Source organism: Orcinus orca, chromosome X, assembly GCF_937001465.1.
Source record: "Orcinus orca chromosome X, mOrcOrc1.1, whole genome shotgun sequence".
Lineage (NCBI taxonomy): Eukaryota > Metazoa > Chordata > Mammalia > Artiodactyla > Delphinidae > Orcinus > Orcinus orca.
This window is the reverse complement of record NC_064580.1, coordinates 82,676,313-82,820,491: the sequence shown is the minus strand read 5'-3', so window position 1 is coordinate 82,820,491 and position 144,179 is coordinate 82,676,313.

Genomic DNA, 144,179 nt, shown 5'->3' with positions numbered 1-144,179 from the left:
TTTAGATTCTGCATATAAGCAATATCATATATTTGTCTTTCTCTGACTTACTTCACTTAGTATGATAATCTCCAGGACCATCCATGTTGCTGCAAATGGCATCATTTCATTCTTTTTAATGGCTGAGTAGTATTCCATTGTATATTTGTACTGTATCCTCTTTATACATTCATCTGTCAATTGATTAGGTTGCTTCTATGTCATGGCTATTTTAAACAGCACTGCAATGAAAATTGGGGTACAAGTATCCTTTCAAACCATGTTTTTCTCTGGATATATGCCCAGAAGTGGGACTGCTGGATCATATGGTAACTCTATTTTTAGTATTTTAAGGAACCTCTATAATCTCCACAGTGGCTGTACCAATTTACATTCCCACCAACAGTGTGGAGGGTTCCCTTTTCTCTACACCCTCTCCAGCATTTATTGTTTGTAGACTTTTTGATGATGGCCATTCTGACTGGTGTGACGTGATATCTCATTGTAGTTTTGATTTGCATTTCTCCAATAATTAGTGATGTTGAGCATCTTTTCATGTGCCTCTTTGTCATCTGTATGTCTTCTTTGGAGAAATGTCTATTTAGGTGTTCTGCCTATTTTTTTATTGGGTTGTTTGTTTTTTTGATATTGAGCCACATGAGCTGCTTGTAAATTTTGGAGACTAATCCCTTGTTGTTTGCATTGTTTGCAAATATTTTCTCCCATTCTGAGGGTTGTCTTTTTGTTTTGTTTATGGTTTCCTTTGCTGTACAAAAGCTTTTGAGTTTAATTAGGTCCCATTTGCTTATTTTTGTTTTGATTTCTATTAATCTAGGAGACGGCTCAGAAAAGATATTGCTGCAATTTATGTCAAAGAGTGTTCTGCCTACGTTTCCTCTAAGAGTTTTACAGTATCTGATCTTACATTTCAGTTTTTAATCCATTTTGAGTTTATTTTTGTGTATGGTGTTAAAGAGTGTTCTAATTTCATTTTTTTACATGTACCTTTCCAGTTTTCCCAGAACCATTTATTGAAGGGATTGTGTTTCCTCCATTGTATAGTCTTGCCTCCTCTGTCATAAATTAATTGACCATAGGTGTGTGGGTTTATTTCTGGGCTTTCTATACTGTTCCGTTGATCTATATTTCTGTTTCTTGTGCCAGTTCCATACTGTTGTGATGACTGTAGCTTTGTAGTATAGTCTGAAGTCAGGGAGCCTGCTACGTTTTTCTTTCTCTAGAAATCTTTGGCTATTTGGATCTTTTGTGTCTCCATACAAATTTTAAGATTTTTTGTTCTAGTTCTGTGGAAAAAGCAATTGGTAATTTGATAGGGATTGCATTGAATCTGTAGATTGCCTTAGGTAGTATAGTCAGAATGTCTCAAGATGGCAGAGTAGAAGGATGCAAGCTCACTTCTTACAGAAACACCAAAATCACAACTAACTCCTGAACAATCATCGACAAAAAAAAGCTGGAATCTATGAAAAAAGATACCTTACATCCAAAGACAAAGAAGAAGCCATAATGAGATGGTAAGAGGGGTGCAATCATGATAAAATCAAACCTCATTATCTTACAGGTGGGCAACCCACAAACTGGAAAATAATTATATGACACAAGTTCCCCTATGGGATGAATGTCCTGAGCCCTAAGTTAGGCTTCTCAGCCTGGGGATCCGGGCACATGAGGAGGAGCCCCCAGAGAATCTGGCTTTGAAGGCCATTGAGGTTTGATCCCAGGAATTCCACAGGACCGGGGGAAACAGAAACTCCATTCATAGAGGTTGTACACAAGATCTTGCACATAGCAGGACCCAGGGAAAAAAGCAGTGACCTCATAATAGACTGAGCCAGATCTACCTGCTAGTATTGGAAAGACTCCTGCTGAGGCAGGGGGCAGGTGTGGCCCACTTCAGGGACAAAGACCCTGGCAGTGGCAGTTCTGGGTAGTACTCATTGGCATGAGCCCTCCTAGAGGCCACCATTTTCTCCCCAAGACCTAGCTCCACCCAACAGCCTGTAGACTCCAGTGTTAGGATGCCTCAGGCCAAACAACAAACAGGGTGGAAACATAGCCCCACCCATAAGCAGAGAGGCTCTTAAAGTCTTCCTGAGCCCATCCTGCCTGCCAGAGGGATAAGAACTAGCTCCACACACCAGTGGGCAGGAACCAGTCACTCCAACCCAGAAGCCTGCACAAGCCTCTTAGACAGCCTCATCCATCAGAGGGCAGACAGCAGAAGCAAGAACTACAATCCTGCAGCCTTCAGAACAGAAACTGCAATTGCAGAAATTTAGACAAAATTAAGCAGCAGAGGAATATGTCCCAGATGAAGAATAAAGATAAAACCCCAGAAGAACAATTAAGTGAAGTGGAAATAAGCCATCTACTGGAAAAAGAATTCAGAGTAACGATAGTGACGATCTAGGAAAAAGAATGGAAGCACAAATGGAGAAGGTACAAGAAATGTTTAACAAAGATCTAGAAGAACTAATGAACAAACAGAGATGAACAATACAATAACTGAAATGAAAAATATACTAGAAGGAATCAACAGCAGAATAATTGAGGCAGAAGAATGGATAAGTGAACTGGAAGACAGCATGGTGGAAATCACTGCCATGGAACAGAATAAAGAAAAAAGAATGAAAAGAAATGAAGTCGGTCTTAGAGACCTCTGGGACAATTTTTTTATTAAAGAACATTTTTTACATTGCCCCTCTCCCAAAACATTGATCTAGCCTAGATTTTTACTTATTCTAATGTAGTCATTTGAAAAAAAATACTAAAAGGAGATGATGTTGGCTAAGATTACAAAGTCTAGGAAGTCATTTGAAAAATTCTCTCTCTTAAACTACAACCATTAAACAGTGCACAAATTGATTATCCTGTTAGGGGAGTGGTGACCCATGCCAACATTTCACATACCCAAGTCTCCCTCATAACTTCCTGCCAAGTTGAGTTACTTTCAGAAAGTTCTTACAGAGCAAACCCTGCTAATGGAATACTGACAGATAGCCATAATATTGCTTAATCAAGTTTAAATGGACTCAGGTTTTTTCTTTAAATATCAAACTTATCTCAACTCAAGTTAGGCATAGAAGAATCTGGCACAAATAGTATGCTTTTGTTATTGTTTTCCATACAATCTACTTTGTAGAAATATCTTGGATAACACCTGTGGACCAATTCAGAGGCTCAAGTTTAATCTGTTTTTCTTAAAGAATATATACTAAAGGTGTCTTCTCTTTCCAGTTTTATGATGTATGACCTTACTCAGTATTTATTTGAAAAAATATCTCATGGTTTGTGCATTCATTCAAAGAAGAGACTGTGCCATTGGCTGTGGCTATGTGCCAGTAACTTCAAATTGCTGTATCTCAGTGATAAAAAATATCTAGCTATTTTAAACTAGAACATTTATTTTAAACTAAACATTTCAGTTTCATCTAGATATTCAGCACTGTTTAGACAGTCTTATACCCACCTATTAATTCCCCTCTCTTTCCTTTTAACTATTGCCAAGTGACAAGAAATTATATGAGTATGCTTTTGTGTGTTTGGATTGGTGGTAGGAAAGGAGAGTGAATAGATGTAAGGGTAGGAGGGAGATGGGTAAGAGGGTGGAGAGGACTGCTCAAATTGGATAAGAACAATTTAAACTAGGGCTTTGAAAATTCTTTTCTTGCTAGTTGATGGCTTTTCTTTCTGTACTTTACAACTCTCTGAAGCTCATTATCTCAGCTTTCCCCAAGAAAGTTGTGATTAAAACCCAATGTAAACTGCACAGATCCCCTGACTCCTTCAATGACCTGGTTCTACCTTTTCAGACTTAAGATTATGTATTTCAAAAACACCAGTTGCAACTATTTATTTAGTTTATTGACTCCCTTGAGGACACAGTTCTGTATTTTCAGAAAATTAAAATACAATTTATTTTAGTGGCTTGTTAAATGATATGAACATATAAAAGACTATTTTGGGACCTAGTCTAAATTTGCCAGTTTATCCTATTAGCTTTCTTTTAATTTTTTTAAAATTTTGTGTTCTTGCTTCCATCTCTTTCAGATTCTTATCAGTATCCCAAAGATTGCTGCTATTTAGGAGGAAATGGCTATGTTCTTGAGGCATTGAGTAAGAGAAAAAAGTCCTAAGGCCTGTTGAGAATTAAGTGTTTGTATGAAAAAAAGTTACCTATGAGAACAAACATCCTGTGTGATATTTGGGAAATCAAATAAAATTAGAAAATCCCCTTTAGGTCAACATACATGAAACGTTTGAGGAGGATATGTAGTCTTCTTTTCCCTATCTAAGAAATTGTATTAGTATTAGATTTCATGTCTTTACCTTAATCTGCATCTAAACTGTCAGAATTAAACCGAGTTTCAAAAACCATCTTATTGTGGTTGTGTCTGGAATTTTTCAAACTATGTTGATCTCAAAGAGAAGAAACCTTTTAAAAAGAACTGAAACTGTGTAACTGGATTATAGCTGGGGTCTTAATGACTAAAATATGCATCTGATACAATGTTTGAACCTATTGCTTTGGGAAACTGTTTTGTTTTACTACATTAAAGTCTTTCTTTGGTCAGTTGGCTGATCAAAAATATGGTGTCCAAAATGCTATTTGCTTAAGTTTTCAAGCTGCTCTGCTGGCTGCAGATTTCACCAATTTATAAGTAATCCTAAGTGTCTAATTTCCCTGTGCTTGTTTCATCATTTCTCCCGGATTTCTTTCTTACTTTTCAATGGATTTTCTTGTTTCAGTATCTCTGAGTGCTAAACTTTGTGGTTTTATTTTAGAAGCTTTTCTAGCTTCCATATAGTTCAATTCATTATTTTGGCTTGGCACAGCAAACACAACTATTAATTTTGTGTCCAATAGCTTATTATATCTTGCATCTTTGTATACAACTTCCATGTCAAAAATACTTTGTGGAGTAAAATTCATTTGCCAGGTTGATTTTGACACTTAATATTTGTTGTAACTACATCTTTGCTTGGTGCAACATTAAATTATGGACATGGATAGTATGTGAGGTATAATCCCATTCCTTGAATGTTCCCATAAAACTCCTCTAAGCCATAAAAGGGTGCTCCTAAAATTAGAGGAGTTACCACCATCTCTTTGGCCAGTAATAGAGCAACGAATCTTTAAGGGAATTGTGTAAATAAAATTATACTGTGAGGAAGATATGAAAATTAAAGTTATGAGTGGGGATAAAACACCAGGCATATCATATTGAAGAGAATAAAAATTAGTTATGTGGGAGAGCAAATGAAAGTATATTTAGAGACAGGGGAATATCAGCAGTAGCTGGCTCAGGTAATAATGATATTACTACCATTGTTGCTGACTTTGCTGACATTTTTTGCTGAAATGTAGTCTCAGGCCTATGTATAGCTTTAAATCTGCAATTCACCTAGGGGACAGAGAGAGAAAGCAATACAACCCTAAGTATAGCACCATATCAGAGTAGCTGATGTCATATTTTCAACATTTATAGAGACAAATAATAGCCAATTTCTAAAGAAAAGTAATTAAATTCAGAATTCATAGAAATCATATAAATTCTGCTTTAAATTGAACTGTATATATTTTAAAATATATTGCATACATATGCATATATTATATGTACATACATACACATAGATATATTTTAAAATATTGCTTTTTTTCTGTACGCGGGCCTGTCACTGTTGTGGCCTCTCCCGTTGCGGAGCACAGGCTCCAGATGCGCAGGCTCAGTGGCCAAGGCTCACGGGCCCAGCCGCTCCGCGGCATGTGGGATCTTCCCGGACCGGGGCACGAACTCATGTCCCCTGCATTGGCAGGCGGACTCTCAACCACTGTGCCACCAGGGAAGCCCTAAAATATTGAATCTTTGAATTGATGTTTTCTTGGAAATTAAGAAGCAAAGAATTAGGTAAGGAAGGTCTGAATCTTCCCTCAACTCTCCAGTTATTTTGGAAATAAGCCTGTCATCTTCAAATGATGGCCATTAATGGATAGAAGAAAGATTCATTCATTCAACAAATATTTTATAGAGTACCTAAGAATGATACTTCTAAAAGCATTAAGTCTTAGGGGCTTTTAAAATTCCGCTGTAAAAAAACATGTTGGCCCTTGGTAACCCTATAACACAATCAGGTGAGCTCCATCCCTAGTTTTTGTATTAGTTGAATACAGGAGAATCATTGAAAAGTGAAGAGGGGGAAGAGAAAGGGCATTTGGTATCTGGAGTTTATTGAAAGTTCCTATCATGTGTTCAGAAATTCCTTGACAGGCTGTTATTATACAGCTCCATTGGCAGATTAGGTTCTCCATTCTGCACACTAATTGCCAAGCATTATTGCCTAATACTTGTGCAATTAACCTAAGCTGTGTAACTGTTTTGTCCCCTGGACCATGCCAGGAATAGTTGATACATCTAACCTTTTGAAAATGGAGAATAAGTATAGAGTGGGATGTATTTGTCTTTGAATATTTATAGACATATAGTTGCACAGTATTGTTATTTTTCTGACACATTTTTCTTTCTACATATTTACTTAGCAAAATGAGATATTGATCCTTCCTTCCCTTCTACATACTGTAATATGTGCTTACTATCAAGTCACCATCAATAACATACTGAATTAAAAATGCTTCCCTGGTGGCGCAGTGGTTGAGAGTCCATCTGCCGATGCAGGGAACATGGGTTCATGCCCCAGTCTGGAAGGATCACACATGCTGTGGAGTGGCTGGGCCTGTGAGCCATGGCCCCTGAGCCTGTGTGTCCGGAGCCTGTGCTCTGCAACGGGAGAGGCCACAACAGTGAGAGGCCCGCGTACCACAAAAAAAAAAAGATTCCTGACTTCAAGATTCTTAAAGTCTGGTAAAGGAGACATAAAAATAGAAAATGAGAATACAATATAAGAACAAATGTAGCAGTATGAATAGGACATCAAGGACACCGTAAGCAGTGATTGTATGTGTTGTTGAAGGATGCCAGAGCAAACTTATTGGTGGAAGTACTACCTAGACTGAGTCTTGAAGAATGAACAGGAGTTGCTAGTCAGGGAAAGGTTGGGGGAAATTAAATTTTCAATTAAATTTTCAATTTTCAAATTAAATTTTCAATAGAAGAGTTCATTGAGTACCCAGTGATCCTCTCTACAACTGGTCTCAAAATCATTCTGGACATCATCAGTGCCTATGTGAAAAACGTCTAAAATGAAAACCCAATAGTTCACTGATTTCTGAAAATCTAATGAATCCTGCACAACACTGCAGTGCCATTTTGAATTTGTGACCTCCAAACTTAACTAGGGTATCAACATTGCAGCTATGTCAAACTTGTACTTCTTTCCATAGACACATAATTCATCCTTTTCTTTCAAATTCTTGCAAATGATTCTTCCTTCTATTTTGTGAGGAAATTGAAGTCCTCAAGCAGGGAAAATTCACTTTCCACCTCAATTATTTACAAGTGATTTCCATTGGTGTTCATCTTCTCCTCATTCTTTGCTGTATCTCCTGCTAGAACTTGCTACACTGACCATCCCCTAACCCTCTTGGGGGTCCAGGAGGAAGGGAAAAATGAAAGATGTAGAAATTATGTAAAATGCTGTGAATTTAATTCTACATGTTTTATCTAATTCTATGTACTACTATATGAAAAGCATTTAATATTATTCATGTTTTGAGAACTTCAGAAACTAAGGAAGGAGAGAAAGTAGATAGAAACTCTAGGGCAAAAAAATTTGTGGGGAAATTTTTGATCAATAAATTATTGTCTGAGCTTTTATTTTCTATTGTTAAATAGCAACATATAGCCTTAACTACAGTTTAGAAAATTAGTGGCCTAATTTTATAAATTAAAAAAATTTTATATGGGAACAATGCCAATACTACTTCTAAAATATATCCCAGAACTGTCCACTTCTCTCCATTTCCTTTTCTACCACCCCATTACAAGTCACCATCATCTCTCCACCCAAGAAAATGCAATAATCTCCTCTCTGATACTCTGTCTACACACCGCTTCACTAAATTCCAATATTAACAACAGTCGAGAAACATATTTGAAATACAAATCACATCACAATTTACTTCAGCTATTTTCATTGCCCCCAGAAGAAACTCCAAACCCTCCAAAGCAGTTTCCATACATAGGACATATTATTTACTCTTCCTGAAATATTTTATCCAGTTATGTTTAAAATACATAAGGAATTTTAGATACATAAATGCTTAAGAATGACCTGTGTAAAGATGAAAAAGCCTTTCAAACTACCATGATCCAATTACTTCCATATATTCTCACTATAGCCATTTATTCTTTATTTCTTTTTAAAAAATTTTTATTGGGGTATAGTTGATTTACAATGTTGTGTTAGTTTCAGGTGTATAGCAAAGTGAATCTGTTATACATATACATATATCCACTCTTTTTAAGATTATTTTCCCATATAGGCCATTACAGAGTATTGAGTAGTGTTCCCTGTGCTATACTGTATGTCCTAATTAGTTAACTATTTTATATATAGTAGTGTGTATGTGTCAATCCCATTCTTCCAATTTATCCATCCCCCCCTTAACTTCCGGTAATCATAAGTTTATTTTCTACATCTGTAACTCTATTTCTGTTTTGTAGATAAGTTTATTTGCAGCCTTTTTTTAGATTCCACATAAAGTGATATCATATGATACTTGTCTTTCTCTGGCTGACTTCACTCAGTATGACAATATCTAGGTCCATCCATGTTTCTGCAAATGGCATTATTTTGTCCTTTTTATGGCTGAGAAGTATTCCACTGTAAATATGTACCACATATTCTTTATCCATTCCTCCATTGATGGACATTTATGTTGCTTCCATGTCCTGACTATTGTAAATAGTGCTGCAATGAACATTGGGGTGCATGTATCCTTTCGAATTATGGTTTTCTCTGGATATATGCCCAGGAGTGGGATTGCTGGATCATATGGCAGTTCTATTTTTAGTTTTTTAAGGAACCTCCATATTGTTCTCCACAATGGCTGTACCAATTTACATTCCCACCAACAGTGCAAGAGGGTTTCCTTTTCTCCACACCCTCTCCAACATTTATTGTTTCTAGATTGTTTGATGATGGCCTTTCTGACTGGTGTGATGTGATGCCTCTCTGCAGTTTTGATTGGCATTTCTCTAATAATTAGTGATGTTGAGCATCTTTTAATGTGCTTTTGATCCATCTGTATGTCTTCTTTAGAGAAATGTCTGTTTAGTTGTTCTACCAATTTTTTGATTGGGTTGGTTTTTTTTTGATATTGAGCTGCATGAGCTGTTTGTAAATTTTGGAGATTAATCCCTCGTTGGATGGTTCATTTGCAAATACTTTCTCCCATTCTGAGGGTTGTCTTTTCATCTTGTTTATGGTTTCCTTTGCTGTGCAAAAGCTTTTGAGTTTAATTAGGTCCCATCTATTTATTTTTGTTTTTATTTTCATTACTCTAGGAGGGGAATCAAAAAAGATCTTGTTGTGATTTACATCAGAGAGTGTTCTGCCTAAGTTTTCCTCTAAGAGTTTTTTGTTTTTTTGTTTTTTTCTTTTTTGCAGTACATGGGCCTCTCACTGTTGTGGCCTCTCCCATTGCAGAGTGCAGGCTCTGGACGCACAGGCTCAGTGGCCATGGCTCACGGGCCCAGCCACTCTGCGGCATGTGGGATCGTACCGAACCGGGGCACGAACCCATGTCTGCTGCATTGGCAGGCAGACTCTCAACCACTCTGCCACCAGGGAAGCTCCCTCTAAGAGTTTTATAGTATCTAGCCTTACACTTAGGTCTTTAATCCATTTTGAATTTATTTTTGTGTAATATCCGTAAATCAATCAGTGTGATATACCACATCAACAAATTGAAGAATAAAAACCATATGATCATCTCAATAGATACAGAAAAAATATTTTGACAAAATTCAACACCCATTTATGATAAAAACTCTCCAGATAGTGGACATACCTCAAAATGATAAAGGACATATATGACAAACCCACAACTAACATCATACTCAACAGTGAAAAGCTAAAAGCATTTTCCCTAAAATCAGGAACAAGACAAGGATGTCCACTCTCACCACTATTATTCAACACAGTTTTGGAAGTCCTAGCCATGGCAATCAGAGAAGAAAAAGAAATAAAAGGAATCCAAATTGGAAAAGAAGAAGTAAAACTGTCACTGTTTGCAGATCATATGATACTATACATAGAAAACCCTAAAGATGTTACCAGAAAACTTCTAGAGCTCATCAATGAACTTGGTAAAGTTACAAGATACAAAATTAATACACAGAAATCTCTTGCATTCCTATACACTAACAAGGAAAGATCAGAAGAGAAATCAAGGAAACAATCCCATTTACCATTGTATCAAAACAATAAAATACCTAGGGATAAATCTACCTAAGGAGACAAAAGACCTATAATCAGAAAACTATAAGATACTGATGAAAGAAATCAAAGATGACACAAACAGATGGAGAAATATACCATGTTCTTGGATTGGAAGAATCAATATTGTGAAACTGAGTATACTACCCAAAGCAATCTACAGAGTCAATGCAATCCCTATCAAATTACCAAGGGCATTTTTCACAGAATTAGAGCAAAAAATTTAACAATTTGTATGGAAACACAAAAGACCCTGAATGGCCAAAGCAATCTCGAGAGAGAAAAACAGAGCTGGAGGAAACAGGCTCCCTGACTTCAGACTATACTACAAAGCCACAGTCATCAAAAGAGTGTGGTACTGACACAAAAACAGAATATAGATCAATGGAACAGGATAGAAAGTCCAGGGATAAACCTATGCACCTATGGTCACCTAATCTATGACAAAGGAGGCAAGAATATACAATGGAGAAAAGAGAGTTTCTTCAATAAGTGGTGCTGGGAAAACTGGACAGCTACATGTAAAAGAATGCAATTATAACACACCTTAACAGCATACACAAAAATATTCTTTATTTCTTGATTTGCATTCCTCACCTCTCCTCTCCTTCAGAACCATTCATTGAACCATTCTTTGCTTTTTTCATGCTCTGTATTGATGAAAGAGCTTAAAAGCACTTTTGAGAATATGGCTGTACCCTATGAGCACATATCTTCTTTTTGTGGCTCATATTCTCTGGTTACTCACCCTAATACTGACTTAGCTTATTAAATTACAAATTTATTATTGGCTCTGAGCATTTATAGATGTCTCTAAACCAAGGGTCAACAAACTTTAGCCTTTGTCTTATTACAGCTATTCATTTCTTCCTTTGTGGTATGAAAGCAGCCATACATTATATGTAAGTGAATAAATATGGCTTTGTTGCAATAAAACCTCATTTAAATAAAGATGCAGATGGTCAGATTTGGCCAATGGGCTGTAGTTTACTGACTCCTACTCTGAGGAGAAGGTTAACTGCCTTATCTTACCTCAAATGGCAATAGATTATTGTCTATTACCCCATAAACTCTTGTGATTATTGTTCTTTTAGCCCAACCTGCTACTCAAGGATCTGGTACCTTCATATACCATGTCTGCCTGGCATTTTTCACTACCACCTCCAATCTACTAGTTCCAGAGAGCACTTGATGGTCCTTATCTCTTCTTAATAAATATTGTCCTGCAAGTTTTTTTTTTCTGTTACTTTAGGTAATAATCAGGGTAACCATATAATTGATCATTCAAATGACAATTCTTTTGAGAGTGATAAAGGGGCACACACCATAACTTTCCTAGGCAAAATGGGATGTATGATCACTCTAGTTATAATGGACCTACCCAGATAAATGAATCCTTTCTATTGGGTTAGCTAGCTGTTGAGTCATTCAATTAATGTTACCATCTCTCATTAATCAAGGTAAAATATATCACTGTCTGTAACTGGAGAGAGATTCATTGGAAGTTCCTTCATTGGGTGGATGAGTGAGGATATGTTCTTTCCTAGGATATTCATATCAGGCCATTGGTAAAAATAACAAAAAAAAAAAAATTAAAACTATCATTAAGTGAAAGAGTATTAGATGCTAGTCACATGCTAATAACTTTCAATACATTATCTCATGATTCCTTCCAAAATATTAAGAAATAAATATTACTATCCTTTTATAAATGAGGATACCAAGTTTCTGATAGAATAAGTACTTTGCTCAATGTTTCACAATTAGCAGGTTTAGTGCTCCTCTCATGAGAATCCTGGGAATAATTAGGGTTAATCTTGTATTTGAAAATGTCTACTCAATTCTAGCATTTCCATTCAATCCACCCAAAGGCTCATAAACAGATTGTTCATGTAAGTGTATCTTCACTTAAAAATGCTCACTCCACTATTGAGGGGTACAAAGGTGCAGGTGACAATTTAAATGTTCCTTTCAAATATGGGTTCCTTTGGGTTTATTTTTGTATCAATAGAAAAAAAGTTTTCTCTTGGAAAAATAAAACAGAATACCTAGCTGGAGAGAATTAGAAGAAATTGATTATGAATTGCTATTGTTTTCCATTTTAATGAGTTACATAGCTGTCCCTCATGGTTTATAAAAATATTTCAACAACAAATAATGCTCTGAACTCTGCAAAATGCTATTTAAAATACTTGACAACCCATAAGCTGCTGTTGATACAGATGTGAATCTTTCAGCTAACAGTAATTCAACACTATAATTTAGGAAAGTGCAAAGTGATAATCCTCTTGTTTTCTCTTAACAAGAAGATACTGTTAAACATGAAAAAAATGCTGATTAAGTACCCATGTCCAATATACAAATCAGATGCACTATTAGATTATTATTTGGAAAAATGATTTGCAAGTACAAATCACTCAATATTTGTTAGATTTTTTTTAAAAAGGCAAAGTGACTTTCTTCTCTCTTCTTATTTAATTCTGACACTGATATACTTTATATTAGTGTCCTAGGTCTGTCATAACAAAATACTAAAGACTGGGTGGCTTAAGCAATAGAGATTTATTTTATCACAGTTCTGAATGCTGGAAATCCAAGATCAAGGTGTTGGCAGGTTTGGTTTCTTCTGAGACTTCTCTCCTTGGCTTGTAGATGGCCAGGTTCTCATCGTGTATTCATATGGTTGTATCTCTGTGTGCACACATGTCTGGTGCCTAATCTTCTCTTCTTATAAGGACACAAGTCATATTGAATTAAAGCCCACCTCAATGACTTTGTTTACCCTTAATTACCTCTTTAAGGACTTATTTCCAAATATAATCATATTTTGAGGTACTAAGGGTAAGGGCTTCAACATATGAACTTTGGGGAGACACAATTCAGCCCATAATACCTTTGTTTCCACTTGGATTATTAGTTTTCTTTTAAAGAGATATGAGCTATGCAGTCATACATGTATCTGCTTATGCAATCCAAATGTACCCTCTGTAGCACTGCTGTCACTCTTGGCTACCACAGCTTAATGCTTCTTTTGAGATTTAGGAATGGAGGTTCTTATATCAAGTGAAGTGGAGGTGACCTAAAATAAAAACTATCAAACTTTTAGTTAGTAATACTTCAAAGGCCCTACTAATCCACCACCCTTTTGGCTTCAAAATTCCATGAAGCTGACATCAGCAAAATATTGGATTAGGAAGTGCCAAGCCCTTGTCCCTCTATAGAAATATAAAAACAAAAAAATCCCAAAAAACCCCAGAAACTGACTAAACAACCTTATAGGAACTCTGGAAAACAACCATAGATCTACAACTAAATAAGTGAATGCCCAATCACAGCAAAGCCACATTTAAAATGGTAGAAAATGTCATGGCACTTTTACTTACCTATGTCCCGAAACATTCCTGATGTGTGATCTGGAGGAGACAGCAGCCCAGTTCCCAATTCCTTCCCTTAAACCAGAGAACAGAGAGTAGATCTTATGTGCAATGTTTCATGTGTCTGATCTGAGGCAAAGAAAGGCAGTGGTCATTGGTCATGAAAGCTACAGGAGGACTACAGAACCACAGATGCACAGGGCAAGAGATTATAGGTAAAGGCATAGAATATTTAGAATGTCTAAGACTCTGAGGAGAAGCTGGTTGAGACTCTTTGGAAATTAAAATATTTGATAAAATTCTGTATATGGGGAGGTTGAGAAAGCTATGCATAGACCCATGCAAAACACATACTCAGAATGGACCAGAAAAGGCCTTAAGCTTTCATTTTGAGCTGATACTTTTTCTCAGAGCATACTCAGCTAACCAGTGAAGAACTGCCTTGGCATAGAGCCAATTTACAAAAACTGGGAGAGGTTTGTTTTTTTTTTTCAAATGCCCAATTTTCAACAACAACAAAAAATGCAGACATACAGAGAAACAGAAAAACATGGTAAATTCAAAGAAAAAAAAATTGCAGACAGGGCTTCCCTGGTGGTTCAGTGGTTAAGAATCCACCTGACAATGTAGGGGACATGAGTTTGAGTCCTGGTCCGGGAAGATCCCACATGCCGAGGAGCAACTAAGCCTGTGCTCCACAACTACTGAGCCTGCACTCTAGAGTCCGTGAGCCAAAACTACTGAGCCCACGTGCCACAACTACTGAAGCTTGCACGCCTAGAGCCCGTGCTCTGCAACAAAAGAAGCCACTGTAATGAGAAGCCCAAGCACTGCAACAAAGGGTAGCCCCTGCTCACCACAGCTAGAGAAAAGCCCACACGCAACAATGAAGACTCAACACAGCCAAAAAAAAAAAAAAAAAAAAGAAAAAAAAGAAAAAAAAATTGCAGACATACAGAGAAAGAGAAAAACATGGTAAATTCAAAGGAAAAAAATTCCAGAAAACTATTTTGCACATGGATATCCCATTTTCCCAACATTGTTGAAGAGACTATTCTTTCCTTATTTTGTGGTCTTGGCACCCTTATTAAAGATTATTTGCCTTTTACACAAAGGTTTATTTCTGGGCACTGTATTCTTTTCCACTGGTCTATGTCTGTCTTTATGCCAGTACAACACTGCTTTGTTTACTATAGCTTTGTTTAAGTTGGTACTAGGAAGTGTATGAGGATTCCAACTTTGTTGTTCTTATTTAAGATTGTTTTGGATATCAGGGTTCCTTGAGATGCCATATGAATTTTAGGATGTTTTTTCTATTTTAACAATATTAAATCTTCTAATCCATGAGCAGAAGATGTTCCATTTATTCATGACTTCTTTAACCTCTTTTAGCAATATTTTGTAGTTTCAGTGTGCAAGTCTTTTGCATCCTTGGTTAAGTTTATTCAAAATATTTTGTTTTTTGTCATGCTATTGTAAATGGGGTCCTTTACTCAATTTCTTTATTTGTTTTGTTCTTTATTAGTGTATATAAACACAACTGATCTTGGTGTGTTAATTTTGTATTCTGCAGCTTTGCTAAATTTCTTTGTTTGTTCTAACAGTATTTTTTATGGAATCTTTAGGGTTTTCTGCCTATAAGATCATGCCATCTGTGAACAGAAAAAAATTTACTTCTTCCTTTACAATTTGGATGCCTTTGTTTCTATTTCTTATCACTCTGGCTAGAACTTCTAGTGTTATATTGAATAGAAGTGGTGAGAGTGGGTATCGTTGTCTTATCTTAGAGGAAAAGCTTTCAGTCTTGTGACATTGAGTACAATGTTAGCTGTGGCCTTTTCACATATGGTCTTTATTATCTTGAGGCAGTTTTTTTGTGTTCTTATTTTGTTGAGTGTTTTCAACATGAAAGAGTGTTGAATCTTGTCAAATATTATTTTTCTGCATCAGTTTAGATGATCATGTGGTGTTTGTCCTTCATTTTGTCAATGTAGTATATTACATTGATTGATTTTTTTATGTTGAAACATCCTTGTATTCCAGGAATAAATGTCACCTGATTATGGCATATAATTCTATCACTGTGTGGTTGAATTCAGTTTACAAATATTTTATTGAGGATTTTTGCATCAACATTCATTAGGGCTGTTGGTCTGCAGTTTTCTTTTCTTGTAAAATCTTTTTATGGCTTAGGTACCCAGTTGACGCTAACCTGTTAGAATGAGTTTGGAAGTGTTTGATCCTCTTGAAATTTTTGGAAGTGTATGAGGAGGATTGGTATTAATTTTTCTTTATATGTTTGGAAGAATTCTCCAGTGAAGCCATCTTGTCTTGGGCTTCTCTTTGTTGGCAAGTTTTTATAATTTAATCACTGTTTGTATTTTGATAACTATATCACTAATATTAATTATAGATCACTTTTTCCCCCTTCATGATTCATTCTTGAGAGGTTGTAAGTTTCTAGGAAAGTATTCATTTCTTCTAGGTAATCCAATTTGTTGGCATGTAATTTTTCATAGTATCTTGTTATGGTCCTTTTTATTTCTGTGGTAGCAGTTGTAATGTCCACCCTTTCATTTATAATTTTAGTTGTTTGAATCTTTTATAACTTATTGTAGTTAATTTCACTGAGGGTTTGTCCAATTTTTAATCTATTAAAAACAATCTCTTAAATTGTGATTTTTTTCTATTGTTTTTCTATTCTCTATTTTGTTTCTCTGCTCTAATCTTTATTATTTCCTTCCTTCCTGCTAACTTTGAGTTTACTTCATTCTTCTTTTTCTAGTTTCCTAGAGATGTAAAGTTAATGTGTTATTTTGAGATTTTTCTTCTTTTTTAATGTAAGCATTTACCTTTATAAACTTCTCTTGTAGTACTGCTTTCACAAGCAAAACCCATATGTTTGCTCTGTTATGTTTTTGTTTTCACTTGTCTCAAGATATTCTCTAATTTTCCTTGTGATTAATTCTTTATCCCATTGTTTAAGTGTGCTGTGTAATTTTCATATATTTGTGAATTTTCCAGTTTTCTTTCTGCTATTGATTTGTAGTTTCATTCCATTTTGGTTGGAAAAGGTATTTTATGTGATTTTAACCTTACTAAATTTGTTAAGACTTGTTTTCTGGACTAATATATGATCTATCCTTGAGAATGTTCTTTGTGAGCTTGAGAAGAATGTGTATTCTTCTGTTGCATTAAACGTTCTGTATATGTCTGTTAGCACCAATTGGTCTACAGTATTGTTCAAATTCTCTGTTTCCTTAGTGATCTTATGTTTTCTTGCTTAATTCATTACTGAAAGTGGGGTATTGAAGCCACCTACTATTATTGTGTGCTATTTCTCCCTTCAGTAGTGTCATGTTTACTTCATATATTTGGAAGGCTTGATGTTTGATGCATACATATTTATAATTGTTACATTTTCTTGGTGAATTGATCCTTTTATCATTATACAATATTATGCCCTTTGTATCTTGTGACAGTTATTGACCTAAAGTCTCCTTTGTCTGATATAATTACAGCCACTCTTGTCTTTTGGTTACTATTTACATGGAATATATTTTTCCATCTTTTCACTGTCATCATATGCTTGTCCTTAAATCTAAAGTTAGTTAATTATAGATAACATATAGTTGAATTTTATTTTTATCATCTATTCAGCCAATCTTTGTCTTTTCATTGGGAAGTTTAATTTACATTCATTTAAAGTAATCACTGATAGGGAAGGGAGCACTATTGCTATCTTGTTAATTTTTTCTGTATGTCTTGGATCTATTTTGTCCTCCTTTTCCTCTTTTACTGTTTTCCTTTGTGTTAGTTAATTTTTGTGGTAACATGTTTTGATCCCCTTCTTTTTTTACTTTTCTGTATCATCTATAGGTATTTTCTTTGCTCTTACTATAGACTATCTTAAAGCTATCTTAAGATATCTTAAAAGTGATGACTTTAACCCCTTTTAAGTTTGTTGCATATACTACTCTTGGTTGGCAATTTATTTTCTTTCAGCATTTTAAATATATCATTCCACTTCTTTTTGATCTGCAAAGTTTTGCTGAGAAATTTTATAGTATTCTTATAAGATTTCTTTTATATGTGACCAGGCACTTTTCCCTTGCTGCTTTCAGAGTCTCTCTTTGTCTGTGACTTTTGACAGTTTAACTGTCATTTATCTAAGTGTAAGTCTCTTTAGATTTATCCTACTTGTATTTTATTGAGCTTCTTTAAATTGTATGTCAACTTCTTTCCTCAAATTTGAGAAGTTTTTGGCCATGATTTCTTCAAATAGGCACTCTACCCCTTTCTTTCATTCTCCTGAGACTCCCTTAATGCATATATTGTTCCACTTTCAGTTATCCTATAATAACCATAGGCTCTTTTCACTCCTTTTTTTCTCCTCTGACTTGAAAATTTTAAATAACTCCTCTTCAAGTTTGCTGATTGTTTCTTCTACTTGATCTAATCTGTTAATTGTACATCTCTTTTGAATTGTTCAATTCAGTTATTGTATTCTTGAGCTTCAAAATTTTTGTTTCACTCCTTTTTAGTAGTTTCTATCTCTTTATTAATATTCTCTTTTTGTTTATGCATTGTTCTCTTGATTTTGTGTAGTTGACTATGTGTTTCTTTTTTAGCTCTTTGAGCATATTTAAGATGGTTATATTGGATTCTTTAAAATGTAATTACTAGACTTCCATTCCTTTGGTGCTAGTTTCTGGAGATTTATTTTGTTTCATTAGTTGGACCATGTTTCCTCATTTGTTTGTATGCCTTGTGATCTTTTGTTGAGATTTATGCATTTAAAAAAATAGCCACCTCTCCCAGTCTTTATGGACTTACTTCATACAAATTTCTAGAATCTAAACAGCATATTCTCAAACAACCAATGGGTCAAAGTGAAATAACAAAAGAATTATAAAATACCTTGAAACAAATGAAAACAAAAACAAAGCATAGCAAAATTTATGGAATGCATAAAAAGCAGTGTTAAGAGAGAAATTTATATCTAGATATAAATTCTTACATTAAAATTGAAGGGAGATTTCAAATCAACAAGTTAACTTTTCACATTTGGAGCCAGCAAAAGAGGAGCAAACTAAACCCAAAGGTAACAGAAGGAATAACAAAAGGGAGGAAATAATAAAGATTATAGTGGAGATAAATAATATATCTAATTTAAAAATAGGGAAAATCAAAACTTTATATAGTTTGACTAAGAAAAAAGAGCAAACTCAAATTACTAAAATCAGAAATTAAAGTGGGGACATTACCACCAATTATATAGAAATAAAAAGAATTATAAAGAATACTATTAACAATTGTATACCAACACATTCAATAACCTAGGTGAAATGAATACATTCCTAAAAACACACAATCTAACAAGAATGAATCATGAAGAAGTGGAAAATTGGAATAGAAATATAACTAGTTAGGAGATTGAATCAGTAATCAAAAACCTCCCAATGAAAGGAAGTCATGGGGACTTCCCTGGTGGTCCGGTGGTTGGGACTCCATGCTCCTAATGCAGGGGCCGGGGTTTGATCTCTGGTTGGGGAACTGGATTCTGTATGCTGCAGCTAAAGATCTGTGTGCCACAACTAAGACCTGGTGCAGCCAAATAAATAAATATTAAAAAAAAAGTCATGGACAAAGTGTCTGCACAGGTGAATTTCTACCTTAACATTTAAAGAATAATTAGCACCAGTCCTTTTCAAACTCTTCTGAAACATTGAAGAGGATAGAATAATTTCCAACTTATTCTATAAGGTCAGCATTTCCCTGATGCAAAACCAGACAAAGACACTAGGGAACACCTCCCCACCCCTGCAAAAAACAACAGATCAAGAGTCCTTGTGAATCTTGATGCAAAAGTGCAACAAAATACTAAACTGATTTCAGCATCATATTAAAGGGATTATACACCATGACCAAGTAGGGTTTATTTATGGAATGAAAGAAAGGTTCAACATACAAAAATAAATTAATATAATACACCACATTAACAGAATGAGGGGGAAAACCCCATGATCATTTTGATTCAGAAAGAGCATTTGACAAAATTCACCACCCTTTCATGATAAAAACAACAACAAAAAAAACACTCATTAACACAGAAATAGAAGGAAACTACCTCAATATAATAATGGTCATACGTGAAACCCCACAGCTAACATCACACTCAGTATTGAAAGCCTGAGAACTTTTACACCAAGATAAAGAATAGGACAAAGATGCCTGCTTTTGTCGCTTCTATTAAACACAGTATTGGAAGTTCTCTCCAAAACTATTAGTCAAAAGAAAATAATAAAAGGCACTCACTTTGGAAAGGAAAAAATATAACTATCTCTTTGTAGATTGCATGACCTTGTGTATAAATTTCTAATGATGCCAGGAAAAACAAACTATTAGAAATAATAAATTCAGCAAATTTGACAAATACAAAATTAAAACACAAATATTTGTTGCATTCTTACACTAACAATGAATAATCTGAAAATTAAATGAAGAATACTATTCTACTTATAATAGAATAAAAAATAATAAAATACTTAGAAATAAATTAAGGAGCCAAAAGACATATACACTAAACACTGCAAAACATTGCTGAAATAAATTAGAGATATAAAGAAATGAAAACACATACAGTGTTCATAGATTGGAAAAATTAATATTTTTATGATGACAGTACCACACAAATCAATCTACAGATTCAATGAAATTCCCATCAAAATCCCAACAATGTTTTACAGAAATAGAAAAACTTATCCTAAAATTCAAATGGAATCTCAAAGAACCTCGAATATTAGAATGGTGGTTGCTAGGATTTTTAAGAAGGGAGGAATGGGGAGTTATTTTTTAATGGGTATGATGTTTCACTGTGGCAAGATGAAAAGTTTATAGATGGATGGTGGTGATGGTTATACAAAAAGCGAATGTATATAAAACATGTGGGGGAAAAGCTTCATGGTATTGGATTTGGTAAAGATTTCTAAGATATGACACCAAAACACAAGCAACAAAAGAAAAATTAGATAAATTTAATTTCATCAAAATTAGTGCATCTAAGAGCACTATCAACAAAGTGAAAAGGCAACCCACGGAATGGAAGAAAATATTTGCAAATCACATATCCAATAAGAGATTAATATCCAGAATATATGAAGAACTCCTACAACTCAACAACAGATGAACAGCCTAATTTAAAAATGGACAATTGACTTGAATAGACATTTTTCCAAAAAGATATACAAATGGCCAATAAACCCATGAAAAAATACTCACCATCGTTAATCATTAGGGAAACATAAATCAAACCCACAATGAGATGTCACTTTATATTCATTAAGATGGCTATTATTGAAAGCAAAACAGAACAAAACCCAGAAATAAAAAGTGTCAGTAAGGATGCAAAATTGGAACCTTGTACATTGCTAGTGAGAATGTAAAATAGTACAGCCTTTGTGGAAAACAGTTTGGTGGTCCCTCAAAAATTTAAACATAGAACCATCACCCAGCAATTCTGCTCCTAGACATAGATCCAAAATAAGTGAAAGCAGGGACTTCAACAGATATTTGAACACCAATATTAAAAACAGCATTATTCACAATACTCAAAAGATGAACCAACCCAAATGTCCATCAATGAATGAATAGCTAAACAAAGTATGGTATACACATATAGTAGAATATTATTCAGTCTTAGAAATGAAATTCTGATACATGGCACAATATGGATGGACCTTGAAAACATTATGCTAAATCAAATAAACCAGACAAACAGGACAAATATTATATGATTCCACTTATGTGAGGTACCTAGAATAGTCAAATTCATAGAGACATAAATTCCCTTTACTGGAACTATTGGGAAAGAAAAGTCTTTTGGTGCTTACGTTGCCAAGCTGGTATAACATACTACTGAAGATGATTTTTTTCTTTTTTTCATAATTTAGATTATGCTTGGTTAAAAATTAAGCCAACACTGAACAGAACAGAACTGACAGTTTCCTGATCATGTCGTTTTAATACCTGAATCCACTTGTATCTGGATTATCATTTATGTGAGCTAGTAATCCCAATCCCCTTTTAAAGCCACTTTATCTGTCACTTTCGATAGAAATAGTCCAAATACAGTAAGTTGTGGAGAATCACTGTAACTCACACTAAAGATGATTTTGCTGAAACATATCCTTATTAAGGGCTCTGCACATGGAAATAGTTTTAAGTAGCAAAATCTTGGAGCCATGTAGAGGGTGGGCCAGGTGAAAAAGAATGAAAATTGCCAGTTCTAAGCACTTAACTAATCTCTAATGGCCCCAAGATTGGCATTCTGAATATCAGTTTTCCCTGTACTGAACTGGGGATACAGATTGTGTAGGAAGTTGTAAGTATGGTAAATGAGACCAAAATTTGTCAATTAATTGATCATAGAAGAGAATATCAGATCAAATTCATCAAATATGTACTGAATGTTTACTATGGCTCAGGTACTGTGTGGATACTGAAGATATAAAGTTGAATAAAACAAACCCTAATAGGAAAGAAGAGGTAAAAGGATACTTAGATTACAGTGTCCTAAGTGGAAAATAAACATATGTACAAAGTACAAATATAACTTATTGCTATTTATTTATTTTGTAGGGAGATTGCAAGAAAGGCTTTGTTCACAAAGAACGTGACATGTGAGCTGGATTTTGGAGATAACAGCATTATGCCTTGAAATATTTCCAAATTCTTCCAAGAAAACATGTATCTGTAGTATAGACCAGTCATTTTATGCTATTATGTAGTTGGATGTTATATTGCTCCTGATTTTAATTCTATGCACTTGTCTAAGTTCATTGGCCATGTCATGACTTTGGCAAGAGATGAAGCAGTTGACACACTTAATTCAGAATATACGTAGGTGAAAAAATGCTCTTACTCCTTTCCACTCCCAAAAAATTAATCCGATTTTCCTCAGTTTATTTTAATAAATATAAATGTAACATGAAATAACAAAATGCAGTAGCTGTAAGACAAATTATCATTGCCTAATTAACAACCAATTAGCAATTAGAACTCTTTACTTTCCTTGGAAGAACTACTTTAATATGGTAAAAGTAATCAAGGCAGATCCACAGATATTTGTGATAGTTCCAGCATGCATTAAACCATCTATCATGTATTTATTCCATTGATGATGAGGGGGAAAAGTGCCACAATACTTTCATAGTCGTTAGATCAGTGAATCTGTGAATCAATTGTTTTTTCCTACCGATGCTGATCATTCCAACAGTTTTCTTTCGTTGGAATTTTCTGCTTTTTTATTTGGTGTTTGTTTCTTCACTTCCCTTCTCATTCTTATTGCTAGAGTCAGAGCTTCACTGTTGAATCAAATACCCCATTAAGAACTATTTAAAACAAATGTCTTTGGCTTCCTTGGAGTGAACAGTCTTTATTCTGTAGTAAATTAGTTCTGGTAATGAACACACATCCCAGATCTTTGCAGGTAATTAGCGACTCCTGTTAAGTACAAGCCTCAGTCAATTTCTTTAGAAGCTGCAGGCTGACTTGATAAGCAAGTTCTGTGATTTTAGCACATTTTCCATTTGAAAAATCAGCATGTGACAGGTGTAGGAAGTGATGCAGGAAAATTTTTCAAGGTATACTTTTTGGAGAATACTGACCATAAGTGTACAGTGAAGTCACTGAAAAATCTCAGAGCACTGTTTGCAAATGAAGTGTTGATTGTTGCCTTTCCTGTTCTGGGAGACCCTTCAGGATGTTCTTGGTAAATAGAAGCTTTTCATTCTTTCTTTTTTTTTGGCATAAACATTGCACAGATGTCTGGGCTCTTTGGAATATTTCTTGAAATAAAAATTATACCAACTTCCTTTTAGAAATAGTTTAATATTCATTTGAAATACTGAAGATGAAAACATATCACTATTAAATTCAGTGATTTCTTCTCTTGTTATAACATCTTTATTGGAATATAATTGCTTTACAAAGGTGTGTTAGTTTCTGCTCTATAACAAAGTGGATCAACTACACATATACATATATCCCCATAACTCTTCCCTCTTGCATCTCAATACCTCCCACCCTCCCTATTCAACCCTGTAGGTGGTCACAAAGCACCGAGCATATCTCCTTGTGCTATGCGACTTCTTCTCACTAGATATCAGTTTTACATTTGGTAGTGTATATATGTACATGCCACTCTCTCACTTTATCCCAGCTTACCATTCCCCCTGCCCGTGTCCTCAAGTCCATTCTCTAGTAGGTCTGCGTCTTTATGCCTGTCCTGACCTAGGTTCTTCATAACCATTTTTTTTTTAGATTCCATATACTTGTGTTAGCATACGGTATTTGTTTTTCTCTTTCTGACTTACTTCACTCTGTATGACAGACTCTAGGTCCATCCGCCTCACTACAAATATCTCAATTTCGTTTCTTTTATGGCTAAGTAATATTCCACTGTATATATGTATCACATGTTCTTTATCCATTCATCTGTCAATGGGCACTTAGGTTGCTTCCATGTCCTGGCTATTGTAAATAGAGCTGCAATGAACATTGTGGTGCATGAGTCATTTTGAATTATGTTTTTCTCAGGGTATATGCCAAGTAGTGGGATTGCTCGGTCGTGTGGTAGTTCTATTTTTAGTTTTTTAAAGAACCTCCATACTGTTCTCCATAGTGGCTGTATCAACTTAAATTCCCACAAAGAGTGCAAGAGGGTTCCCTTTTCTCCACACCCTCTCCAGCATTAAGTGTAGATTTTTTGCTAATGGCCATTCTGACTGGTGTGAGGTGATGTCTTATAGTAGTTCTGATTTGCATTTCTCTAATGATTAATGATGTCAAGCATTCTTTCATGTGTTTGTTGGCAATCTGTATATCTTCTTTGGAGAAATGTCTATATAGGTCTTCTGCCCATCTGGGGATTGGGTTGTTTGTTTTTTGATATTGAGCTGCATGAGCTGCTTGTAAAATTTGGAGATTAAGCTTCTGTAGTTGCTTTATTTGCAAATATTTTCTCCCATTCTGAGGGTTGTCTTTTCATCTTCTTTATGATTTCCTTTCCTGTGCAAAAGTTTTTACCTTGCATTAGGTCACATTTGTTTATTTTTGTTTTTATTTCCATTTCTCTAGGAGGTGGGTCAGAAAGGGTCTTGCTATGATTTATGTCATAGAGTTTTCTGCCTATGTTTTCCTCTAAGAGTTTTATAGTGTCTGTCCTTACATTTAGGTCTTTAATCCATTTTGACTTTATTCTTGTGTATGGTGTTAGGGAGTGTTCTAATTTCATTCTTTAACAAGTAGCTGTCCATTTTTTCAGGCACCACATATTGAAGAGGCTGTCTTTTCTCCACTGTATATTCTTGCCTCCTTTATCAAAGATAAAGTGACCATATGTACGTGGATTTCTCTCTGGGCTTTCTATCCTGGTCCATTGATCTATATTTCTGTTTTTGTGCCAGTACCATACTGTCTTGATTACTGTAGCTTTGTAGTATAGTCTGAAGTCAGGGAACCTGATTCCTCTAACTCCATTTTTCTTTCCCAAGTTTTCTTTGGCAATTCGGGGCCTTTTGTGTCTCCATAAATGTGAAATATTTTGTTCTCGTTCTGTGAAAAATGCCAGTGGTAGTTTGATAGGGATTGCATTGAATCTGTAGATTGCTTTGGGTAGTATAGTCATTTTCAAAATGTTCCTTCTTCCTATCCAAGAATATGGTATATCTTTCCATCTGTTTGTATCATCTTTAATTTCTTTCATCAGTGTCTTATAGCTTTTTGCATACAGGTCTTTTGTCTCCTTAGGTGGGTTTATTCCTAGGTATTTTATTCTTTCTGTTGCAATGATAAATGGGAGTGTTTCCTTAATTTATCTTTCAACTTTTCCATCATTAGTGTGTAGGAATGCAAGAGATTTGTGCACCTTAATTTTGTATCCTGGTACTTTACCAAATTCATTGATTAGCTCTAGTAGTTTCCTGGTAGCACCTTTAGGATTCTGTATGTATGATATCATGTCATCTGCAAACAGTGATAGCTTTACTTCTTCTTTTCTGATTTGGATTCCTTTTATTTCTTTTTCTTCTCTGATTGCTATGACTAAAACTTCCAAAACGATGTTTAATAATAGTGGTGAGAATGGGCAACCTTGTCTTTTTCCTGATCTTAGTGAAAATGGTTTCAGTTTTTCACCACTGAGGATGATGTTGGCTGTAGGTTTGTCATATATGGCCTTTATTATGTTGAGGAAAGTTTCCTCTATGCCTACTTTCTGCAGGGTTTTATCATAAATGGGTGTTGAATTTTGTCAAAAGCTTTTTGTGCATCTCTTGAGATGATGATATGGTTTTTACTCTTCAACTTGTTAATATTGTTTATCACATTGATTTGCATATATTGAAGAATCCTTGCATTACTGTGATAAATGCCACTTGATCATGGTGTATGATCCTTTTAATGTGCTGTTGGATTCTGTTTGCTAGTATTTGGTTGAGGATTTTTGCTTCTATGTTCACCAGTGATATTGGCCTGTAGTTTCCTTTCTTAGTGACATCTTTGCCTGGCTTTGGTATCAGGGTGGTGGTGGTCTCGTAGAATGAGTTTGGGAGTGTTCCTCCCACTGCTATATTTTGGAAGAGTTTGAGAAGGATAGGTGTTGGCTCTTCTCTAAATGTTTGATAGAATTCGCCTGTGAAGCCATCTGGTCCTGGTCTTTTGTTTATTCGAAATTTTTAAATCACAGTTTCAATTTCAGTGTTTGTGATTGGTCTGTTTATATTTTCTATTTCTTCCAGGTTCAGTCTCAAGGTTGCACTTTTCTAAGAATTTGTCCATTTCTTCCAGGTTGTACATTTTATTGGCATAAAGTTGCTTGTAATAATCTCTCATGATCCTTTGTATTTACACAGTGTCAGTTGTTACTTCTCTTTCTTCATTTCTAATTGTAATGATTTGAGTCTTCTTCCATTTTTTCTTGATGAGCCTGGATAATAGTTTATCAATTTTGTTTATTGTCTCAAAAAACCAGATTTTAGTTTTATTCATCTTTGCTATTGTTTTCTTCATTTCCTTTTAATTTATTTCTGGTCTGATCTTTATGATTTCTATCCTTTGGCTAACACTGGGGTTTCTTTGTTCTTCTTTCTCTAATTGCTTTAGGTGTAAAGTTATTTATTTGAGATGTTTCTTGTTTCTTAAGGTAGGATTGTATTGCTATAAACTTCCGTCTTAGGACTGTTTTTGTTGCATCCCATAGGATTTCAATCATCGTGTGCTCATTTTTGTTTGTTTCTATGTATTTTTTGAATTCCTCTTTGATTTGTTCCGTGATTTCTTGGTTCTTAAATAGTGTGTTGTTTAGCCTCCATGTGTTAGTGTCTTTTACAGATTTTTTTTCCTGTAATTGATATCTACTCTCTTAGCGTTGTGGTCAGAAAGATATTTGATACAATTTCAATTTCATTATATTTACCAAGTCTTGATTTGTGGCCCAAAATATGATCTATCCTGGAGAATGTTCCATGAGCACTTGAGAAGAAAGTGTATTCTGTTGTTTTTGAATGAAATGTCATAAAAATATCAATTAAGTCCATCTTGTTTAATGTATAATTTAAAATGTGTGTTTGCTTGTTTATGTTCATTTTGGATGATCTGTCCATTGGTGAAAGTGGTGTGTTAAAGTTCCCTACTATGATTATGTTACTATCGATTTCCCCTTTTATGGCTGTTAGCATTTGCCTTATGTATTGAGGTGCTCCTATATTGGGTGCATAAATACTTACAATTGTTATATCTTCTTCTTGGATTTCTCTCTTGATCATCATTATGTAGTGTCCTTTTTGTCTCTTGTAATAGTCTTTGTTTTAAAGTCTATTTTCTCTGATATGAGTATTGCTACTCCAGCTTTCTTTTGATTTCCATTTGCATGGAATATCTTTTTCCATCCCCTCACTTTCAGTAGCTATGTGTTCCAAGGTCTGAAGTGGGTCTCTTGTAGGCAGCATATATACAGGTCTTGTCTTTGTATCCATTCAGCCCATCTACGTCTTTTGGCTGGAGCATTTAATCCATTTACATTTAAGGTAATTATCAGTATGTATGTTCCTATTACCATTTTTGTAATTGTTTTGAGTTTGTAATTGTAGGTCTTTTCCTTCTCTTGTGTTTCCTGCCTAGAGAAGTTCTTTTAGCATTTGTTGTAAAGCTGATTTGGTGCTGCTGAATTCTCTTAGCTTTTGCTTGTCTGTAAAGGTTTTAATTTCTCCATCGAATCTGAATGAGATCCTTGCTGGGTAGAGTAATCTTGGTTGTAGATTTTTCCCTTTCATCACTTTAAATATGTCCTGCCATTCCCTTCGTCTTGCAGAGTTTCTGCTGAAAGATCAGCAGTTAAACATATGGGGATTCCCTTGTGTGTTATTTTTGTTTTCCCCTTGCTGGTTTTTTTTTTTTTTTTTTTTTTTTTTGCGGTACGCAGGCCTCTCACTGCTGTGGCCTCTCCCGTTGCGGAGCACGGGCTCTGGACGCGCAGGCTCAGCGGCCATGGCTCACAGGCCCAGCTGCTCCGCAGCATGTGGGATCTTCCCGGACCGGGGCACGAACCCGTGTCCCCTGCATTGGCAGGCAGACTCTCAACCACTGCACCACCAGGGAAGCCCCCCTTGCTGGTTTTAATATTTTTTCTTTGTATTTAATTTTTGATAGTTTGATTAATATGTGTCTTGGCGTGTTTCTCCTTGGATTTATCCTGTATGGGACTCTATGTGATTCCTGGAATCCATTAATTATTTCTTTTCCCATATTAGGCAAGTTTTCAACTATAATCTCTTCAAATATTTTCTCAGTCCCTTTCTTTTTCTCTTCTTCTTCTGGGACGCCTATAATTTGAATGTTGCTGCATTTAATGTTGTCCCAGAGGACTCTGAGACTGTCCTCAATTCTTTTCATTCCTTCTTCTTTATTCTGTTCTGTGGTAGTTATTTCCACTATTTTATCTTCCCAGTCACTTATCCATTCTTCTGCCTCAGTTATTCTGCTTATTTTTCCTTCTAGAGAATTTTTAATTTCATTTATTGTGTTGTTCATCATTGTTTGTTTGCTCTTTAGTTCTTCTATGTCCTTGTTAAACATTTCTTGTATTTTCTCCATTGTATTTCCAAGATTTTGTATCGTCTCTGCTGTCATTATCCTGAATTATTTTTTAGGTAGACTGCCTATTTCCTCTTCATTTCTTTGGTCTGGTGGGTTTTTACTTTGCTCCTTTGCTGTGTGTTTCTCTGTCTTCTCATTTTGCTTAACTTACTGTGTTTGGGGTCTCCATTTCACAGGCTGCACATTCGTAGTTCCTGTTGTTTTGACGTCTGCCCCCAGTTGCTAAGGTTGGTTCATTGGGTTGTGTAGGCTTCCTGGTGGAGGGGACTCATGCCTGTGTTCTGGTGGATGAGGCTGGATATTTTCTTTCTGGTGGACTGGTCCACCTCTGGTGGTTTTTTTTGGGGTGTCTGTGACCTTATTATGATTTTTGGCAACTTCTGCTAATGGGTGGGGCTGTGTTCCTGTCTTGCTAGTCATTTTGCATGGGTTGTCCAGCACTTTAGCTTGCTGGTCATTGAGTGGAGCTGGGTCTTGGCATTTAGATGGAGTTCTCTGGGAGATTTTTGCCATTTGATATTACATGGAGCTGGGAGGTCTCTGGTGGACTGATGTCCTGAACTTGGCTCTCCCACCTCAGAGGCACAGGCCTGATGCCTGTCTGGAGCACCAAGACCCTGTCATCCACATGGCTCAGAATAAAAGGGAGAAAAAAAGAAAGAAAACTGAAAAAATAATATAAAGTTATTAAAATAAAAATAATTATTAAAAATAAAAAGATTTAAAAAATAATTAAAAAAAGAAAGAAAGAAAAGAGCACCGAAACCAAAAAACAAATCCACCAATGATAACAAGTGCCAAAAACTATACTAAAAAAAATAATAATAAGGACAGACAGAACCATAGGACAAATGGTAAAAGCAAAGCTATGCAGACAATATCACACACAGAAGCACACACATACACACTCACAAAAAGAGAAAAAGGAAAAAAAAAATATATCGTTGCTCCCAAGTCCACCACCTCAATTTGGGATGCTTCATTGTCTATTCAGGTATTCCAGAGATGCAAGGTACATCAAGTTGATTTTGAAGATTTAATCCACTGCTCCTGTGGCTGCTGGGAAAAATTTCCCTTTCTCTTCTTTGCTTGCACAGCTCCTGTGTTTCAGCTTTGTATTCGGCCCTGCCTCTGCATGTAGGTAGCCTGAGGGCGTGTGTTCTTTGCTCAGACTGGACGGGGTTAAAGCAGCAGCTGATTAGCGGGCTCTGGCTTAATCATGCGGGGGGTGGGTGGAGGGAGGGTGGTGTATGGAATGCGGGGTGAGCCGGTCCCATCCCTATTCTGTTGTCTCTGTTTATTCTTATTTTCTTTTGCCCTACCCAGGTACGTGGGGAGTTTCTTGCCTTTTGGGAGGTCTGAGGTCTTCTGCCAGTGTTCAGTGGATGTTCTGTAGGAGTTGTTCCACGTGTAGATGTATTTCTGGTGTATCTATGGGGAGGAAGGTAATCTCTGTGTCTTACTCTTCCACCATCTTCCCCCTCTCCAAACTGCCATATTCTTTTTTTTTTTTTTTTTAATTAATTAATTTATTTTTGCTGTGTTGGGTCTTCCTTTCTGTGTGAGGGCTTTCTCTAGTTGCGGCAAGCGGGGGCCACTCTTTCATCGCGGTGCAGGGGCCTCTCACTATCGCGGCCTCTCTTGTTGCAGAGCACAGGCTCCAGATGCACAGGCTCAGTAGTTGTGGCTCACGGGCCTACTTGCTCCGCGGCATGTGGGATCTTCCCAGACCAGGGCTCGAACCCGTGTCCCCTGCATTAGCAGGCAGATTCTCAACCCCTGCGCCACCAGGGAAGCCCCTGCCATATTCTTTTGATGAGTCTTCCTTAGGTCCCCAGACCAGTGCTGCTGTGTGTGGTTGTTTAGATTGTGTACTTCACAAGGGAACTCCACATAATGGGGGTACCAGTCACATTGTATGCATTCTGGATTTGTATATTTTCTACAAATTTCTGAAAGATAGCACTAAAGAGCCTTGGTCTAAACAGATCAGTATACTATTAAATCTTTTTGAGAGATGGAAGTAAATTTCCCTAAGGAAATGGAAATTTTTAAACTTTCATTTGCACAAAATTACTGTTTCAGCTAATAGCAACCCTGGCCTATATCTTTAGCTTCCCCCAGCTGTTCTTCCCTCAACACATTACAATTCCCAAATTCTTTTACATACCTGGTAACTCTTATACAGTATAGACGAATATCACCCTTTACCGACTAAAGCTAAATGAGTCGAATTTAAGAACTTTGACAGGTAAATGAGATATAGTGGAGATGTATCTTACCTAGGAATAGATTATAAAGTCAACCTGTAAAGTGAAGGGGTATATGGTCAAAATTACTCTTGAAATACCATAGGAAGGCATATGTTGACCAATAATAAATAGAATCTTAATTAGTCCTATATTAGTTCTCTGCTAGTATTGGAATATATCACTATTTTCTTGTTAGTGTGTAGATGCATTGGCTTGTTGTCAAGGTCCATGGGCTATAAAATAATGTACCTTTGAAAACTTAGATTTGCATTTAGGATGTCAAAAAGCTTAGCTCCTAAATGGCATACAAGGTCACTGACTAAAGGATGAACATAGTTCACTCTTGGTCTAATTTTCAATGAGTGCAGTTGCAGGCAAATTACTAGTATACATACTTGTACTGTATTTCTCTCTCTCTCTCTCTCTCTCTCTCTCTCTCTCTCTCTTTCTCTCTCTCTCTCTCTCTCTCTTTCTCTCTCTCTCTCTCTCTCTTTCTCTCTCTCTCTCTCTCTCTCTCTCTCTCTCTCTCTCCTTTCTCTGTCTCTCCCTCTCTCTCTCCATGTACAGTGGGATTGGTATTGGTATAAGACAAAAAAAAAAAGAAAATGCAACTTCAGCACATTTTTGGTCTGAATGGGTATTTTAATGTTCCTCAAATCATGCCATGCAGGATTTTAAAAATAAGTTTGTCTATGTGGGATGCAGGGGTCAAATCAATGGATATCTATTTGATTATTTCTAAAGTGCTCATGGTATAAAAGCAAAGATGGGGTTTGAAAAGTCTTTCAAGCCCTTCACATTCCTTTTCATAGCATATCATCAGTTTTAATAATGAAACGCCACTATTGCCTAATGTTCAACTATTTTCTACTATTTAGATAAACTTAATGAATAATTAGGAATGCTAAGAAGAGACACAAGAGAGATGCAATGTTACAGTAGAGAAACGGAGAAATTTGACCTGGAAAGAAACAGAGAGGGCATTTAGTCTTATCCATTGTATAGGTTATGATACTCTTGTCCAGAGTTATTAGATTAATGACGTATTTGGCTAAGGCCACAATTTAAGTAACTGCCATAAATTCATCTATCTACCTGCCTACCTATCCATCCATCCATCCATCCATTCATCCATCCATCTATGCAGTCACAGTATATTGAATATCTTGTATGTACCAGGAACAGAATGAGGCACTGGGATAAAGCACAAATTAGGAGCCTCAAGGGTCTTATGGCCTAGAAAGGGAGACAAATATATAAATAGGTCATTTTTTTCTGTGCTATACTGTTATGATAGAGATATGCAGGGGAATAAAAGGGAGTACAAAAGAAGGTAACAGACATTACAGAAGATGGCGGAAGAGTAAGACGCGGAGATCACCTTCCTCCCCACATACACACCAGAAATACATCTACAGGTGGAAAAACTCTTACAGAACACCTACTGAATGCTGGCAGAAAACCTCAGACCTCCCAAAAGGCAATAAACTCCCCACGTACCTGGGTAGGGCAAAAGAGAAAAAGAATAAACAGAGACAAAAGGATAGGGATGGGACCTGTAACCTTGGGAAGGAGCTGTGAGGGAGGAAAGGTTTCCACACACTAGGAAGCCTCTTCGCAGGCGGAGACTGCAGGTGGCAGAGGGGGAAAGCTTCAGAGCTGTGGAGGAGAGCACAGTAACAGGGGTGTGGAGAGCAAAGCGGAGAGATTCCCGCACAGAGGATCGGTGCCGACTGGCACTCACCAGCCCGAGAAGCTTGTCTGCTCACCCACTGGAGCGGGCAGGGCTGCGAGCTGAGGCTCAGGCTTCAGTCAGAGCGCAGGGAGAGGACTGGGGTTGGCGGCGTGAACACAGCCTAAAGGGGTTGGTGCACCACGGCTAGCCGAGAGGGAGTCCGGGGAAATGTCTGGACCTGCCGAAGAGACAAGAGACTTTTTCTTGCCTCTTTGTTTCCTGGTGTGCGAGGAGAGGGGATTAAGAGTGTTGCTTAAAGGAGCTCCAGAGACAGGCGCGAGATGCGGCTAAAAGCTGGGACCCCAGAGACGGGCATGAGATGCTAAGGCTGCTGCTGCCACCACCAAGAAGCCTGTATGCAAGCACAGGTCACTATCCACACCCCTTTCCGGGGAGCCTGTGCAGCCCGCCACTGCCAGGGTCCTGGGATCAGCGACAACTTCCCCTGGAGAACGCACGGCGCACCTCAGGCTTGTGCAATGTCACGCCGACCTCTGCCGCCGCAAGTTCGCCCTGCACTTGATACCCCTCCCTCCCCCCAGCCTGAGTGAGCCAGAGTCCCCGAAGTAGCTGCTCTTTAAACCTGTCCTGTCTGAGCGAAGAACAGACGCCCTTCATTGACCGACATGCACAGGGGGGCCAAATCCAAAGCTGAGCCCCGGGAGATGTGAGAACAAAGAAGAGGAAGGGAAATCCCTCCAAGCAGCCTCAGAAGCAGTGGATTAAAGCTCCACAATCAACTTGATGTACCCTGCATCTGTGGATTACATGAATTGACAACAAATCATACCATATTGAGGCGGTAGACTTTGAGAGCAAGGTTTATTATTTTTTCGCCTTTTCCTCTTTTTGTGAGTGTGTATGTGTATGCTTCTGTGTGAGATTTTGTCTGTATAGCTTTGCTTTCACCATTTGTCCTAGGGTTCTATCCGTCCGTTTTTCATTTTTTTTTTTTCTTTTAAAAAAATTCATTTTCTTAAAAATTATTTTTTATTTTAATAACTTTATTTTATGTTACTTTATTTTATTTTATCTTCTTTCTTTCTTTCTTTCTTTGTTTCCTTCCTTCCTTCCTCCCTCCCTCCCTCCCTCCCTCCCTCCTTTCTTTCTTTCTTTCTTTCTTTCTTTCTTTCTTTCTTTCTTTCTTTCTTTCTTTCTTTCTACATTTTCTCCCTTTTACTCTGAGCCATGTGGACGAAAGGCTTTTGGTGCTGCAGCCAGGAGTCAGTGCTGTGCCTCTGAGGTGGGAGAGCCAACGTGAGGACTCTGGTCCACAAAAGACTTCCCAGCTCCACATAATATCAAATGGAGAAAATCTCCCAGAGATCTCCATCACAACACCAGCACCCAGCTTCACTCAATGACCAGCAAGCTACAGTGCTGGACACCCTATGAAAACAACAAGCAAGACAGGAGCACAACACCACCCATTAGCAGAGAGGCTGCCGAAAATCATAAGAAGTCCACAGATACCCCAAAACACACCACCAGACATGGACCTTCCCACCAGAAAGACAAGATACAGCCTCATCCACAAGAACAAGGCACTAGTCCCCTCCACCAGGAAGCCTACACAACCCACTGAAATAACCTTAGCCACTGGGACAGACACCAAAAACAACGGGAACTACGAACCTGCAGCCTGCAAAACGGAGACCCCAAACACAGTAAGATAAGCAAAATGAGAAGACAGAAAAACACACAGCACATGAAGGGCCAAGAAAAAAATCCACCAGACCTAACAAATGAAGAGGAAATTGGCAGTCTACCTGAAAAAGAATTCAGAATTATGATAGTAATGATGATACAAAATCTTGGAAGTAGAATAGAGAAAATGCAAGAAACATTTAACAAGGACCTAGAAGAACAAAAGATGAAACGAGAAATAATGAACAACACAGTAAATGAAATTAAAAATACTCTAGATGGGATCAATAGCAGAATAACTGATGCAGAAGAACGGATAAGTGACCTGGAAGATAAAATATTGGAAATAACTATTGCAGAGCAGAATAAAGAAAAAAGAATGAAAAGAACTTAGGACAGTCTCAGAGACCTCTAGGACAACATTAAACGCACCAACATCCAAATTATAGGGAATCCAGAAGAAGAAGAGGAAAAGAAAGTGACTGAGAAAATATTTGAGGGAATCATAGTTGAAAAATTCCCTAACATAGGAAAGGAAATAGTTAATCAAGTCCCGGAAGCACAGAGAGTCTCATACAGGATAACTCCAAGGAGAAACATGCCGTGACACATATTAATCAAACTGTCAAAAATTAAATACAAAGGAAACACATTAAAAGCAGCAAGGGAAAAACAACAAATAACACACAAGGGAATACCCATAAGGTTAATGGCTTATCTTTCAGCAGAAACTCTGCAAGCCAGAAGGGAGTGGCAGGACATATTTAAAGTGATGAAGGAGAAAAAGCTGCAACCATGATTACTCTACCCAGCAAGGATCACATTCAGATTTGATAGAGAAATTAAACCTTTACAGACAAGCAAAAGCTGAGAGTTCAGCACCACCAAATCAGCTTTACAACAAACGCTAAAGGAACTTCTCTAGGCAAGAAACACAAGAGAAGGAAAAGACCTACAGTAACGAACCCAAAAAAACTAAGAAAATGGGAATAGGAACATACATATCAATAATTACCTTAAATGTAAATGGACTAAATGCTCCCACCAAAAGGCACAGATTGGCTGAATGGATACAAAAACAAGACCCATATATATGCTGTCTACAAGAGACTCACTTCAGACCTAGAGACACATATAGACTGAAAGTAAGGGGATGGTTAAAGATAGTCTATGCAAATGGAAACCAAAAGAAAGCTGGAGTAGCAATTCTCATATCAGAGAAAATAGACTTTAAAATAAAGACTATTACAAGAGACAAAGAAGGACACTACATAATGATCAAGGGATCGATCCAAGAAGAAGATATAAAACTTGTAAATACTTATGCACCCAACATAGGAGCACCTCAATACATAAGGCAGATACTAACAGCCATAAAAGGGGAAATCGACAGTAACACATTCATAGTAGGAGAACTTAACACCCCACTTTCACCAATGGACAGATCAGCCAAAATGAAAATAAATAAGGAAACACAAGCTTTAAATGATACATTAAACAAGATGGACTTAATTGATATTTATAGGACCTTACATCCAAAAACAACAGAATACACATTTTTCTCAAGTGCTCATGGAACATTCTCCAGGATAGATCATATCTCGGGTCACAAATCAAGCATTGGTAAATTTAAGAAAATTGAAATTGTATCAAGTATCTTTTCCGACCACAACACTAGGAAACTAGATTTCAATTACAGGAAAAGACCTGTAAAAAATAAAAACACATGGAGGCTAAACAATACACTACTTAATAACGAAGTTATCACTGAAGAAATCAAAGAAGAAATTAAAAAAATACCTAGAAACAAATGACAATGGAGACACGACGACCCAAAACCTATGGGATGCAGCAAAAGCAGTTCCAGGAAGGAAGTTTATAACAATACAATCCTACCTTAAGAAACAGGAAACATCTTGAATAAACAACGTAACCTTGCACCTAAAGCAATTAGAAAAAGAAGAACAAAAAACCCCCAAAGTTAGCAGAAGGAAAGAAATCAAAAAAATCAAATCAGAAATAAATGAAAAAGAAATGAAGGAAACGATAGCAAAGATCAATAAAACTAAAAGCTGGTATTTGAGAAGATAAACAAAATTGATAAACCATTAGCCAGACTCATCAAAAAAGAAAGGGAGAAGTCTCAAATCAATTGAATTAGAAATGAAAAAGAAGTAACAACTGACACTGCAGAAATAAAAAAAAGGTCATGAGAGATTACTACAAGCAACTCTATGCCAATAAAATGGACAACCTGGAAGAAATGGACAAATTCCTATAAATGCACAACCCGCCAAGACTGAATCCGGAAGAAATAGAAAATATGAACAGACCAATCAGAAGCACAAAAATTGAAACTGTGAATAAAAATCTTCCAACAAACAAAAGCCCAGGAACAGATGGCTTCACAGGTGAATTCTGTCAAACATTAGGGAAGAGCTCACACCTATCTATCTCAAACTCTTCCAAAATATAGCAGAGGGAGGAACACTCACATACTCATTCTATGAGGCCACAATCACCTTGATACCAAAACCAGACAAGGATGTCACAAAGAAAGAAAATTACAGGCCAATATCACTGATGAACATAGATGCAAAAATTCTCAAGAAAATCCTAGCAAACAGAATCCAATAGCACATTAAAAGGATCATACAGCATGAACACATGTCTTTATTCCAGGAATGCAAGGATTCTTCAATATACGCAAATCAATCAATGTGATACAGCAGATTAACAAATTGAAGGAGAAAAACCATATGATCATCTCAATAGATGCAGAGAAAGCTTTTGACAAAATTCAACACCCATTTATGATAAAACCCTGCAGAAAGTAGGCATAGAGGGAACTTTCCTCAACATAATAAAGGCCATATATGACAAATACACAGCCAAAATTGTCCTCAATGATGAAAAACTGAAAGCATTTGCACTAAGATCAGGAACAAGACAAGGTTGCCCACTCTCACTACTCTTATTCAACATAGTTTTGGAAGTTTTAGCCACAGCAATTAGAGAAGAAAAGGAAATAAATGAATCCAAATCAGAAAGAAGAAGTAAAGCTGTCACTGTTGGCAGATGACATGATGCTATACGTAGAGAATCCTAAAGATTCAACCAGAAAACTACTAGAACTAATCAATGAATTTGGTAAAGTAGCAGGATACAAAATTAATGCACAGAAATCTCTGGCATTCCTATACACTAATGATGAAAAATCTGAAAGTGAAATCAAGAAAGCACTCCCATTTACCATTGCAACAAAAAGAATAAAATATCTAGATAAACCTACCTAAGGAGACAAAAGATCTTGTATGCAGAAAATTATAAGACACTGATGAAAGAAATTAAAGATGATACAAATAGATGGAGAGATATACCATGTTCTTTTGTTGGAAGAATCAACATTGTGAAAAATGACTCTACTACCCAAAGCAATCTACAGATTCAATGCAATCCCTATCAAACTACCACTGGCATTTTTCACAGAAATAGAACAAAAAATTTCACAATTTGTATGGAAACAAAAAAGAACCCGAATAGCCAAAGCAATCTTGAGAACGAAAAACGGAGCTGGAGGAATCAGGCTCCCTGACTTCAGACTATACTACAAAGCTACAGTAATCAAGACAGTATGGTACTGGCACAAAAACAGAAAGATAGATCAATAGAACAGGATAGAACACCAGAGATAAACCCATGGACATCTGTTCACCTTATGTTTGGTAAAGGAGGCAGGAATATACAGTGGAGAAAGGACAGCCTCTTCAATAAGTGGTGCTGGGAAAACTGGACAGGTACATGTAAAAGTTTGAGATTAGATCACTCCCTAAAACCATAAATAAAAATATGCTCAAAATGGATTAAAGACCTAAATGTAAGGTGAGAAACTATCAAACTCTTAGAGGAAAACCTAGGCAGAACACTCTATGACATAAATCACAGCAAGATCCTTTTTGACCCACCTCCTAGAGAAATGGAAATAAAAACAAAAATAAACAAATGGGACCTAATTAAACTTCAAAGCTTTTGCACAGCAAAATAAGCCATAAACAAGACCAAATGACAACCCTCAGAATGGGAGAAAATATTTGCAAATGAAGCAAATGACGAAGGATTAATCTCCAAAATTTATAAGCAGCTCATGCAGCTCATTACCAAAAAAACAAACACACCAATCCAAAAATGGGCAGAAGACCTATATAGACATTTCTCCAAAGAAGATATACCGACTGTCAACAAACACAAGAAAGAATGCTCAACATCATTAATCACTAGAGAAATGCAAATCAAAACTACAATGAGACATCATCTCAGACCAGTCAGAATGGCCATCATCAAAAAATCTAAAAACAATAAATGCTGGAGATGGTGTGGAGAAAAGGGAACACTCCTGCACTGCTGGTGGGAATGTGAATGGGTACAGCCACTATGGAGAACAGTATGGAGGTTCCTTAAAAAACTACAAATAGAACTACCATATGACCCAGCAATGCCACTACTGGGCATATACCCTGAGAAAACCATAATTCGAAAAGAGTCATGTACTAAAATATTCATTGCAGCTCTATTTACAATAGCCCGGAGATGGAAACAACCTAAGTGTCCTTCATCGGATGAATGTATAAAGAAGATGTGGCACATATATACAATGGAATATTACTGAGCCATAAAAATAAACGAAATATGAGCTATTTGTAATGAGGTGGATAGACCTAGAGTCTGTCATACAGAGTGAAGTTAAGTCAGAAAGAGAAAGACCAATACTGTATGCTAATATATATATATATATATGGAATTTAAGGAAAAAAGTGTCATGAAGAACCTAGGGGTAAGACAGGAATAAAGATACAGACCTACTAGAGAATGGACTTCAGGATATGGGGAGCAGGAAGGGTAAGCTGTGACAAAGTGAGAGTGAGGCATGGACATATATACACTACCAAATGTAAGGTAAATAGGTAGTGGGATGCAGCCGCATAGCACCGGGAGTTCAGCTCAGTGCTTTGTGACCGCCTGGAGGGGTGGGATAGGGAGGGTGGGCGGGAAGGAGACGCAAGAGGGAAGTGAGTTGGGAACATATGTATATGTATAACTGATTCACTTTGTTATAAAGCAGAAACTAGCACACCATTGTAAAGCAATTATACTCCAATAAAGATGTAAAAAAAAAGAAGGTTACATTGCTTAGCTTGGTGTGGAATGGGCTGTCAGGTAAATAATCCTGGAGGAAATAATACATAAAGTAGAAGCCAATGAATAGATCAGAGACCAAGAAGAAATTGGTCAGAGGACAAAAGGAGCAAAGGCCTGGAGGTGAGAATAAACATGGTGTGTGTATGTGTGTGTGTGTGCTTGAACTGCATGCAGTTTTGCATTAATGGATTAGGAGTATATATTGTCAGTCAGATTTGAGGGTGGGAGGGTGTGTCTGGAGAGTATGGCAGAGGCAATGATGGAGATGTTCGTATTTTATGTTTAAAAGCTTGGGCTTTATCCTAGACTTTTTCTAGAAATCAGTCTTATGTTTAGTGTGAAATATCTGGAAAATAATTTGCAAAATTAATAGAAATATTTGAAATGTGCATATCTCATCATAGTCTTAGTAATAAAGCTCCAATAACAAAACCAGCCTACTAAGAAATAATGATAAGAATGTTTTAGAATCAAAAGAATTCCAGGATATATTAACCAAATCAGAGTCTTCTCCAATTTACAATTTTCTTGGCTAAAACTATATATGTTAAGATTAGAGTAAAATGCAGGCTTGAAGGCACACACAAATAAATGTGACACAATACATCTCACTACCCTCCTCACAAATAAAACTAGTTTGCATAGTTTATCTGAACAATCTATTATAAAGATGCATATTATGGAAAAACAATTACAGATAGATATTTCTTATATGATAAATAGATTAGGTATATCTCAGTTTTATTTATCATGTACTGTTTATTTGACTATATCAATCTAAGAAGCTTTTGAGCAGGAAAGGGAACAATAAACCAAGAGAAAGGGCAACCTAGACTTCTGGTTTCCAGTTCCACATGTAAGGAGCTTGGAAGTCACCACTACATCCTAACTATAAGAAACAAGCAGAACTGACTGAAAAGTCAACAATTCTTCTAGGATCCATAAGGAAGGGGAAGACACAGGACAAACCACAGTCTCTAGGATTGGAGAGACAGGTGAATACAGGGAGTCATGGTTTACCAGAGCAGAGACTCATGAGTGGAAACTACCACAGGAAGCAAAAGTGTTGAAGTCTCCTAGCTGATGGACATATTCTAAATCTTGATAGGGGTGTTGATTATATGAGTATATTCACTATCAGAACTCATTGAATTGTACCCGTAAGATCTGTGTATTTCATTTTATGTAAATTATACCTCAGTACAAAAAATCCCATAAGAATACTGTTTTCACAGAATTCATAATATATGGGAAAATATTAAGCTTATAATGTTAGGCATAAAGAAATTCAAAATTGTGTGTAAAGAATAATTCTGTTTGTGTGTGTGCGTGTGTGTGAGAGTGATGAGAATACACACTAGGAAGAATTCACTTACATTTTGTGAACAGTTGTTATCATTGGGATTGAATGCTTTTGTCCTTATACATTTTTATATTCAAAAATTTCTAAAACTGGCATGCAATGCATTATAATAAAAATGGCTAAATATATAACAACTGGATATGAACTTTGGGTTGTCTCACGGTAATCTTGTAAGTCAGGGGCTATCAACCACACACTTCACTGAACCCTTAGCTCTCTGGGTTCCTGAGATAAAGGAAAAATGAAAAAGCACCTCGTGCACATTATTACTTGAACCTTAATTAAATATATGCATGCATAAAATTTTGTTTTTCTTCATTGGCTCCTGCCCCAGAAAACTCGATTTAGGAATTTGGGTCTCTCAGACTGTCCTTGTATCCTTTGTTTCAAATAACATTTTCAAAACTCACCCATCTGGTCTGTGTGTTGCTGACTAATATATTAGTTCTCCCTGCCCTTTCTACTGGAACACTCTTGGGTTAAGTATATTCATTCATGAATAACTGTTTAATTATTATAATTTTGTTATTTGCAAAATCCTGGCAGTATACCCAGAGCTATATAAGCAAAGGCATGTTTGCTGACTAAAGGGCTTACTATTGAACAAAAGGCAATTTACTGAGTACAAAGGAACATGCTTTGAGTAATGAAGGATTTCACCATGGTGCTTCAACTATTATATGCTGTGCCAAGTGACACAGCAATGGGGGTGAGGTCACTATGATCAATATTGCTTTGAGGATTTGATTTTTTCTTGGAGCTGTACGGTGACTTTATGATCTCTCCTAGAAATAAAAGTGGAATTAGAGATTGAAAATAACTTTTAAATATGGAAGAATTGATGCAGTAGTAATGTAATGGTAATGCTATTTCTCAGCTTCATGGGAATTTTAAAATCTATGTATACCTTCTAATACCTAGATAATCTACTTTGTGACCTTACCTTCTTCATTTTTGGATCACCAGTGGCTGCTAACCCAGTGGTAGGAATTCAATAAATACATGTTAATTGGCCTAAAGATTGATAGTTGGAGCATTCTGATTCTGCGATTAGATGTAGATTAACAGCCTTATTAGCAGACATTTCCTATTTTTTGTCACATCCTTAAGATATACTGTGACCTATTTTATATGTGTAGATCACAATGTTTATTATGTAGACATAACCGATCATAATTTTGAGATCATGTCTTATTTTATTTACTTGCTAATCCCTGTGTGTCCTACTAACTTCCCAAAGTCTTATCTCCTGCCCTCTAGAGAACATTCCTGTGATCTGATTCCTGCCAGTCCCCCATCTCACCCTGCCAGCCTCCTTTCCTTCATACTTTTCCTAACTACCTCCTTAACTTCAACTTTATCTATCCAGTAGCTCTTCCACTCAGAATCCTGCTGGAGAGGTGTTAGGACAATAAATAAATCTGTGTTTCCACATTAGTAACTGATAATGGGTTATTCTGTTGTCTCTCCTCAGTAATTCATATGATATTTCACTCATCTGGGCATTTCAGGCTCCATGTCTGGGCTAGTAGGGAAGATATGTTTGTCTAGTACTCCTGAAATGGCACCATGTGGGTAACCTGCTGCTCTGACACCTTATCGTTTGGTTTGTTGTACAGTTATAATTACCTTTTCCCAGTCCTGTCACTGCTGTGGCTCAACCTCTGTTTGCTTCACGGATTGTGTGAAGCCTTTGTTCAAAATGAGTCACCTCTGATTGCAGCACACCAGGAGGCCTCTTAGCTGTTGTTTTTCAGTGTGTTTTTCATACCATCATTCTCATGGTCTTAGAATGCTTATTTTAAAAAATACATTATTATATCCCCCTCTACTCTAAATTATTTACATATACGTTCCTCATTAAGTTAACAGATTGAATGAATAAACAAATTAGCAACTTAATATAAAATGTTCTTGATTACCCTATGAAACACCATTTTATGAACGAGGGATGCTTCTCTTTGACATTTCTTCTATAGATGAAAAAGACATATAAAACCTAGTTTTTCGATAAAGATGCAAAAATAATTCATCCCAGTATGAAATATGTTTTTGGTTTTAAAAGCTTACAGACACTATTGGCAACTTTATAGAAACCTGTAGAAGAAGGTCAGTTAATTTTTTTCTATCCCTGTTACTACTTAATTATTTGGAAAGCATTTTGTTTGCTGAATTTTGGCAGACATTAATATACCCGACCTGTAAGGTTCATTATAGTGAAAGATATGTCTAATCAGTAATTCCCTAATTTGAATGTTTTCTGGTCCTTCAAAGGAATAATTGTGTAAAATCCAAGAGAGAAAGTATACTTTTGCATGCTGTTTCATATTGCTTTTATTTTTATTATATTATGCCTATTAACATTAGAGGTTTTATATTCTAATATAGTCTATTTTTTGGGTATCTAGTCTATTACTGTTTATTTAAATAATTATGGTAGTACCATATTGCAAAATTTAAACCTTCTCCTCTGGAACTGAATTTTTATTTTAACTTAAGGTGAAAATATCCTTAATCAAAAGTAGTAAGGTATGTGGGGATCTCAGACTCTGTGATGGTGCATTCTGTGGCCAAGACTGCTCCTGGCCTCCAATATATATCTTCCTTTTTATCCAGAATAAACAGATCCTAATTTTTATCAGGACACATTGACTCTTAGAATAAAATACATTGTTTCCCAGAATCTCTTGCAGTTATGTGTGGTGAAGTGACTGACATCTGATCAATTAGATTTAAGCACAAGTTTTGTGTATTTTGGAAAACCTTCTTAAACAAGAGGGAAATAACTCATACATCCCTTTCTTGTTCTTGAATGCAGATATAATTTAAGGCTGATGAAAACCCTCACATCATTCCATAGAAGCATACATCTACTCCACCCTGGATAAGCTATGTTTACTGTGGCAGAGTAACAAAGTGAATTCTTATTTTCACTTCGTCGTGGAGCAGGGCACCAGTATTTTTCTCTTCCAATTAGGCATTTTACTCTACCACAAAATGATAGCAGGTCACTTGCTACCTTTGTGACAGTAGATCCAAAATAAAATATTTGGATTTTATAGGTGCCAAAAGTAGCCTCTCTTTCATATTCAGTGGGGCCCCAGTTAGGGTATGTGCATAATATTATTGCATAATACCCATGGGCATGTCATTAAGAACTTTCCTAGGCAAACATTGAAGTTGTCTAGGCTAGTGCCAGTATCTATATGCAAGCTCTTGGTTCCTTGGAACATCCTTCCATTATTTTCCTGCCCTTTTCCCTTCATGTCAAACTTTCCTTTTCTTAGTTATATTCCCTTAGGCCCCTGTTAGCTAATCTAATAAACTGAATCAAGTTAAGGTTTTAATGGTGAATGGCTTATTGTACAGCCCTTCTCAGATAATATTTGCCTTTTAATAAAGGACTCAGTGTTTGAACCCAAAGGAGCAAATTATACAGGAACTTTAGCAAGACTATTGGGGAAGATTTAGTCATAGAATATTACAGCTGGAATGGACCTTAGAAATCTTATGAAAATGTCCTATTTCAAAACTGAGGAAACTAAGGCCAGGAAGAAAATGTCACTTGCTTGTGGTCTTAGGGCTTGTTAGTGGCAAATCAAAAACTTTATGTCAGACTATTAATTCTCAGTAGAGAGCTCTTTCCACTTCCCCACAATTGGAGAAGGTAAGCCTTTTGGTAATGACCAAATCACCATCTAGAAGGCTATTTACTCCAAAAACAGAGTATTTTGCAGTCATTTTTACTATCCAACCAAAGAAGAATTTATGTAAAAATGATATTAAAATTTTTAAAAGTAATTTCCACTTACTAAACTTCAAATCTTGTATGTTTTTAATACCATTTGAAATTGAAAATCAATTAAATGTCACCTCAAAGAAAATAAAAGTATTTTAAATTTTAGAATATACTTTTTCTAAGAAAACATGTCCCCTTGTTCAAGTTAATAGTATGTACTGTCAAGGGATTTAGGCTTCTTAATGAAGTCATTTGTTCTACAATACATACTTATAATAAGGCATAGTATTATGTATGAAGAAACTAGGAATACTATCTGATGTTTTGTGTTCTCAAAACTTATGCCTGCCTATTTAATGACACATGTGATTTTTCATTTTTACAGTTTTATTCCTCCAAAAGTGAACTCTCTGTTATTTTCAGAAACAGTGTGATATGGTTGACATTGTGGTCTTCGTTTTGCTTTTGCAGATATTACCTTTTATCTCTGATCTTTCCTGAGAACTTCCTGACTAGTTTATAACTGAAAGTAATGAATTTCCCAGTAGATACAAGTACACATCCTTATTTAGTAGAAGTCCTTTGCCATTTGGCATGAATATAAATGACTACACATGACAGGCAAAGGTAATTTCAGTCATAAAGCATGATGTTACTTCACCTAAATAACCATGAGTAATAACAGATAAGTCCTTTTAAATTTAGCATCTAGTACTTGGGAAAGCCCCACAGGGTCCTGCTCAGTTTCATGCCTGCTTGAACTAGTACAACTAAGCAAAAGCAATCGAATACAAGGTTAAAGTAAAAGAAACTGATCCAGTATGGAGTCAGATTTGCTCTTCCTGATTACACACTAAGTTTCTGTGATGGACCAAGCATTGTAATAGGCCTAGAAAAACAAGGATATCAAGGATCTTCCTTGTGGTTTGCAAGGAAATGAACTCTCTGAAATTCTCAGGATCGAGTTTATGTACATTTGGCAAATAGCCACATGCATTTTCATCCTCTTCCATTTTCGTAGTGGCTCATTCTTGAGCAGGGAAGAGGCTCAAGGAATTGGAGGACCTTCAAGATGGTGGAAGAGTAAAACATGGAGATCAGCTTCCTCCCCGCAAATACATCAAAAATACATCTACATGAGCATCAACTTCTACAGAACACCTACTGAATGCTGGCAGAAGACTTCAGACTTCCCAAAAGGCAAGAAACTCACCACATTCCTGGGTAGGGCAAAAGAAAAAACAGAGACAAAAGAATAAGGACGGGACCTGCACTAGTGGGAAGGGAGCTGTGAGGGAGGAAAGGCTTCCACACACTAGGAAGCCCCTTCGCGGGTGGAAACTGTGGGTGGCGGAGGGGGAAGCTTCGGAGCCATGGAGGAGAATGCAGCAACAGGGGTGTGGAGGGCAAAGCGGAGAGATTCCTGCACAGAGGATTGGTGCCGACCAGCACTCACCAGCCCGAGAGGCTTGTCTGCTCACCTGCCGGGACGGGTGGAGGCTGGGAGCTGAGGCTTGGGCTTCGGTCGGAGCGCAGAGAGAGGACTGGGGTTGGCTGCGTGAACACAGTCTGAAGGAGGCTAGTGTGCCACAGCTAGCCGGGAGGGAGTCTGGGAAAAAGTCTGGACCTGCCTAAGAGGCAAGAGACCATTGTTTGGGGGTGCGTGAGGAGAGGAGATTCAGAGCACTGCCAAAATGAGTTTCAGAGATAGGCACAAGCCGCAGCTATCAGCGCGGGCACCAGAGACGGGAATGAAATGCTAAGGCTGCTGCTGCAGCCACCAAGAATCCTGTGTGCAAGCACGAGTCACTATCCACACCTCCCCTCCCGGGAGCCTGTGCAGCCTGCCACTGCCAGGGTCCCGTGATCCAGGGACAACTTCCCAGGGAGAACAAACAGCATGCCCCAGGCTATTGCAATGTCACACAGGCCTCTGCCTCTGCAGGCTTGCCCCACATTCTGTACCCCTCCCTCCCCCAGGCCTGAGTGAGCCAGAACCCCTTAATCAGCCCCTCCTTTAACCCTCTCCTGTCTTGGCAAAGAACAGACACCAGAGGGTGACTTACATGCAGAGGCTAGGCTAAATCCAAAGCTGAACCCCAGGAGCTGTGCAAACAAAGAAGAGAAAGGGAAATTTCTCTGTGTAACCTCAGGAGAAGCAGATTAAATCCCCACAATCAACTTAATGTATCCTGAATCTGTGGAATACCTCAATAGGCAATGAATCATCCCAAAACTGAGGCAGTGGACTTTGGGAGCAACGATAGACTTGGGGTTTGCTGTATGCAACTGACTAGCTTCTGATTTTTATGTTTATCTTGGTTTAATTTTAGTGCTTGTTATCATTGGTGGTTTTGTTGATAGGTTTTGTTGCTCTCCTCTCTTTTTTAATTACATTTTTTATATTAACAATTTTTAAACAAATTTTTATTTTAATATTTTATTTTATTTTTTCTTTCTTTCTTCTTTCTCTGAAGGTGAGAGGCCCTAAACTATGGCGTGGTTAGTTTTTATGGGCTGGGTAATTTCATAGGCTAATGAGTTGCTTTTGCTATATTTGGTAAATTGGTGAAGCCACTATGAAAAACAGCATGGAGGTTGCTGAAAAAATTAAAAATAAAATTACCATATGACCCAGCAATTCCACTTCTGGGTATGTATCTGAAGATAATGAAATCACTATCTCAAACAGATATCTGTACCCTCATGTTTATTATTACAGCATTATTTACAGTAGCCAAGATATGGAAACATCCTAAGGGTTGATTGATGGATGAATGACAAAGAAAATATTACACACACACACACACACACGCACACACACAAAATGGAATATTATTCAGCCATAAAATAAATGAAATGCTGCTATTTGCCACAACATGGATGAACTTTAGAGCATTTTGCTAAGTGAAATAAATACAGAGAACAGATTGGTGGTTTCCAGAGGTGAGGGTTGAGAGGTGCACGAAGTGCATGAAGGTGGTCAAAAGGTACAAACTTCCAGTTATAAGACAAATAAGTTCAGGAGATGTAATGTACAGCATGGTGAATATAGTTAACAATACTGTACTGTATATTTGACAGTTGCTAAGAGAGTAGATCTTAAAATTTCTCATCACAAGGAAAAAATATAACTGTGCGGTGATGGATGTTAACTAAAATTATTGTGATAATCATTTTGCAATATATACATGTATCAAATCATTATGATGTACACCCTAAACTAATACAGTGTTATATGTCAATTACATCTCAATAAAACTGGAAAAATAATTGAATGTAATAAAATAAAATATAGGAGTTTAAATTTTAAAAAATAAATGATGAGTCCGTTTATAAAGAAAATCATGCCTTCTTCACATCACATTTTTCAAAGTAGGACAGGGAACAAACTCTGAAGCAAGCTTTGAGATATCAATTTGAGGTAGTTAGACACTACTACTTTTGTCTTCATTTAGTATACATTGGTAAATGTAATGTTGGAGGGATTTTATTCTTATTTTGATTGTGTCTTTTATTTGTTACTTAATTGGTGACTGTGGATGGTATCTGCTCTAACAAGTAACTTTTAACAAAACTATCATTTTATACTTGCCCAGACATTCCAAATTCTGTCCTTTTAGTATAACAGATTTTCCCATCATTACTCCCTTGCTTCGACTTTACTTGTGGAAACCATAGTTTGCCGAGGTAGCAAGGAGCTCTGTTATTTTATAATTTCTTCAGTCTTACAGTGTCCAGGCAGCATGGATGATTCCTTAAGCTATATGACAAAAAATAATTATTTTGCTCTAATTAAGAGGTAGGTGGGAAAGTTAACTATGTTTTTCCCCCATTATTTTATCTTTCTTCTGATCTTTACTGTTTTTTAAAATCCAATAGTGCTTCATAAAGAAGTACTTTTATAAAAATTCATCTCAAAATGCTTTTTGAAATAGTTACTGTAGACTAGGTATCTCATTAGTGAACTCTGCTTAACTCTCTTATAAGTGATGTATGCCATTTTGGATTTCAGAGTTACTCACCAAAATGTTCTGGTAGATTTTTTTTTCAGGCAAAATATGTTTTAGAAAAAAATTAATAGGTTTTGTTGGTGAAAAATATTGGAGGTAATGGTTCTAGTTCTTTGATCTTTGAGCACACAGATTCTGGCAGCAGAACTTGGGGGTGCTACAAAGTGCTTTTACATCCACTATCGTATTTGACCTTACAGATTCATTGTTGAGGTAGGTATTAGTTTTCTACCAATTCTGCAAATAATGAAACTAAGACATAGATTAGTGATGTTGAGCACCTTTTCATGTGCCTGTTATTCAGATACTTTGCCTATATATATATAAAAATTTCATTCTTTGGTCAATCTTCCAGGCATAATAATCTTGAAAATATGGGCTAGAAGCTTTAGCATCATTGCAGTTGCTTCCCAACCTTAACAGGTAGGACGGGAGGAAAGATAAATAATATTTATTCAACTATTACAATATTCCACGAATTACTCTAAGTACTTTGCATGTTATCTCATTTAATCCTTAGAAAACTCTGAACATAGATTTTATTCAAAACTTCTTATGAGGAAATTAAGAGTTTGACTGTAGTCTTTCCCAAGACCACATTCTAAAGATCATGTACACATCTTCTATCAACTTCCCACAAAGAATTTAAATTTGTGGTAATTTATTACTTAGTAATAGAAAACTGGTACAACTTTCTTCCTTGTGTGATCATGGTAGAGATAATAAATGTGTCTGGTGAACTCATGGAAAAAAGGATAGGAAATAAAGCTTCAGACGGCAAAATGTGGAGTTCAAGTTTTAGTCTATTCTTATGTAGACATGGAGAGCATATGGTAGTTAATTCACTCAGGAAACAGAACACACACACACAAATATAGTCCCTGCTTATCATCTAAAATAATCATCCACGTAAATATAATAGATATATTTTATTAGATTTATGGAAAATTGTCTCTGTACTGTAAAACAGTAAACAATCTGAGCTGTACTGATTATTATGAACACAGCATTCATGAGGTGACTATCTTCCAGTCATTTATTCTCATCTTTTATTCCCTGATTTATTTTTAGAAGTAGTCAAAATCATTCTCTTATTAACAAACAAGTGACAGCCTTTCCCTTTCTATTACCATGGAAAGGAATCCTAGATAGTAAAAGTAAAAGAAGAAAGCAAGTGTCTGGAAGAGCCCCCAGTGACTCATGATAAATATTCCATAAACTTGTAATTAAGTCTGTATTTATTTTCAATGTTTGTCTTTTTCAAAGCTGTTACTTTAATTTGAGCAATTTATAGTATTGACTGTACATCTTATTCCATTGTTCATTGCCTATTGACTAAATGGTCAATGCAGATAGAACAGTTGCAAAGGCAATCAGTATGAAAACTAGTTCTACATTGTTCATAACTCTGAACATTTTTCATACAGTGGTTGTGGTTTCTCATTTTTGAGACCAGTTTTCTCACAGATGTAGACACTATGGGTAATATATGAGGTATGTTTGCCACTGGCTTTTCAACGTCCATGAACATGTCACTCTAATTTTCAGGAAATGTTAAAGACCACTTAACTTTTCAAAGAGGGTATTTTGGCTTAAAATATCCCATACAGAGCAAGAAAGTTTCCAAGGAGGGTGGTGAGGTATCATGTGATATCCTCATATGATAAACAGTACTTTTATTGGAAAGAAAAATAAATACAGAATCATGGCTCCTGGCCAGGTGGCAGCTGCTGTATAAAAAATCAACTAAAATGGTCCCTGGCCATCCTCAGATAAAAATTCCAACAGCCATTAGGTTAAACTATGATCTTCTCAATTTTGCATGTGCAAACTTCAGCAATTTAAAATGAGTACTTTTGGTAAAAGTGCAATTTATTAGTTTGTAGGAGAGGCTAAGAGGAAGTTACATTGTGTGTCTTCAATAAATTGTGTTGGGAAAACTGGACAGACACATGCAAAACTTGAAACAGAACCACTATCTTACACCATGCACAAAAATCATAAGACTGGAAACCATAAAACTCCTAGAAGAAAACACAGGAAAAAATTTGCTTGATGTTGGTTTTGATAATAATTTTCTGTAGTTGACTCTAAAAGCAAAGGCAACAAAAGCAAAAATAAACAACTGCGACGACATCAAACTAAGGGGTTTGATAAGGGGTTGATATCCAAAATATGTAAAGAACTCATAGAACTAAATAGACAAAAAGCAATCAGATTAAATATGGGCAAGGAAACTGAACAGAAAGCATTCCAAAGACATATAAGCAGACAACAAGTAAATGAAAAGATGCTCAACATCACTAATCATCAGGGAAATGGAAGACAAGAGTTAAGTGCTGGAGAGGGTGTGGAAAAAAGGGAACCCTTGTAAACTGTTGGTGGGAATGAAAATTGCTGCAGTCACTATGGAGGCTCCTCAAAAGATTAGAAATAAGACTACCATATGATCCAGCAATACCACTACTCAGTATATATCTGAAGAGAACATAATCACTATTCCAAGGAGATATCTGCACCTCCATGTTCACCGTAGCATTATTTAAGATAACCAAGATATTGAAATAATCTAAATGTCCATCGACCGATGAATGGATTTTTACAAAGATATATATGTATATATCCGCAACAGAATATGATTTAGCCATGAAAAAGAAGTTCTGGGGGAGTTGAGGAAGATGGCGGAAGAGTAAGATATGATCACCTTCCTCCACACAGATACACCAGAAATAAATCTACACGTGGAACAACTCCTACAGAACACCTACTGAATGCTGGCAGAAGACCACAGACCTCCCAAAAGGCAAGAAACTCCCCACGTACCTGGGTAGGGCAAAAGAAAAAAGAATAAACGGAGACAAAAGGAAACGGACGGGACCTACACCAGTGGGAGGGAGCTGTGAAGGAGGAAAGGTTTCCACACACTAGGAAGCCCCTTCGCGGGCGGAGACTGTGGGTGGTGGAGGGGGGAAGCATCGGAGCAACAGGTGTGCAGAGGGCAAGCAGAGAGATTCCCACACAGAAGATCGGTGCTGACCTGTACTCACCAGCCCGAGAGGCTTGTCTGCTCACCCGCCGGGGTGGGCAGGAGCTGGGAGCTGAGGCTCGGGCTTCGTTCAGATCGCAGGGAGAGGACTGGGGTTGGCGGTGAGAACACAGCCTGAAGGGGTTAGTGCACCACGGCTAGCCGGGAGGGAGTCCGGGAAAAAGTCTGGACCTGCCAAAGAGTCAAGAGACTTTTTCTTCCCTCTTTGTTTCCTGGTGCGAGAGGAGAGGGGATTAAGAGCACTGCTTAAAAGAGCTCCAGAGACGGGCGTGAGCCGCGGCTATTAGCGCAGACCCCAGAGACCGGCATGAGACGCTAAGGCTGCTGCCACCGCCACGAAGAAGCCTGTGTGCGAGCACAGGTCACTATTCCCACCTGCCCTCCCAGGACCCTGTGCAGCCCGCCACTGGAGGGGTCCCGGGATCCAGGGACAACTTCCCCGGGAGAACGCACAGTGCGCCTCAAGCTGCTGCAACGTCACGCTGGCATCTGCTGCTGCAGGCTCACCCCACATCCGTACCCCTCCCTCCTCCCGCCCTGAGTGAGCCAGAGCCCCCTAATCAGCTGCTCCTTTAACCCGATCCTGTCTGAGTGAAGAAAAGACACCCTCAGGCGACCTACATGCAGAAGCGGGGCCAAATACAAAGCTGAACCCGGGGAGCTGTGCGAACAAAGAAGAGAAAGGGAAATCCCTCACATCAGCCTCAGGAGCAGTGGATTAAATCTCCACAATCAACTTGATGTACCCTACATCTGTGGAATATCTGAATAGACAAAATATCATCCCAAATTGAGGAGGTGGACTTTGGGAGCAAGATATATTATTTTTTCCCCTTTTCCTATTTTTGTGAGTGTGTACGTGTGTGCTTCAGTGTAAGATTTTGTCTGTGTAGCTTTACATTCATCATTTGTCCTAGGGTTCTGTCTGCCTGTTTTTTTTTGTTTGTATTTTTACTTAAATTTTGTTTTATTTTCTTACTAATTATTTTTATTTTAATAACTTTATTTTATTTTACCTTATTTTATTTTATTTTATCTGCATTCGTTCTTTCTATTTTTTCTCTCTTTTATTCTGAGCCATGTGGATGAAAGGCTCTTGGTGCTCCAGCCAGGAATCAGTGCTGTATCTCTGAGGGGGGAGAGCCAAATTCAGGACACAGGTCCACAAGACACCTCCCAGCTCCACATAATATCAAATAGTGAAAATCTCACAGAGATCTCCATCACAACGCCAAGACCCAGCTTCACTCAATGACCAGCAAGCTACAGTACTGGACACCCTATGCCAAACAACTAGCAAGACAGGGACACAGCCCCACTCATTAGCAGAGAGGCTGCCTAAAATCATAATAAGTCCACAGACACCCCAAAACACACCACCAGACGTGGAGCTGCCCACCAGAAAGATGAGATCCAGCCTCATCCACCAGAACACAGGCACTAGTCCCCTCCACCAGGAAGCCTACACAACCCATGAAACAACCTTAGCCACTGGGGACAGACACCAAAAACAACAGGAACCATGAACTTGCAGCCTGCAAAAAGGAGGCCCCAAACACATATTGCTTATAACAATAAGCAAAATGAGAAGACAGAAAACCACACAGCAGAGGAAGCAGCAAGGTAAAAACCCACCAGAACAAACAAATGAAGAGGAAATAGGCAGTCTACATGAAAAAGAATTCAGAATAATGATAGTAAAGATGATCCAAAATCTTGGAAATAGAGTACAGAAAGTGCAAGAAACATTTAACAAGGACTTAGAAGAACTAAAGAGGAAACAAGCAGCGATGAACAACAGAATAATTGAAATTAAAAACACTCAAGAAGGGATCAAGAGCAGAATAACTGAGGCAGAAGAACGGATAAGTGACCTCGAAGATAAAATACTGGAAAAAACTACTGCACAGCAGAATAAAGAGAAAAGAATGAAAAGAGCTGAGGACAGTCTCAGAGATTTCTGGGACACATTAAATGAACCAACATTCGAATTATAGGGGTTCCAGAAGAAGAAGAGAAAAAGAAAGGGACTGAGAAAATATTTGAAGAGATTATAGCTGAAAACTCCCTAATATGGGAAAGGAAATAGTTAATCAAGTCCAGGAAGCACAGAGTCCCATACAGGATAAATCCAAAGAGAAACACGCCAAGACACATATTAATCAAACTGTCAAAAATTAAATACAAAGAAGACATATTAAAAGAAGCTAGGAAAAAACAACAAATAACACACAAGAGAATCACCATAAGGTTAACAGCTGATCCTTCAGCAGAAACTCAGCAAGTCAGAAGGCATTGGCAGGACATATTTAAAGTGATGAAGGAGAAAAACCTACAACCAACATTACTCTACCCAGCAAGGATCACATTCAGATTTGATGGAGAAATTAAAACCTTTGCAGCAAGCAAAAGCTGAGAGAGTTCAGCACCACCAAATCAGCTTTACAACAAATGCTAAAGGATCTTCTCTAGGGAAGAAACACAAGAGAAGGAAAAGACCTACAATAAAAAACACAAAACAATTAAGAAAATGGGAATAGGAACATACATATTGATAATTACCTTAAATGTAAATAGATTAAATGCTCCCACCAAAAGACACAGATTGGCTGAATGGATACAAAATTAAGACCCATGTATATGCTGTCTACAAGAAACCCACTTCAGACCTAGAGACACATACAGACTGAAAGTGAGGGAATGGAAAAAGGTATTCCATGCAAATGGAAATCAAAAGAAAGCTGGAGCAGCAATTCTCATATCAGAGAAAATAGACTTTAAAATAAAGACTATTACAAGAGGCAAAGAAGGACACTACATAATGATCAGGGGATCGATCCAAGAAGAAGATATAACAATTTTAAATATTTATACACTCAACATGGGAGCACCTCAATACATAAGGCGAATACTAACAGCCATAACAGGGGAAATCAACAGTAACACTATCATAGTAGTGGACTTTAACACCCCACTTTCACCAATGGACAGATCATCCAAAATGAAAATAAATAAGGAAACACAAGTGTTAAATGGTACATTAAACAAGATGGACTTAATTGATATTTATGGGACATTCCATCCATAAACAACAGAATACACATTTTTCTCAAGTGCTCATGGAAAATTCTCCAGGATAGATCATATACTGGGTCAAAAATCAAGCCTTGGTAAATTTAAGAAAATTGAAATTGTATCAGGTATCTTTTCTGACCACAACGCTATGAGACTAGATATCAATTAAAGGAAAATATCTGTAAAATAAACAAACACATGTACGCTAAACAATACATGACGTAATAACCAAGTGATCACTGAAGAAATCAAAGAGGGAATCAAAAAATACCTAGAAACAAATGACAATGGAGACACGATGACCCAAAACCTATGGGATGCAGCAAAAGCAGTTCTAAGAGGGAAGTTTATAGCAATACAATTCTATCTTAAGAAACAGGAAACATCTCAAATAAACAACCTAAACTTGCACCTAAAGCAATTAGAGAAATAAGAACAAAAAAAACCCAAAGTTAGCAGAAGGAAAGAAATCATAAGGATCAGATCAGAAATAAATGAAAAAGAAATGAAGGAAATGATAGCAAATATGAATAAAACTAAAAGCTGGTTCTTTGAGAAGATAAACAAAATTGATAACCATTAGCCAGACTCATCAAAATAGAAAGGGAGAAGACTCAAATCAATAGAATTAGAAATAAAAAAGGAGAAGTAACAACTGACACGACAGACATACAAAGGATCATGAGAGATTACTAGCAGCAACTCTATGCGAATAAATTAGACAACCTGGAAGAAATGGGCTAATTCTTAGAAATGCACAACCTGCCGTGACTGAACCAGGAAGAAATAGAAAATATGAACAGACCAATCACAAGCACTGAAATTGAAACTGTGACTAAAAATCTTCCAACAAACAAAAGCCCAGGAACAGATGGCTTCACAGGCAAATTCTATCAAACATTTAGAGAAGATCTAACACCTATCCTTCTCAAACTCTTGCAAAATATAGCAGAGGGAGTAACACTCCCAAACTCATTCTAGGAGGCCACCACCACCTTGATACCAAAACCACAAAAAGATGTCACAAAGAAAGAAAACTACAGGCTAGTATCACTGATGAACATAGGTACAAAAAACCTCAAAAAAATACTAGCAAATAGAATCCAATGGCACATTAAATGGATCACACACCATAATCAAGTGGGGTTTATTCCAGGAACGCAAGGATTCTTCAATATACGCCAGTCAAACAACGTGATACACCATAGTAACAAATTGAAGGAGAAAAAACATATGATCATCCCAATAGATGCAGAGAAAGCTTTTGACAATTTCAACACTCATTTATGATAAAAACCCTGCAGAAAGTAGGCATAGGGAACTTTCCTCAACATAATAAAGGCCATATATGACAAACTCACAGCCAACATTATCCTCAATGGTGAAAAACTGAAACCATTTACACTAACATCAGGAACAAGACAAGGTTGCCCACTCTCACCACTCTTATTCAACATAGTTTTGGAAGCTTCAGCCACAGCAATCAGAGAAGAAACAGAAATAAAAGGAATCCAAATCGGAAAAGAAGATGTAAAGCTGTCACTGTTTGCAGATGACATGATACTGTACATAGAGAATCTTAAAGATGCTACCAGAAAACTACTAGAGCTAATCAATGAATTTGGTAAAGTAGCAGGATACAAAATTAATGCACAATAACCTCTGGCATTCCTATACACTAATGATGAAAAATCTGAAAGTGAAATTAAGAAAACACTTCCATTTACCATTGCAAGAAAAAGAATAAAATATCTAGGAATAACATACCTAAGGAGACAAAAGACCTGTATGCAGAAAATTATAAGACACTGATGAAAGAAATTAAAGATGATACAAATAGATGGAGAGATATACCATGTTCTTGGACTGGAAGAATCAACATTGTGAAAATGACTCTACTACCCAAAGCAATCTACAGATTGAATGCAATCCCTATCAAACTACCACTGGCATTTTTCACAGAACTAGAGCAAAACATTTCACAATTTGTATGGAAACACAAAAGACCCCGAATAGCCAAAGCAATCTTGAGAACGAAAAACGGAGCTGGAGGAATCAGGCTCCCTGACTATACTACAAGCTACAGTAATCAAGACAGTATGGTTGTGGCACAGAAACAGAAATATAGGTCAATGGAACAGGATAGAAAGCCTAGAGATAAACCCACTCACATATGGTCACCTTATCTTTAATAAAGGAGGCAAGAATATACAGTGGAGAAAAGACAGCCTCTTCAATAAGTGGTGCTGGGAAAACTGGAGAGGTACATGTAAAAGTATGAAATTAGGACACTCCATAACACCATACACAAAATAAACTCAAAATGGTTTAAAGACCTAAATGTAAGGCCAGTCACTCTCAAACTCTTAGAGGAAAACATAGGCAGAACACTCTATGACATAAATCACAGCAAGATCCTTTTGACCCACTTCCTAGAGAAAAGGAAATAAAAACAAAAATAAACAAATGGGACCTAATGAAACTTAAAAGCTTTTGCACAGTAAAGGAAACCATAAACAAGGCCCAAGGACAACCCTCAGAATGGGAGAAAATATTTGCAAATGAAGCAACTGACTAAGGATTAATCTCCAAAATTTACAAGCAGATCATGTAGCTCAATAACAAAAAAACAAACAACCCAATGCAAAAATGGGCAGAAGACCTAAACAGACATTTGTGCAAAGAAAATAAACAGATTGCCAACAAACACATGCAAGATTGCTCAACATTATTAATCATTAGAGAAATGCAAATCAAAACTACAATGAGATATCATCTCACACCAGTCAGAATGGCCATCATCAAAAAATCTGGAAACAATAAATGCTGGAGAGGGTGTGGAGAAAAGGGAACACTCTTGCACTGTTGGTGGGAATGTAAATTGATACAGCCAGTATGGAGAACAGTATGGAGGCTCCTTAAAAAACTAAAAATATAACTACCATACGACCAAGCAATCCCACTACTGTGCATGCACCCTGAGAAAACCATAATTCAAAAAGGGTCATGTACCAAAATGTTCATTGCTGCTCTATTTACAATAGCCAGGACATGGGAGCAACCTAAGTGTCCATCATCAGATGAATGGATAAAGAAGATGTGGTACATATATACAATGGAATATTACTCAGCCATAAAAAGAAACAAAATTGAGATATTTGTAGTGATGTGGATGGGCCTGGAGTCTGTCATACAGAGTGAAGTAAGTCTGAAACAGAAAAACAAATACCATATGCCAACACATATGTATGGAATCTAAGAAAAAAAAAAAGGTCATGAAGAACCTAGGGGTAAGATGCGAATAAAGACACAGACCTACTAGAGAATGGACTTGAGGGTATGGGTTGGGGGAAGGGTAAGCTGTGACAAAGTAAGAGAATGGCATGGACATATATACACTACCAAACGTAAAATAGATAGCTAGGGAGAAGCAGCCGCGTAGCACAGGGAGATCAGCTCTGTGGTTTTTGACCACCTAGAGGGGTGGGATAGGGAGGGTGGGCGGGAGCGAGACAAAGAGGGAAGAGATATGGGAACATATGTATATGTATAACTGATTCACTTTGTTATAAAGCAGAAACTAACACACCATTGTAAAGCTATTATACTCCAATAAAGATGTTAAAAAAAAAAAGAAATACAGCTTAGAAGTCATAAAAAAAGAAAAGAAGGATAAAGAAGTTCTTCCTGCCCTTTGCAACAACATGGATAAAATTTGAGGGCATTAATGCTAAGTGAAATAAGTCAAACAGAAAGACAAATGCCATACGATCTCACTAATATATGGAATCTAAAACAAAGCAAAACAAAACAAAACAAAAGCAACAACTAAACTCATAGATACAGAGAATAGATTGGTAGTTGCCCGAGGTGGAGGGTGGGGATGGGAGGTGGTCAAAATGTTTCATTTTTAATGATTTTCTTTGACAGAATAACTTTACACCCTCCTAAATTCACATTCTTATTTTAATGATTTAAAAATGAAATAAAGGGCTTTCCTGGTGGTGCAGTGGTTGAGAGTCCGCCTGCCAATGCAGGGCACACGGGTCCGTGCCCTGGTCCGCGAAGATCCCACATGCCGCGGGGCGGCTGGGCCCGTGAGCCATGGCCGCTGAGCCTGAGCGTCCGGAGCCTGTGCTCCGCAACGGGAGAGGCCACAGCAGTGAGAGGCCCGAGTACCGCAAAATAAAAAAAAAAAAAAGAAGAAGAAATAAAATACACCTATATAATACATTATTCATTTGAATCCAGAACACCTCCCTTGTCCTAAATTTTGGAAAGTGAGACTTAACATACAGAAGTGACCTCTTCATGTTTCCTGGAATAAACAGCACAGTAGAAAGAGAGCTTAGGATCCTTGGCTGAAGTCTTGGTCTTAAATCACTTGTGGAAGGGAATTTGCATGCTTCAAGCATACTAGCAAAGCTCTCTATCCAAAATACATCTCCACCTGAAGTGGGATGCCATCCTTGACAATTCTTTGTATTAAGCATTTTCTTCACCTGACATTCTTATTTTGACATTTAATATTCCTGGTATGATTCACACTCTAAACCATCAATATATTCAAATGAGTTTGTCAGCTCACTTTCTTTAATATATTCAAATGAGTTTGTCAGCTCACTTTCTTTTCAAATGAGTTTGTCAGCTCACTTTAATCAACCTTGTGAGATTATTAGACACCTGTTAAAAGGGACCTTGTACTTTGGAGAAGAATTATTCAGACAGAGAAGTAGGGAATGCTGAAAACAAGTTTTCCCTGGAATCAGCCATGAATGGCTCTATATTTATTATTTCCTACATTAGCATGATTGATATAACTGACATAAGGCTTATCTCTAGACTTTAAAAAATTTGTTTCTATGCCTGGTTCTCTCTAAAACTATCTTGACTCAGATCTGTTGTCCTTGATTTTCTAATATTATTCTTTCTCCAATGTTTTCTTTTGGACGACTGGCTTTCTTAGAGCTCCTTTACTTGAAATGAAACAGTATTTCTGGGAAAATTACAATCCAGAACATTTATAAAATTGTTTTTATCAACCACCAAATCCTGGCTAGAGTGATTCACATTATCTACCAACAAAATCACAATAATATTACTAATAATAACAACATTAATTATATATAACAGTTATTGGGATTTATTATATGTTAGGCATTCTTCTGAGCAGTTTGCATGGATTATCTTATATAATTTTCAAAATTACCCTATGAGGTAGGTATTATCTTCATTTTTTTGGATGATGGAACCAAGGCACAAAGAGTTTCCAAAACTTTCCTAGGGTCACACAAACAACCTGCAAGCAGACAGTGCCAGATTTTGAACTCACATCTTCTAAGAACAGGGCCTATGTACCTTTACACTGTGTAATATTTCTTATATAGAAAATATTTTCAATACTTTTAGCATAGCAGTAGTTCTATGAACACAGTGGTCTTATGTTAGTTAGCACATTTACAAAGCATAAATACTACTCAGTATAACAGAAACCATTATTATTACAAATTTCCAGCATGCAAAGCTGGTAATTCATCTATACACATTTCTTTTATTAGGAATATTTTTTTATTCTGTATTAGAAAAATTTGAAACCAGCATGCCATTCCAGATTTTCATTATTAAGTATAAGTTATATAATAATTTGGCTTAAGTGGCTGAACTCTAACCAGCTTGTAATTTATTGCACCATAGCACAAGTAGTATCACATGAAACCAGAAAGAGAGGCAAAATTTTGGTACGTGTGTTTTAGAATAATGAATATTTTGTCTTGATTCTTTTTCAGTACATTTTAATTAGGAGCAAAATGTTGATCACTAGCTTGACTGAATGGCTCTCTGAGAGCCATAGTGGAGCATAAGACAGACTATATGCTTCTTATCTGGATTAAGTGAATTATTCTTTTTTTTTAACATCTTTATTGGAGTATAATTGCTTTACAATGGTGTGTTAGTTTCTGCTTTATAACAAAGTGAATCAGTTATACATGCACATATGTTCCCATATCTCTTCCCTCTTGCGTCTCCCTCCCTCCCATCCTCCCTATCCCAGCCCTCTAGGTGGTCACAAAGCACTGAGCTGATCTCCCTGTGCTATGCGGCTGCTTCCCACTAGCTATCTATTTTATGTTTGTTAGTGTATATATGTCCGTGCCACTCTCTCACTTTGTCACAGCTTACCCTTCCCCCTCCCCATATCCTCAAGTCCATTTTCTAATAGGTCTGTGTCTTTATTCCCGTCTTGCTCCTAGGTTCTTCATGACCTTTTTTTTTCTTAGATTCCATATATATGTGTTAGCATATGGTAGAGTGAAGTAAGTCAGAAAGAGAAAAACAAATAAGTGAATTATTCTTAATGGCAAATAATGAAAAACTTTTATCCATTGTTATTGTTATACACAAGACCTTTTTTTCTTGAGTTAGAAAACAATTTCCAGCTAGTAATAAGTTATTTCTGCCTATTTATATCCTAGTGAGGATTATTTCCCATTAGTTTTGTAGACATGACACATTTCCCCCAAGTAATCAATAGAATACCTAGGCAACATTGAATATCTCCACATATGGAAAATGACACTGAGAAATGTTTTGGTATCCCTAAGTTCACTCAACAATTTGGCAGATGATGAATATATGGCCAAGAAATTTAGAGTTTAATCTAAAGTGTTTGAATTATTATAAAGAATTATACATGTTACCATTTAAAGAGCAGGAGAAATATATTTTAAATGCAATGGAAAATAAAATACGTTATGTTCATGTCTATCATTTGAATACAGCTTGGGAACTATAAATAAAATAAGAAACTGGTCATGTCAATCAATACAACTCTTGGTGAATTTGTGTTCACATCACAAATTATACTTATTGGTATACCAGATTATCCAAAGACAGAACGAGCCATGGAAATGGAACTCTCCTTTTGTCACTCTGAGTAGCAATCTCAACTGCCTCTCCCTACTCACGTTCTTTATTTTTATTCTTTTCTCTCTCTGTCCCACTCTTCCTTCCATCAATTTTTCCAAGAATATTTACAATTTCTAAAATATCTCAAATAACAGAGAAAATTATTACTGAATAATATATATAGACTTAATAAATTATTGTTGAATTAATATGTTATTGTGCTGAACTAGAGTATGTTGTATTACAAATACTCTATACCTCTTCCCCCAAATTTAAGAGGGGATACTTTTTTAAACTCAGGATTCAAGACTTTCATAACCATATGCCATTGCTATATAAGAGATGGTAGGGTGAAATATGTGTTGCAGAAATAAACAAAGATGATATCAAGGAACCAGGGAGGGGGAGGAAACTAACAGTGTTGTGGGTATGAAGTCAGTAAAATCACATCATGAAAACTTTTTCTAATTACCATTATATTTAACCTCTTTAGAATCAAGTTGTATGGGGCAATATAACATCATTTGTCCAGTACAGGTAAATGCAAATGAAGTATAGTGCTTTTAGTAGAACTTAGACACAATCTTGAAGATCAGATGATTCATGAGAGATGGATGAATCACAAATTTGCTAGGTGGATTAAGGCCCTGACCTTGTATTTTTGAGAGGGAGACTGAAGGGTAAATCTTCTATTATGACATGAATTTTTAAAACTCTGTGTTCTACTTTTAATAAACTTCAGAAAAAATAATGAAAATTCATCAAATATTTTCAAGATCCATGTGTTTTGATACTCTCACAAAAAGAAAATGTACAGTTATGACCATACAGTTAGAGAGAAAAATAATTTTTTAATCTAGATATCATCATTACTTCTTTCAATTCAGATTTTCAGAACATATCTATAGAACATAGCTATATTATCATTACACTGCTTACCATATTCTTTGGATTTTGTCAAATGAATCTGACTGTAGTAAGATATTTTGGTCAAGTAGTGAAGGGAGTCGGTATAGTTTTAATTGCATAGTTTTCCTTTAGATGCCTGAACTAATTCTTATAGATAATGGGAGTCAGACATACAGGGGTATTTTACAAATTTCTTGTGTTTTGGGGAATGCCTAATTAAAATTGCAAGATCAGTTCTCTAAAGTGATACAAGGGAAGTTCTTGGAGGAAGGAGACAGATTAGAGGATAGATCGACACAGGCAATGAACCTGAGAACAGCTTGGATAATGTTAGAAACTGAATGGAAAGAAGGTGGGTAGCAGAGGAAGAAATATCACCTGTGGCATAACTAGGATGAGTTCCTACATGAAACATGCTGATAATTCTTAGGCTTTTGAGGTGTGGGGACAGGCTTTCTCAGGGAAGGGCTGAAGGGGACCGGCCTAGTGTCCCACAATGCTTTTCAAACTTGAATTTGGCAAATACAGGCCTCAGTGTCCAAGAGAATCTAATGTGGTGAAAAGGATGTGGCATTGGAATTGCAAGAGACAGACATTACTTGAATGAGCAATCAGTATATTTACACTGTGATCCCTTCAACTGACAAGGGAGACAAACAGTGCAATTGATCTTCATATCCCTTCTCTAGTGTATTTTAAAAAGCATTACAAATGGTCCAGTAGACTAGGACTTTGTTCCTATAGAATATTAAATCACAAGTCAGGTTGAACTTAGGCGGAATCCCAGTTGTATGGCCTGAACATAGAGGAATGTCTTAGTCTGTTTGGGCTGCTATAACAAAACACTGTAGACTGGGTGACTTATAAACAATAGAAATTTATTTCTCAAGTTCTTGGGGAGTCCAAGATCAAGATTCAGGCAAATCTAATGCATGGTGAGGTCCTTCTCCCTGGTTCACCTTCTTGCTGTGTTCTGCATGGTGGAAGTGGGGAGGGAGTTCTCTTGGTCCTGTTTCTTAATGGCACTAAATTCATTCATGAGGGCTGAGCCCTCAGGACCTAATCACCTCCCAAAAGTCACACCTCCCAATACCATCACTTTTTTTTTTTTTGCGGTACGCGGGCCTCTCACTGTTGTGGCTTCTCCCATTGCGGAGCACAGGCTCCGGACGCGCAGGCCCAGCAGCCATGGCTCACGGACCCAGCCGCTCCGCGGCATGTGGGATCCTTCCAGGCCGGGGCACGAACCCGTGTCCCCTGCATCGGCAGGCGGACTCTCAACCACTGCACCACCAGGGAAGCTCCCTAATACCATCACTTTTAAGGGTCAGGATTTCAAAATACAAATTTGAGGGTGTCAGCTTAAAGAAAAACACACAACACAATAAATGTGAGTTTAGGTTTTATTCAGGGTCTTACTGAGGACTACAGCCTGGGACAGCTACTCAGCTCTGAGGAAACTGCTGTGAAGAGGTAGGGGAGAAGTCAGTTTCTATATGATTTTTGGCTAGGAAATATGTACAGTCAAGCATACATCATGGTAAAAGATTGCTGGTAATCACAAAGGACAGATACCTCAAGTTAATGATTTTAGTGCTTTTTCTATGTATGGGAAGATGCAAGAATCTGGGTTCATTAAAATTCTTCCTGTGATATACATTTAACTATCTAAGGGGCCTGCTTTTCCAAAGCACAGAGTACCTCATCCTGTTACTGTCTTAGTTTCTGCTCAGAGTGCACTGTTGGTCAGTGACTGAAGTGGGTTATGACTTAACCCTTGTAGAACTGGGTGGTGAGCAATGCTCTTTGTTCTTCTTTGTTCATGGGGGGCAGGGGTGGGGACGGGGGCTGGGTGGTGGAACACAAACATTCAGGTTATAGTTAGGAAGGTGTGAGTGTTTATTCCGGAGACACAAGAGCCCAGGTCTGTGATAGGAAGGAAAATTCCACTATAAATTACTTTGGTTTTTCAGTTAAGTGAGAAGAATTTCTGGGCTAGGTGGTAACCAAAGAACCAACAGTACAATGAGGCCTCTCTTAGCCATTGTGCAGCTGTGATGATGTGTTATGAAATGACATTCCCCAAAGCCAAAAGAATATCATCTAAAACAAAACCCAAGTTTAATCGATTAATGAGCCTAATACAAAAGAGATCCATCTGTAAAGCGAGTACTGTAGTCTGAAAACAAAGCAAAATACAAATGAGTACCAGCCAAATAGTCAATATAGTTAAAGGTGACAGGAGTGGATAGTGGTTGTACATATTTTCTCAGCTAACGAACAAACAATTTTTATTTGGCCATTATTATGGTTAGAGCTTAGGTGTATAGGACAATTAAAATGGTCAGATTTTGATCATTTTGGATTTTTCATCAAGCTTGCTTGTTATAGGCATCATTGATTCAAGATGAGAAGGGCTGATCTATGTTCCTTGGAAATTGTGAAGAAACTAATAAGGCTTTCTTCCATTCCACTTAGCATAGACTTCTCAGCTCTCTGCATAAACACCCTCCACCCCCCAAAAAAGTACAAGAAAAGACTTTGGTTTGAATTTCATTTCAGTTCAGTTCTTTTACTATCTCATACGTTAGAAGAATTAATCACTTTAATGAGGGAAGAATTACACAGAGCATTAAATAAGTATTACATAGATGAATATCAGTTTCAGACATACATCACTATTGGAAGTCTTCAATGGTTCAGTTAAGTAACCAGTCATGTTTGATTTCTCGAGGTCATAGCTGAGTGTGTTGTATTAACCAAGGAGAGGTTCAGATAAAAGTAGGGTTGGATGTGGTGAATTGTTTCACTTATTTAAAGTAACTAAAGACAATATAAGAATTATGTCAGCTGGACAGTGGGTAGGTTTTAGAAGTAGAAAGTCGAGAACACTTGACTGTAGAGTTTTCTTACAAAGGCGCTATCAAAAGGGAGATATATTGTCCTATTGTCCCATATTCTATGGGGCTATATGCATTTCTGAATAAGATACTCCTGAGGGTACTTAACATAATTTTATTTGGGACTAAACACAGGTTTGAAAGGAAAGTTTAAATCAAACATGTAGCTTGGTACTATAATATGGTTCACAGTAAAATATTCTATCCAAGTTAGGGCTTGGTTAAAGCCATAATTTTTAATTTTACAACTGGTAAAACTGAGTGGAGTTAATTATTTTTAAAACCTCAGGCATTCAAACTTTTATCATCATCGTGCAGATTGAAGTGCTTGAGGGAACCTGAAACCAGAGTCTTCTGAGGAATACAAGATGAAGAGAAACATTTTGTTAAGTTGAAGCTTAAATTTCCAAGGTAACAACTAGTACTATGCATTTAATTGTACTCTCTCCTAATTCAGATACTCTTAGGAAGTAAGTTTCTTGCTGCATATAATTATGTATGTTAAATACACCTTGGGAACATAATGTTAATTCTCTGAACCAGGGCATAACTGTTTATCTTCATTAGTTGTGTTTGGTCCAAGCAAATGGTTGGACATTCTCAGCTTGCTTGCATAAGACTTATCACTCAATCAATATGCTCTTCAAAGAATTTATCAAATTATATAGTGTGAATTGTGGAATTATACAGGCACTTTACTTCAGCTATTTTGCCATTGTCAAAATCCAACCTCAGAATAGTTTGGCTAAAGGAAGCCAATGATTATAAATTATTTTCCTTGAAATCTGAATGTTTCATTTCCACATTTGGTATTGGGGAGCCACAGTTCTTAATATAGGTCCATGGGCCTGTTACTGACCTGGGTTTTTGTACTCTTTAATCAATAGAAATTGATTACGAGGACAGAGGAGAAATTCAGGCAAGGCTTTATTGGGATTCGTGCTGCAGCAAGGTGGAGCAAAAACAAGTAACAGTTTCCCTTGCTTGCTCTCCGATTAGGGGGGCCTAGCTGGTTCCTTAAATGGGGTGAGGGTGGGAGCAGATCAGTGATTTGGGCCGTAGGGGTGGCTTAGGTTGTCTGCCCACCCTCTTGGTGGTGCTGTGTGCAGGGATCATGCATGGTGCCTGCTTTTGCTCCCTGCACCTCAGCAGTGTCAGTTGGGTTTTGGCCTTTTTGTATCTTGCTCATAATTTGCCCCAACTGTTCACATGTGCAGTTATTTTTAGTGCCTTATAGTTTCTTTGTATTCCGCTGCTGGAGGGGACGTTTGTCCATGTGCAAGCACTGTAGTAAAGGATCCCAGGTCCCAGGTCCCAGCCTGCCTCAGACCTAAGAAAATACAGGAAATATTTATATTTGCATTCAATATTTTATGAATAAATGAAACTGTATTATCTAGAGAAAAGATTCAAAATTTTCATGAGATATTCAAAGAGGTCTGTGAACCAAAAATTGATAAGAACACCTTACTTACAGCAAATGACCAATTTTCATCTCAAGGATTGCCTCTAACTGAAATTTAAGTAACAGTATTCAAAGTATGAGTGAGTTAAAGAAATAAAGACTACTTGGAGAGAGTTTCATTCATTTAAAAGTTCTCAGTAATCCTGCCTTAAGCATAATCTCCAAACAGGTGTCATTCTGAGAGATAAGAATAACATTCGGGTGCCCATGACAGCCTTGATTTGTGCTCCCTCAACTGAGGTGCCTAGTTTACTCCTTCACATGGAAGTTCACCATCGCAGAGTATTCTTAGTTTTACAACTGCTACATGGCTTCCATGTGGTAGCTCTGGAGAGTCGTCATCCAATTGTACTGAAATGAAGGTTACAAAAATTTCTCTTGTGACTTTCACAGCAACCTACACCATTCTGTCAGTCAGACAGTATAGCAGCATAATGACCCCATCCTCGAAGGCCACTTGATAGGTCCACATGAGACAGCCTAAGAGGGTATGATTATGCCATTTCTTTCCAGCATACGCGTGTTTATTCATTGCTTTAAACCATTGTGTGTGTATTTGAAGCTCTTTCCAAGTACTCCTTTACATCTGCCTAGTAATTAGGATAGGATCAGCTGAGATGTCCCTGCTTCTGCTCCTCCGATTTTAAATGGAGATAAACAAAGGTGGATGTATTCCTGTGAGAGCTGTGCTTTCAGGAGTCTTTGCTGTTTCAAACTGACAGGAAAATGAGGCTGCATCTTTCAGTCTGTTTTATTCCAGCTAGTAGAGTCTTTCTTCATTTCTTTTGTGAGTTCACTGTTATAATGTGCCTGATTTGTATGTTTCGAACTATATCTTATAAATGACCTTTTAATTTCTGCTTTAAAGGAAAATAGAGAAATCTTCGTGGGGTTAAATGAATTTTTGGAAGCTATTTTGGTTCAGCATTAAAAATCAGGAGGGATGCTTATTTCTCATTTCTCAAAATGAGTTTTACCAGTAGGACTGGTAGTGAGTGAATTGGGAGTAAGATATTATCATTTTGCTCCATGAAGAAGAAACAGGGAAAAAGGGGATAATATAATGGCCATACTAGGGAAAAGAGATGGGTCCTTGGGGACATGAGCTCTCTCTGGTATCTTCTACGTTTATGATTCTGTCTACATAAAATCATGACAACTCAATGGGAATAAATTATTAGTCAATATTCTGATCAGATTGCATACATCATATCAAAATATAAAGTTGACTTTCCCCCCATACTCCCAATTATCTTTTCTTTTCACATACTGCTTTATCAATAAAAATTACCAGCACCAATACATATGATATTGAGTTTATATTTTATAAATCAGAGACACCTCACTGATTTTCTTTGGATTATATTTACAAATAGAAAAATATGTGCATGTATTAGAGAGGTGGTTCAAATTGATTTGAACCTGGTACTTTAGGATTAACACAGTTTTTCTTAGCAGCCAAGAAGGAATTCTGCCTGCTATTTTGGCTGTGTAGCAATCTATTTAGTTTACTCATTTTGAGATTTTTGATCATCAGGTTTTTTTTTTTGGGGGGGTGGAATGTGGAGGAGAGTCATATAAACAGACATAAACATATTCTGAACTGCTGTGATCTATGGACATTTATAATATACATTGAGTCTTTTGTAATCTAAAAAATGACAAAATATCAGTTTTTCTGAAAGTGGGACAAATGGTTAAAAATATTTTTTATGTATAGGAATGGGAAAAATGGCTAAGGAAGAAAAGATAATGTGGAAAATTAAATCTACAAATATTTGCTTCTATGGTTTTCTGATTTGCTTAGTGAGTCAGTAATAGTTACATTCTTTTCCATTTGTTAAAATTCCAATGAAGAGTAAAAAGGAGAGACTAGATTTGAAACAAAACAATGACAAAACAAAACAAAACAAACAAACAAAAATATTTAAATAGACTGAAATTGACAGAAACCTGAGTCCAACTAGAAATAAGCTACAAAGTAACTTAGAAAAGAGAGTACACAGAAAAGAAGGGAAGCCACCATCAGGTACCCATGGAAAGACTTCCCACTTTGTACATATCCTCTGTCTCTGAAAAGATCAATCCATTGCCTTCAAATGTGCACCAATCTTTTTTTCTTTTCTTCCTTGAGCAGTACATGTGTAATGAAAGAAATTACCTCCAACAACTGCACAAATAATATGCTGAAGTAATTAATCCCAATAAAGCTATTTTTTTTGGCCAGGTTAGGTTAAAGACAATTTTCTGTTAATGGCCGAAGTCCAGAAGAAATAAGTAATGAGAGAAAATATTTATTTTTTAATCATAAATCAACATTTGAATCTGAAAAATAACTCAATAATTCAATGTTCCTACAAACGGCAGTGTGGAGGGAGGGTGTATGTAGTTGAAGCACATGCAAGGAAGTGAAGACTTGGTGACTATAAAGACACTGGCACCATTAATTTTTAGTGCTAAATTTGATTTTCATATTAATTGAATTAAAGTTGTGAAATTTAGGTTTTGTGTGTTTACAATTGTGGCATTGGAAATTCATGTTTGGGGTCAACATTGGTGGATGAATGTAGTTATACTTTCTGTTGACATAACAGATTTTTAGTGTTGTGGCATAATTAAGTGTACTACATATCAAATAAAATCTTTTTATCTATTCCCCTGATAATAATAAAGTAAATCTTATATAAAAGTTCTCTTTATTTAATAGCTAAGTGCTTTGTCTCCCAGTATGTAACACATTTATAAAGCATTGTAGAATTTAACATTTTTAACCAAACTCACTATATAAAAGTACCAAAAAATGTAGTAATACAGACTACTATAATTCTACCTTTTCCATGTGTTTGTGTGTGTGTGTGTCTGTGTGTGTGATTATAGGAGTGTGCTTCCCTTTTGGAATTGTTCTTCTGGACAATACAATCCATGAAGTCCTAATGGGAACCCAGGAACAGCAATGATTTATGGCTTTATATCACTCTTGGGCATACACATCAATATGAAACACCTACAAATTATATTGTATGTTGTAAAAAGCCATAAATTGTCAATCTTCTTGTGTATTATAACCATTAAATGCTTTTGTACCTAACTGCAAGTGTGATTTTCTATAGTTCCATTACATATTCTCTCATTAATAATTTCAGCATCTGCTGAATGGAGAACTGTAGATGTAGTGGCTGATTAGGTAGCACAGTTGCCTTAAAGCTGCAAAGTCAGAGATTAAACTACTTTCCAGTGAAAATATAACGAACTACCAGCCAACAACTTTGTCAGTGGACATTTCTGAGTAACAATTAAACCGGGTTGCCTTTTTCATTTACCTTGTTTATATTTACATAATAGAAATCAGTGAAAATTCATCTAAACAGAGAATGTTAACTTCCAATCAGTGAGACTAAGTCTTGGAGGAAAAGCTTGTAACTTTTCTGTAGGTAATCATGTTCAAAATTAGTACATGATTTTCAAACACATAAATGTTCTCTTTCTTTAGCCTTTGAACTATGATAGAAAATCTCTACTTGAAAACCTTTCAAACACTTTCAAAATCTTTGTATTAGTATGACAGAATATAAATAAAAAATCGACCAGATATTCAGATGCCTGGCCATAAATGGTCAATGGTTTTTCAAAGATTTATCTGGTTATATTTGCATTGAACAGCATCTCACAAAATGAAAACAAACAAACAAACAAAAACTCTCATGTACATCTTACCTTAAAATACTCCAGAAAACTAGGTTCTATTATTTAGGACTCACACTTAACATGAAGCTTAACTTTAACATATTTTTTCCTTTTTAAATCTACTACCCACTTCCTGTGTTTCTGGCAATAAATATCACCAATATAAAAATTATAACAAACATCATGGAAATTAAATGAGTCAAAGAATTTTCTTTTTCTAGTTTTCTTTCTATTCCCTGTGTAAGATCAATCTTTCCCCTGAAGAGGAGTTCAGCATTGCTAGATTTAGCAAGGATTTGAAAGCTTTCTTAGTCTTGCCACACTTTTTTTTTTTTGAAGGGAAATTTATTTTATTTTATTTTATTTTTGAAATGAAACCTACATTTATATTTATTTGTATATTTTAAACTTATTTTTTTAACACCTTTCTTGGAGTATAATTGTTTTACAATGGTGTGTTAGTTTCTGCTTTATAACAAAGTGAATCAGCTATACATATACATATATCCCCATATCTCTTCCCTCTTGCGTCTCCCTCCCTCCCACCCTCCCTATCCCACCCCTCCAGGTGGTCACAAAGCACCAAGCTGATCTCCCTGTGCTATGAGGCTGTTTCCCACTAGCTATCGATTTTATATTTGGTAGAGTATATATGTCCATGCCACTCTCTCACTTTGTCCCAGCTTACCCTTCCCCCTTCCCGTGTCCTCAAGTCCATTCTCTAGTAGGTCTGCGTCTTTATTCATGTCCTGTCCCTAGGTCCTTCATAACCATTTTTTTTTACATTCCATATATATGTGTTAGAATACGGTATTTGTTTTTCTTTCTGACTTACTTCCCTCTGTATGACAGACTCTAAGTCCATCCTCCTCATTACAAATAACTCAATTTCATTTCTTTTTATGGCTGAGTAATATTCCATTGTATATATGTGCCCCATCTTTTTTATCCATTCATCTGATGATGGACAGTTAGGTTGTTTCCATCTCTGGGCTATTGTAAATAGAGCTGCAATGAACATTTAGGTACATGACTCTTTTTGAATTATGGTTTTCTCAGGGTATATGCCCAGTAGTGGGATTGATATTACATGGGGCTGGGAGGTCTCTTGTGGAACAGTGTCCTGAAGTTGGCTCTCCCACCTCAGAGGTACATCACTGACTCCTGGCTGGAGCACCAAGAGCCTTTCATCCACACGGCTAAGCATGAAAGAGAGAAAACTTAGAAAGAATGAAAGAAAGAAAGAAAGAGAGAGGATAAAAGAAAATAAAATAAAGTAAGGTAAATAAAATAAAGTTATTAAAATAAAAAAATTATTAAGAAATAGTTTTTTTAAAAAGTAAAAAAAAGAAACGGACGGATAGAACCCTAGGACAAATGGTGAAAGCAAAGCTATACAGACAAAATCTCACACAGAAGCATACACATACACACTCATAAAAAGAGGAAAAGGGGAAAAAATAATAAATCTTGCTCTGAAAGTCCACCCCCTCAATTTGGGATGATTCATTGTCTACTCAGGTACTCCACAGATGTAGGGTACATCAAGTTGATTGTGGAGATTTAATCCTCTGCTCCTGAGGCTGCTGGGAGAGATTTCTCTTTCTCTTCTTTCTTCGCACAGCTCCCGGGTTTCAGCTTTGGATTTGGCCCCGCCTCTCCGTGTAGGTCGCCAGAGGGTGTCTGTTCTTAGCTCAGACAGGACAGGGTTAAAGGACCCTCTGATTGGGGGCTCCGGCTCACTCAGAACGGGGGGAGGGAGGGGTACGGAGTGCGGAGCGAGCCTGCGGTGGCAGAGACCGGCATGATGTTGCACCAGCCTGAGGCGCGCCGTGTTTTCTCCCAGGGAAGTTGTCCCTGCGTCCTGGGACCCTGGCAGTGGCGGGCTGCACAGGCTCCCCGGAAGGGAAGTGTGAAGAGTGACCTGTGCTCGCACACAGGCTTCTTGGTGGCGGCAGCAGCAGCCTTAGCGTCTCATGCCCGTCTCTGGGGTCTGCGCTGTTAGCCATGGCTCGCACCCGTCTCTGGAGCTCCTTTAAGCAGCGCTCTTAATCCCCTCTCCTCGCGCACCAGGAAACAAAGAGGGAAGAAAAAGTCTCTTGCCTCTTTGGCAGGTCCAGACTTTTTCCCGGACTCCCTCCCGGCTAGCTGTGGTGCAGTAACCTCTTCAGGCTGTGTTCACGCCGCCAGTCCTCTCCCTGCGCTTTGAATGAAGCCCGAGCCTCAGCTCCCAGCCCCACCCGACCCGGCGGGTGAGCAGACAAGCCTCCCGGGCTCGTGACTGCCGGTGGGCACCAATCCTCTGTGCGGGAATCTCTCCGCTTTGCCCTCCGCACCCCTGTGCTGCACTCTCCTCCACAGAGCCGAAGCTCTCCCCTTCCGCCACCGGCAGTCTCTGCCCGCGAAGGGGCTTCCTAGTGTGTGGAAACCTTTCCTCCTTCACGGCTCCTTCCCACTGGTGCAGGTCCCGTACCTATTCTTTTGTCTCAGTTTATTCTTTTTTCTTTTGCCCTACCCAGGTACGTGGGGCGTTTCTTGTCTTTTGGGAGGTCTGAGGTCTTCTGCCAGCATTCAGTACGTGTTCTGTAGGAGTTGTTCCACGTGTAGATGTATTTCTAATGTATATTTGGGGAGGAAGGTGATCTCCGCGTCTTACTCTTCTGCCATCTCCCCCCTCTCCTAAAACCGCGTTTTAAAGATATATCTAGTTTCGCTGGTTTAACTGGATTTATCAGTCAATTTCAATAGCATTTCAATAGTTGAATCAGCTATCAGACTTAGTCACACTGGCTACTTTGTGCTTTTGTAGAAAAAGCCTGAATGAATGAATAATGTAATTTTAAAAAATACGTTTGAAAACAATGAATTTAATTTGAAAACTATTTCAAATGTGAAAGTGATCTTATCTTGTCTATTATATGAATTTGGTCAGCTTTCAAGGTAATTGCTCACAGGATGATCCTTTCTCAGTGCCTTTTTAAACAGATAGTTTTAATGAGAGTATATGCAAGACACAATTTCTATGTATGTACATTTACACAGTAAAAATCAACCAATTGAGATGAAATAATACGATTGTGGTTCTTCATGGTATAGCCTAACTGTCAATCCATTTCTCTTTAAATAATTGTGGTTTTTAAAAATAATTTTGTTATATAAACCAATCTATTCTTTCATATCATATGATGGCTTTTCTTTAGGTCAATTGATTAAATGTAATGTGTTCATTAAGAAGGCAAAGTTGTCTTCTTTCTAGGGCTTGAACTCCTGTTCTGCCTTAGTACTTTGAAAAAACAAGTCTGCAATTCTATTTCTTGGGGACTATTTAAGAGGTGCCATTAGTGATGGTGAGTTTTACAGTGCCTGTTGCGGTCTATGGACTGATTGAGGAAGCAAAATCAGGTAGATGACAGGAAGTGGGAAAGTGGCTATAATAATGTTCTGAACACAGCGGCATTAAGGGGAAGAGATAAATTGACAGACAATTCTATGGAGGTCTCAAGGAAAGGTGGCAAAGGGCAATACATGTAGAGTGGAAAACTAGCCGTTCATTCAATAGCAAAAGCAAAGGCAACATAGTATGTCCACAATTTACTCATTCACACAGTAGGGGGTGGAGGTAGGTTGAATAAGACATTTTGTCTTTATCTACAATGAAAATATTAGTGGCACTCTTTGGGATAGAAAGATCAGAGTACTTTTATTTAAATTAAGACTAATTTTTTACAGCAGTTTAACTTTCACAGCAAAGTTGGAGAGAAGGTACAGAGAATTCCCATACACCTCCTGCCCCCACATACATAGCCTCCTCCATTAGCAACATCTCCCACCACGGTGGTACTTTTGTTACAATGGATGAGTCTACATAACACATCATAACACACAAAATCCATAGTTTATAATACAGTTTACCAGGTGTTGTACATTCTATGGGTTTGGACAAATGTATAGTGGCATATTTTCATCATTATGATAACATACAGAGCAGTTTTACTGCTCTAAAAATCTTCCGTGCTCAGCCTGTGCATCTTCCCACCCCAACCCTGGAAAACACTGATGTTTTTACTTTCTCCATGGTTTTGCCTTTTCAAGAATGTCCTGTGGTTGGAATCATTTAGTATGTAGCCTTTTCAGGTTGGTTTCTTTCACTTAGTAGTATATAATTAAGGTGACTTCATGTCTTTTCATGGTTTGAAAGCTAATTTTTTAGCATTAAATAATATTTCATTGTCTGGATATGCCACAGTTTATTTATCCATTCACCTTCTGGAGGATATCTTGGATGATTCCAAGTTTCGGCAATTAAACATTCGTGTGCAGATTTTTGTGTGGACATAAGTTTTCAATCCCTTCAGGTAAATACCAAGGCATGTGATGACTGGAATGTATGGTAAGATTATATTTAGTTTTGTAAGAACTGCCAAACTGTCTTCCAAAGTGATTGTACCATTATACATTGCCACCAGCAGTGAATTGTACAGTGAATGTACAACATGCATTCCTACCACCTATTCCTGTTGCTCTACATCTTTACCAGAATTTGGTGCTTCAGTGTTCAGATTTTTGACATTCTGAAAAGTGTGTAGTCGTGTCTCATTATTACTTTATTTTGCATTTCCTTGATAACATATGATGTTGAGAATTTTTTATATGATTGTTTTTGATCTCTATATCTTCTTTGGTAAGGTGTCTGTTAAAGTCTTTGGCCCATTTTTAAATTAGGATGTTTGTTTTCTTATAACTGTGTATTAACTGTCCTTTTTATATTTTGGTTAACAGCCCTTTATCAGATGTATCTTTTCTCCCAGTCTGAGTCTTGTCTTCTAATTATCTTGATATTATTTATTGCAGAGCAGAAGTTTAAAATTTTAATAAAGTCCAACTTATCCATTATTTCTTTCATGGATTGTGTCTTTGGTATTATATCTAAGAGTTGTGGCCATCATTTAGGTTTTCTCCTATGTTATTTTCTAAAGTTTTACACTTTTGAATTTTCCCTATGTATAGGTCTATGATTCATTTTGAGTTGATATTAGTGAAAGGTAAAGACCTATATTTAGATTCATTCTTTTGCATGTGGATGTTCAGTTCTTCCAGCACCAATTGTTGAAAAGACTGTCTTGGCACCATTGTATTGCCTTTGGTCAAATATCAGTTGACTATATTTATGTGGGTTTATTTCTAGGCTATCTGTTTTGTTCCATTGATCTATTTGTCTATTCTTTCACCAATATCACATTATGTTGATTACTGCATCTTTACAGAGAAATCAAGTGTGGTCAGTCCTTCAACTTTTTATTCTCCTTCAGTATTGTGTTGGACATTCTGTGCCTTTTGCCTCTCCATATACATTTTAGAATCAGTTTGTCCATACCTACAAAATAACTCCCTGGGATTTCAAATAAGATTGCATTGACTCTACAGATCAAATTGGGAAGGACGGACATTTTGATAATATTGAGTATTCCTATCCATGTACATGGAATGTCTCTCCATTTATTTAGTTCTTATTTGACTTCATTCATCTGAGTTTGGTAGTGTTCCTCATATATACTATGTGCATTAAAAAATGATTTATACCTAAGTATTTCATTTGTGGGGCACTAATATAAATTGTATTTATATTTGTTTTTAATTACAGATTCTATTAGTTCATTGGTGGTAGGAGGTATATAAGAAAGCAATTGACTTTTGTATATTAACCTTCTATTCTGCAACCTTGCTTCAATCACCTGTTAGTTCCAGGACGTGTTTTTTTTGTTGTTGTTGATTCTTCAGACTTTCTAACATATGATCATGTCGTCAGTGAATATAGATAGTTTTATATCTTCCTTCCAAATATGTACTGATATATATTTTATGTATTTTTCTCCCCTTATTGCATTAGCTAGGACTTCCAGTACAATGTTGAAAAGGAGTGATGAGAGGGCACAGTTTTACCTTGTCCTTGATCTTAGTGGGAATGCTTCTAGTCTCTCATTCTTAATTATGATGTAAGCTATAGGTTTTTTGTAGGTATTCTTTATCAAGTTGAGGAAATTCATCCTCTATTTCTAGATTACTGATAATTTTTATCATGAATAGGTATTAGATCTCATCAAGAGCTTTTTCTGAGTCTATCAATGTGATTATGTAATTTTCTTCTTTAGCCTATTAATGTGATGGATTATATTAATTGATTTTCAAATGTTGAACCAGACTTTCATACTGCAATAAATCCCAATTAGTTGTGGTGTCTAATTCTTTTTGTATACTGTTGAATTTGATTTGATGATATTTTATTGAGGATTTTTGCATCTATGTTAATGAGAAATATCTATGGTACTCTTCTCTTGTAACATCTTTTTCTGGCTTTGGTATTAGGGAAATGCTGGCCTCATAGAATGAGTTAGGAAGTGTTACCTCTGCTTCTATCCTCTGAAAGATATTGTAGAGGATTGGCATAATGTCTTCCTTAAATGTTTGGTAGAATTCACTGATTAATCCATGTGGGCCTGGTCCTTTTTATTTGAAAGGTTTTTAATTATTGATTCCATTTCATTAACAGATATAGGCCAATTCAAATTGTCTATTTTGTCTTCTGTGGGTTTTGGCGAATCGTGTCTTTCAAGGAATTCGTTGATTTCATCTAGGTTATCGAATTTGTGGGAATAGAGTTGTCACATAATTCCTTTATTATCCTTTCAATGGCCATAATAATGTCCCCTCTTTCATTTCTGATATAGTAATTTGTGTCCTTTCTCTTTTTTTCTTATTAGCCTGGATATATATGTATCAATTTTATTAATCTTCTCAAATAACCAACATTTGGTTTCATTGATTTCTCTATTGAATTCCTATTTTGATTTCATTGATTTCTAATCTAATTCTTACTATTTATTTTCTTCTGCTTACTTTGGATTTAATTTGCTCTTTTCCTAATTTTCTAAAATGGAAAATTAGATTATTGATTTTAGATATTTCTTCTTTTCTAATATATGCATTAAATGTTATAAATTTTCCACTAAGTACTGCTTTCACCACATTTCACACATTTGATACATTGTGTTTTAATTTTCATTCAGTTAAAAATAATTTAAAATTTTTCTTGAGATTTGTTCTTTGCCCCATGTGCTATTTAGAAGGGTGTTATTTAATTGCTATATGCATTTAGGGATTTTCCAGTTATCTTTCTGTTATTGATTTCTAGCTTAATTCCATTATGGTCTGAGAACAGATGTTGTATGATTTCTATTACTTTAAATTTTTGAATTTGTTTTATGGCCCAGAATGTGGTCTATCTTGGTGAGTGTTACATGCAAAATTGAAAAGAATGTGTATTCTGCTCTTGTTGGATAAAGTAGTATATAGATATCAATTATATCCAGTTGATTGATGGTGTTGCTGAGTTCAGCTATGCCCCTACTCATTTTCCTCCTGCTTGATCTGTCCATTTCTACAGAGAAGCATTGATGACTCCAACTATGATGGTGGAGTCATATATTTCTCTTTGAAATTCTATTAGTCTTTGCCTCATGTAGTTTGACATGCTATAGTTAGGTGCATATATATTAAGGGTTGTTATATCTTCCTGTAGAACTGACCACCTTATTATTATGCAATGCCTTTTTTTCTCATTGATAATTTTCCTTGCTTTGTGTCTGCCCTGTCTGAAATTAATATACCTACTCCTGCTTTATTTTGATAAATGTTACCATGGTATATTTTCTCCATCTATTTACTTTGATCTATGTGTCTTTATATTTAAAGTGGGTTTCCTGTATACAACCTATAGTTGGGTATTGCTTCTTCATCCACTCTGACAATTGCTGTCTTTTAATTGTTGCATTTAGACCATTAATGTTTAAAGTAATCATTGATATTGTTGAGTTAATATCTGCTATATTTGTTATTATTTTCTATTTGTTGTTCCTGTTCTTTGTTCCTGTTTTTGTCTCTACTCTTTTACAGCCTTTTGTAGGTTGTTTTTTTTTTTTTTTTTTTTGTGGTACGTGGGCCTCTCACTGTTGTGGCCTCTCCCATTGTGGAGCACAGGTTCTGGACAGGTTCATGACCTGCTCAGCGGCCATGGCTCACAGGCCCAGCCGCTCCGCGGCATGTGGGATCTTCCTGGACCAGGGCACGAAACCGTGTCCCCTGCATCGGCTGGCAGACTCTCAACCACTGTGCCACCAGGGAAACCCAGCCTTTTGTAGTTTTTTTTTTTTTTTAAATTAATTAATTAATTAATTTTTTTGGCTGTGTTGGGTCTTCGTTTCTGTGCAAGGGCTTTCTCTAGTTGCGGCGAGTGGGGGCCACCCTTCATCGCGGTACGCAGGCCTCTCACTGTCGCGGCCTCTCGTTGCGGAGCAGAGGCTCCAGATGCGCAGGCTCAGTAGTTGTGGCGCACGGGCTTAGTTGCTCCGCGGCATGTGGGATCTTCCCAGACCAGGGTTCGAACCCGTGTCCTCTGCATTGGCAGGCAGATTCTCAACCACTGCACCACCAGGGAAGCCCCTTTTGTAGTTTTAATTGAGTATTTTATGATTCCTATTTCTCTCCTTTCTTAGCATATCAGTTATACTTATTTTTTTAGTGGTTGTCCTAGATCTTGCAATATACATTTACAGCTAATGCCAGTCTACTTTCAAATAACCTTATACCATTTCATGGTAGCATGAGTAACTTCTAACAATATTTCCTAATTCCTCCTTCCTGTCCCTTGTATCATCACTATCATTCATTTCACTTATATTTAAGTACACATAAGCACATACAAGCATGCATAATTGAATACATTGTTGTCATTATTATTTTGAATGAAATGTTAACTGTTAGGTTAGTTAAAAATAAGAAAAATAAATGTTTTTATTTTACCTTAACTTATTCCTTCTTTGATGCTCTTTCTTACTTTATATAGATCAGTTTCTGATCTATAATCTCCTTCTCTCTAAAGAACTTCTTTTAACATTTCTTTAAAAGCAGGTCTACTGGCAACAAATTGCCTAATGTTTTGTTTGTCTAAGAAACTATTTATTTCTCTTTCATTATTGGAGGATAATTTCACAGACTACAGACTTCTAGGTTGGTGGGGTTTTTTTCCTCTCAACACTTTAAATATTTAACTCAACTCTCTTCTTGCTTCCATGGTATAATTCTTACCTTTTTTCCTCTATAGGTATGCTGCGTTTTTCCTCAATTCCTTTGAGGGTTTTATCTTTACCTTTGATTTTCTGTTGTTTGAAAATAATATGCCAAGGTGTAGTTTTTTTGCATTTGTCCTGTCTGGTGTTCTGTGAGGTTCCTGCATCAGTGATTGATATCTGACATTAATTTGGGGGAATTCTCAGTCATTAGTGTTTCAAATATTTCTTCTCTTCTTTCTCTCTTTCTTCTCCTTCTGGTATGAGTATTATGAGTATGTTATATCTTTTGTAGTTATCCCACAGTCCTTGGACATTCTGTTCTATCAGCGTTTGTTCTCTTTGCTTTTCAGTTTTGGAGGTTTCTCTTGAGACATTCTCAAGCTCAGATATTCTTTCCTCAATTATGTCAAGTCTACTAATAAGCATATCAAAGGTACTTTTCATTTATGTTGCAGTGTTTTTGATCTCTAGCATTTCTTTTTGGTTCTTTCTAAGGATTTCCATAGTTCTGCTAATATTGCCTACCTGTTCTTGCATGATACTGTATCCATTAGAGCTCCTAGCATATTAATAATGGTTGTTTTAAATTCCTCATATGATAATTCTGATAAGCATCTAGTTATGATGCTTGCTATATTCCTTCAAAACATGTTTTTTTTTTGTCTTTTGGTATGCATTGTAAGTTTTTTCTTGATAGCTGGACATAATACACTGGGTAAAAGGAACTTCTAGAAGTACACCTCAGTAATGTATTTGTGTGTGGGGGTAGATGAAGCATTCTGTAGTCCTATGATTAGGTCTCAGTCATTCAGTGAGCCTATGCCTCTGTACTGCAAGCTTTAGAGGAGATTCTCAATTTTTTTCTCCTCAGTTAGGTGGCACATTAACATGGCTAGAGTGAGCTGGAGGCGGATATTTCCCTTCTGCGACATGTCAGGATATAGGTAGCCAGAATTGAGAGTTTCCCTTTCCTCAGTCTCTGACAATAGCCCAGCAGATTAGGCCCTTATTATCTCTTTTTCTCTGAGAGCAGGCATTGTTAATAAGAATAGAGTTTTCTGGTGAATTTCAAAATTGTTCTCTTTCTCCTCCTCCTGCCAGAAGTAAAGGGAGATTTTTCTCCAATGTTTAGTGTAGAGACCTGGTCAAGCTCATATAGGTAAATCTCATGCTATTGTAGGTGACCCCTTATGACTGAGCTGCCTTGGAAATTTTAGCCCTCTGACTTCTGAATACTGAGCCTCCAGTGATTCATCAGTTACAGTTCAGGTTTTCCTACCCAAGCATGGGTTCCTGTGATTGTTTCCACTTCTTAGTCTGCTCTGGTAAATGGTGACTCCCTGTATTCACTTGTAGGTCTCTCCTATATTGAGGGTAGTGGTTTGGCCTGTGTCTTCCCTTGCCTTAGGGTCCAAGAATAATTGTTGATTTTTTAGTCTGTTAAGCTTCTTTCTTGTAGTTAGGATGAAGTGTCAACTTCCAAGCTTCTTACATGTGGAACCAGAAACCTGGCCAATGTACTCTTCACAGCCATTGTCTCTTCCATGAAAAGACAATAGCATCTCATTTTATTTTCCCCAGTTCCATATATTTGCTTCTAAACTGTAGGCATTTTTGTGCAAATACATATATCTGTGTGCACATACATTTTTTATTGCCTTTGAACAATAATGTCTCATTCTGATCACTTTCCCATGTTCTTATGAGAATGTTTCTCTTGAGTTTCATTCAGTCTTTCCAAGGAAACACCATACTCAAGGGGAAAAACACAGAAGCAAAAGAAATACAAATTTTAAAAAGCCATCTAGGTCTTTTTATATTAGTCAAATAGAATAATATTTCTATTCCCAACCATAGTCAAAGTTATTTAAACAAAAATAGAAGCTCTGATTCTGGCACTACTATTGATGTTGAATTAAACGATGTAATTGTTCCTGGGAAGTGATTCTTTTAAGGCCAAAAGTGAAAGATACATGAAATGTTTGGATATTTCTGATTGACTGATTCCTAAGTACATACCATTTTGAAATGTGCTTTTCCCAGCACATAGACTGTAATATAGATATTGGATATTATTACTCAGAGTGGGAATATATGATTAGAAAACTGTATATTTGTTTAAGGATACTTATATTGATCATTCTTATCAGGGATGGATAGATCATAGATAATGTGCATCATAAAATGACATGTTAATACTGTACACAAAATTCTGTTTCTCTCTTTCTCTCTCTCTCACACACACACACACACACACGACTGTACATGTTCATGCACACTAAATGCCCTTTAATTATAAGACAGGTAGCTGATCCTGTAAGAAGAGAAGAGATTGTTCAATCATTCATTTAAAAATTTTATTTTATTTATTTATTTTTTATACAGGAGGTTCTTATTAGTTATCTATTTTATACATATTAGTGTATATATGTCAATCCCAATCTTCCAGTTCATGCCACCACCACTACCCATCCCCCAGGTTCAGTCATTTTTAATTATTTTTTTCCCTTTGCATATTATTTGGTTGCTAATAGTTGCTTTTCTAAATTTTTTCATTAAAGTTTGGTTACAAATCCAAGGCCCTTTATGAAAAGCCTAGTCATTCAATGAATTCAAAAGCAAGCACTGTTAAAGTATACCTGGTGGTGTTAGTAGGCATCTGGCTAATCTAAGTGGGTCCTCATCATAACACTTTTTCTGAATGAGCTTATGGTTTCTCTCCTATGTGAAGTGTCTAGGCTTGTTGTACTCTTCAGGGTGTGGAATCTAATAAGAAACTATTAGGATCAAAAAGATCTGGTCTTAAATATGGTGTTCTGATTCAGTAGCTGTGTGATATCAGATAAGCCACAAAACCTCTCTGAGGGCTTCCCTGGTGGCGCAGTGGTTGAGAGTCCGCCTGCCGATGCAGGGGACACGGGTTCGTGCCGCGGTCCGGGAAGATCCCACATGCCGCGGAGCGGCCGGAGCCTGTGTTCCGCAACGGGAGAGGCCACAACAGTGAGAGGCCCGCGTACCGCAAAAAAAAAAAAAAAAAAAAAACCTCTCTGAGATGTCTTCTCGGCTGTGAAATATATTAACTTACAAGATTGTTATGAGGATGGAGTAAGATATGAATGTGGAAGTAGTTTGTAAACAAAGTGATATACAATTATGAAATATTAGTTTTTCTCAGTTACATTGAGACATGGGATTAGTCTCTTGAGTTATATGTTTTTGAAATCTTATTAAAAATGTGAGCAAGTTTTTAATTTCTGTTTATTTTTAACTTATTTGCTTTACTGAGGACCAGCATGCTTTATTTCTCAGCAGCCTTGTTTATCTAGTATATGAATTTAGGTATCTCTACTCTGGAAGAAAGCTCTTATACATAATGAAAAGATGATCTTATTTACATGCAAAAATTCTACTATCATCTCTGTCACTCCCTCCTGCTTTGCAGATTCAGAAAAACCTACTGAAACTTAGTTAGGATTATATAGCTATGATTTAACATATTTTTTTCTTTATGCTTTGTTAAATGATGATGAGGTCAGGTTCAAAGAAACAGGTAGGTTTTAAAAGAGTAAGCTATCAATTCATTTCCAATTTGGTGGTAAGACTAAGGTGATTATAGAAAATGACACAAAACTAAGAGTTTGTATTATGCAGAACAGCAGCATTAATATATTGATAGAGACAAGTCGTACATGCAAACCATTTACAATTATTTATTAAATCATTCAGTCTTTGTGGAAGTAGAAAAATGCTGTCAAACCTATTTTCTAGGTAATAACTTGTATCACAGGTAAGGTTCAAAGCAGTGATGATAGAAATCTAAAATTTTTGCTTCTGATGATTTTTTCCTTGGCTGTATTTTCTACCCTTTTTCCATTTAGTGATAAAAGAATTCTCAGTGTTTCCGATGGCAAAATCCAAAACCAGTATCAGAACTAAAGGACATAATGCAGAAGTTCTGACTGAAGTGCAGTAAATATTTTATTAATAGAATATTGAGCTCACTACTCCCGATTTTGGAGAGTATGTAAAGTGAGTCATGTGTTGGCTAGGCTTTGAGGCATAATGTTTCCTTAATTATTACAAAGCAAGATATTAACAAAAGACAATTGAAGAAAGCATCAATTATTGATGTTTTATTTTAGAGATGGTCTCTCAATAAGCATTTTCTTCCTGTGCTAGGCAATGTTGGGTAATATTAGAAGGCAAATCTTGCCTACCCATTGTGGAACTAGTGCTCTCCTTTCTCCTCACCTCTTTCTTGTGAACTATATCACACTCGTGTGAATCAGATACACATGTGCATATTAAAAATAATAAAAAACAAACATTTGTCTATCTACAACATAGGTTTAGGAACAATATCTTAATTATTCCTTAGAAACAAAGTTCTTATGTGCCCTATTTACATTGCATTCCCTTTCTCCAGAGTTAACCACTCCCTCATTTTTCTTATTAATCTTTATCTTGCTTTTCTTTATAGTTTAACCAATGATGTATTTATCTCTAAATAAAATATTTTTATTATTGCCAATTCTTAAACTTTAAGTTTAAGCATAATGTATGAATGTATGTATTCTTCTGTGCCTTGTTTCTTTCTCTGAATGTTTTTTCTTTTTTTTAGTATCTGGTACATTGCTATCTGATGGTTTTAATTTTTTTATTGTGGTAAAATGTACATAACATAAAATTTACCATTTTAACCATTTTTAAATGTAAAATTCAGTGACATTAAGTACATTCTCATTGTTATGCAACCATCACCACTATCCATCTTCAGAACATTTTCATCATCCCAAAGTAAAACTCTCTACCCAGTAAACAACCCCTCATTACTCCCTTCCTCCAACCCCTGGTACCAGCTAGACTACTTTCTGTCTCTATGAACTTAACTATCCTTGGTACATCATATAAGTGGTGGAATCATACAATATTTATCCTTTGGTGTCTGGCTTGTTTTACTTAGCAAAATGTCTTCAAAGTTCATCCATGTTATAGTATCTATCATAATTTTGTTCCTTTTTAAGGTTGAATAACATTCCATTCTATGTAGGGGTCACATTGTGTATATCCATTCATCCTCATCCCTGTCTCCTTGAGATGGTACGTGATTCCTTTCCTCAGGTCTGAGCTTCAGGGAGGAGGGTGGAAGGGAAGGACCTTCTCTGAGAGGAAGCCCCCAGCTCAGCACGTCGGGTCCTGCAAGGGCTGGCAGGAGTGAGGTACCTGCACCACACAGCTCATGCCCTCCCATCCCCACCTGGGAGACCTTGGGGCCTGTGGTCTGTGACTAGCATGAGTCAATAGACGTTTGGATTGTTTCCACCTTTCAGCTATTGTGAATAATGCTACTGTGAACATTAGCATAAAAATATCTGTTCAAGTCCCTACTTTCAATACATTTGGGTATATACCTAGAATTCGAATTGCTGGATCATACTATTATTCTGCTTACTTCTTCGAAGTACAATTATACTGTTTTCCACAGCAATTTCACCATTTTAGATTCGCACCAGCAATACACAAGGGTTCCACTTTCTCCACACACTTGCCAACACTTATTTTCTTTTAAAATAGCCATCCTAATGGGTATACATAGGTGATTTTGAAAGTCTTAATTTCACAGAATCTCACTCCAGCTTTTCTTTCTTGATTTATATGTTCTGTTGGTATGTCTCCACCCATAATGTCATACCTCAACCATATATGGGCATGTAATCCTCCTTCAGCTTTCCCAAAAAGTGAGGCCCATTTTCCCACCTGCTACCCGAGAAGGATGAGACAGAAACCAGTCCTGCAGGCAGCCCTCAAACAGATTGGGGTGTTGCAAATAAGCTCTGCTCTGCTCCTTTTGGGCTGAGGGATCAGGAACTGGGAGACTGTCTCCTCCAGACCAAGACCATTCCACACCGCTGGGAAGGTTATGAGGCAGGGGTGAAAAAATATGCCATGAAAATTACTACTGATTTTAATACAACTTTTTCTGGATTGGGCCTGTATTTGTTTGCTGTAGAATTTTAAATGTTTTCCAGAGTTCCTATAAGATATTTTTCAGTCAGTTTATGGTTGCTTTATGATGGGAGAATGAGGGCCTGGAGCTTCCTGGTCTGCCATATTGCTGATGTTACTCTGAATATTACTGGAGTCATTCATATATGTGTGTGTGTGTATATATATATATATAACTGTAGTTCATTAATTTTCTCTCCAGTGTAGTAGTTGAAACTATACACCAATACAGAGAATAGACAACATAACAATATTGAGACTTTTGACCTAAGAACAAGGTATAACTCTATATTTATTTACGTCTTTTCAAAATCTCTCCAATATTTTACAATTTTCAGCATGCATTTTACAGATTTTGTTGTATTTTTTCATATTTTTGAAGCTAAATATTTTGCATGTTTGATGCTATTTTAAATGGTAATGTTTTTATTTCAATTTCTGATTGCTTTTGCTTATTGCTACTTTATAGAAATATAATTGAATTATTGAATTTGTATATTGCTTAGCATCCTGCAACCTGTGATAAACTTACTTATTAGTTCTACTCTCTTTTTTTGTGTGAATTTTATCAAATTTTCTACATAAATAATCTTATTGTCTGCAAATAAAGGCAGCTTTACATCATCCTTTCCAATCTGAGTGTCTTTTACTTATTCTTTTCTCTCTTGATTGAACAGGGTAAGATTACAATGTTGAATAACAGTACTGATAGTGGTCTTGGGGGAAAAGAACTCTCTTTTACCATTAAGATTGATGTTAGTGTAGATTTTTTGTATATGTCCTTTTACAGATTGAAGAAGTTCCTTCTACTTTCCTGAGAGATTTTATCAGGAATAGATACTAGATTTTGTCAAGTGATTTCTCCGCATCTATTGAGATGATTCTATGTTTTTTTAAAAACTTATTAATATGGCAAATTATATTGATTTTTGAATGTTAAACCATCTATGCATACCTCAGATGAACCCCATTGGTCATGATGTATTATATTTATATATTGTTGGATTTGATTTGATAAAAATTCAATGAGAATTTTGCATCTGTATTCAAGAGGAATATTAGTCCATAGTTTTATTTTCTTGTAAAGTCTTTGACTGTTTTTGATATCAGGATAATGCTGGCCTTATAGAATGAATTGGAAGTATACTTTCTTCCTCAATTTTCTGGGAGATTTTGTGTAGAACTGCTATTATTTCTTCAATAAATGTTTTACAGTATCAAGCAAAGAAGCTATCTGGCCTGGAGTTTTCTATGTGGGAAGATTTTTAACTATGAATTTCATTTATATAATATATAGAGAGCTCTTCAAGTTATTGATTTTTAAATATTATATAATTTTCAGGTGTACAATATAGTGATTCACAATTTTTAAAGATTATACTCATTTATAGTTATATAAAATATTGGCTATATTTCTTGTGCTATACAATATATCATTGTAGCTTGTTTATTTTACACATAATAGTTTGTACCTCTTAATCCTCTACCCCATCTTGCCCCTCCCCCCTCTCTCCCCACTGGTAACCACTAGTTTGTTTTCTATATCTGTGAGTCTGTTACTTTTTTGTTATAGTCACTATTTTGTTTTATATTTTAGATTCCACATGTAAGTGATAACATACAGTATTTTTATTTCTCTATCTTATTTATTTCACTAAGCGTAGTACCCTCCAAGTCCACCCATGTTGCTGCAAATGGCAAAATTTCATTCTTGTTTTGGCTGAGTGATAGTCCATGGTGTGTGTGCGTGTGTGTGTGTGTGTGTGTATCACATTTTCTTTATCCATTCATCTGTTGATGGACACTTAAGTTGCTTCCATATGTTGGCAATTATAAATAATGCTGCTATGAACATTGGGGAGCATGTAACTTTTTGAATTAGCGTTTGCATTTTCTTTGGCTATATACCAAGGTGTGGAATTGCTGCATCATATGAGAGATCTATTTTTAGTTTCTTGAGGAACCTCCATACTGTTTTCCGCAGTGACTGCACCAATTTGCATTCCCACTAACAGTGTATAAAGTGTTCTCTTTTCTCTGCATTCTCGCCAACATTTGTTATCTGTAGTCTTTTTGATGATAATCATTCTGACAAATGTGAGGTGACATCTCATTGTTGTTTTGATTTGCATTTCTATCATGATTAGAGATGTTGAGCATCTTTTCATGTGCCTGTTGTCCATCTGTATATTTTCTTTGGAAAAATGTCTATTCAGGTCTTTTACCCATTTTTTAATTAGGATTTTTTTAAATTGATATTGAGTTGTATGAGCTGGTTATATATTTTGGATATTAATCCCTTATAGGTCATATGATTTGCAAATATTTTCTCCCATTTGGTGGGTTGTCTTTTTGTTTTGTTGATGATTTCCTTTGCTGTGCAATAGCTCTTAAGTTTAATTAGGCCTCATTTGTTTATTTTTGCTTTTATTTCCTTTGCCTTAGAAGACAGATTCGAAAAAATATTGCTACAATTTATATCAAGAAGGTGTTCTGCCTATGTTTTCTTCTAGGAGTTTTATGGTTTCTGGTCTTACATTTATGTCTTTAATCTATTTTGAGTTTATTTTTATAAGTGTTGTGAGAAAATGTTCTACTTTCATTCTTTTATATGTAGCTGTCCAGTTTTCACAGCATCACTTACTGAAAAGACTGGCTTTTCTCCACTGTGTATTCTTGTCTCCTTTGTCATAGTTTAATTGACTGTAAGTGCATGGATTTATTTCTGGGCTCTCTATTCTGTTCCATTGATTTATGTGTCTGTTTTTGTACCAGTACCATACTCCCAATGAACAGAAGTCCAGGACCAGATGGATTCACAGGTGAATTCTACCAAACATTTAGAGAAGAGTTAACACCTATCCTTCTGAAACTATTCCAAAAAATTGCAGAGGAAGGAACACTTCTGAACTCATTCTATGAGGCTGCTATCACCCTGATACCAAAAGCAGACAAAGATATCACAAAAAAGAAAATTATATGCCAATATCATGGATGACATAGATGCACAAATTCTCAACAAAATACTAGCAAGCAGAATCCAACAATACATTAAAAGGATCATACACTGTGTTCAAGTGGGGTTTATCCCAGGGATGCAAGGAATTTTCAATATCTGCAAATCAATCAATGTGATACACCACATTAACAAATTGAAAAATAAAAACCATATGAAACTGAAGATGACACAAACAGATGGAAAGATAAATCATGTTCTTGGATTGGAAGAATCAATATTGTTAAAATGCCATACTACCCAAGGCATTCTACAGATTCAATGCAATCCCTATCAAATTACCAATGGAATTTTTCATGGAACTAGAACAAAAACTTTAAAAATTTGTATGGAAACACAAAAGACCCCCAATAGCCAAAACAATCTTTTTTTTTTTTTTTTTTTTTTTTGCCGTATGCGGGCCTCTCACTGTGGTACGCGGGCCTCTCACTGTTATGGCCTCTCCCCTTGCGGAGCACAGGCTCTGGACATGCAGGCTCAGCGGCCATGGCTCACGAGCCCAGCCGCTCTGCGGCATGTGGGATCTTCCCGGACCGGGGCACGAACCCATGTCCCCTGCATCAGCAGGTGGACTCTCAACCACTGCGCCACCAGGGAAGCCCCCAAAACAATCTTGTAAATCAACTATACTTCAATAAAAAACAAACAAATAAAAAACCAAACTAAAAATGACAACAAAAAAGGAAAGTATTTGCCTTCATTTCTGAAGAACACGTTTACTGGGTAAAGTATTCTTGGTTGGCAATTTATTTCTTTTAGCACTTTGAATAACAATCCCATTCTCTCCTAACCTGTAAGGTTTCTTTTGAGAAATTAACTCATTGCTTTATGAGTGTTCTCTTTTATGAGAGAATTTTTTCTCTTGCTACTTAAAAATTTTTCCCTTTTCTTTGATTTTAGAGAGTTTATTATTATGTATCTTGGAGAGTATTATTTAAGATTGAAGTTTTGTGGTAGCCTATTAGCTTGATGAACTTGGATGTCCAAATCTCTCCCTAGATTTGAGAAATCTTCAGCCATTACTTATTTAAGTAAGCTTTCTACTCCTTTCTCCTCCTTTGTTCCTTCTGGGCCTCCAATGAGGAGTACATTACTTATCTTAATGATTTCCAGTAAGTTCAGTAGGCTTTCTTCATTTCTTTTCATTATTTTTTACTTTTTGCTCCTCTGATTGGATAGTTTCTATTAATCTATCTTATACCTGAGTGATTGTTTCTTCTGTTTGGTCCAGTCTGCTGTTGAAGTTCTCTATTGATTTCTTCAGTTGAGTCATTGTTTTTTTCAGCTATAAAATTTCTGTTTGGTTCTGTTTTTTGTTTTCTCTCTCTTTGTAGAACTTCTATTCTTTTCTTGTACTGTTTTACTGAAATTGTGAAATTGTTTTTCTGTGTTCTCTTGTAGCTCCATGAGCATCATTCAAACATCATTGAAAAGTTGGTTTCATCATTTCAGTTTTTTTATTGAGAAATTCCTAGATCTGGATCTTCATTTCTTTGGGACCTTCACTGGAGGTTAACTGTGTTATTTTGGTGATCATGTTTCCCTGATTCTTCATGATCCCTTTAGCTTTGTGTAGGTATCTATGGATTAAAGAAGCAGTTACCTCTTCCAGGATTTATGGATTGATTGTGGGTAGGTGATGCTTGAATGTGCTATGATCCCAGGTCTTATGATGGAGGTTGCCAAGTGTGGAGTCATGACTCATTACTGTGTTTGGGTTGGTGTGATGTGTCTTCTGCTCAGGCTGCTGGTATCCATAGTGTTGACAATTGTGTGGTCTATGGTAAATACTTCATGGGGTCCTCAGTGTCTGCAAGAGATGTTGGGGTCCTCAGCAGTGCCTCTAGGTCCAGTATCTAGGGACCAGTCAGGCAGAGGTGATGACCAGAGTCAATGGCATACACTCATCTATGGAAACCTGTTGCAAGTGCCTATCAATGGCAGGGGCTAGTTGCCAACACACACACAGTGGTGTGGGCAAGTGTATGTGACATGGACCAGAGCCAACTACAGGCTCATTGGCAGCTACAGGGACCCTGGCTGTCTGCATGCTTTCTGGTGGGTGCCCACACTCCCTTTGTGTGTGTGCTATTTACTGCAGGTTGAAGATGGGTGTCAGGATGATAATGTGCAGGTGCACAGCTGTGGTGGGTATCTCAAGCATGAACATGGTCGTGAAGACATCCAGGTAGTTGAGATTGGTTTCTGCATTTGTGCAGCTTCAGAGGCCTGAGATGGTTGCTGTTGTGGTTCAGGGCACTGGTTGGGGAGGCAGGGAGGGAGTTAGAGGGATTCAGGTGGCTGACATTCACAAAGGTGAATAAATGGGTGAAAACTGGTGGAATCTGTAGGGGTTCTGCAGAAGCTGTGCCAGAAGTTGGTTTCATCAGTGGTGAAATCTCCTGAGTTTGTCTGCAGAGCTGGTCTCTATGAACTGCAATTACTTCTATTGCATGATTGCATTCATAGCTTCTGCTTTTCTTCCTTGTTTCTAGCCATTTCTGTATGTCTCAGCTTTTCCTGTATGGATGGGGTAAATCCAAAGTGGGACCTTTGTGCCATACCCTAAAAGGCTAGAAAAGCTGATTGCTCACTCCACTTAAGACAGTTGGTTTAAAGTCAACTAGTAAGTCCAAAGTCTGTGCCATTTTGGGACGATTTCTATTAATTTCTTGTGCTTTTTCTTTTTTCCTTTTAATGGGCTGTAGTTTCTTGTTTCTTTGTGTGTCTAATAATATTTGTTGAAGACTGGTCATTTTGAATATTATAACTTGGCTATTCTGTAAATCATATTCTCTCTACTTCCTAGGATTTTTAAAAATTTGCTTTACACCATAGCTATTTGTTTGTTTAGTGACTTTTCTAAACTATTTATGTATAAACACTTTTATCGATACATTGTGTGGTCTCTGAAATCTATGTTCTTTTAGTTTAGTGATATGGCAGTACTTTGACAGAGATTTCCTTAAATGCCTGGAGCCTCAAAAAATTAAGAAGAAAAAATGTTACATAATCTCCAGATGTTGAAGATTGACTGTGTTTTGCACTCTGATTCTTACCCAGGCTGTTTACCACTATGCCTTAGCTTTCTCTTCCCACGTTGAACCAAAAGATTAGCCAGATATGAAAGCTTATGAGCATCTCAGGTCTTTCCTGAGCATGTGTCCTATCCTGGGCATGCATGTAGTTTGCCAGAGTCCATGGTATATGTGAGGGATTTTCAAAGTTCTGATTCTGCAGTGTACTTCAATCCCCATCATTTGTCCTTTTTGTTTTGTCTTATTTTGTTTTGTCCCAGATAGCAGTAGCATTTTCATTTTTCATTTAATGTTTTATAGAAATGTCCTTCATGCAGCTGCTTCTCCACCATATTCTAACTCTGAGTTTAACAAAACAAAAGCATGCCCCTCGTGTCAGTATTTAAAGAAACCCGTAGACAGCTCACAACAGATAAACACATTTCCGTGGAAACAAGGTCTGCTCTGCTTCCTCTGGAATCAGGTGCCACAGTAGGCATGTGGGCTGCTATTTCCAAGACCATTACCATACTGGAGAGGGCTTTTGAACAAGGATAAGGTAAACCACACAGAGATATACTACTGTGTTTCAGTGGATTTTCTCCTGATTAAGAATTCATTTAGTTGCTTCAAACCTTTGACTATCTTTCCAGAGTTCTGATAATATTGATTCTGACATTTTTTGTCAGGTATTCCAGTGTTTTCCCTGGTGTGACTTGATAAATTTTTGATGATATTTTTATTATTATCTTACAAATTACATTATTCAATGAATAGAACACAATTTTCCCTGATGATTTCATTGTAATTAAATACATTCTATATGAATAATGAATATCCAACTTTGACTTTACATAACCCATTAAATTTATTCTTGAAAAGTTACATGTAGATGATCAACTTACATTCAATTTTATTTTCTTGGCTTTTGTTACAATTTCAGATATTTCTAACTTTGGGGGAAACTGCTTAATGCAAGATATATAAAAAATATACTTCAATATTTCCATTCACCTCAGGGAACATTTTGACTTCATGCATGCAGTCTACGTACATTTAATTTGACAATATAACCCCTGCAAAAAGTCAAAGGAACAGTCAATCTATGTGTTCTTTCCATCTGATCAGGAAGCATATATACATTTAAATGTGCTGCAAATCTAATTCTCACTTTGTGGAAAGTCCTTACTGTGCCATTGGCTAGGTAGATGAATTTTCTGCTATAATCTAGGGTAAGCTAGTTCAGCATTATCTTGCTACAGTTACTTTTTAAATACTTCTTTTGACTTTTCTTGATAAGTCAACTTGGTCAGGGTATATTTGCCAGTTATTCAATCAACTTAAAGTAGATGTTGCCATGAAAGTATTTTGCAGACCTAGTTAAACCCCTTAATCAGTTGACTTTAACTAAGGAAGATTACCCTGCTTATTATGGGTAACCTGAATCAATAATTTGAAGGACCTTAAAATCAAGGCTGAAAGTTCCCCCCCAAAAAAGAGGTAAAATTTTGGCTGTGGAAAAGCAGCTTTGGATTTTGCCTATGATTTCTAGCTTGCCAATGATCTTCCTTTCCTCTTGGCTTGTTCTATGGAATGTGGACTCTTAGCCAGCCCATATAATGCTTAAGCCAATTGCTTGTACTAAATCTCTTGATAGGTAGTTAGATACAGATATAGATACAGAGTAAAATACATATATAGATATAGACATCTTGTACTGCTCTTGTTAAATCCTGACAAATATAGATTTCAGTACTGGAAGTTTGGTGCTGCTTTAACAAATACCTAAAATTGTGGAAATGGCTTTAGGATTGGGTAGTGAGCAGAGGCTGAAATAAAGGAGCATGATATAAAAGATTTAGATTAGATAGCCTTGAACATACCATTGATAGAAAAATGGACTTGGAGGACAGCACTAGTGATGGCTCAGAAGAAAGTGAGGAGAATATAATTGGAAACTTGAGGAAGAGGATCCTCATTATGCACTGGCAAATAACTTAGTGAAATTGTTTCCTGCAATTTTGTGGAAAAAAAAATGTAATTGATGGGTTTGTCATTTAGCTAGCATTTCCAAGAAAAGTATTTAAAGTATGGTCTGGTTTGTTCTTGCTGCTTGTAGTAAAATGGAAGAGGAGAAAGACAAATTGAAACAAGAATTGTTAAACAAAAAGGAGCTAGGACTTGATAATTTGGGAAATTCTGAGACTAACCATATGGTAAAAGATGTGAATATTAATAAATTCATTGTCAGGAAAGTGTTCCCTAGAGAAAAGTCTGAGGGTGGGTCTACAAGCTTTTAATAAAATCTCAGAAATATCAAAACATCAGAGTACGCAATCATACAAAAGGCTCTCTGAAGAGATTAATGGTATGCCTCATAGATCTTCTTAAACCAAAGGGCCTATAGGAAGCTGAAGCGTGTTATCGCTCAACCATCTCAGCGGAAACCAAATATAGAAAAGGGTCAATCTCAGAAATATCTATGGAGGAGGCTTTGGACTAATGGAGTGAATTTCTGTGACAAACGTGGGACACCCACAAAATTCTTGATAATTTTACATCACAGAAATACTCCAGCTTGGACTGAAAGGTACATAGCGACTGGAAAATGAGAAAAGGCCATTGAATTTCAAAGATTCAACTGAAAGGAAAGAAGCAAAGCTGTAAACACATGCTACCTTTTATGATAAGGATGACTCTCAGAGGGCCTAGAAATACAAAAGATCTTTCCAAGGCCTTGAAACCTAAAAGAATTTTCACAACTGAATTTCAAAGTTGTTTTGGACCAGTGACTTCACTTTACCCTCTGTTTCTCCCCTGTTCAAACCTTTAATCAGAATATCTATAACTCTTTTCCTATGTGTGTCCCAACTTTGCATTTTAAGACAGATGACTTGTTTTAGTTTCACAGGTTCAAGGATAGAGAGTAATTGTGCACAAGATGAATTAATAGTTAATATAGATTATTTAAGTGATGATATTTGGGTCTTTTGAACTGATGAGATTTATATGAGATTCTGGACTTTTCCCTTTTACTATTATGTAAGCTTCAGGTGCGCAACGTTATAATTTGACATCTGTATACACTACAAAGTGATTACCGCCAAAAGTCTAGTTATCATCAATCTCCATATAATTGACTGCCTTCACACCTTTTGCCCACATCCCAGCGTGCTTCTCTTCTGGTAACCATCAATCTGTTCTCTGTATCTATGACTTTGTTTTGGTTTGTTAACTTGTTCTGTTTTAGATTCCACATATGAATTAAATTGTGCAGTATTTGTGTTTTTCCTCATGACATTTCACTCAGCATAATACCCTGTAGATCCATCCATGTTGTCACAAATGACAAGGTTTCATCATGTTTTATGGCTAAGTGATATTCCGTTGTGTACATATACCACATCTTCTTTACCCATTCATTGACTGATGGACACTTAGGTTGTTTCCATATCTTGGCTATCATAAATAATGCTGCAATGAACATAGGGATGCATATATGTTTCATAATTAGTGGATTTTTTCCCCCTACAGATAAATACCTGGAAGTGGAATAGCTGGATTGTATGGTAGTTCTAGTCTTAATTTTTTGAGAAACCTACATACTGTTTTCCAAAGTGGCTCCACCAGCTTACAAACCCACCAATGGTGTATGAGTGTTCCCTTTCCTCCCCATTCTTTCCAACACTTGTTATTTCTTATCTTTTTGATAATAGTCATTCTGACATGTGTGAGGTGATATCTCATTGTGGTTTTGATTTGCATTTCCCTAATAATTAATGATGTTGAACACCTTTTCATGTGTCTGTTGGCCATCTGTACGTCTCCTTTGGAAAAATGTCTATTCAGATGCTCTCCCGATTTTTAATTGGGTTATTTTGTTGTTCCTGCTGAGTTGTATGAGTTCTTTATATACTTTGGATATTAACCCCTTAACAGATACATGATTTGCAAATATCTTCACCCATTCAGTAGGTTGCCTTTTCATTTTGATGATGGTTTTCTTCACTGTGCAAAAACTTTTTAGTTTGATGTGGTCCCATTTGATTATTTTTGCTTTTGTTTCCCTTGCTTTTGAAGTCAGATCCACAAGAACATTTGCTAAGACTGATGCAAATGAGTTTACTGCCTATGTTTTCTTTTATGAATTTTATGGCTTCAAGTCTTACATTCAAGTCTTTAATTCATTTTGAGATAATTTTTGTGCATGGTGTAAGACAGTGGTTTAGTTTCATTATTTTGCATGTGGCTGTTCAGTTTTCCCAGCATCATTTATTGAAAAAACTGTTCTCTCTCTACTGTATGTTTTTTTCTTTCTCCTTAGTCATAAATTAATTGATGTTGTAAGTGTGGGTTTATTGCTGGGCTTCAATTCTGTTCCAATGATTTATGTGTCTGTTTTTTATGCCAGTACTATACTTTTTTGATTACTATAGCTTTGTAGCATAGCTTGAAATCAGAGAGTATGATATATCCAGTTTATTTTTCTTTCTCAAGATTGTTTTGGCTATTCAGGATCTTTTGTGATTTCATATAAATTTTAGAATTATTTGTTCTAGTTCTATTAAATATGCCATTGGAATTTTTATAGGAATTTCATTTAATTTGTAGATTGCTTTGGGAAGTATGGACATTTTAACAATATCGATTCTTCTGATTGATGAGCACAGAATATCATTCCATTTATTTGTGTCTTCTACAAGTTCTCTTATCAGTGTCTTATAGCTTTTAGCATATAGGTCTTTCACCTCTTTGGTTACATTTATTCCTTGGTATTTTATTCTTTTTGCTGCAGCTGTAAATGGGATTGTTTTCTTAATTTCTCTTTCTGATAGTTCAATATTAATGTATAGAACTCCACAAATTTATATCTTGATTTTGTATCCTGTGACCTTACTGAATTCATTTATTAGCTTTAACAGTTTTCTTGGTGGAGTCTTTAGGGTTTTCTAACTCTAGTGTCATGTCATCTGCAAATAGTGACAGTTTACTTCTTCCTTCCTGCCTTGGATACCTTTTATTTCCTTTTCTTGACTAATTGCTGTGCCTAGGACTTCCAATACTGTGTTAAATAGAAGTGATGGCAGTGGGCATCCTTGTCTTGTTCCTGTTCTTAGAGGAAAAGCTTTAAGCTTTTCACCATTGAGAATGATGTTTCTTATGGGCTTGACATATATGACCTTTATTATGTTTAGGTATGTTCTCTCTATACCCACTTTGTTGAGAGTACTTATCATAAATCAATGTTGAATTTTATCAAATGCTTTTTCTGCATCTATTGAGATGATCATATAATTTTTATCCTTCATTTTGTTAACGTTTTGTATCATGTTGATTGATCTGCAGATGTTGAATCATCCCAGCATCTTCAGAATAAATCCTACTTGATTATGATAATTTTAATATATTTTAAAAATTATTTGCTAATATTTTATTGATGATTTTTGCATGTATGTACATCAGAGATATTGGCCTGTAGTTTTCTTCATTTCTGCTGTCCTTGTCTGGTTTTGATATAAGTGTTATGCTGTCCTCATACAATGAGTTTGGAAAGGTTCCCTCCTCTTTAATTTTCTGGAAGAGTTTAGGAAGAATAGGTATAAATCTTGAATATTTGGAAGAATTCACCTGTAAGGCCATCTGGTCCTGGACTTCTCTTTGTTGGGATACTTTTGGTTAATAATTTAATATCCCTACTAGTAAGTGATTTATTCAAGTTTTCTATTTCTTGGTAGATTGTTTGTTTTTAAGAATTTGTTTGTTTCTTTCATGTTGTCCAATATGTTGATGTACAATTGTTCATAGTATTTTCTTATGATCCTTTGTATTTCTGTGGTATCAGTTGGAACTTCTTCTCCCTCTTTTTTATTTGTTTGAGACTTCTCACTTTTTTTTTCTTAGTCTAGCTAAAGACTTGTATATTTTGTTTATCTTCTCAAAGAACTGGCTTTAATTTTACTGATATTTCTATTTACTTTTTAATCTCTATTTCATTTATTTAAGCTCTGCTCTTAATTATTTCCTTCCTTCTACTAACATTGGTATTCATTTGTTCTTCTTTTTCTAGTTTCCTTAGGTGTACAGTTAGATTGTTTGAGATTTTTCTCATTTCTTGAAGTAGGCCTGTATTACCATGAACTTCCCTTTTAGAATTGCTTTTGCAACACCCCATAGATTTTGGTATGTCATATTTCTGTTTTCATTTCTCTGTATGTATTTTTTGATTTCTCCTTTGATTTCTTCAATGACCCTTTAGTTTTTCAGTAACATATTGTTTAATCTCCATATTTTGTGTTTTCTCCCATTTTTCTCTTATAATTGACTTCTAGTTTCATACCACTGTGGTTGGAAAAGGTACTTGAGAAATTTCAATATTCTTGAATTTATTGAGACTTGTTTCATGGCTTACCAGGTGATCTATCATGGATAATGTTCCACGTGCACTTGAGAAGAATATGAATTCTGCTATTTTTGGATGGAGTATTCTATATAAGTCTATTAAGTCTATCTAGTCTAATATGTTGGTTAAAGCTGATGTTTCTGTATTGACTTTATATGTAGATAATCTATCCATTGCTGTGAGTGGGGTGTTAAAGTCCCCTACTCTTATTGTATTGCTTTGAATTTATCTCTTTAGGTTCATTTATATTGATATTTGCTTTATATATTTCGATGTTCCTATATTGAGTGCATGTATATTTATAAAAATCATATCTTCTTGCTGAATTGACCTCTTTATCATTATGTAGTGCCCTTCTTTGTCTTTTTTATTTAAATATCTGTATTGGAATATAATTGCTTTATAATCGTGTGTTATTTTCTCAGAGGCACAGGCCTGACACCTGGCCAGAGCACCAAGGCCCTGTCAGCCACATGGCTCAGAAGAAAAAAGAGAAGAAAGGAAGAAAGAAAGAGAGAGAGAGAGAGGAAGAAAGAAAGAAAGAAAAGAAAGTTATTAAAATAAAAATAATTTTAAAAATTTATTAAAAATAAAAAAATTAAAAAGTAATAAAAAAAAAGAAAGAAGAGAGCAACCAAACCAAAAAACAAATCCACTAGTGATAACCAGTGCTAAAAACTATACTAAAACAGCGACAACAAAAAACCAGACAGACAGAACCCTAGAACAAATGGTAATATCAAAGCTATACAGACAAAATCACACAAAGAAGCATACACATACACACTCACAAAAAGAGAAAAAGGAAAAAAATATATATATATTTTGGGAAGTCTGTGGTCTTCTGCCAGTGTTCAGTAGGTGTTCTTTAGGAGTTGTTCCACATATAGATGTATTTCTGATGTATTCATGGGGACGAAGGTGATCACCATGTCTTACTCATCCGCCTTCTTTGTCTTTTATTACAGTCTTTGTTTGAAAATCTTTTTTGTCTGATATGAGTATAGCTACACCAGCTTTCTTTTTATTTCCATTTGCATGGAATATCTTTTTCCATCCCTTTGCAGTTAGTCTGTGTGTAACCTTACTTCTATAATGTCTCACTTTTTTTTTAATACATTCAGACACTCCATATCTTTTGATTGGCAAATTAAGTCCATTTGTATTTAAAGTAATTATTGCTATGTATGTACTTATTCTCATTATGTTAATTGTTTCTGGCTGTTTTTTCAGTTCATCTCTGTTCCTTTCTTCTTCTCTTTCTTCTCTTGTGGTTTTCAGGCTTTTTAAAATTATTATGTTTAAATTCCTTTCTCATTTTCATTTGCATTTACTACATGCTTTTTTCTTTGTGTTTACCATGAGGTTCACATATAATATCTTATGTATATGGCAGTCTCTTTTAAGTTGAGGGCAACTTAACTTTGAACACATTCCCAAATTTCACATTTTTACTTCCCTTCTCCATATTTTACATTTTTTGTGACAAGTTTTACATCTTTTTATATATTTTATGCTTCTCTTAAATAAATATTTTAATTTCAGTTAGTTTTACTACTTTTGTCTTTTAACTTCCATACTTGCTTTATAAGTGATTGATCTACTACCTTTGTTATATATTTACCTTTTCCAGTGAATTTTTTTTGCTTTTGTATGTCTTCTTATTATTAATTAGTGCTTTTTCTTTTCAGCTTAGAGAAGTATCTTTAAAATTTTTTTTTTAACATCTTTATTGGGGTATAATTGCTTTACAATGGTGTGTTAGTTTCTGCTTTATAACAAAGTGAATCAGTCATACATAAACATATGTTCCCATATGTCTTCCCTCTTGCGTCTCCCTCCTTCCCACCCTCCCTATCCCACCCCTCCAGGCTGTCACAAAGCACCGAGCCAATATCCCTGTGCCATGCGGTTGCTTCCCACTAGCTATCTACCTTACTACGTTTGTTAGTGTGTATATGCCCATGACTCTCTCTCGCCCTGTCACAGCTCACCCTTCCCCCTCCCCATAACCTCAAGTCCGTTCTCTAGGAGGTCTGCGTCTTTATTCGTGCTTTACCCCTAGGTTCTTCATGACAAATGTTCATTGCAGCTCTATTTACAATAGCCCGGAGATGGAAACAACCTAAGTGCCCATCATCGGATGAATGGATAAAGAAGATGTGGCACATATATACAATGGAATATTACTCAGCCATAAAAAGAAACGAAATTGAGCTATTTGTAATGAGGTGGATAGACCTAGAGTCTGTCATACAGAGTGAAGTAAGTCAGAAAGACAAAGACAAATACCGTATGCTAACACATACATATGGAATTAAAATTTCTTTTAAGACTGGTTTAATCATGAAGAACTCCTTTATCTTTAACTTACTATAAAACTCTTATTTAATCTCTCCTTAAATTTTGAATGATAATCTTGCTGGGTAGAGAATTCTTGGATGAAATTTTTTTTTTCCTTTCATTGCTTTGAATATGTCATGCCACTCCTTTTTGTCCTATAAAGTTTCTCCTGAAAAACCTGCTAATAGCTTTATGTGGTTTCCCTTATACTTATACCCTTATAAGTGATAAGTTGTTTTTCTTTTACTGCTTTTCAGATTCTCTATTTATCCTTAACTTCTATCATTTTAATTAAATATAATGTGTCTTGGCATGATTCTCTTTGGGTTCATCTGGACTTCCTGGACCTGTATGTCTGTTTCCTTCCCCAAATTAGGAAAGTTTTTAGCCATTATTTCTTCAAATAATTTTTCTGGCCCTTTCTCTCTCTTTTCTTCTTGGATCCCTATAATGTGAATGTATTCTTCTTCTTGATGTTGTACCAGAGGTCCCTTAAGATATCTTCTTACATTTTAGTTCTTTTTCATTTTATCACTCTGTCTGGATAATTTCCCTTGCTCTGTCTTCCAGTTCATTGATGTGTTTTTCTGCTTCATCAAGTCTGTTGTTGAACACCTCGTGTATTTTTCAGTTCAATTATAACTTCTGTTTATTATTTTCTTATTTTTCTTTTTGTTAAAGTTATCATTGTGCTCATCCCTTCTTCTCCCAAGTTCAGTGGGCCTCTTTATGACTGTTACTTTTAATTACTCATTAACTGGGCTGCTTATATCCATTTCATTAAGGTCTTTTTCTGGGGATTTGTCTTGTTCTTTGGTTTGGAACATATTTCTCTGTCTCTTCATTTTGCCTGACTCTGTCTATGTATATTTAGTTAAACATCTATCTCTCTTAGGCTTCAAGGAGTGTTCTTGTGTAGGAGATGATTTGTGGGGCCTAGAAGCATAACCTTCTTTGGCCACCAGACACAGGCACTCAAGGGGTGTCCCTTGTTTGGGCTGCATGCACCCACTGGCTGTGGTGAGGCTGTGGATGTTGCACAGGGAAGTCAGGGTATGATACACATGCTCAGCTCTGTTGTGACACAACTGATGTAGCATGGGGTAGATGGGGATCAGGATGTTTCCCAGCCTGGTTGCAGCATGGCTGTTCTGTGGGGAGTCAGGGCATTGCACAATTGCCTGGCTTGGTTGTGGCACAGCTGCTGCTTTAGGATGGGTAGGGCTCAGAGCAGTCTCATGACTTTGTTGCAGTGCAGCTGCTGTGCAGGGAGGGTGGGATACAGTGTGCTCACACAACCTGGTTTTGGCATGGCTTCTGCATGTTGTGGGCAGGGGCTCAGGTTGCTCATCTGTTCTGGTTACTGTGCAGCTTCTGTGCAAGGAAGGCATGGAATAGTGTGCTTGTCCAGCCCGGTTGTGGTGCTGCTGCTATGCAGAATGTGTGAGGACTCTCGGGATCTTCCTGTGCCAATTTTGGTATGGCTTCTGTGTGGGGAGAGTGGGGCACAGTGTGCTTGCCTGGCCTGGTTGTGGCATGGTTACTGCACAAGGTAAGTGGGGGCTCTGGGTGCTTGCCTAAACATGTTGTGGTGTGGAGTGGGCAGGAGCACATTAACTGGTGTTAGTAGGTTAGTGGGAGGGCACCAAAAATGGTGCTGTCCAGCTCCGCCAGAAAATTAGAATAAGATGTAAATATGGTGCCTGCCAGTGCTTCCATCCCTGGAGAAAGTCGAGAAAGTTCCAGGAGGTTCCTGCTTCTCCAACTTTAAGTTCAGTAAGTGAGTCTCCCTCACTTATGGTCTAGGTGCTTTCAAACTGTTGCTTTAGCTCTGGATCTCAGGGTGAATGGGTCTGTGCATGAGCCCTTTAAAAGCAGGTTCTATGTTCCCTATGGTTCTGTGGTTCTCCTGGACTCAATCCCCATTGATTTTCTAAACCAGAAAATTTGGGGTCTCTCTTTCTAGTGCCAGATCCAAGGGTCAGTGTGTCTCCTGTGGGGTTCAATCCCTTCACTCCTGGAGGGAAAGTTTTGTATTTTGGGGGATCCCTCCTTATTTTGGGTCATTGCTTTTGGGAGAGGGGTTGCTGGGTGAGAAAATGTCTATATCTCTCCTACCCATTGAAATGTATCTCTTTTATCTTTTGTTATGGAGGTGCTATTCATCTAGTCATCAGATCCTTTTCAGAAGAAAATTATTCCATATGTAGCTGTAAATTTGCTGTGTCCATGGGAGGAGGTGAGTTCATGGTCTTCCTACATTGCCATCTTGAACCTCTCCTCTGGGATTCTGGGCTTTGAGTTGATGTTGTAATGAGATCAGACATTTGGGGACCTTAGGATGTGATGACTGTATTTCGCATTTGGTAAAGATGTGCACATTTGGAGGCCAGAAGGAAGACTATGGTAGGCAGAATGATCTCCCAAAGATGTCTGTGCTCTAAACCCTGAAATCTCTAAATATGTTATGTTCTATTGCAAAAGGGACTTTGCAGATATTCTCTGAGGTTTCAGACCTTAAAATAGGGAGATTATCCTGGATTATCCAGGTGGGTCCACTCTAATGATATAAGTAGGATATGAGAAGCACAGAAATTTCTCTGGCTGGAGTGAGAGATATGACAGACTCCTGAGTAAGAGGGATTTGACTCCCTGTTGCTAGAGAGAACACATGGAATACTTGGGAATGAATGTGAACAACCTCTAGGAGCAAAACTGGCCCACAACTATCAACTTGCAAGTAAACAGGTTCAGTTCTACAGCCAAAAGGAACTGAATTCTGCCAACAGCCTGAATGATCCTGGAATCTCATTCTTCCCCACATCCTTCCAAAAGGAACATAGACTTATCAATACCTTGATTTCAGCACTGTGAGACTCTGAGCTAAGGACCTATGTTCACTCACCCAGGCTTCTGACATACAGAAACTTTAAGATAATAAGTTTGTTTTGTTTTAAGCTCTTATTATTTTAGTAATTTGTTATGGCAGTGAAAGAAAGCTAATACACTTTGTGTAGGTCACCACTTCCAAAAGTGTGGTCTGTGGAGCCCTGGGTGTTACTGAGATTATTTCAGGGCTCTGCAAGGTCAAAATTATTTTCATAATAATATTAAGAAATTATTTTACTTTTTACTTTCTACTGGGTTGACATTTGTACTGATAGTGCAAGAGTAATGTTGAGTATAACTCTTGGTGCCTTAGGCAGTGACATCAAAGGGTATATGAACTCACAGGGAAAAAAACCAAAAACAACAAATAGTTTCACGTAAGAATTTTCCTTGATTAACAAGTAAAAATAAAGCAGAAACTAACACACCATTGTAAAGCAATTATACTCAAATAAAGATGTTAAAAAAAAGAAGTAAGAATTATTCATTAAAAAAACTCGACCCTAGAATACATTTCTTTTTAACATTCTGTATGACAAAATTAGAAGTTTTCAATAATGAAATTAGATAGTTGTTTTGAGGAAAAGTAATTATACAATTGTTATTGTTACGTGCATAACTAGTGACCTTCTCAAGGATCACTATTTTTACTTAAGCAACTGACAGAAAAACTATGTTATTCAAACATGCAGATTTGACAGACATTTTGTTAAAAATGGACAAAATAAACCCATGGTTTTAAAGAAAGCAACTTAAATTATTTTTTCCAATGACAAAATTTGAGCTTTCAGGTGGAAATTAGAAGTTTGAAAGATATATCCACCACTGTGAGATTGAAAGCTTCTCAATATCTAAAGAGTTTTCTTATGATATTGGTGAAGGTGCTCCTGAATGTGACTTTTTTGATGTTGTATAATGATGTGCCAACATTTGGATGTTCTGCATAATTCATTGAACTACTATTTTCCAAATGAACAATGCATGATATTGAAAAATAGTGAATGAGTGAAATATCCATTTATATTGCAAAAACAGGCTAATCGATTTTAATGTTTACCATGTGGTCTGATTCCACATTGTCAGGATCCTTTAAGAAACTACCACTTGGGAAGTTTTGATGTAATATTAAAGGTGGATATTCATAATTATCTGAAAATTGTTATCAAAATGCTCCTTCCTTTTTCAAATAAAAATCTCTATGAGGTCATATTTTCTACATGTGCTTCAACCAAAGCAACTAATCCAACAGAATGAATGAAGAAACAAGTATAAGATTCTAGCTAAAATTATTAAAACAGACATAAAGACTTTGGCAAAATATTTTTATAATGATAAAGATATTTTATTTATAAAACGTGTACTTTATAAATTTAGTAATGGGTTTATTATTATTTTAAATGAACTAATATATGCATTTTAAATTTTGAATTTTAATTTCTAATATTGCATATATCAATAAGTGTATGCTATGTAAATGAAAGCACATTGAGGTATCAGTAATTTTAAGATTGTAAATCGGTCCCAGACTAAAAAATATGAGAATTACTGGTAAAGACTATAAACTGGGTGCTCCAGTTTCAATCCTAATTAGCATTAAACTAAATACCCTACTCAGGAAGACATTGGTGAATACTTAGATAAATATTTGTATGTGTTAAATGACTGCACAAGGGTTTTAAAAATCTCTTAGGTACTGTGAAGCCAGCTTCTTTACTTTCTTTAAGATTTCCTTCTGGGCTGAACTTGTAAAAAGTGAACATTAAAGACACCCAGATTTTTTCCTTTTTTGACTTTTATTTATTTATTTATTCTTAACATCTTTATTGGAGTATAATTGCTTTACAATGTTGTGTTAGTTTCTGCTGTATAACAAAGTGAATCAGCTATATGTATACATATATATCCATATCTCTCCATCTTGCATCTCCCTCCCACCCTCCCTATCCCACCCCTCTAGAGCTGATCTCCCAGTGTGAGGCAGCTGCTTCCACTAGCTATCTATTTTACATTTGGTAGTGTAAATATGTCAATGCTACTCTCTCACTTCGTGTCCCTAAGTCCATTCTCTACGTCTGCATCTTTATTCCTGTCTTGGCCCTAGGTTCTTCAGAACCTTTTTTTTTTAAGATTCCATATATATGTGTTAGCATACAGTATTTGTTTTCCTTTTTCTGAGTTACTTCACTCTGTATGACATACTCTACGTCCATCCACCTCACTACAAATAACTCAATTTCATTTCTTTTCATGGCTGAGTAATATTCCATTGTATATATGTACCATATGTCCTTTATCCATTTACCTGTCAATAGACCCTTAGGTTGCTTCTATGTCCTGGATATTGTAAATAGTGCTGCAATGAACATTTCGGTACATCTATTTTGAATTATGGTTTTCTCAGTGTATATACCCAGTAGTGGGATTGCTGGATCATATGGTAGTTCTATTTTTAATTTTTTAAGAAATCTCCATAATTTTCTCCATAGTGTTGTATCAATTTACATTCCACCAACAGTGCAAGAGAGTTCCCTTTTATCCATACCCTCCCCAGCACTTACCGTTTGTAGTTTTTGAGGATGGCCATTCTGACCAGTGTGAAGTGATACCTCATTGCAGTTTTGACTTATATTTCTCTAATGTTTAGTGATGTTGAGCATCCTTTCTTGTGTTTGTTGGCAATCTGTCTATATTCTTTGGAGAAATGTCTATTTAGGTCTTCTGTCAATTTTTGGAATTGGGCTGTTTGTTTTTTTGATATTGAGCAGCATGGGCTGCTTGTATATTTTGGAGATTAATCTTCTGTCGGTTGCTTCATTTGCAAATATTTTCTCCCAGTCTGAGGATTGTCTTTTCATCTTGTGTATGGTTCCCTTTGCATTGCAAAAGCTTTTAAGTTTCATTAGGTCCCATTTTTTTATTTCTGTTTTTATTTCCATTTTTCTGTGACATGGGTCAAAAAGGATCTTGCTATGATGTATGTCTTAGAGTGTTCTGCCTATGTTTTCCTCTAAGAGTTTTATAGTGTCTGGCCTTACATTAAGGTCTTTACTCCATTTTGAGTTTATTTATGTGTATGGTGTTAGGGAGTGTTCTAATTTCATTCTTTTACCAGTAGCTGCCCAGTTTTCCCAGCACCACTTATTGAAAAGGCTGTCTTTTCTCCATTGTATATTCTTGCCTCCTTTATCAAAGATAAGGTGACCATATGTGCATGGGTTTATCTCTGGGCTTTCTATCCTGTTACATTGACCTATATTTCTGTTTTGTGCCAGTACCATACTATCTTGATTACTGTAGCATAGTCTGAAGTCAGGGAGCCTGATTCCTCCAGCTCCATTTTCCTTTCTCAAGATTGCTTTGGCTATTCAGGGTCTTTTGTGTTTCCATACAAATTGTGAAATACTTTGCTCTAGTTCTGTGAAAAATGCCATTGGTAGTTTGACAGGGATTGCATTGACTCTGTAGATTGCTTTGGGTCATATAGTCATTTTCACATTGTTGATTGTTTCAATCCAAAAACATGGTAAACCTCTCCATCTGCTTGTATCATCTTTAATTTCTTTCAGCAGTGTCCTATAGTTTTCTTCATACAGGTCTTTTGTCTCCTTAGGTAGGTTTATTCCTAGATATTTTACTTTTTTTGTAGTAATGGGAGTAAATGGGAGTGTTTCCTTCATTTCTCTTTCAGATTTTTCATTATTAGTGTATAGGAATACAAGAGATTTCTGTGCATTAATTTTGTATCCTGCTACTGTACCTAATTCATTGATTAGCTCTGGTAGTTTTCTGGTAGCATCTTTAGGCTTCTCTATGTATAGTATCTTGTCATCTGCAAACAGTAACAGTTTTACTTCTTCTTTTCCAATTTGGATTCCTTTAATTTCTTTTTCTTCTCTGATTGCTGTGGCTAAAACTTCCAAAACTCTGTTGAATAAGAGTGGTGAGAGTGGGAAACCTTGTCTTGTTCCTGATCTTAGAGGAAATGGTTTCAGTTTTTCACCCTTGAGCATGATGTTGGCCGTGGGTTTGTCATATATGGCCTTTATTATGTTGATGTAAGTTTGCTCTATGCCTACTTTCTGGAGGGTTTTTATCATCAGTGGATGTTGAATTTTGTCTAAAGCTTTTTCTGCATCTACTGAGATGATCATATTGTTTTTTTCCTTCAATTTGTTAATTTGATGTATCACATTGATTGATTTGCATATATTAAAGAATTTTGCATTCTTGGGATATACCCCACTTGATCATGGTGTATGATCCTCTTAATGTGCTGTTGGATTCTGTTTGCTTGTATTTTGTTGAGGATTTTTGCATCTATGTTCATTAGTGATATTGGCCTGTAATTTTCTTTTCTTGTGACATCTCTGTCTGCTTTTTGTGTCAGGGTGATGTTGGCCTCATAGAATGAGTTTGGGAGTGTTCCTTCCTCTGAAATATTTTGAAAGAGTTTGAGAAGGATGGGTGTTAGCTCTTCTCTAAATGTTTGATAGAATTCACCTGTGAAGCCATCTGGTCCTGGACTTTTTTTGTTGGAAGATTTTTAATCACAGTTTCAATTTCAGTGCTTGTGATTGGTCTGTTCATATATTCTCTTTGTTTCTGGTTCAGTCTTGGAAGATTATACCTTTCTAAGATTTTGTCCATTTCTTCCAGGTTGTCCATTTTATTGGCATAGAGTTGCTTGTAGTAGTCTCTTAGGATGCTTTGTATTTCTCCTGTGTCTGTTGTAACTTCTCCTTTTTCATTTCTAATTTTATTAATTTGAGTCCTCTCCCTCTTTTTCTTAAAGAATTTTGCCCATTTTTATATTGGGTTATTTTATTTTGTTATTTGGTTGGAGATGATTCTTATATATTTTGGGCATTAACCTTTTATTAGATATAGAATTTGCAAATATTTTCTCCTATTTCATAGGTTGCCTTTTCATTCTTTTGTTTCCTTTGCTGTGTAGAAGGTTTTTAGTTTGATATAGTCCCACTTGTCTCTTTTTTCTTTTTGTTGCCTGTGCTTTTGGTGTCAAATCCAAGGAATCATTGTCAAGGCAAATATCAGGAAGCTTTTCCTTTAATGTTTTCTTAAAGGAGTTTTACAGTTTCATTTTTTACATTTGTCTTTAATCCATTTTGAGTTGATTTTTGTTAAAATATCCATACTATCCAAAGCACTCTATAGATTCAATGCACTCTATCAAAATCCCAATTGCATTCTTTTACAAAATGTTTCTTAAGGTTGTGAAATGACTCTGTGTGATACCATAATGGTGGATGTCATTATAGATTTGTCCAAACCCATAGAATGCACACCACCAGAGTGTACCCTAATGTGAACTATGGACTTTGGATGAATATGGTTGGTCAATGTAGGTTCATCAATTGAAACAAATGTACCATTTTGGTGGGGGATGTTGATAATTGGAGAGGCTATGCAAGTGTGGAGGCAGGAAGTATGTGGAAAATCTCATTACCTTCCTCTCAATTTTGCTGTGAACTTAAAATTTCTCTAAATAATAAACCCTTTAAAAAACACATGCTCCTCCCACTAAAAAATGTTTGAAAGAATTATGTTAAGGATTGTTCTAACATTTCTCATACTAATATAGACTTTAAGAAACCCCAACACTTTCCACTTCTCAGAACCTCCTCCTCCTGGTGTCAAAGTGGCTGTGGTAAAATATACCCCCATTACAAGCTACTGGAAATAAAGCTCTTCCTTAGGTAAAATCTTCTGTTTTAAGACACAAAACTTGACAGATATATGGTGCAAATGATAGTTTTGAACCTGAATATGGGCCGTTTTTGTTTACCCATCTTTTTTTTACTGTCCTAGTGGCACCTACTGAGATATTTTGAAAGGTTCAGATTCAGTTCTTAGTCACCTATTTGTGGCTATAAAAATGAGGGGAAAATCACATTTATCCTATTTTCACATAATCCCAATATTCCTTCTCAACATTCTAATTGAGAGTTTGTGATAAAATGTATTAATAAACCAAGGAAAATAGTGTTAGCTGATGAGACTTTGTCAAATACAAGGTTCTATCACTATTTTAGAATGTATTTTAGAAATATAGATATATATTATTGGATTTTAGAAGGTTTGGTTTATAGGAGGATAAATGGATTTAACCTTGATTATAATCTAATCTGAGCACTCCATTTCTGCTGAGGAAACTGACCGACAGAGAAGTTAAGCGACTTGTCTAGGGTGAATAGAATACACAGAACTGTACTAGACCCTAAATACTGTATTCCCTATGTGTTTTTCTGCTACTTCATAATTTAGATTAATTAATTAATGTGTATAGATTCAAAGATTAGTATAACTGTGAACTCCAGAGAGTTAGAATTACAGTATGAATTGACTTACACAGCCAATGGGAAGTTAAACTTAGTAAATATCACTTGATATTCACAAATTATTTTACAAATAATCACTTTACTCTTATTTTTCCTGTTTTACTTTTTGGTGCTAGGTAGAATAAGTAGAACTTTTTAAAAATCTATTTTACTTTTTCAAATATTTCCTTAGTAATGATAATAAATCAGATTAAGACTAGAGCTCAAACATTTTTGAAACATTTTTTCCCAATTTTTCCACTGGGATAAACTTTTAAAATAAACAACACCATCTGCTCATAATGCCCATTATGTTCACACCATTACAATACAGACATTTTTAAAGCTTTTGTTAAGGTATATTTACAAAATGTCTGTGACATGTGAATACTGTTTTCTGGATTATTGAGAAATATGAATATATGCCTAATTACAGTTTAAAATGAGATTATTTTTGTGTTTAACATTTGAGTATATGTCCAATTTAATAGGTTTACATGTCATATGCATATGTTAAATGACAGGATGCAACATACTGAAATACATGCATAATAGACTATTGTCAGAAAACTATAAAATCCCACTTCTTTGAAATCTTCTAATTTCTTTCAAAAACAGATGTCTGCATTTTCATGCACTCTATTACTGTTATTGTGTACCTTATTTTTAATGTCTTGTAACAGACTAATCAGTGCTTTGAGGGCCCATCATTCTGAGCATGAAGTATTGTACACTATGAAAATAGTGTACATTAGACTAAATTATCTGACTGCAGGGAATAACCAGAAGTTGTACTTTTTAAATAGAACTTTGATACTTCTGTGTCATGTTATTTACTTTCAGCAAAACCTTAAGTAAATAGAAATGAATTGTGTTAGATTCTAGTTAAGAGAGGCTTTCCTGTAATTGGATGTCCTCAGATAAGTTATTCAACTGGTTCCTTATGACTTATCTATCTTATAATAAATTTCCAAGCCTCTTGCCCTTAAGCTTATAGACTGCCTCAAAAAAAAAGTACTCTACACATTTAACATTTTAGTTATTATTTTGAATCCTACTGAAAATGAATGCATAGGGTAACACTGTTTACTGGCTTGTGCAAACTACCTATAATTCACTGGCTCCAGAGTTATTTCAACTATTTTATCTTTGATAACCTTTCTTATAGAATGACCTTAAATTCAACTCAGGTAATTAAGCAGATGGATATATTAGAGTCCTTTCATTCCTGTTTCCTGTTTCTACAGGACACTGTATGCTTTTTATCTTCCTGAGATTTTTGAGTGGCAGGAAAGTAGAAAATAACTAAGGACCAAATCATGAATAAACTCTCAGCATGAAGCTAATATTTAAAAGACATTTTTCAGCTAAAATTCAGCAGTCCTGTTAAAGGATTAATGTTAATGATGGTGAAGAAAAGAAAAGCAAAATCAATGTATTATTTTTTTATAGGGACTGAGCTTTCTCTTTTCCTCATCGACCACAACTTTATGGTAATCAAATGACTGTTTTTTCCCTCTAGTTTTAAACTAATAGACTGTTATGTTTTTAGAGTAGTTTTGGGTTTAAAGAAAAATTGAGAAGAAAGTTCAGAGAGTTTCTGAATGACATCAGCAAGACGGTAGAATAGGAAGCCTGGGCCTGGATCCTCTTTCCTTCCACAAACACACCAGTTGAACAGCAATTCATGGACAAACTCCTTTTGTGATACGTCTAGGACCTACTTGAGAGGTTCCTGAACCCTGGATGAGCATGAAACTACCAACAGCAAAGCCAGTAGTAGAACTTCAGACAATTTCTTGTCATAATCTCCAGTCTTATCACAATGTCATTTAACCAGGAAGAAACTTCTCAGCTGCAAGCTTCTCCCTGGGGAGAAAGAGGGGGATTGCATGTCCAATGTCCCAACTTTTCCATGGTCAACCAAGAAGAATGGCTTTTATCTGGCCTGTCTCAGAATACTGAGGTGACCTTGCATAATCTAGCCATGTGGGGCCTGTAAGAACAGAAAAAATGTTTGAGTTGGTAGTCACCATAGCACTATAAACCCTCCCTTTAGCTTAGCACAGAGTGAGCAGACAAAAATCCTAGCTCCCAGCTCCTCCCTGAGGAGAAATAAAAGGGGACCACACATCCAATGCCCAAGGCACAGCATAATAGCCCCTCTTCTAATTCATCATAGAGCAAACAGACAAAATCTCAGCTCATAGTTTCTCCCTGAGAAAGAGGTAGACCACAAATTCAGCACCCCAACTTTTCTGAGAGTTGCCTGGAGGACTGGCTTCTGTCTAGCCTGTCTCAAAACACTAAAGGGATCCAGCAAAATCTAGCTGCCTGGGGGCCAGTGAAAGAAGTTTAATGTGACACTCAACAAGTCACCATGGACATTCATCCCAGCTCAGTGAAGAGCAAATGGGCAAAACAAACAAGAAAACAGAAAACCAAATTCCAGCTTCTCCCTGGGGAGGAAAAGAATTGAACAAAGTATCCAACAATCCAACATCTTTGGAGGATGCCTGAGGAAGTGGCTGTAGTCTCACTTGTCATGGAATGCTGAGGGGACCCAGCATACTCTAGATGCCTACTGGCTGATAAGAACAAAGAAAGCAAGCTGATTGGTGAGGGTGCTCTTCTGTATAAGGCCAATACATGAGGAAAGGAAAAAAAATGGCTGTTTTGTTTAATGTGCAGCACCAGTACAGAGAGTTAAGAAAGATGATGAAATGGCGAAATATGTTCCAAACAAAGTAACAAGATAAATCTCCAGAAACTGACTCTAATGAAACGTAGGCATATAATTTACTTGATAGAGAATTCAAAATAAGTGTCAAAAATGCTCATCGAGGTAAGGACAACAATGCATGAACAAAGTGAAAAGTTCAACAAACAGATAGCAAATTTTAAAAGTACCGAACAGAATTCATGAAGCTGAAAAATACAATAACTGAACTTAAAAACAAATAAACAGGAACAACAACAACAAAAAAGAAAGAAAAACCACTAGAGAGCTTAACAAAACACTAGATCCAGCAGAAGAAAGATTTAATGAATTTGAAGACAGGCCATTGGAAATTATACAGCCAAAGGAGCAAAAAGTAAAAGAATGATAAAGGGTGTAGAAAGTGGAAGAAGCATATCGAACTAATATATACATTATGGCAGTCTCAGAAAGAGAAAAGAGAGAAAAAGGACCAGAAAGAGTATTCAAAAAATAATGAAAAAAAAAAGTGAGATTTATCTCTGGTATGTACAGCTGTATCAGCATTCAAAAATCAATTAATGTAACCTAATGGAGTTATATAATATCAATGGAGTAAAAAAGAAAAATCACATAGTTATACCAATAGATGTAGAAAAAGCATTTGACAAAACCTAACACCCATTCATGATAAAATCTCTCAGTAAACTAGGAATAGAGGGGCACTTCCTCAACTTAATAAAGAATGTCTACAGAAAGCCTACAGTTAACATCATACTGAATGGTGAGAAACTTGAATTTTTTTACAAAGATCAGAGACAAGGCAAAGATGTCTCCATCATTGCTTTTCAATATCATACAGGAATATCTTGCTAATGTAATAGGAAAAGAAAAAGAAATATATATATATATATATATATATATATATATATATATATATATATGGAGGGAAGAAATAAAATTGGCTTTGTTAGTAGATGACATGATTGTCTATCTAGAAAATCTGACAGAATTTCTTTTTAAAAAGCACTGGAAATAATAAGTGATTATATCAAGGTTGCAGGACACAAAGTTAATATACAAAAGTCAATTACTTTCCCATATACCAGCAATGAACAAGTGGAATTTGAAATTAAAACAAAAAAAATTAACACCCCTAAAAATTGAAATACCTAGGTATAAATCTAACAAAACATATACCAGATCTATGTGAGGGAAACTATAAATCTCTGAAGAAGGAAATCAAATAACTAAAAAAAACTCACAAAACAAAATCCAAGATTCAATAATATGTTGTCTACATGAGACTCAATTTAGATTTAGGAACACAGAGGCTGAAAATAAAGGGATGGAAAAGGTATTCCACACAAATGGAGAGCAAAAGACAGTAGAGGTGGAGATATAGATAAAACAGAGTTTAAGTCAAAAACTATCTCAGAAAACGAAGATTATTATACAATGATAAAAGGGTCAAATCACCTGAAAGATATAACAATTATAATATATATGCACCCAACATCAAAGCACCTAAATATATAAATCAAATATTGACAGAAGTCAAGGCAGTAATAAACAACATACAATAATTGGATGAGACTTCTTCAATAGCCCACTTTCAATAGTGGATCCACGTCCTAAATGTAAGACCTAAAACTATAAATGTCTCAAAAGAAAACATAGGGAAAAATCTTTATGACATTGAATTTGGCAAGATTTTCTGGATATGACAACAAAGCATATGCCAAAATAGACAGGGTAATGGCAACCCAGAACTTACAGTTTCTGATCCTGCATGCAAGGAGTTTGGAAGTCACCACTCTGTCCTAACAACAAGTAAAAAGCTGAACAGTCTTTAACAATATTCCATAAGAGAGGGAAGGACAAAGTGCAAACCACTGCCCTCAAGATTGGAGAGACAAAGAGACAAATACAAGGAGTCACAGCTTACAGGATGACTCACTCATAAGGGGGCCTGTTCAATATTGTGCAATTTTTCCCCTAACGCTCTACCAGAGTCTCAAAGTACATGTCACTGAACAATGCCCTCATACTACCAGAAAAAGGAGGGGAAAAATCTTTTAAAGATATACCAGAAAATTCTGTTATTCTTAACAATCCTTCACCTCAGAGGAGCCTTCTTAATGAGAGACTAACCTATTGGCATATTATCAGAGCCTAACTGAACTGAATGAAAGGATATGCACAATTTCAGCCAGCTCTAGCCTTGCATATGGAAGAAGGGAAATACACAAATTGGGCCCACGGTAGCCATGTTAATGTCCCACCTAACTGAGGAGAAAAAAATGTGAGAAACTCTTGTAAGACTTAGAGTATGGAGGCATAGGCTCACTGAATGACTGAGACCTAAGCATAAAACTACAGAACACTTCATCTCCCCCTACAAACCAATACATTACTAAAGTCTATCTATAGCAGTTCGTTTTACCCAGTGCATCATGTCAAGCTATCAAGAGAAAATTACAAGGCATACAAAAAGACAAAAACTACAATTTGAAGAGATATAGCAAGAACTAGAGCCTGACATATGAGGATGTTGGAATTATCAGACAGGGAATTTACAAAAACTATGATTAATATGCTAAGGGGTCTAATGGATAAAGTAGCTGTTATGCAAGAAAAGAAGGGCAATGTAAGAAAAAATATAAAAATCCTAAGAAAGTACCAGAAAGAAATGTTAGAGATAAAAAGCACTGTAACAGAAATATGGAACGTCTTGATTGATTCATTAGCAGAATGGACATAGCTGAGGAAAGAATCTCTGCACTAGAAGATGTACCAAAAGAATCTTGAAAACTGAAAAACAAAGAAAAAAATACTGAAAAATCAAAGCAGAACAGAATATTCAAGGTCTGTGGGAAAATTACAAAAGTTGTAACATACACATAATAGGAATACTGGAAGGAGAAGAAAGATAAAGAAGCAGAAGTATATTTAAAACTTAATGTCACAGAATTATCCCAAATTAATGTTAGATACCAAACCAAACATCCTGGAAACTCAGAGAACACCAAACAGGATAAACACCAATAATCTACACCTAGCCATACCATTTTAAAACAACAGAAAATCAAAGATAAAGAAAAAATCATAGAGAGGACATTCAAGATGGCAGAGGAGTAGGATGTGGAGATGACCTTCCTCCCCACAAATACATCAAAACTACAACTACATGTGGAACAACTCCTACAGAACACCTATTGAATGCTGGCAGAAGACTTCAGACTTCCAAAAAGGAAAGAAACTCCCCATGTACCTGGGTAGGGCAAAAGAAAAAAGGAAAAACAGAAAGAAAATAATAGGGATGGGACCTGTACTTCTAGGAGGAAACTGTGAAGGAGGAAAAGTTTCCACACACTAGGAAGCCCCTTCACTGGTGGAGATTGGGTGTGGACGGGAGGGAAACTTTGGAGCCACCAGGGAGAGCGCAGCAACAGGGGTGCAGACGGCAAAGGGGAAAGATTTCCACACAGAGGATCAGTGTCAACCAGCACTCACCAGCCTAGATCCTTGTCTGTTCACCCACCAGGGCAAGTGGGGGCTGGGAGTTGAGGCTCAGACTTCGGAGGTCAGATCCCAGGGAGAGGACTGGGGTTGGCATCGTGAACACAGCCTGAAGGGGGCTAGTGCTCCACAGCCAGCAAGGAGGGAGTCTGGGAAAAAGTCTGGATCTGCCTAAGAGTCAAGAGACCATTGTTTTAGGGTGTGCAAGGAGAGAGGATTCAGAGCAACACCTAAATGAGCTCCAGAAACAGGCACGAGCAGCAGCTATTAGCACAGGCACTAGAGACGGGCATGAAATGCTAAGGCTGCTGCTGCAGCCACCAAGAATCCTGTGCAAAAGCACAGGTCACTATCCACACCCCCTGGAGCCTGTGCAGCCCGCCACAGCCAGGGTCCCATGATCCAAGGACAACTACCCCAGGAGAACAAGGAGCGTGCCTCAGGCTGTTGTAATGTCATGCCAGCCTCTGCTGCCACAGGCTCACCCAGCATTCTGCACCCCTCCCTCCCCCCAGACTGAGTGAGCCAGAGCCACCGAATCAGCCACTCCTTTAACCCCAACCTTCCTGGGCGGGATCAGATGCCTGAGGACAACCTACACATAGAGGTGGGGCCAAAACCGAAGCTGAACCCCAGGAGCTGTGCGAACAAAGAAGAGAAAGGGAAATCTCTCTGTGCAGCCTCAGGAGCAGCAGATTAAATCTCCACAATCAAATCCATATACCCTGAATCTCTGGAATACCTGAACAGACAAAAAATCATCCCAAAACTGAAGCAGTGGACATTGGGAGCAACTGTAGACTTGGAGTTTTCTTTCTGTGTCTATTTTTTTTCTAGTTTTATGTTTATCTTAGCTTATTATTTAGAGCTGATAATCATTGGTAGATTTTGTTATTGATTTGGTTGCCCTCTTCCATATATATATATATATATATATATATATATATATATATATATATATATATTTTCCTTTTCCTCTTTTTGTGAGTGTGTATCTGTATACTTCTTTGTGTGCTTTTGTCTGTATAGATTTGCTTTCACCATTTGTCCTAGGGCTCTGTCTGTCCGCTTTTTTGTAGTATAGTTTGTAGTGATTGTTACCATTAGTGGATTTCTTTATTGGTTTAGTTGCTCTCTTCTTTTATTTTTAAAATTATTTTTTATTTTTCTATTTTAATAATTTTTAAATTTTTAATTTTATAACTTTATTTTATTTTATTTCACTTTTTTTTTCTTTTCTCACTCTTCTTCTGAGCCATGTGGCTGACAGGGTCTTCGTGCTCCAGCTAGTTCTCAGGCCTGAGCCTCTAAGGGGGGAGAGCTGAGATCAGGACATTGGTGCACCAGAGACCTTCTGGCCTCTTGTAATATCAATCGACCAGAGCTCTCCCAGAGATATCCGTCTCAAAGCTAAGACCCAGTCCACTCAAAAACCAGCAAGCTCCAGTAGCTCCTCTAGCAAGACAGGAACACAACCCCACCCATTAGCAGAGAGGCTAACTAAAATCATAATAAGTTCACAGACACCTCAAAACACACCACCAGATGTGGTACTGCCCACCAGAAAGACAAGATCCAGCCTAATCCACCAGAACACAGGAACCAGTCAACTCTACCAGGAAGCCTACACAACCCACTGAAACAACCTTTCCCACTGGGTGCAGACACCAAAAACAATGGGAACTATGAACCTGCAGCTTGTGAAAAGGAGATGCCAAACACAGTAAATTAAGCAAAATGAGAAGACAGATAAATACACAGCAGATGAAGGAGTAAGGTAAAAACCCACCAGAACAAACAAATGAAGAGGAAATAGGCAGTCTACCTATAAAAGAATTCAGAGGAATGATAGTAAAGAGGATCGAAAATCTTGGAAATAGAATGGAGAAAATACAAGAAACATTTACAAAGGACCTAGAAGAACTAAAGAGCAAACAAACAATGACGATCAAAAAAATAAATGAAATTTAAAATTCTCTAGAAGGAATCAATAGCAGAATAACTGAGGCAGAAGAACGGATAAGTGACCTGGAAGATAAAAGAGTGGAAATAACTACCACAGAGCAGAATAAAGAAAAAAGAATGAAAAGAATTGAGGACAGTCTCAGAGACCTCTGGGATAACATTAAACACAACAACATTTTATTTTTAGGGATCCAAGAAGAAGAAGAGAAAAGAAAGGGACTGCGAAAACACTCGAAGAGATTATAGTTGAAAACTTCACTAATATGGGAAGGAAATAGTCAATACAGTTCAGGAAACGCAGAAAGTCCCATACAGGATAAATCCAAGGAGAAAAATGCAAGATACATATTAATCAAACTATCAAAAATTAAATACAAAGAAAAATATTAGAAGCAGCAAGAGAAAAGCAACAAATAACATACACGGGAATCCCCATAAGGTTAACAGCTGATCTTTCAGCAGAAACTCTGCAAGCCAGAAGGGAGTGGCAGGACATATTTAAAGTGATGAAAGGGAAAAACCTACAACCAAGATTACTCTAACCAGCAAGGATCTCATTCAGATTCTACAGAGAAATTAAAAACTTGATAGACAAGCAAAAACTAAGAGAATTCAGCACCACCAAACCAGCTTTACAATAAATGTTAAAAGAACTTCTCTAGGCAGGAAACACAAGAGAAGGGGAAGAAATACAACAACAAACCTAAAACAATTATGAAAATGGTAATAGGAACATACATACCAATAATAAACTTAAATGTAAATGGATTAAATGCTCCAACCAAAAGACATAGACTGGCTGAATGGATAGAAAAACAAGACTCATATATATGCTGTCTACAAGAGACCCACTTCAGACCTAGGGACACATACAAACTGAAAGTGAGGGAATGGAAAAAGATATTCCATGCAAATGGAAATCTAAAGAAAGCTGGAGTAGCAATACTCATATCAGAAAAAATAGACTTTAAAATGAAGACTATTAAAAGAAACTAAGAAGAACACTACATAATGATCAAGGAATCAATCCAAGAAGAAGATAGAACAATTGTAAATTTTTATGCCCCCAAACATAGGAGCACCACAATAAATAACGCAAATGTTAACAGCCATAAAAGGGAAAATCGACAGTAGCACAATAATAGTAGGGGACTTTAAAACCCCACTTTCACCAAAGGGCAGATTGTCCAAAACGAAAACAAATAAGGAAAAACAAGCTTTAAATGAACATTAAGCAAGATGGGCCTAAATGATATTTATAGGACCTTCCATCCAAATACAACAGAATACACTTTCTTCTCAAGTGCGCATGGAACATTCTCCAGGATAGATATTATCTTGGGTCACAAATCAAGCCTTGGTAAATTTTAAAAAATTGAAATAATATCAAGTATCTTTTCTGACCACAGTGCTTTGAGACTAGATATCAATTACAGGAAAAAAACTGTGAATAATACAAACACATGGAGGCAAAACAATAAACTACTAAATAACCAAGAGAGCAATGAAGAAATCAAAGAGGAAATAAAAAAAATAACTAGAAACAACTGACAATGAAATCATGACAACCCAAAAGCTATGGGATGCAGCAAAAGCGGTTCTAAGAGAAGATTATAGGAATACAATCCTACCTCAACAAAAAAGAAACATCTCAAATAAACAACCTAATCTTACACCTAGAGCAATTAGAGAAAGAAGAACAAAAAAACCCAAAGTAAGCAGAAGGAGGGAAATCATAAAGATCAAAACAGAAATAAATGAAAAAGAAATGAAGGAATAATAGCAAAGGTCAATAAAACTAAAAGCTGGTTCTCTGAGAAGATAAACAATATTGATAAACTATTAGCCAGACTCATCAAGAAAAAAAGGGAGAAGACTCAAATCAACAGAATTAGAAATGAAAGTAACAATAGACACTACAGAAATACAAAGCATCATGAGAGATCACTACAAGCAAATATATGCCAATAAAATGGACAACCTGGAAGAAATGGACAAACTTAGAAAAGCACAACATCCTGAGACAGAACCAGGAAGAAATAGAAAATATAAACAGACCAATCACAAACACTGAAATTGAAACTGTGATTAAAAATCTTCCAACAAACAAAAGCCCTGGACCAGGTGGCTTCACAGGTGAATTCTATCAAACATTTAGAGAAGAGCCAACACCTATCCTTCTCAAACCCTTCCAAAATATAGCAAAGGGAAGAACACTCCCAAACTCATTCTTTGAGGCCACCATCACCCTGATAACAAAACCAGACAAAGATGTCATAAAGAAAGAAAACTGCAGGCCAATACCACTAATGAACATAGATGCAAAAGTCCTCAACAAAATATTAGCAAATAGAATCTAACAGCACATTAAAGGGACTATACATCAAGTGGGGTTTACCCCAGCAGCGCAAGGATTCTTCAATATACGCAAATCAATCAATGTGATACTGCATATTAACTAACTGAAAGACAAAAACCATATGATCATCTCAATAGATGCAGAAAAAGCTTTTGACAAAATTCAACACTCGTTTATGATAAAAACCCTCCTGCAAGTAGGCAGAGAGGGAACTTACCTCAACATAATAAAGGCCATATATGACAAACCCACAGCAAACAGCGTTCCCAATGGTGAAAAATTGAAAACATTTCCACTAAGATCAGGAACAAGACAAGGTTACCCAACTCACCACTATTATTCAACAAAGTTTTGGAAGTTTTAGCCACAGATATCAGAGAAGAAAAATAAATAAAAGGAATCCATATTATAAAAGAAAAAGTAAAACTGTCACTGTTTACAGATGAAATGCTACTATATAGAGAGGATCGTAAAGATGCTACCAGAAAATTACTAGAGCTAATCAGTGAATTTGGTAAAGTAGCAAGATACCAAATTAATGCACAGAAATCTCTTGCATTCCTATATACTACTGATGAAAAATCTGAAAGAGAATTTAAGGAAACACTCCGGCTTACCACTGCAACGAGAAGAAAAATATACCTGGGAATAAACCTACCTAAGGAGACAAAAGACCTGTATGCAGAAAACTATAAGACACTGATGAAAGCAAATAAAGATGATACAACCAGATGGAGAGATATACCATGTTCTTGGATTGGAAGAATCAACATTGTGAAAATGACTAAACTACCCAAAGCAATCTACAGATTCAGTGTAATCACTCTCAAACTACCAATGGCATTTTTCACAGAACTAGAACAAAAAAAAATTACAATTTGTATGGAAACACAAAAGACCCTGAATAGCCAAAGCAATCTTGAGAAAGAAAAACGGAGCTGGAGGAATCAGTTTCCCTTACTTCAGACTATACTACAAAGCTACAGTAATCAAGACATCATGGTACTGACACAGAAACAGAAATATAGATCAATGGAACAGGATAGAAATCCAGAGGTAAACCCATGCACATATGGTCACCTTAACTTTGATAAAGGAGGCAAGAGTATCCAATGGAGAAAAGACAGCCTTTTCAATTAGTTGTGCTGGTTAAACTGGACAGCTACATGTAAAAGAATGAAATTAGAACACTTCCTAAAACCATACACAAAAATAAACTCCAAATGTATTTGAGACCTAAATGTAAGGCCAAACACTATAAATCTCTTAGAGGAAAGCATAGGCAGAAAACTCTATGAGACAAATTACAGCAAGATGCTTTTTGACCCACCTCCTAGAGAAAGGGAAATGAAAACAAACAAATGGGACCTAATGAAATTTAAAAACTTTTGCACAGCAAAGGAAACCATAAACATGATGAGAAGACAACCCTGAGAATGAGAGAAAATATTTACAAATGAAACAACTGACAAAGGATTAATCTCCAAAATGTACAAGCAACATATGCAGCTCAATATTAAAAAAACAAACAAACAACCTAATCCAAAAATGGGCAGAAGACCTAAATAGACATTTCTCCAAAGAAGGTATAAAGATTGCAGTCAAACACATGAAAGGATGCTCAGCATCACTAATCATTAGAGAAATGCAAATTAAAACTACAATAAGGTATCACCTCACACCAGTCAGAATGGCCATCATCAGAAAGTCTCCAAACAATAAATGTTGGGGTGTGGGGACAAGGGAACCCTCTTGCACTGTTGTTTGGAATGTAAATTGATACAGCCACAATTGAGAACAGTATGGAGGTTCCTAAAAATCTAAATATAGAACTACCATATGACCCAGCAATCCCACTATTGGGCATATACCCAGAGAAAACCGTAATTCAAAAAGAGTCATGTACCACAATGTTAATAGCAGCACTATTTACAATAGTCAAGACATGGAAACAACCAAAGTGTCCATTGACAGATGAATGTATAAAGATGTGGCACATATATACAATGGTGTATATTGTATAAACCAAGATACATCAAGATACTCAGCCATCAAAAGAAATGAAATTGAGTTTTTTTAGTGAGGTGGATGGACCTAGAGTCTGTCATACAGAGTGAAGTAAGTCAGAAAGAGAGAAACATACACTGTATGTAAAGACAAATACATGGTATCTAAAAAAAAAAAAAAGATTCTGAAGAACCGAGGGTCAGGACAGAGATAAAGACACAGGCATAGAGAATGGACTTGAGGACATGGGCAGGGAGAAGGGTAAGCTGGGCTGAAGTGAGAGAGTAGCATGGACATATATACACTACCAAGTGTAAAATAAATAGCTAGTGGGAAGCAGACTGCATAGCACAGGGAGATCAGCTTGATTCTTTGGGACCACCTAGACGGGTGAGATATGGAGTGTTGCAGGGAGACACAAGAGGCCAGGGATATGGGGACATATATATACATAAAGCTGATTCACTTTGTTATACAGCAGAAACTAACACACCATTGCAAAGCTATTATACTCTAATCAAGATGCTAAAAAAAAAGCTGTACTAAAATTAAAAAAAACAGAAAGAAAACATCATGCAAGAAGCTAGACAGAATAAACACCTTACCTATAGAGGAATAAAGATAAGATTTATATCTGGTTTCTCCTCATAAACTAGCAAGCAAGAAGAGAGTGAGTGAAATATTTGAAGTATTGAGATAAATAAACCACTGATCTCAAATTCTGTACCCTGTGAAATTATCCTTCCAAAGTGAAGGAGAAATACTTTCTTGGACAAACTAAATTGAGGGAATTTGTTGCCAGTAGTCCAGGCTTGCAAGGAATATTAAAGAAGTTCTTTAGATAGAAGGAAAGTAATATAGTTCAGGAATTTGGATCTACATAAAAAAAATGATCCTTAAAGAAGGAACAAATGAAGGTAAAATTAACAATTTACTTTTCTCTTTCTTAATTGATCTAACAGATAAAAGTTTGTTCAAAAATAGTAGCTACAATATATTTGATTATGTATGCTTATATGTAAGTAAAATTAATGACCTCAAGGATACCAGGGATAAGACAGCAGAATTAGGATTATTTGTTATTATAAGTACTCCTACTACCCATGAATGTTATAGTGTTATTTGAAAATGGACTTAGATTAGCTGTAAATGTGTATTTCAAATATGAGGGCAACCACCAAAAAAAGTTAAAAAAGAATTACAACTGACATGCTAATAAAGGAGAGAAAGCGGAACTTACAAAATGCTCAGTTATTATGACAAAAGGCAGAAAAAGTTTGGAAGATAAAAATAGAAACAAAGAACAAGAACAACAAATACCAGACAGTAATGAATATGATAAATATTAATTTAACTGCATCTATACTCACTGTAAACATGAATGGACTAAATGCACCAATTAAGGCAGAGATTGTTAGAGTGGTTCAAAAAGCAAGACCTAAAAGAAACCCAATTTAAATATAAAGACATTTATACATTAAAAGTAAAAGGATGGATAAAAATTAACATGCTACACCAATCAAAATAAGGAGTAACTATATTAATTTCATATAAAGCAGGCTTCTAAATAAGGAAAGTTGTCAAGGATAAAGAAGGACATTACATAATGATAAAGGGATCGATTCTTTAATTAGACATAATAATCCATAATGCACCTAACTAAAGAGATCAAACTAGGTGAGGCAAAATCTTAGTATTGCAAGGAGAAATAGATGCATCCACTATAATAGCTGGAGATCTCAAAATCCCTTTATCAGAAAAATACAGATCCAGCACAAAAGTTAACTCAAAATGGATCACAGACCAAAATATAAAATGCAAAATGAGCAAACTCCTAGATGATAATATAGACGAAAACCTTAGATGACTTTAATATGGCAATGACTTTTTAGATACCACACCAAAATCCCAATCCATGAAATAAATAACAGATAAGCTGGACTACACTAAAATTAAAAACTTCTTCTCTGTGATAGACAAGGTCAAGAGAATAAGAAGACACCACAATCTGGGAGAAAATACTTGCAAAAGGCATACCTGATAAACAACTGTTATCCAAAATATACAGAGAAGTCTTAAAACTCAACAATAAGAAAACAAAAAACATGATTTGCAAATGATGCTACTGACAGGGGACTAATATCCATAATATGCAAACAACTCATACAGTTTAATATCAAAAAAACAAACAACTATATTAAAAGGAGGCAGAAGACCTAAATAGACATTTCTCCAAAGAAGACATACAGATTCAAACAGGCACATCAAAAGATTCTCAATATCCCCGATAATCAGATAAATGCAAATCAAACTATAGTGAGGTATCACCTCACACCAGTCAGAAAGGCCATCATTAAAAAGTCTACAAATAATAAATGCTGGAGAGGGTGTGGAGAAAAGGGAACCTTTCTACACTGTTGGTGGTAATGTAAATTGATACAGCCACTATGAAAAACAGTATGGATGTTCCTTAAAAAATTAAAAATAGAGTTACTGTATGATCCTTCAATCCCACTTCTTTGCATATATCTGGAGAAAACTCTAATTCAAAAAGATACATGTACCCCAATGTTCATAGCAGCACTATTTACAATAGCTAGGACATTAAAGCAACCTAACTATCCATCAACAGATGAATGGATGAAGATGTGGTATATATATACAATGAAATATTGCTCAACCATTTAAAAAAATGAAATAATGCCGCTTGCAGCAACATGGATGGACCTGGGGATTATCATACTAGGTGAAGTAAGTCATAGAGAGAAAGAAAAATATCATATGGTATCACTTAAATGTGGAATCTAAAAAATGGTACAAATGAACTTAGTTACAAAACAGAAATAGACTCACAGACATAGAGAACAAACTTATGGTTACCAAAGGGGATAGTGGGGGGTAGAGGGAGATAAATTAGGAGTTTGGGATTAACATAAACTACTACTATATATAAAATAGGTAAACAACAAGGACTTATTATATAGCACATTGAACTATACTCAATATCTTGTAATAACTTATAATGGAAAAGAATCTGAAAAAGAATATATATATAAATATAAACCAATCACTTTGCTGTACACTTGAAACTAACACAACATTGTAAGTAAACTATACTTCAATAAAAAATAAATAAATAATTAAAGATGAGAAAATATATAAATAAATAAAGATGTGCCAAAAACCTTAACAGGCACCCAACAGAGAAGATAAATGGAAAATAAGCATATAAAAACATTCTAAACAGCATATGTCATAAGGAAAATGCAACTTTAAACAACAATGAGATACCACTATATACCTATGAAAAATGTTATATTCCATACACTAACAACACCGAATGCTGGGAGGATGTAGAATAACATAGATTCTCATTCATTGCTGGTGAGAATGCAAAATGGTACAGCCACTTTGGAAGACAGTTTGGTGGTTTCTTACAAAACTAAAATACTCCTACCTTATGATCTAGTAATCATGCTTCTTGGTATTTACTCAAAGGATTTGAAAATTTATGTCCACAGAAAAACCTGCACATCAATTTTCATAGCAGTTTTATTCATAATTGCCAAGTCTTGGAGTGACCCAAGATGTCCTTCAATAGGTGAATGGATAAATAAATTATAGTACATCCAGATGATGGAATATTATTCAGTGCTAAGAAAGATATGAGTCATGAAACAAACATTGAGGAAGCTTAAATGTATATTACAAAATAAAAGTAGACAAGCTGAAAGTGCTACATACTGTATTATTCCAACTATATGACATTGTGTAAAAGGAAAAACTGTGGAAAGAATAAAGACATCAGTGTTTGTCAGGGGATGGAGGGGTGGAAGGATAAAATACTCTACATCATGCCATTATGGTGGATAACATGTCATTATACATTTGCCCAAACCCGTAGAGTGTACAATACCAAGAATGAAACAATATAAAGTATGGACTTTGGGTGACTATGGTTGGTCAATATAGGTTCATCAATTGTAACACATGTACCAATCTGGTTGTGGATGTTGATAATGGGAGCATATGTGGAGGCAAGGAGTATGCAGAAACTCTCTGTATCTTCTTAAATATTGTTGTGAATCTAAAACTTCTCCTAAAAATAGCCTTAATAAAAAAAGGCAACTGATGGAATGGGAGAAAATATTTGCAACTCATATATCTAATAAGATATGAGTGTCCAGAATATATAGATAACTCTTAAAGCTCAACATCAAAAAACTTAAAAGACAAATACCATGATATCACTTATATGTGGAATCTAAAATATGACACAAATGAACTTATCTATGAAACAGACTCACAGACATAGAGAACAGACTTGTGGTTTCTCTGGGTTGGGGTGTGATTGATTGGGAGTTTGAGATTAGCAGATGCAAACTATTATGTACAGAATGAATAAACAACAAGGTCCTACTGTATAGCACAAGGAACTATATTCAATTCTTGTGATCTACCATAATGGAAAAGAATATGAAAAAGAATATATATGTATAACTGAATCACTTTTCTGTACAGCAGAAATTAACACAATATTGTAAATCAACTATGCTTGAATAAAATAATTTTTTAAATGGGTAAACAAATGACATTTTTCCAAAGATAATATACAAATGGCCAATAAGTTAATGAAAAGATACACAATATCACTAATAATTAAGGAAATGCAAATCAAAATTACAATGAAATACCACATCACACACATTGGGATGGATACTGTCAAAAATTAAAAAAAAACAAACAAAATTGCAAGTATTGGCAAGGATGTGGAGAAATTGGGAACCTTGTGCCTGCTGGAGATAATGTAAAATAGTATAACCGCTATGGACAAAAAGCACAACAGTTACTCAAAAATTAAAAATAGAATTAACCTATGATCCCCATATTCTGCTTCTGAGTGTATACTGCAAAATAAATGAAAGCAGGATCTTAAAGTATTTGTACATTCATGTTTATAGAAGTATTTATTCACAGTAGCTAAAATGTGGAAGCAACCTAAGTGTTCACGGATGAATGAATGTATAAGCAAAAGGTGGTATATACATACAATAGAATATTATTCAGCTTTGCAAAGGAAGAAAATGTTGACACATTCTCAATATGGTTGAAACTTAAGGACATATGCTAAATGAAACAAGCCACTCACAAGACAAATACTGTATGATTCCACTTTTATGAGGTATTTAGATGAGCAAAATAATAGAGAATGAAAATAGAATAATGGTTGCCAGGGTCTGGGGGTGGGGTAAACAGAAATTATTTTTTAATGGGCACAGATTTTCAATGTTGCAAGATGAAGTATCTGTTGGAAATGAATAGTGGTTATGGTTGCATGACAATATGAATGTACTTAATACCACTGAACTCTACATTTTAAAAGGGTACAGGTAGGGCTTCCCTGGTGGCGCAGTGGCTGAGAGTCCGCCTGCCGACGCAGGGGACACGGGTTCATGCCCCAGTCTGGGAGGATCCTACCTGCAGCGGAGCGGCTGGACCCGTGAGCCATGGCCACTGGGCCTGCACATCCGGAGCCTGTGCTCCACAGAGGGAGAGGCCACAGTGGTCAGAGGCCTGCGTACCGCCAAAAAAAAAAAAGTGGTACAGGTAATAAATTTTGTGTTATGTGAATTTTAGCACAATTAAAAAGTTGAAAAACAATAAATTCTAAATAAAAACATTAACAGATCAAAAGAAAAAAGTGGGTGTTCACCACTAGCAGAAATACTCTGCAAGAAATACTAAGCGAGTTTTTCAGGATACATTGAAAAGACACTTGACAGAAATTAATATCCACACAAAGAAATAAAGAGCACTAGCAAAGACAACTACATAGGTAAATATAAAAGATAGTATAAATGCATTTTTTGTAACCTTTTTCTTCTCCTACATGATTTAAAAAGACAAATGCATAAAGCAATAATGATAAAACTGTGTTTATGGGTTTGTTTATAAAGATGTCATTTTATGAAAATAAAGCATAATGAGGGCAGAAGGAATGTAGCTACATTGGATCAAATATTCTGCATGCTATTGAAATTAATTAATTTAGTATTAATATGAACTACTTTATTTTATTTTTTTTCTTTTCTTTTCTTTTCTTTTTCTTTTTTTTTTTTTTTGCGGTATGCAGGCCTCCCACTGCTGCGGCCTTTCCCGTTGCGGAGCACAGGCTCCGGACGCGCAGGCCCAGCGACCATGGCTCACAGGCCCAGCCGCTCCGCGGCATGTGGGATCCTCCCGGACCGGGGCACGAACCCGTGTCCCCTGCATCGGCAGGCGGACTCTCAACCACTGCGCCACCAGGGAAGCCTATGAGCTACTTTATTTTAAATTAAGGTACTAATTTTAATCTCAAAGGCAACTCCTAAAAATAACTCAAAATATACTAAAATGAATTACAAGCTACACTGCAAAATGTATTTTAAGACCAAAAGGACAGAAAGGAAGAGTAGAGAAAGAAGGGCATAAGACATATAGAAAACAAAGTAACAAAGTGGTGAATATATCCTAAATTTTGAGTAATAACATTACTTGTACTCCAATCAAAAACTGATATTGGCAGACTAGTTAAATAGCATGATTCAATTACATGCTGTCTTTAAGAGGCAGACTTTAGATTCAAGACATAAAAATGTTGAAAGAAATAAGAATGGTAAAAGATAGATCATGCAAACTTTAACCAGAAAAGATCTGGAATGCCTATAATAATTTCAGACAAAATATATATTAAGAAAAAATTTGTTACTGGAGATAAAATGGAACATTTTATGATGATAAAAGGCTATTTCCATCAAGAAGGTATATTAACATAAAAACTAATATCGTATTTCCAAAATATATTAAACAAAACCTGAAAGAATTGAAAGGAAAATAGACAACTTAACAAAAATAAGTGAAGAATTTAATTCCCCACTTCCATTAATGGATAGAACATCCAGGTAGTCAATCTACAAGGGAATAAAAGACCTAAAGCATCATAACCCCATTAGAACTAACAGACATGTATAGAACACTCCATTCAACACCAGCAGAATATTTATTCTTCTCAAATGCAATAGGTACGTTCTCCAAGGTAGACCATATTCTAGAGCAGAGCAGGCCTCAATACATTTAAAGGGATTTAAATCAAACAATGGAATTAAAATAGAAATCAACAATAGGAGAGTTCAGGTTCAAGATGGTGATATAAGAAGATCTTTAACTCACCTCCTCCCATGGACACACTGAGTCTACAGCTACATATGGAACAATTTCCTCTTAGAAAAACCTAAAGGTTGGCTGAGTGATGGCTACACATCAGGCAAATAGATACAGGCAAGCTAAAATTAAAAATATGGAAAAAGATGTATCATGTAAACATTAACCGAAGGAAAGCAGAAGTGGTTATTTAATATCAGATAAAGTAGATTTTAGAGGAAAGAATTCCCACAGAAATAGAGGAATCTTATACAATTATAAAAAGATCAAACTACCAAGAAGACATAGCAATCTTGAATGTGTATTCACCATATGACAGACCTGAAAAATATATGAAGCAAAAAACTGATAAAACTGAAAAGAGAAATAGACAAATTCAAAATTATAGTTGGAGGTTTCAATACATCTCTTGATAGAGCAACTAGACAGATAATCAGCAAAGACGTAGGACCCAACAACATCATTAACAGGATCTTATTGACATTTACACAACACTTCACCCAGCAAGAGCAGAATAAACATTCTTTTCAAGTGCCCATGAAACATATGCAAGATTGATCATATCCTGGGCTTCAGCAATTTAATCTCAGCAATTTAATTTAATCAGCAATTTAAATCTCAGCAATTTAAGAAGAATTGAAATCATACAGAGTATATTCTCAGACCAAAAAGAATCAAATTATAAATTAATAAGAGAAACATAACAAGAATAACTTCAAATACCTGGAAACAAACCACACTATTCTAAATGATGCAATGGGTAAAAGAGGGACTCTCAAAGGAAGTAAAAAAAACATTGAAATGGATGAAAATAAAAATACAACATATCTAAATTTGGGGGACATGGTGAAAGCAGCATGCAGATAGATATCATTAGCATTAAATAGTTACATTAGAAAAGAGGGAAAGTCCCAAATCAATAATCTATGCTCCCATTTCAAAAACCTAAAAAAAGGAGCAGAAAAAACTCAAAGCCAGCAGAAAGAAGGATATAATAAAGATAAAACCACAACTCACCCAATATGAAATGGATAATTTGAATACTCTTATAAATAGTAAGAAAATTTATTTTGTAATTTAAATCTTCCAAAAAAGAAATCTCCTATACCCAAATGGTTTCATTGGGGATTTCTGTCAAACATTTAAAGAATTAACATCAATTATTCCAGACAATAGAAGAGGAAGACACAATCCCCAATTCAGTTTATGAAGTTAGTATTACCTTAATACCAAAATAAAAGACAATAAAAAAGAAAAAATAAAGACCAATGTCCTTCATGAATATAGATGTAAAAATCCTTAAGAGAATATTTGCAAAGAGAATTCAGCAATATATAAAAATAATTATGACCAAGTGCACTTTATTTCTGGGTTTCATTGATGTTTCAATAATTAAAACTTATTCATTGTAATTCATATTAACAAGCTAAAGAAGAAAAATCACATGATCATGTCAACTGATACAAGGAAGCATTCAATATCCATTCATGGTAACAACCCTCTGAATATCATGAATAAAGAGGGTTTCCTCAGCTTGAAAGAGAATCTACAAAAATTCTTCAGCTTACGTTATACTGGATGTTTTCCCCCTGTAATCAAGAACAAGCAAAAGATATCCATTTACATCACTCTTATTCAAGATAGTGCTTGGTGTTCTCAGCAGTGCAATAAAACAACAAATGGTGCTGGAACAACTGGATTAGGGGAAAAATATTAATCTCAGACTACACCTCACACCTTATAAAAATGGACTCAAAATGCATCATGAACTTAAATATAAAACATAAAACTATTAAACTATTAGAAAAAATAAGAAAAGTTACAGTTAATAAAAGATAAGTTTAGAGATCTGCTGTAAAATATAGGGCCTATAGTTAATATTACATTGCTATGCACTGAAAAACTTGTGAATATATCTCATGCTAAGTGTCCTTAACACACACACATGCACACACACACAAAGTAAGTGGACACAAGAAATCTTTTGGAGGTGATACATATGTTTACTACCTTGATTGTAGTAATGGTATCACAGGTGCATGTATATGTCCAAACTCACCAAAATGTATAAAATAAATACATGTGACGTTTTGTATATTAAGTACATGTCAATAAAATGGAAAAAAAAGAGATTTTTGAGACCTAAGGCTAAGCAAAGAGTTTATAGACTTGATATCAAAACACAATCCATAAAAATAAAAATTGGTAAACTGGGCTTAATCAGAATTTAAAACTTTTGCTCTGTAAAAGACTATAAAGAGGATGAAAAAACTAGCTACAGAGTGGGAGAAAATATTTGTAAATCACATATCTCATACGAGACTACCATCCAGTATATATAAATAACTCACAAAGTTCAATAGTTAAGAAGTAAACAGACTGATTAGAACATAAGCAAATGACACAAACACATTTCACCAAAGAAGATGTACAGATGGCAAATAAGCACATAAAAAATTGTTCACCATCATTAACCATTAGGAAAATGCAAATTAAGCTATAATGAGATACCGCTACACACTTATCTGAATGATTACACTAAAGATTAGTGACAACACTAAATACTGGTGAGGATGTGGAGAAACCAGATCATTATGCATTACTGGTAGGAATGTAAAATGGTATAGACATCCTGTTAAACAATTTGACAATTTCTTTAAAAAGGTATGCAAACTACCATACAACTTTAGCAACACACTCATAAGTATTTATCCCAGAGAAACAAAGAAAAATGTTCACACGAACCCTGTACATCAATATTTATAGCAGTCTTGTTCATAAGAGCTGAAAACTGGAAACAACCCAAATGCTTTTCAATGGGTAAATGGTTAAAAAAAATACTCAAAACTGTGATACATCCATTTCATGCTGTTATGAGCTGAATCATGTCCCTACAAAAGCCAGTATGTTGAAATCTTGAGCCCCCAGTACCTCAGAATGAAATTGTATTTAGATATGAAATTCTTACAGGGGTGGTTAAGTTAAAATGAAGTCATTAGGGTGGACTTTAATCCAAAATGACTGGTGTTCTAATAAGAAGAGGAACTTTGGGGGAAAAAAGAAAAAAACATGCAGAGGGAAGACAATGTAAAGATATAGGGAGAAAATGTTCCTCTACAAGTCAGGGAGAGAAGCCTGGAACAGATCATTCCCCTATAACTCTCAGAAGAAACCAACCCTGTGGATACCTTGATCTCAGACTTCCAGTCTCTGAAACTATAAGAAAATTAATTTCTGTTGTTTAAGTCACCCAGTCTGTGGAACTTTGTTATGGCATCCTTAGCAAACTAATACAGATTCATGATAGTTTATTTTATGTGTCAATTTGGCTAAGCCACAGCACACAGTTATTTGGTTAAATACTAGTCTAGAAGTTGCTGTCAAGATATTTTTAGATGAGATTAATATTTAAATAATTTTTCTTTGAGTAAAGCATAATGTGGGTGGGCTTCATCAAATCAGTGAAAGCCTTAAGAGAATAAAAAGACAGGTTCTCTGAGGAAGAGGGAATTCTGCCTCCAGACTGCCTTCTGACTTAAGCTGCAACATCAACTCTTCTCTGGGTTTCCAGATTGATGACCTACCTTGTAGATTTTGGACTTGCTAGCCTCCACAATTGTTTGAGCCTTAAAATCTCTCTGTGCCCTCCCCCACACCCCCCCACATATGTATCCTATTGGTTTTGTTTCACTGGGGAACTCTAACTAGTACACATATAAAATTATTGAGTTATAAAAATAAATGAGCTATTGCAACAACCTGGATGAATCACCAGAGAACAATACTGAGTTTTTTTTTTAAAAAAAAGCCAATTCCAAAAGTTTCGTATGGTATAATTTTATTTATATAACGTTCTTGAAATGACAATAGTATAGCAATGGAGAACAGATTAATAGTTACCAGAGTTTGTTTCTTTTTCTTTCAAAAAGAAAGTAGATGTGGCTATAAAAGGGTAACACAAAGATTCTTGTGGTAATTAAAATGTCTTGTATGTTGACTATATTAATATTAATATCCTAATTATGATATTGTACTATAGAATTATACTGCTGGAGGAAAATGGGGATGAGTACATAGAATCTTTCCATATTTTTTCTTAAAGCTGTATTGAATCTACAATTATCTTAAAATTTTAATTTATTTTAAATATCCATTACGTTTCTGTACAACAGTAATGAATAATCAAAGTTGAATTAACAAAAGCATCCAATTTTTAAAACATCAACAATATGAACTACTAAGGAATAACTTTACCAAATTAAGTGCAAATATTGTATGCTGAAAACACCAAAAAATTATTGAAATGAATTAAGGATTACATAAATAAATGATATAAAGTGCCATATTCATTCACTAAAATACTTAATGTTGTTAGGATGGCATTACTCCCAAATCCCAGCTGCTAGATTTTTGTAGAAATTGACAAGAAATTTAAGTGAAAAGACAACGCACAGATGGGCGAAATTATGCAGAAACATATATTGGATAAGGAAACTATATCAAGAGTATATGAAGAAATCTTGCAGTTTAATAATATAAAGACAAATAACACAATTTTTAAAATGGGCAAATAATCTGAACAGGTATTTCTCCAAAGATGATATAAAAATGAAAACAAGCACATTAGAAGGGTGTGCAACATCATTATCCATCAGGGAAAAGAAAATCAAAACCACACTGAAATAAAAGTTCACACCCTATAGAATGTTTCAAATCAAAAAGACAGACAATAACAAGTGTTGACCAGGATGTGGAAGAATTCAAATCCTCGTATACTGCTGGTGGGAATGCAAAATGTAGCTGCTATGGAAAATACCTGGCACTTCCTCAAAATGTTAAACATATATTTTAACCTTATGATCCAGCAATTTTTCTCTTATGCACATACCTAAGAGAAGTAAAAACATATGTCCTCTCAAAATTTTGCACACAAGTGTTCAAAGCAGCATTATTCATTAGTCAAAAAGGGAACAACTGATAAATGAATAAACAATGTGTGTGTGTGTGTGTGCACATGTACACAGTGATTGTAAAATGAATGAAGGCCATAAAAAGGAATGAATTACTGATTGTTGCTACAACATTCATGAACCTTGAAAACGTTATGCAAAGTGATAGAAGCCACATATCACATGATTCAATTTATATGAAATGTACAGAGAAGGTAAATCAAGTAGAAATAGAAAAGTAAATTAGAGGTTGCCTAAAGCTGTATGGGAGGGTAAAAATGACTATTAATAGGTACAGTGTTTCTTTTTGGGGTGATGAAGATGTTTTAAATTAGATTGTAATGGGGTTTCCCTGGTGACACAGTTGTTAAGAATCCTCCTGCCAGTGCAGGGGACATTGGTTCGAGCCCTGGTCTGGGAAGATCGCACACACCAAAGAGCAACTAAACCCATGCACCACAACTACTGAGCCTGCGCTCTACAGCCCGCGAGCCACAGCTATTCAGCCTGTGAGCTGCAACTACTGAAGCCCAGGAGCATAGAGCCCCTGCTCTGCAACAAGAGAAGCCACCGCAATGAGAAGCCCGCACACCACAACAAAAAGTAGCCCCAGCTTACCGCAACTAGAGAAAGCCCGTGCAGCAACAGAGACCCAACGCAACCAAAAATTAATTAATTAATTAATTAAAAATTAGATTGTGATGGTGATTGTACAACTCTGTGAATAACAAATCTGTTTAGTTATATCATTGAATCATACCCTTTTAATAGATGAATTTCATGATACTTGAATTACATCTCGTCAAAGGTGGTGCCACAACTAAGAACTGACACAGCCAAATAAATAAATAAAATATTTAAAAAATCAAAAATAAAGTATAATTTAAAAATTAGAAACAATATTTTGGATAGTTTTTTGTTGTTATTCTTATTTCATACCATCAGATCCTGTTTTCCAACAGTACTTGGATTAATTCTTTACTTCTCTACTCCATTCATTGAGGTTATATTACTCATTGGTAATGCAGTTAATTTCTCCTTTTATTGTTTTTATTCCATCTTGGGTTCCCCCACATCCTGGCTGATTTTAATTCTTTATCTACTTTTGGTGTCTTTGAAATGTTAATGTTGTTCTGAAAGTTAATATTATATAAAAAGTTATACTCAGAGACACATCATTAACCTCCACTTTATCCCTTCAAAAATTTTCACATTCCTCAATATTTCCACCTCATTCCCACTTAGCCCATGTTAGGTAACTCATCTCTTTAGTTTCTGGCTTGTCCTTCCTGTATATCCTTTTTTGAACAAATTAACATATATGTATTTATTTCCTCATACATCCTGCTTATGAAATTTAGAAAATCATAAACACTTTCTGGATGTTGCCCTTTTTCACTTAGCATATTTTGGAAACAGAGCTATTTCTTATTCTTATTTTACACATTACAGTCATCCATTTCAAAGCTATACTTAGGTTCATTCAACCACTCTTCCATGTATTTTTCTCATATTTTAGAATTACAAACAATGTTGCAAAGAATAACTTTGTATATATGCATTTTCATAACATTTGATGAATAGTTCCAGAGAAAATTCCTATAACTGGAATTGCTGGCTGAAAGGGCAAGTATATATAAAATTTTCTTAGGTATTGTCATATTCTTCTCCTGAAGTGCTGCACTTGTTTTCTTTCCCATTAACAGCACATGAAAGTTATTTCCCCACAGCATCACCAACAGAATGTGTTTTCATGGCTTTAAATTTTCACCGATCTGACATGTAATAAATGTTATTTCAGCATTGTTTTAATTTGCATTTCTCTAATGACGAGTGAACTTGAAATTTTTTTGTATATTTAAGAGTAGTTTTACATCTTTTTGTCTGAATTGTATATTTACTTTTTTCTCCTATTTTCTATATGCTTTGATAATTGTTTTTTCTTGGTAGTAACATTTGATAAAGTGTCACAGTCCTCATATTCAGGATTTTGTTCTAATTCAGGGTGACTTCAGAAAAATTTGGTCAAAATACTTAATGCTTCAGAAAATTGTACTCTAGTTCCATTATTTTATATTACAGTTAAATTATTTAGAATTGTTATGTCTTACCTATAAGGATTATTCCTCACTGCTTTAGTCATTATGGTAGCTATTTCCTGGACAGTTTTCAAATCTATAACGTATCCATTTTAAGCTTCTGTTTCTGCAGAATTTTACAAAATGACTAAAACTGGTCTCTCTGGAAACCCGCTTAGCATTTAGTTGTAAACTCTACCAGAAATTCTAAATAGTGTTTGTGGGGGGAATAACTAGGATAATAACCTTATATGCAAAGAGTAGTTTGTGAAGAAAGAGAGGTTACAGATGAGAAACTTTGGAGGATCTAGCAAAATGCTAGTTGAATCTAACAAAATTAATTGCTTCTAATATCAATGTGTTCTTCCCTTCATAACAAATTAGATCCAAACCTTTCAAAGTTAAGTGAAACTGTTTATATTTCCAAACTGTATTATATATCATGCCACATGTGCTGTGTATTTTTCCAGCCCATATGTAGCAGCACTGTCTTTTCTTTTTCTTGAAAATTATTGTTTAATAAAATTTAAAGAGAGTGATCCAATGTCCTGGAATATTTACATTTGGTGAATAAGTATGTGCTGAGTCTATTCAACTCTTCCTTTTTGATTGTTTAGTGAAGTAAACTTATGTGCAGTAAAATTCACAGATATTATATTCAACAAGTCTTGGGAAATGTATGCACCTATGTTACCAACACCCCACTAAAGCATTTCTTTACACTTCTTTACACCCCACATTTCCTGTGCCTTTTTCAGTTAATCCTCTTCTCCACTATTCTGATTTATATCACCATGGATTAATTTTTCCTATTCTTGACTTGTTAGACTTATTCATATCTCTTGTAATTTTATAAACTCCTATTCAATTTAAGAAATGCTTATTGAGTCTCTTCATGAACAACAGTACCAATACCACATTTGTTCTTATCTTATGTCTGTGCTATGCTTTTCATCCTTCTAGCTTCCTTGTTCCTACTTCATCACATCATGTTTTGGATGAAGAAGTACAATAACTAAAATAGCACACCTTGTTGTAATTGGAGATGAATTTGTATGATAGGAAGAGGATGCTATAAATTTTTTTGAATACAAAACCATTGTGGTGCTGCCCATCATGTATTGGCCTTATTTAGATTGTAGAAATATGTTTGACCAGTGTCCACAGTGATCCTGAGATCTATATAATTGAGTGGTAGAAATCCAAACATGAAAGAGATACATTTTTAAATATATAAAAGATGGGCAACCTAAATGCCCATCGACAGACGAATGGATAAAAAAAGTGTGGTACATATATACAATGGAATATTACTCAGCCATAAAAAGGAACAAAATTGGGTCATTTGTAGAGACGTGGATGGATCTAGAGACTGTCATACAGAGTGAATTAAGTCAGAAAGAGAAAAACAAATATCGTATATTAACGCATATATATGGAACATAGAAAAATGGTACAAATGAACTGGTTTGCAGGGCAGAAATAGAGACAGAGATATAGATAACAAATGTATGGACACCAAGGGGGGAGAGTGGCAGGGGGGTGGTGGTAGTGTGATGAATTGGGAGATTGGGATTGACATATACACTAATATGTATAAAATGGATAACTAATAAGAATGTGCTGTATAAAAAAATAAAGTAAAATTCAAAACATATGTATAAAAGATGAAAGTAATTTTTAATGATAGGAAGTACAAGACTAGGTTGGTATAAATGCATTCATCACTCAATGAACTAGAAATGATGGGAAAATTAAAAAGACTTCCTAAACACAATCAGAGCAGTTTATAACTTGAAATTGCTATTTAAACCTATCCTACAGCTAAAAATGCTACTCTTTGTGAACCACCAAAGCTAGAATAGAATAAATCCATGAAATGTGTCAACTGGTTAAGTCAAATAGTGCTTTGATTTGTAGTGGACAGTAGTGTTGTCAGTTAAATTCATACATGTTTTGAGGCCATATCTTTGAAAATATTCAGTTAGTCTCTAAAAAAATAAAACCTAGTTTTCACATGGTTTTAGGGCTTGATGTCTGCCCTTAAGTTTTTTTTTTTTTTTTATAATCCTGGTTAAGAAAATAACTGAATATTCAACCCATATCAGTAGACAAAGATGAATAAAATAATTATAAATATTATGAACAGGGTAATGATTTTCTTGCTTGGAAATTTCTAGAACAAATGGTGTCAATCTTGAAAATTTTGAGGAAGATATGGGCTTTATACTCCATTCTAAATTAAAGAATAATATCGCATGACAGATGGGGTTATAGAAGCATTCCCTATGTTAGACTTTGCTTAGTGAAATACACAGTGTAGTAAAATAAAGTATATAATAGGAGACATTGGATTTAGATATTCATTAAGAATTTTATTGGGTCTTGGCAAGTTGCCAGTAAACTATAGTAGAAGTTGATTTTAGAAGAAGAATATGCTTTAGAAAATTTAGCTCTTTAGTAATAATATAAAACCAAAGGTACTTGTAATTTTAGTAATCATCGTAACCCTACATCACTGTTTTTACCTCTCAACTTTCAGTAGATTAATTTCTGTGACTTTTCTAAAATGGCCTCATTGAAACTCATGCATATGAAATCATAATATAATAGAAAATACAAAAGCACTGCATTGCTTTTAGAATGAAACACTGGAAAAAAGCTTGTTAAAATTGACTTTGTAACTTGTCAGGACATGTATTTCAGTTTTTGATGGATAAGAAATATAGATAAAATATGGATAAAAACTTTTAAGAAAAATTGTTCTGAAATTTTTTTGGAGGGGAGACATCATGGTTGAATGCTCCTACCATAAAATGACTAGTACATATTATGAAAAAAATATTTTATTCAGTCTTTCACTTGTCAGAATACAAACTTCTCATAATCTTACACCATGAAATACAGCACCCACCACCCCAGCTTTTGCACTTGTAGAGTGTTCAAATTATTGGTGAAGAGTCATGCAGTAGATATCTTAGGATGTTTTCTTTGGGATAGTTAAGTTTTTGTTAGTGATATACCAATATTTTTTTTCTTATTAACTCTTATGTGTACTGTGGCTCTATAATCATACCATTATTATTGTATTAGGGTCTTAAAATACAGGAAACTAGACTTAAAATTGAATTAATGATACTAGATTTCTTTCTTCTTTCCTTAACTTCTTCCTATAAAAATTGCAACTTTTATTTTGTTTCATGAGTTTTTAAAAAGATAGCCAGCACTCATATATACAGAAAAAAGAAAATATGAGATAATGTTTTATGAGCATCAGCATCTATTGTGTGCCAACACTTGTATTTGTTACAAAAAGTAACTCAGTTAATCATCAAAATAAATGCATGAAATAGGTGTTACAGAATCCATTACACAGAAGAGAAAACCGTGTCTCGGAAAATTTTAAATAAATAGTCTGGTATCTTATAGCTAACAGGTGGTGATGCCAAGAGCAGACCCAGGCTTGTATGGTTCCAACAGTGATTCTCTTTCTACTACACCATCCCACATTTAGAGATACTATACTTTAAATATTAATGGAGTAAATCATTTATCTTTCTTAGAGTGCTACTAAGTGTGCTGGGGGGCACCGTGATTGAGTGCTACTATTTTATTCCTTTTTAATTCTTGCTGCTGCATGTTTCAGCTATTCTGGGTAAAATTAATTCAAAATATTTTTTTTTTGCTGCAACAGGAATCACTTGATGAAAAACATCTTACCTTCTTTTGTTTTCTACCCTCTCTATATATCGTCTTCTAGTAAAGTCTGAGATGCTGTTGCAAACTGTATAAGAGCAGAGAATCCATTTTTAAGTACTAGAGTTAAACAATTTAGTAAAGACTTTATATCCTAAAAACTGAGTACTCTTCCTGCTTATAAATGAATGCTTTGTGAGTCTTTTAAAATAATTTATGTCAGAGATTCATATGCTGAAAATTTTCATTCTATCTTGAAGCAAACTAGAGCATACGATCTAAAAGCAGTGTGTGGGACCCTAATGCTTGTTATATAAACTCCTTCTTTAAATAACCCTATAAAAATTTTAGTTGATCTTGACACAATTCTTCCTGTCACGGCAAGACATAAAAATCTTCTAAGCCAGCTTGGCAAATTTTTCCTATAAAGTCAGTAAATATTTTTCATTGTTGTGAGTCACAAAAAGTCTCTACTGAACCCTTGACACCTACACTCCTTCTCCTCCATCTTTTTATTCTTTTTCTAACCCTTCAATAATGTAAGAAAAACAACAACAACACATTCTTAGCTAGTGGATCTTGCAAAAAACAGGCTGCTGGCCCAAGGTGGGCATGGCTCTAAACTGATGACATATTTTTCTTTTCTTTTTTAAAATCATAAACTGGGTATACTCTTAGGAAAGCAACCATCCCCATGTCTAATTACTATCAGGAAGAACAGCTCAATAGCAGTTTTGCCAAAATCAAAGTAACTGTTTACAGTAAAAACTTCTTAGTGTTCTATAGGTGATTCTAAGCAAATTTATCTGATAAGTTGAGATTTTCAGTTTTGTTGCTTTCTCACTCTGGTAGCCTTTTTAAGAGTCTGCACTACTTAAAATTAGACATACTACAGGAGTCAGTTAGAGGTTAGAGTTGTATTTTCCAGAGAGAGATTAGGTTAAAAATTTTATTCTAAGTTCTTTATTGCAGAAATTTGTGGTTTCAAGGGGGAATTTGTTAATATAAATATAACTAAAATTGTTACCTATATTATGATAAAGTCTCTCTCCATCCCTGCTTCACCTAACTCTAACATTTTAAATTGAATTATTGAAGTTATACCTCTCACTAAACATCAGTCACTCTCCAGAGATTTCAGTTTCACAAATTAAGAGTTTGGTTTGGCTATCACAACTCATATTGCAGAGATGCTACATCTGACTTAGAATAGCAGTTTACTAGAATCTCAAGATACATACCTAATCATATCATGCTCTTTAAAATATCTATCTTCTCATTGCCTAACAATTAAAATTCCAACTTACCTTATTATTTCCTGCCATTAACCCTCTTATATCTTATTCATGAGCCACACTAATCTACTCACCAATCCCCAAATATATATTTTTTTGCCTAAAAGTGACCTTTCCCAATTTCTTCATATTAAGAAAAAATATCAACTTATTTTTATTATTGTGACACCATCTGACTGAACTAAATTTGGCATTTAAAATTGCCTAAGGGAAAAGGGATGTTTAATCAGTGAAGCTGTTCCAATACATGACACAAACTTTAAAGAAGTAGATGTTATATCTCAGCAGAGAACTCTTATCATCGACTTTTATTATCTAGAATATCTTTTTTAATTAAAGTATAGTTGATTTACAATATTAGATAAGTCAAGACATGCCAGCTTCCATGGTGGAGTGTTTTTACATAAATTCTGCTTGTGGAATCAAGGATTTGAAGTAAATGGTCTTCAAAAATTAGGCACCATGGATAGAATATATCATTCAAATTTCTTTTTCTTCTTTCCTTTTTTTTTTTTTTTTTGGCCGTGCCATGCAGCATGCGGGATCTTAGTTCCCTGACCAGGGATTGAACTTGTGCCCCCTGCATTAAGAGTGTGGAGTCTTAACCACTGGACTGCCAGGGAAGTCCTGTCATTCAAATATCATCAGATGAAATCACAAGAAGTGGAAATTAGGTGATCATGATTATTTACATGAGAATGGAACGTGTATTAATATCATCAGTAATCCCTAGGTAGAAGAATGCAGAGTAATGTTATATTTCCCAAAGATTTTCACATGCCTATGAGTTTACAACAGAAATAAACCTGGGAAAGTGTGCAGAAGCATCTGTTAAATATAAATCCCATTATATTTTCTCATAAGGCCCTTTGCCACTCTTAAACATAACAATTTATTTTTAGAAAGCAGTGTTTCAAAAGTACCATTTGGGGGCTTCAATTAAAAAGTTAAAATGCCTTTTGAGAAAGAACTGATTCACAATGTTAAGATTTATGTACAAATGTTTGTACCATTGGAATAAGTACACTAGAGAAAGTTGCCAACATACTTCTGCAATTATATCCAAAGAAACTCTGTATATAACTACTAAGCCAATTTATTCAAAGCAAGAAACACCATTTTTACTTTAAAAGAGGAATAAGCTCAAGGAAATTTAGCATCTAATGAAGTAAATGGTATTGAATCAGTGGACAATTTTAATCTAATGTCTAATTGTAACATGAGAAATAACAAAATTATACGATTAAATAAGGTATCTGGTATAGCAAAATATGGATGTATATTATATCACTTATTGGTTAAATGATTACATTAGCCAAGGAGGAAAGGATGTTAGTAATGCCAAATGTTACTGGCTCCTGTGTCAATATTTTGGTTGTGGTTTAACTTGAGATTCTATACAGTGATTTAAGTAGATGTTAGGCCAGAATAGTTTTGCCATAAACAAGGTCTTTTGACACAAGGTTGATTCCTCCCTTGGCTAACATTATCTACCAAAATAAGTACTCATATAAGGACCTTAAGTTAAACTGTAAAGAATAGTTGTGCTTTGAAAATGTTAATATATATTCAAAGAGTGAAGAAAAATTTTACTCACTTCACCATTTAACATTCTGGCAATAGTTGTTTTACCAATATGCTTATTTCACCACCATCCCCCCCCACCAGAAAATCACAAGAAAGATGGATGAAGTTATATTTTAGTTTTAAATTTGAGACTTCCTAGTACAACAAATAAGACCTGAATGGTAATTTCTTTTAAAAATTTGTTTATATACATATAGATAGATAGATAGATACATACATACATATATACATGCATACATGCATACATATATACGCACAAAATCTCAGGTGAATTTATAGAATATAGAGGAAACCTTAAAAGTACAAATATTTGTTATAATATACTTTTAAGAGTGTGCTATGCTACAACAGAGAAATGAGAAATGAAAATTGTCTTTTATTAACCTGAGCATTTTGTTTTGAGGTTTGCATTAGTTATCTATTTTATAGATAGAAGTGTATATGTCATAGTAGTGTATATATGTCAACCCCAATCTCCCAATTCATCCCACACCCCCTGCCTCCCCCGATATCTATACATCAAATTTCTATGTCTGTGTCTCTATTTCTGCTTTGCAAATAAATTCATCTATATCATTTTTCTAGATTCCACATATAAGCAATATTATATATTTTTTTTCTCTTTCTGACTTACTTCACTCTGTATCTCTGTATGACAGTCTCTAGGTCCATCCACATATCTGCACATTGCACAGTTTCGTTTCTTATTATGGTTGAGTAATATTCCATTGTATATATGTATCACATCTTCTTCATGCATTCTTCTGTTGATGGACATTTAGGTTGCTTCCACGTCCTGGCTATTGTAAATAGTGCTGCAATGAACATTGG